We start from the raw sequence: 144179 nt of genomic DNA, 5'->3' as shown, positions 1-144179 counted from the left end.
CCATGGCAACGACTGACAAAAGAGGATGTGCTTCCTTATTTGCAATCGTTTCCGTCTTTGTTTAGAGAGAGTAAGGTCTTTCTTCCACAGTTCTATGGAAACAAATGGTCCCTAACGTCTATCAATTTTCAACTGGGTGAAAATGACTTGAACGTATATCTGCCCACTATATGCGGCACTACACGTGCATAGACTACAGTTTCCCTTTCTGATATACTCTTATGTGAAATAACAAAAAGGGGAATGGGAAGACTTGTATCTTTCTGACTGAAAACGAATCCTCAACTTTACTCACTGGTACTCATCTTAACAGGGCTTTGGAGAACTGACAGTGTGCTTTTAAGATCTACCAGATAAGGCGTGGTAGTGAACTATGGCATATCCGACGTTTGAACCCGTAGGCATCGGCTAAAACCCTAAAAATCGCCAGGTGTTTGACACCATGAGATCCGACTATAGCCGCCTGCTTGGCATTGCCGGAAACATTCGATGACGCCTCGTTCTGACTTCGTTTCCATGTAGTTACCGTTGTCGTTGCCAACGGTCCCCTCTGTTCTTAACAGAATCGCCATTGCTCTTGCTACCTATCGCTCTGCATTTCGTTGACTACGACATCCTTCCGAGTTCTGCTATTGTCAAGATGTTTACAAGGCTGCATATTCAAGGTATTCAAGCAGTCCGTTATTGTATTTTAAAGTGTTAAAAGTGTAGATTGACTTTAAATTGGCCGTAGTTTGACCGTAGCAACAGTGGGGATGACTGGCCGCCATTTGCAATTTTGTGAAAATTCCCAAATGTGTACCTGTTTAATGTGTATTCTGTCCGCGAAATGAAAGCTCTCGCTATTTATGAACGACGGACGGTACTTTTATAATCCTTTTGACATATTGTGACTGTTTATAAGGCATAGTTTGGGCATATTGTTTTGTCAGCTTTTCATGAAAATAGTCGGCCTTTTGTGGCTATTCTAGTAGATGGATTGTATACCAAAGCAGTGATTAAATGCCCATTATTATTCTTGTAACACATTCTCGTGGGCGATACTTGTCCCAAACGGGACTCCATTAGCTTCATGGTCTATTTTATCGGCAATCCGCTTGTCTACTATATCTTCGACGGTCTCTAAATTACTCTTCATGTAGTGTAATGTGCATTTTAACTTGTTGTTTTTGGTTATTTTCAGCACGGGAAGACATGATCCGGTATCATGTCACTCCTGCTGCTAGTCTATGGCCGTCGCTGGATGAGGAATCCGACTGTGTATGCATTTTATCTACATCTTCTTCAACTTGGACGGAATAGTTTTCTTCTTTTCTCTATGCTTCCACAATCGTCTTGTGCATAGTAGAGACATTTCTTTGTATTTTCTCTGTTACGGTGTGCTAAAAATCAATCCCCGGGTACCCCTCTCCCATTTAGTCCTTAACATTTCTTTCTAACAATCTGTCAGCATAGTCTGTTTGTCTTGGGGTACTGTCTCATAAAATGGGTAATCTGGGGGTATTCTTCACATAAAAACTTCCTGTAAACCTCGCCCAATGACACTCCTTAATCCCACCCTCCCCACTCACCAATGTAGCGTCCCCTGGCTTCATCCCCGAGTCCCTCTCCCGACCCTCTGAGTGTTTTCACCCCGTTCTGGGCCCGCCCTGACCACGGAGAAACGCTCCCTGCCCCAGTCACCATCACCTATGTCGACTACTATCCTGTCCCAAGTGACGACGACAGTGACTACTGGGTCTATGAGGACGAGGACGACGACAGCTTCGTGGAGGATATTCATCCCGTGAGGAAGGCGCTGAGGAGAGTGGCTGCCTTCTTCAGGAGAGTATTCTCGTAGATTCCTCATCTAGTGTGCGCGTGAGTGCGTGAGTGCGTGAGTGCGTGTGTGGCACTACTGTATATGTGTATATGTAGGTGTGTGACCCACTTTGTAAAGTTACATCTGATTGGGGAGAGAGAGAGAGAGAGAGAGAGAGAGAGAGGGTGAGAGAGAGAATGAGGGAGAATATGGTGTATTTGTGTTCTCTATATGTGATGTTGATGTGGTTTGCAGGCGTATTTGGTTGGCTGTAAATGTTTTCAGGTTGGACGACTTGTTTGGGTATCCGTACAATACCCTATTATCCCATTTGTACCTCTTTGGTCTGTTTTTGGCTACCATTTTGGGCTTTCCTTTGGACACACCCTTTCGATCAAGTTATATTTTGGCATACCCTTTGGCTGACATTTCTATGTTATTTCTCTCCTAATGAGAGGACAACTCTTCCCTTTTGGCCCCAATTCGAATATTTTCTTTAAGCACATACCATTCTATTTTTGGATATGTAATAAATATTGATGAATGGTATACACACGAGTCTGTTTTTCTTCCTTCTTTGGACCTACTAACAACTAGGTGACAGTAACACAACAGGAGAGGCAATTGAACCAAGTCTGTTTTATTGTGACAGAACTTGAAGATTCTGTAAGAGTAAACTAATGAAAATATTGAGGGATCGTTTGCGCTGTCCCGTTGTGTTGCTGTCTTCTAATCGAGTTTTTAACAAGCTCTCTGTGATGGAAATGACGACGTCAATAGTCTTGTGCAGCTGTAACTACAAACTGGATGTCGGAACTCTAAATATTTTCCGATGACTTCACTTACTTTAAATGACGTGCACTGGTGAGTGATCGAGAGTGGTCTCCCTTCACTCTTTGTGGTTGTTTAACCGTCACCTCGTCTATAGTGAGTGAGTGGGATTTTACGCCGCTTTTAGCATTGTTTTAGTTGTATACGGCGGGGGACACCAGAAATGGGCTTCACCCATTTGGGGAATGGAACCCGCCCCTTCCGCTTTCAGCACAAGGCTACCCTACCACCCCACATCGTCTTTATATATGTGCACATATTCTAAGAGTGGAAGAGCGGTTGTGCTCTTCGTCGAGTGGTCATTAAGCAGGTCGATGAGCTGTAAGTGTATTTAAAGGAATGGCTGGACTGGTCTCTCTTATCCAGCTTGGTCCTGGCTGATGAACGAAGGGAGGCCACTCTTGTCGGACTATTAGCGAGCGTTTATCAGTCGAATTGCACAGCTTATCTTTCCGCAGCAATTAGTGCACCTACCAACAGCCTGTAAATGTACACCACGAGCTACACACCAACAAACGGTGTCCACGTCAGATGTAGGGACTTTGCCAGCAACTATTTACGTTCATCAGTTTGCCACTTTCAATTCGGGGTTCAAACAAACACAACATGCACTTCTTTTTATCACCGACGGCAACCATGGCAACGACTGACAAAAGAGGATGTGCTTCCTTATTTGCAATCGTTTCCGCCTTTGTTTAGAGAGAGTAAGGTCTTTCTTCCACAGTTCTATGGAAACAAATGGTCCCTAACGTCTATCAATTTTCAACTGGGTGAAAATGACTTTAACGTATATCTGCCCACTATATGCGGCACTACACGTGCATAGACTTCAGTTTCCCTTTCTGATATACTCTTATGTGAAATAACAAAAAGGGGAATGGGAAGACTTGTATCTTTCTGACTGAAAACGAATCCTCAACTTTACTCACTGGTGCTCATCTTAACAGGGCTTTGGAGAACTGACAGTGTGCTTTTAAGATCTACCAAATAAGGCGTGGTAGTGAACTATGGCATATCCGACGTTTGAACCCGTAGGCATCGGCTAAAACCCTAAAAATCGCCAGGTGTTTGACACCATGAGATCCGACTATAGCCGCCTGCTTGGCATTGCCGGAAACATTCGATGACGCCTCGTTCTGACTTCGTTTCCATGTAGTTACCGTTGTCGTTGCCAACGGTCCCCTCTGTTCTTAACAGAATCGCCATTGCTCTTGCTACCTATCGCTCTGCATTTCGTTGACTACGACATCCTTCCGAGTTCTGCTATTGTCAAGATGTTTACAAGGCTGCATATTCAAGGTATTCAAGCAGTCCGTTATTGTATTTTAAAGTGTTAAAAGTGTAGATTGACTTTAAATTGGCCGTAGTTTGACCGTAGCAACAGTGGGGATGACTGGCCGCCATTTGCAATTTTGTGAAAATTCCCAAATGTGTACCTGTTTAATGTGTATTCTGTCCGCGAAATGAAAGCTCTCGCTATTTATGAACGACGGACGGTACTTTTATAATCCTTTTGACATATTGTGACTGTTTATAAGGCATAGTTTGGGCATATTGTTTTGTCAGCTTTTCATGAAAATAGTCGGCCTTTTGTGGCTATTCTAATAGATGGATGGTATACCAAAGCAGTGATTAAATGCCCATTATTATTCTTGTAACACATTCTCGTGGGCGATACTTGTCCCAAACGGGACTCCATTAGCTTCATGGTCTATTTTATCGGCAATACGCTTGTCTACTATATCTTCGACGGTCTCTAAATTACTCTTCATGTAGTGTAATGTGCATTTTAACTTGTTGTTTTTGGTTATTTTCAGCACGGGAAGACATGATCCGGTATCATGTCACTCCTGCTGCTAGTCTATGGCCGTCGCTGGATGAGGAATCCGACTGTGTATGCATTTTATCTACATCTTCTTCAACTTGGACGGAATAGTTTTCTTCTTTTCTCTATGCTTCCACAATCGTCTTGTGCATAGTAGAGACATTTCATTGTATTTTCTCTGTTACGGTGTGCTAAAAATCAATCCCCGGGTACCCCTCTCCCATTTAGTCCTTAACATTTCTTTCTAACAATCTGTCAGCATAGTCTGTTTGTCTTGGGGTACTGTCTCATAAAATGGGTAATCTGGGGCTATGGACTGTGACCTTTCTCTGGTTTTCTTCACATAAAAACTTCCTGTAAACCTCGCCCAATGACACTCCTTTATCCCACCCTCCCCACTCACCAATGTAGCGTCCCCTGGCTTCATCCCCGAGTCCCTCTCCCGACCCTCTGAGTGTTTTCACCCCGTTCTGGGCCCGCCCTGACCACGGAGAAACGCTCCCTGCCCCAGTCACCATCACCTATGTCGACTACTATCCTGTCCCAAGTGACGACGACAGTGACTACTGGGTCTATGAGGACGAGGACGACGACAGCTTCGTGGAGGATATTCATCCCGTGAGGAAGGCGCTGAGGAGAGTGGCTGCCTTCTTCAGGAGAGTATTCTCGTAGATTCCTCATCTAGTGTGCGCGTGAGTGCGTGAGTGCGTGAGTGCGTGTGTGGCACTACTGTATATGTGTATATGTAGGTGTGTGACCCACTTTGTAAAGTTACATCTGATTGGGGAGAGAGAGAGAGAGAGAGAGAGAGAGAGAGGGTGAGAGAGAGAATGAGGGAGAACATGGTGTATTTGTTTTCTGTATATGTGATGTTGATGTGGTTTGCATACGTAGTTGGTTGGCTGTAAATGTTTTCAGTTTGGACGACTTGTTTGGGTATCCGTACAATACCCTATTATCCTATTTGTACCTCTTTGGTCTGTTTTTGGCTACATTTTTGGTCTTTCCTTTGGACACACCCTTTCGATCAAGTTATATTTTGGCATACCCTTTGGCTGACATTTCTATGTTATTTCTCTCCTAATGAGAGGACAACTCTTCCCTTTTGGCCCCAATTCGAATATTTTCTTTAAGCACATACCATTCTATTTTTGGATATGTAATAAATATTGATGAATGGTATACACACGAGTCTGTTTTTCTTCCTTCTTTGGACCTACTAACAACTAGGTGACAGTAACACAACAGGAGAGGCAATTGAACCAAGTCTGTTTTATTGTGACAGAACTTGAAGATTCTGTAAGAGTAAACTAATGAAAATATTGAGGGATCGTTTGCGCTGTCCCGTTGTGTTGCTGTCTTCTAATCGAGTTCTTAACAAGCTCTCTGTGATGGAAATGACGACGTCAATAGTCTTGTGCAGCTGTAACTACAAACTGGATGTCGGAACTCTAAATATTTTACGATGACTTCACTTACTTTAAATGACGTGCACTGGTGAGTGATCGAGAGTGGTCTCCCTTCACTCTTTGTGGTTGTTTAACCGTCACCTCGTCTATAGTGAGTGAGTGGGATTTTACGCCGCTTTTAGCATTGTTTCAGCTGTATACGGCGGGGCACACCAGAAATGGGCTTCACCCATTTGGAGAATGGAACCCGTCCCTTCCGCTTTCAGCACAAGGCTACCCTACCACCCCACATCGTCTTTATATATGTGCACATATTCTAAGACTGGAAGAGCGGTTGTGCTCTTCGTCGAGTGGTCATTAAGCAGGTCGATGAGCTGTAAGTGTATTTAAAGGAATGGCTGGACTGGTCTCTCTTATCCAGCTTGGTCCTGGCTGATGAACGAAGGGAGGCCACTCTTGTCGGACTATTAGCGAGCGTTTATCAGTCGAATTGCACAGCTTATCTTTCCGCAGCAATTAGTGCACCTACCAACAGCCTGTAAATGTACACCACGAGCTACACACCAACAAACGGTGTCCACGTCAGATGTAGGGACTTTGCCAGCAACTATTTACGTTCATCAGTTTGCCACTTTCAATTCGGGGTTCAAACAAACACAACATGCACTTCTTTTTATCACCGACGGCAACCATGGCAACGACTGACAAAAGAGGATGTGCTTCCTTATTTGCAATCGTTTCCGCCTTTGTTTAGAGAGAGTAAGGTCTTTCTTCCACAGTTCTATGGAAACAAATGGTCCCTAACGTCTATCAATTTTCAACTGGGTGAAAATGACTTGAACGTATATCTGCCCACTATATGCGGCACTACACGTGCATAGACTTCAGTTTCCCTTTCTGATATACTCTTATGTGAAATAACAAAAAGGGGAATGGGAAGACTTGTATCTTTCTGACTGAAAACGAATCCTCAACTTTACTCACTGGTGCTCATCTTAACAGGGCTTTGGAGAACTGACAGTGTGCTTTTAAGATCTACCAAATAAGGCGTGGTAGTGAACTATGGCATATCCGACGTTTGAACCCGTAGGCATCGGCTAAAACCCTAAAAATCGCCAGGTGTTTGACACCATGAGATCCGACTATAGCCGCCTGCTTGGCATTGCCGGAAACATTCGATGACGCCTCGTTCTGACTTCGTTTCCATGTAGTTACCGTTGTCGTTGCCAACGGTCCCCTCTGTTCTTAACAGAATCGCCATTGCTCTTGCTACCTATCGCTCTGCATTTCGTTGACTACGACATCCTTCCGAGTTCTGCTATTGTCAAGATGTTTACAAGGCTGCATATTCAAGGTATTCAAGCAGTCCGTTATTGTATTTTAAAGTGTTAAAAGTGTAGATTGACTTTAAATTGGCCGTAGTTTGACCGTAGCAACAGTGGGGATGACTGGCCGCCATTTGCAATTTTGTGAAAATTCCCAAATGTGTACCTGTTTAATGTGTATTCTGTCCGCGAAATGAAAGCTCTCGCTATTTATGAACGACGGACGGTACTTTTATAATCCTTTTGACATATTGTGACTGTTTATAAGGCATAGTTTGGGCATATTGTTTTGTCAGCTTTTCATGAAAATAGTCGGCCTTTTGTGGCTATTCTAATAGATGGATGGTATACCAAAGCAGTGATTAAATGCCCATTATTATTCTTGTAACACATTCTCGTGGGCGATACTTGTCCCAAACGGGACTCCATTAGCTTCATGGTCTATTTTATCGGTAATACGCTTGTCTACTATATCTTCGACGGTCTCTAAATTACTCTTCATGTAGTGTAATGTGCATTTTAACTTGTTGTTTTTGGTTATTTTCAGCACGGGAAGACATGATCCGGTATCATGTCACTCCTGCTGCTAGTCTATGGCCGTCGCTGGATGAGGAATCCGACTGTGTATGCATTTTATCTACATCTTCTTCAACTTGGACGGAATAGTTTTCTTCTTTTCTCTATGCTTCCACAATCGTCTTGTGCATAGTAGAGACATTTCATTGTATTTTCTCTGTTACGGTGTGCTAAAAATCAATCCCCGGGTACCCCTCTCCCATTTAGTCCTTAACATTTCTTTCTAACAATCTGTCAGCATAGTCTGTTTGTCTTGGGGTACTGTCTCATAAAATGGGTAATCTGGGGCTATGGACTGTGACCTTTCTCTGGTTTTCTTCACATAAAAACTTCCTGTAAACCTCGCCCAATGACACTCCTTTATCCCACCCTCCCCACTCACCAATGTAGCGTCCCCTGGCTTCATCCCCGAGTCCCTCTCCCGACCCTCTGAGTGTTTTCACCCCGTTCTGGGCCCGCCCTGACCACGGAGAAACGCTCCCTGCCCCAGTCACCATCACCTATGTCGACTACTATCCTGTCCCAAGTGACGACGACAGTGACTACTGGGTCTATGAGGACGAGGACGACGACAGCTTCGTGGAGGATATTCATCCCGTGAGGAAGGCGCTGAGGAGAGTGGCTGCCTTCTTCAGGAGAGTATTCTCGTAGATTCCTCATCTAGTGTGCGCGTGAGTGCGTGAGTGCGTGAGTGCGTGTGTGGCACTACTGTATATGTGTATATGTAGGTGTGTGACCCACTTTGTAAAGTTACATCTGATTGGGGAGAGAGAGAGAGAGAGAGAGAGAGAGAGGGTGAGAGAGAGAATGAGGGAGAACATGGTGTATTTGTTTTCTGTATATGTGATGTTGATGTGGTTTGCATACGTAGTTGGTTGGCTGTAAATGTTTTCAGTTTGGACGACTTGTTTGGGTATCCGTACAATACCCTATTATCCTATTTGTACCTCTTTGGTCTGTTTTTGGCTACATTTTTGGTCTTTCCTTTGGACACACCCTTTCGATCAAGTTATATTTTGGCATACCCTTTGGCTGACATTTCTATGTTATTTCTCTCCTAATGAGAGGACAACTCTTCCCTTTTGGCCCCAATTCGAATATTTTCTTTAAGCACATACCATTCTATTTTTGGATATGTAATAAATATTGATGAATGGTATACACACGAGTCTGTTTTTCTTCCTTCTTTGGACCTACTAACAACTAGGTGACAGTAACACAACAGGAGAGGCAATTGAACCAAGTCTGTTTTATTGTGACAGAACTTGAAGATTCTGTAAGAGTAAACTAATGAAAATATTGAGGGATCGTTTGCGCTGTCCCGTTGTGTTGCTGTCTTCTAATCGAGTTCTTAACAAGCTCTCTGTGATGGAAATGACGACGTCAATAGTCTTGTGCAGCTGTAACTACAAACTGGATGTCGGAACTCTAAATATTTTACGATGACTTCACTTACTTTAAATGACGTGCACTGGTGAGTGATCGAGAGTGGTCTCCCTTCACTCTTTGTGGTTGTTTAACCGTCACCTCGTCTATAGTGAGTGAGTGGGATTTTACGCCGCTTTTAGCATTGTTTCAGCTGTATACGGCGGGGCACACCAGAAATGGGCTTCACCCATTTGGAGAATGGAACCCGTCCCTTCCGCTTTCAGCACAAGGCTACCCTACCACCCCACATCGTCTTTATATATGTGCACATATTCTAAGACTGGAAGAGCGGTTGTGCTCTTCGTCGAGTGGTCATTAAGCAGGTCGATGAGCTGTAAGTGTATTTAAAGGAATGGCTGGACTGGTCTCTCTTATCCAGCTTGGTCCTGGCTGATGAACGAAGGGAGGCCACTCTTGTCGGACTATTAGCGAGCGTTTATCAGTTGAATTGCATAGGTTATCTTTCCGCAGCAATTAGTGCACCTACCAACAGCCTGTAAATGTACACCACGAGCTACACACCAACAAACGGTGTCCACGTCAGATGTAGGGACTTTGCCAGCAACTATTTACGTTCATCAGTTTGCCACTTTCAATTCGGGGTTCAAACAAACACAACATGCACTTCTTTTTATCACCGACGGCAACCATGGCAACGACTGACAAAAGAGGATGTGCTTCCTTATTTGCAATCGTTTCCGTCTTTGTTTAGAGAGAGTAAGGTCTTTCTTCCACAGTTCTATGGAAACAAATGGTCCCTAACGTCTATCAATTTTCAACTGGGTGAAAATGACTTGAACGTATATCTGCCCACTATATGCGGCACTACACGTGCATAGACTACAGTTTCCCTTTCTGATATACTCTTATGTGAAATAACAAAAATGGGAATGGGAAGACTTGTATCTTTCTGACTGAAAACGAATCCTCAACTTTACTCACTGGTACTCATCTTAACAGGGCTTTGGAGAACTGACAGTGTGCTTTTAAGATCTACCAGATAAGGCGTGGTAGTGAACTATGGCATATCCGACGTTTGAACCCGTAGGCATCGGCTAAAACCCTAAAAATCGCCAGGTGTTTGACACCATGAGATCCGACTATAGCCGCCTGCTTGGCATTGCCGGAAACATTCGATGACGCCTCGTTCTGACTTCGTTTCCATGTAGTTACCGTTGTCGTTGCCAACGGTCCCCTCTGTTCTTAACAGAATCGCCATTGCTCTTGCTACCTATCGCTCTGCATTTCGTTGACTACGACATCCTTCCGAGTTCTGCTATTGTCAAGATGTTTACAAGGCTGCATATTCAAGGTATTCAAGCAGTCCGTTATTGTATTTTAAAGTGTTAAAAGTGTAGATTGACTTTAAATTGGCCGTAGTTTGACCGTAGCAACAGTGGGGATGACTGGCCGCCATTTGCAATTTTGTGAAAATTCCCAAATGTGTACCTGTTTAATGTGTATTCTGTCCGCGAAATGAAAGCTCTCGCTATTTATGAACGACGGACGGTACTTTTATAATCCTTTTGACATATTGTGACTGTTTATAAGGCATAGTTTGGGCATATTGTTTTGTCAGCTTTTCATGAAAATAGTCGGCCTTTTGTGGCTATTCTAGTAGATGGATTGTATACCAAAGCAGTGATTAAATGCCCATTATTATTCTTGTAACACATTCTCGTGGCCGATACTTGTCCCAAACGGGACTCCATTAGCTTCATGGTCTATTTTATCGGCAATCCGCTTGTCTACTATATCTTCGACGGTCTCTAAATTACTCTTCATGTAGTGTAATGTGCATTTTAACTTGTTGTTTTTGGTTATTTTCAGCACGGGAAGACATGATCCGGTATCATGTCACTCCTGCTGCTAGTCTATGGCCGTCGCTGGATGAGGAATCCGACTGTGTATGCATTTTATCTACATCTTCTTCAACTTGGACGGAATAGTTTTCTTCTTTTCTCTATGCTTCCACAATCGTCTTGTGCATAGTAGAGACATTTCTTTGTATTTTCTCTGTTATGGTGTGCTAAAAATCAATCCCCGGGTACCCCTCTCCCATTTAGTCCTTTACATTTCTTTCTAACAATCTGTCAGCATAGTCTGTTTGTCTTGGGGTACTGTCTCATAAAATGGGTAATCTGGGGGTATTCTTCACATAAAAACTTCCTGTAAACCTCGCCCAATGACACTCCTTAATCCCACCCTCCCCACTCACCAATGTAGCGTCCCCTGGCTTCATCCCCGAGTCCCTCTCCCGACCCTCTGAGTGTTTTCACCCCGTTCTGGGCCCGCCCTGACCACGGAGAAACGCTCCCTGCCCCAGTCACCATCACCTATGTCGACTACTATCCTGTCCCAAGTGACGACGACAGTGACTACTGGGTCTATGAGGACGAGGACGACGACAGCTTCGTGGAGGATATTCATCCCGTGAGGAAGGCGCTGAGGAGAGTGGCTGCCTTCTTCAGGAGAGTATTCTCGTAGATTCCTCATCTAGTGTGCGCGTGAGTGCGTGAGTGCGTGTGTGGCACTACTGTATATGTGTATATGTAGGTGTGTGACCCACTTTGTAAAGTTACATCTGATTGGGGAGAGAGAGAGAGAGAGAGAGAGAGAGAGAGGGTGAGAGAGAGAATGAGGGAGAACATGGTGTATTTGTTTTCTGTATATGTGATGTTGATGTGGTTTGCATACGTAGTTGGTTGGCTGTAAATGTTTTCAGTTTGGACGACTTGTTTGGGTATCCGTACAATACCCTATTATCCTATTTGTACCTCTTTGGTCTGTTTTTGGCTACATTTTTGGTCTTTCCTTTGGACACACCCTTTCGATCAAGTTATATTTTGGCATACCCTTTGGCTGACATTTCTATGTTATTTCTCTCCTAATGAGAGGACAACTCTTCCCTTTTGGCCCCAATTCGAATATTTTCTTTAAGTACATACCATTCTATTTTTGGATATGTAATAAATATTGATGAATGGTATACACACGAGTCTGTTTTTCTTCCTTCTTTGGACCTACTAACAACTAGGTGACAGTAACACAACAGGAGAGGCAATTGAACCAAGTCTGTTTTATTGTGACAGAACTTGAAGATTCTGTAAGAGTAAACTAATGAAAATATTGAGGGATCGTTTGCGCTGTCCCGTTGTGTTGCTGTCTTCTAATCGAGTTTTTAACAAGCTCTCTGTGATGGAAATGACGACGTCAATAGTCTTGTGCAGCTGTAACTACAAACTGGATGTCGGAACTCTAAATATTTTACGATGACTTCACTTACTTTAAATGACGTGCACTGGTGAGTGATCGAGAGTGGTCTCCCTTCACTCTTTGTGGTTGTTTAACCGTCACCTCGTCTATAGTGAGTGAGTGGGATTTTACGCCGCTTTTAGCATTGTTTCAGCTGTATACGGCGGGGCACACCAGAAATGGGCTTCACCCATTTGGGGAATGGAACCCGTCCCTTCCGCTTTCAGCACAAGGCTACCCTACCACCCCACATCGTCTTTATATATGTGCACATATTCTAAGACTGGAAGAGCGGTTGTGCTCTTCGTCGAGTGGTCATTAAGCAGGTCGATGAGCTGTAAGTGTATTTAAAGGAATGGCTGGACTGGTCTCTCTTATCCAGCTTGGTCCTGGCTGATGAACGAAGGGAGGCCACTCTTGTCGGACTATTAGCGAGCGTTTATCAGTCGAATTGCACAGCTTATCTTTCCGCAGCAATTAGTGCACCTACCAACAGCCTGTAAATGTACACCACGAGCTACACACCAACAAACGGTGTCCACGTCAGATGTAGGGACTTTGCCAGCAACTATTTACGTTCATCAGTTTGCCACTTTCAATTCGGGGTTCAAACAAACACAACATGCACTTCTTTTTATCACCGACGGCAACCATGGCAACGACTGACAAAAGAGGATGTGCTTCCTTATTTGCAATCGTTTCCGTCTTTGTTTAGAGAGAGTAAGGTCTTTCTTCCACAGTTCTATGGAAACAAATGGTCCCTAACGTCTATCAATTTTCAACTGGGTGAAAATGACTTGAACGTATATCTGCCCACTATATGCGGCACTACACGTGCATAGACTACAGTTTCCCTTTCTGATATACTCTTATGTGAAATAACAAAAAGGGGAATGGGAAGACTTGTATCTTTCTGACTGAAAACGAATCCTCAACTTTACTCACTGGTACTCATCTTAACAGGGCTTTGGAGAACTGACAGTGTGCTTTTAAGATCTACCAGATAAGGCGTGGTAGTGAACTATGGCATATCCGACGTTTGAACCCGTAGGCATCGGCTAAAACCCTAAAAATCGCCAGGTGTTTGACACCATGAGATCCGACTATAGCCGCCTGCTTGGCATTGCCGGAAACATTCGATGACGCCTCGTTCTGACTTCGTTTCCATGTAGTTACCGTTGTCGTTGCCAACGGTCCCCTCTGTTCTTAACAGAATCGCCATTGCTCTTGCTACCTATCGCTCTGCATTTCGTTGACTACGACATCCTTCCGAGTTCTGCTATTGTCAAGATGTTTACAAGGCTGCATATTCAAGGTATTCAAGCAGTCCGTTATTGTATTTTAAAGTGTTAAAAGTGTAGATTGACTTTAAATTGGCCGTAGTTTGACCGTAGCAACAGTGGGGATGACTGGCCGCCATTTGCAATTTTGTGAAAATTCCCAAATGTGTACCTGTTTAATGTGTATTCTGTCCGCGAAATGAAAGCTCTCGCTATTTATGAACGACGGACGGTACTTTTATAATCCTTTTGACATATTGTGACTGTTTATAAGGCATAGTTTGGGCATATTGTTTTGTCAGCTTTTCATGAAAATAGTCGGCCTTTTGTGGCTATTCTAGTAGATGGATTGTATACCAAAGCAGTGATTAAATGCCCATTATTATTCTTGTAACACATTCTCGTGGGCGATACTTGTCCCAAACGGGACTCCATTAGCTTCATGGTCTATTTTATCGGCAATCCGCTTGTCTACTATATCTTCGACGGTCTCTAAATTACTCTTCATGTAGTGTAATGTGCATTTTAACTTGTTGTTTTTGGTTATTTTCAGCACGGGAAGACATGATCCGGTATCATGTCACTCCTGCTGCTAGTCTATGGCCGTCGCTGGATGAGGAATCCGACTGTGTATGCATTTTATCTACATCTTCTTCAACTTGGACGGAATAGTTTTCTTCTTTTCTCTATGCTTCCACAATCGTCTTGTGCACAGTAGAGACATTTCTTTGTATTTTCTCTGTTATGGTGTGCTAAAAATCAATCCCCGGGTACCCCTCTCCCATTTAGTCCTTAACATTTCTTTCTAACAATCTGTCAGCATAGTCTGTTTGTCTTGGGGTACTGTCTCATAAAATGGGTAATCTGGGGGTATTCTTCACATAAAAACTTCCTGTAAACCTCGCCCAATGACACTCCTTAATCCCACCCTCCCCACTCACCAATGTAGCGTCCCCTGGCTTCATCCCCGAGTCCCTCTCCCGACCCTCTGAGTGTTTTCACCCCGTTCTGGGCCCGCCCTGACCACGGAGAAACGCTCCCTGCCCCAGTCACCATCACCTATGTCGACTACTATCCTGTCCCAAGTGACGACGACAGTGACTACTGGGTCTATGAGGACGAGGACGACGACAGCTTCGTGGAGGATATTCATCCCGTGAGGAAGGCGCTGAGGAGAGTGGCTGCCTTCTTCAGGAGAGTATTCTCGTAGATTCCTCATCTAGTGTGCGCGTGAGTGCGTGAGTGCGTGTGTGGCACTACTGTATATGTGTATATGTAGGTGTGTGACCCACTTTGTAAAGTTACATCTGATTGGGGAGAGAGAGAGAGAGAGAGAGAGAGAGAGAGAGAGAGAGGGGTGAGAGAGAGAATGAGGGAGAACATGGTGTATTTGTTTTCTGTATATGTGATGTTGATGTGGTTTGCATACGTAGTTGGTTGGCTGTAAATGTTTTCAGTTTGGACGACTTGTTTGGGTATCCGTACAATACCCTATTATCCTATTTGTACCTCTTTGGTCTGTTTTTGGCTACATTTTTGGTCTTTCCTTTGGACACACCCTTTCGATCAAGTTATATTTTGGCATACCCTTTGGCTGACATTTCTATGTTATTTCTCTCCTAATGAGAGGACAACTCTTCCCTTTTGGCCCCAATTCGAATATTTTCTTTAAGTACATACCATTCTATTTTTGGATATGTAATAAATATTGATGAATGGTATACACACGAGTCTGTTTTTCTTCCTTCTTTGGACCTACTAACAACTAGGTGACAGTAACACAACAGGAGAGGCAATTGAACCAAGTCTGTTTTATTGTGACAGAACTTGAAGATTCTGTAAGAGTAAACTAATGAAAATATTGAGGGATCGTTTGCGCTGTCCCGTTGTGTTGCTGTCTTCTAATCGAGTTCTTAACAAGCTCTCTGTGATGGAAATGACGACGTCAATAGTCTTGTGCAGCTGTAACTACAAACTGGATGTCGGAACTCTAAATATTTTACGATGACTTCACTTACTTTAAATGACGTGCACTGGTGAGTGATCGAGAGTGGTCTCCCTTCACTCTTTGTGGTTGTTTAACCGTCACCTCGTCTATAGTGAGTGAGTGGGATTTTACGCCGCTTTTAGCATTGTTTCAGCTGTATACGGCGGGGCACACCAGAAATGGGCTTCACCCATTTGGGGAATGGAACCCGTCCCTTCCGCTTTCAGCACAAGGCTACCCTACCACCCCACATCGTCTTTATATATGTGCACATATTCTAAGACTGGAAGAGCGGTTGTGCTCTTCGTCGAGTGGTCATTAAGCAGGTCGATGAGCTGTAAGTGTATTTAAAGGAATGGCTGGACTGGTCTCTCTTATCCAGCTTGGTCCTGGCTGATGAACGAAGGGAGGCCACTCTTGTCGGACTATTAGCGAGCGTTTATCAGTTGAATTGCATAGGTTATCTTTCCGCAGCAATTAGTGCACCTACCAACAGCCTGTAAATGTACACCACGAGCTACACACCAACAAACGGTGTCCACGTCAGATGTAGGGACTTTGCCAGCAACTATTTACGTTCATCAGTTTGCCACTTTCAATTCGGGGTTCAAACAAACACAACATGCACTTCTTTTTATCACCGACGGCAACCATGGCAACGACTGACAAAAGAGGATGTGCTTCCTTATTTGCAATCGTTTCCGTCTTTGTTTAGAGAGAGTAAGGTCTTTCTTCCACAGTTCTATGGAAACAAATGGTCCCTAACGTCTATCAATTTTCAACTGGGTGAAAATGACTTGAACGTATATCTGCCCACTATATGCGGCACTACACGTGCATAGACTACAGTTTCCCTTTCTGATATACTCTTATGTGAAATAACAAAAAGGGGAATGGGAAGACTTGTATCTTTCTGACTGAAAACGAATCCTCAACTTTACTCACTGGTACTCATCTTAACAGGGCTTTGGAGAACTGACAGTGTGCTTTTAAGATCTACCAGATAAGGCGTGGTAGTGAACTATGGCATATCCGACGTTTGAACCCGTAGGCATCGGCTAAAACCCTAAAAATCGCCAGGTGTTTGACACCATGAGATCCGACTATAGCCGCCTGCTTGGCATTGCCGGAAACATTCGATGACGCCTCGTTCTGACTTCGTTTCCATGTAGTTACCGTTGTCGTTGCCAACGGTCCCCTCTGTTCTTAACAGAATCGCCATTGCTCTTGCTACCTATCGCTCTGCATTTCGTTGACTACGACATCCTTCCGAGTTCTGCTATTGTCAAGATGTTTACAAGGCTGCATATTCAAGGTATTCAAGCAGTCCGTTATTGTATTTTAAAGTGTTAAAAGTGTAGATTGACTTTAAATTGGCCGTAGTTTGACCGTAGCAACAGTGGGGATGACTGGCCGCCATTTGCAATTTTGTGAAAATTCCCAAATGTGTACCTGTTTAATGTGTATTCTGTCCGCGAAATGAAAGCTCTCGCTATTTATGAACGACGGACGGTACTTTTATAATCCTTTTGACATATTGTGACTGTTTATAAGGCATAGTTTGGGCATATTGTTTTGTCAGCTTTTCATGAAAATAGTCGGCCTTTTGTGGCTATTCTAGTAGATGGATTGTATACCAAAGCAGTGATTAAATGCCCATTATTATTCTTGTAACACATTCTCGTGGGCGATACTTGTCCCAAACGGGACTCCATTAGCTTCATGGTCTATTTTATCGGCAATCCGCTTGTCTACTATATCTTCGACGGTCTCTAAATTACTCTTCATGTAGTGTAATGTGCATTTTAACTTGTTGTTTTTGGTTATTTTCAGCACGGGAAGACATGATCCGGTATCATGTCACTCCTGCTGCTAGTCTATGGCCGTCGCTGGATGAGGAATCCGACTGTGTATGCATTTTATCTACATCTTCTTCAACTTGGACGGAATAGTTTTCTTCTTTTCTCTATGCTTCCACAATCGTCTTGTGCATAGTAGAGACATTTCTTTGTATTTTCTCTGTTATGGTGTGCTAAAAATCAATCCCCGGGTACCCCTCTCCCATTTAGTCCTTAACATTTCTTTCTAACAATCTGTCAGCATAGTCTGTTTGTCTTGGGGTACTGTCTCATAAAATGGGTAATCTGGGGGTATTCTTCACATAAAAACTTCCTGTAAACCTCGCCCAATGACACTCCTTAATCCCACCCTCCCCACTCACCAATGTAGCGTCCCCTGGCTTCATCCCCGAGTCCCTCTCCCGACCCTCTGAGTGTTTTCACCCCGTTCTGGGCCCGCCCTGACCACGGAGAAACGCTCCCTGCCCCAGTCACCATCACCTATGTCGACTACTATCCTGTCCCAAGTGACGACGACAGTGACTACTGGGTCTATGAGGACGAGGACGACGACAGCTTCGTGGAGGATATTCATCCCGTGAGGAAGGCGCTGAGGAGAGTGGCTGCCTTCTTCAGGAGAGTATTCTCGTAGATTCCTCATCTAGTGTGCGCGTGAGTGCGTGAGTGCGTGTGTGGCACTACTGTATATGTGTATATGTAGGTGTGTGACCCACTTTGTAAAGTTACATCTGATTGGGGAGAGAGAGAGAGAGAGAGAGAGAGAGAGAGAGAGAGAGGGTGAGAGAGAGAATGAGGGAGAACATGGTGTATTTGTTTTCTGTATATGTGATGTTGATGTGGTTTGCATACGTATTTGGTTGGCTGTAAATGTTTTCAGTTTGGACGACTTGTTTGGGTATCCGTACAATACCCTATTATCCTATTTGTACCTCTTTGGTCTGTTTTTGGCTACATTTTTGGTCTTTCCTTTGGACACACCCTTTCGATCAAGTTATATTTTGGCATACCCTTTGGCTGACATTTCTATGTTATTTCTCTCCTAATGAGAGGACAACTCTTCCCTTTTGGCCCCAATTCGAATATTTTCTTTAAGTACATACCATTCTATTTTTGGATATGTAATAAATATTGATGAATGGTATACACACGAGTCTGTTTTTCTTCCTTCTTTGGACCTACTAACAACTAGGTGACAGTAACACAACAGGAGAGGCAATTGAACCAAGTCTGTTTTATTGTGACAGAACTTGAAGATTCTGTAAGAGTAAACTAATGAAAATATTGAGGGATCGTTTGCGCTGTCCCGTTGTGTTGCTGTCTTCTAATCGAGTTCTTAACAAGCTCTCTGTGATGGAAATGACGACGTCAATAGTCTTGTGCAGCTGTAACTACAAACTGGATGTCGGAACTCTAAATATTTTACGATGACTTCACTTACTTTAAATGACGTGCACTGGTGAGTGATCGAGAGTGGTCTCCCTTCACTCTTTGTGGTTGTTTAACCGTCACCTCGTCTATAGTGAGTGAGTGGGATTTTACGCCGCTTTTAGCATTGTTTCAGCTGTATACGGCGGGGCACACCAGAAATGGGCTTCACCCATTTGGGGAATGGAACCCACCCCTTCCGCTTTCAGCACAAGGCTACCCTACCACCCCACATCGTCTTTATATATGTGCACATATTCTAAGAGTGGAAGAGCGGTTGTGCTCTTCGTCGAGTGGTCATTAAGCAGGTCGATGAGCTGTAAGTGTATTTAAAGGAATGGCTGGACTGGTCTCTCTTATCCAGCTTGGTCCTGGCTGATGAACGAAGGGAGGCCACTCTTGTCGGACTATTAGCGAGCGTTTATCAGTTGAATTGCATAGGTTATCTTTCCGCAGCAATTAGTGCACCTACCAACAGCCTGTAAATGTACACCACGAGCTACACACCAACAAACGGTGTCCACGTCAGATGTAGGGACTTTGCCAGCAACTATTTACGTTCATCAGTTTGCCACTTTCAATTCGGGGTTCAAACAAACACAACATGCACTTCTTTTTATCACCGACGGCAACCATGGCAACGACTGACAAAAGAGGATGTGCTTCCTTATTTGCAATCGTTTCCGTCTTTGTTTAGAGAGAGTAAGGTCTTTCTTCCACAGTTCTATGGAAACAAATGGTCCCTAACGTCTATCAATTTTCAACTGGGTGAAAATGACTTTAACGTATATCTGCCCACTATATGCGGCACTACACGTGCATAGACTACAGTTTCCCTTTCTGATATACTCTTATGTGAAATAACAAAAAGGGGAATGGGAAGACTTGTATCTTTCTGACTGAAAACGAATCCTCAACTTTACTCACTGGTACTCATCTTAACAGGGCTTTGGAGAACTGACAGTGTGCTTTTAAGATCTACCAGATAAGGCGTGGTAGTGAACTATGGCATATCCGACGTTTGAACCCGTAGGCATCGGCTAAAACCCTAAAAATCGCCAGGTGTTTGACACCATGAGATCCGACTATAGCCGCCTGCTTGGCATTGCCGGAAACATTCGATGACGCCTCGTTCTGACTTCGTTTCCATGTAGTTACCGTTGTCGTTGCCAACGGTCCCCTCTGTTCTTAACAGAATCGCCATTGCTCTTGCTACCTATCGCTCTGCATTTCGTTGACTACGACATCCTTCCGAGTTCTGCTATTGTCAAGATGTTTACAAGGCTGCATATTCAAGGTATTCAAGCAGTCCGTTATTGTATTTTAAAGTGTTAAAAGTGTAGATTGACTTTAAATTGGCCGTAGTTTGACCGTAGCAACAGTGGGGATGACTGGCCGCCATTTGCAATTTTGTGAAAATTCCCAAATGTGTACCTGTTTAATGTGTATTCTGTCCGCGAAATGAAAGCTCTCGCTATTTATGAACGACGGACGGTACTTTTATAATCCTTTTGACATATTGTGACTGTTTATAAGGCATAGTTTGGGCATATTGTTTTGTCAGCTTTTCATGAAAATAGTCGGCCTTTTGTGGCTATTCTAGTAGATGGATTGTATACCAAAGCAGTGATTAAATGCCCATTATTATTCTTGTAACACATTCTCGTGGGCGATACTTGTCCCAAACGGGACTCCATTAGCTTCATGGTCTATTTTATCGGCAATCCGCTTGTCTACTATATCTTCGACGGTCTCTAAATTACTCTTCATGTAGTGTAATGTGCATTTTAACTTGTTGTTTTTGGTTATTTTCAGCACGGGAAGACATGATCCGGTATCATGTCACTCCTGCTGCTAGTCTATGGCCGTCGCTGGATGAGGAATCCGACTGTGTATGCATTTTATCTACATCTTCTTCAACTTGGACGGAATAGTTTTCTTCTTTTCTCTATGCTTCCACAATCGTCTTGTGCATAGTAGAGACATTTCTTTGTATTTTCTCTGTTACGGTGTGCTAAAAATCAATCCCCGGGTACCCCTCTCCCATTTAGTCCTTAACATTTCTTTCTAACAATCTGTCAGCATAGTCTGTTTGTCTTGGGGTACTGTCTCATAAAATGGGTAATCTGGGGGTATTCTTCACATAAAAACTTCCTGTAAACCTCGCCCAATGACACTCCTTAATCCCACCCTCCCCACTCACCAATGTAGCGTCCCCTGGCTTCATCCCCGAGTCCCTCTCCCGACCCTCTGAGTGTTTTCACCCCGTTCTGGGCCCGCCCTGACCACGGAGAAACGCTCCCTGCCCCAGTCACCATCACCTATGTCGACTACTATCCTGTCCCAAGTGACGACGACAGTGACTACTGGGTCTATGAGGACGAGGACGACGACAGCTTCGTGGAGGATATTCATCCCGTGAGGAAGGCGCTGAGGAGAGTGGCTGCCTTCTTCAGGAGAGTATTCTCGTAGATTCCTCATCTAGTGTGCGCGTGAGTGCGTGAGTGCGTGAGTGCGTGTGTGGCACTACTGTATATGTGTATATGTAGGTGTGTGACCCACTTTGTAAAGTTACATCTGATTGGGGAGAGAGAGAGAGAGAGAGAGAGAGAGAGGGTGAGAGAGAGAATGAGGGAGAATATGGTGTATTTGTGTTCTCTATATGTGATGTTGATGTGGTTTGCAGGCGTATTTGGTTGGCTGTAAATGTTTTCAGGTTGGACGACTTGTTTGGGTATCCGTACAATACCCTATTATCCCATTTGTACCTCTTTGGTCTGTTTTTGGCTACCATTTTGGGCTTTCCTTTGGACACACCCTTTCGATCAAGTTATATTTTGGCATACCCTTTGGCTGACATTTCTATGTTATTTCTCTCCTAATGAGAGGACAACTCTTCCCTTTTGGCCCCAATTCGAATATTTTCTTTAAGCACATACCATTCTATTTTTGGATATGTAATAAATATTGATGAATGGTATACACACGAGTCTGTTTTTCTTCCTTCTTTGGACCTACTAACAACTAGGTGACAGTAACACAACAGGAGAGGCAATTGAACCAAGTCTGTTTTATTGTGACAGAACTTGAAGATTCTGTAAGAGTAAACTAATGAAAATATTGAGGGATCGTTTGCGCTGTCCCGTTGTGTTGCTGTCTTCTAATCGAGTTTTTAACAAGCTCTCTGTGATGGAAATGACGACGTCAATAGTCTTGTGCAGCTGTAACTACAAACTGGATGTCGGAACTCTAAATATTTTCCGATGACTTCACTTACTTTAAATGACGTGCACTGGTGAGTGATCGAGAGTGGTCTCCCTTCACTCTTTGTGGTTGTTTAACCGTCACCTCGTCTATAGTGAGTGAGTGGGATTTTACGCCGCTTTTAGCATTGTTTTAGTTGTATACGGCGGGGGACACCAGAAATGGGCTTCACCCATTTGGGGAATGGAACCCGCCCCTTCCGCTTTCAGCACAAGGCTACCCTACCACCCCACATCGTCTTTATATATGTGCACATATTCTAAGAGTGGAAGAGCGGTTGTGCTCTTCGTCGAGTGGTCATTAAGCAGGTCGATGAGCTGTAAGTGTATTTAAAGGAATGGCTGGACTGGTCTCTCTTATCCAGCTTGGTCCTGGCTGATGAACGAAGGGAGGCCACTCTTGTCGGACTATTAGCGAGCGTTTATCAGTCGAATTGCACAGCTTATCTTTCCGCAGCAATTAGTGCACCTACCAACAGCCTGTAAATGTACACCACGAGCTACACACCAACAAACGGTGTCCACGTCAGATGTAGGGACTTTGCCAGCAACTATTTACGTTCATCAGTTTGCCACTTTCAATTCGGGGTTCAAACAAACACAACATGCACTTCTTTTTATCACCGACGGCAACCATGGCAACGACTGACAAAAGAGGATGTGCTTCCTTATTTGCAATCGTTTCCGCCTTTGTTTAGAGAGAGTAAGGTCTTTCTTCCACAGTTCTATGGAAACAAATGGTCCCTAACGTCTATCAATTTTCAACTGGGTGAAAATGACTTTAACGTATATCTGCCCACTATATGCGGCACTACACGTGCATAGACTTCAGTTTCCCTTTCTGATATACTCTTATGTGAAATAACAAAAAGGGGAATGGGAAGACTTGTATCTTTCTGACTGAAAACGAATCCTCAACTTTACTCACTGGTGCTCATCTTAACAGGGCTTTGGAGAACTGACAGTGTGCTTTTAAGATCTACCAGATAAGGCGTGGTAGTGAACTATGGCATATCCGACGTTTGAACCCGTAGGCATCGGCTAAAACCCTAAAAATCGCCAGGTGTTTGACACCATGAGATCCGACTATAGCCGCCTGCTTGGCATTGCCGGAAACATTCGATGACGCCTCGTTCTGACTTCGTTTCCATGTAGTTACCGTTGTCGTTGCCAACGGTCCCCTCTGTTCTTAACAGAATCGCCATTGCTCTTGCTACCTATCGCTCTGCATTTCGTTGACTACGACATCCTTCCGAGTTCTGCTATTGTCAAGATGTTTACAAGGCTGCATATTCAAGGTATTCAAGCAGTCCGTTATTGTATTTTAAAGTGTTAAAAGTGTAGATTGACTTTAAATTGGCCGTAGTTTGACCGTAGCAACAGTGGGGATGACTGGCCGCCATTTGCAATTTTGTGAAAATTCCCAAATGTGTACCTGTTTAATGTGTATTCTGTCCGCGAAATGAAAGCTCTCGCTATTTATGAACGACGAACGGTACTTTTATAATCCTTTTGACATATTGTGACTGTTTATAAGGCATAGTTTGGGCATATTGTTTTGTCAGCTTTTCATGAAAATAGTCGGCCTTTTGTGGCTATTCTAATAGATGGATGGTATACCAAAGCAGTGATTAAATGCCCATTATTATTCTTGTAACACATTCTCGTGGGCGATACTTGTCCCAAACGGGACTCCATTAGCTTCATGGTCTATTTTATCGGCAATACGCTTGTCTACTATATCTTCGACGGTCTCTAAATTACTCTTCATGTAGTGTAATGTGCATTTTAACTTGTTGTTTTTGGTTATTTTCAGCACGGGAAGACATGATCCGGTATCATGTCACTCCTGCTGCTAGTCTATGGCCGTCGCTGGATGAGGAATCCGACTGTGTATGCATTTTATCTACATCTTCTTCAACTTGGACGGAATAGTTTTCTTCTTTTCTCTATGCTTCCACAATCGTCTTGTGCATAGTAGAGACATTTCATTGTATTTTCTCTGTTACGGTGTGCTAAAAATCAATCCCCGGGTACCCCTCTCCCATTTAGTCCTTAACATTTCTTTCTAACAATCTGTCAGCATAGTCTGTTTGTCTTGGGGTACTGTCTCATAAAATGGGTAATCTGGGGCTATGGACTGTGACCTTTCTCTGGTTTTCTTCACATAAAAACTTCCTGTAAACCTCGCCCAATGACACTCCTTTATCCCACCCTCCCCACTCACCAATGTAGCGTCCCCTGGCTTCATCCCCGAGTCCCTCTCCCGACCCTCTGAGTGTTTTCACCCCGTTCTGGGCCCGCCCTGACCACGGAGAAACGCTCCCTGCCCCAGTCACCATCACCTATGTCGACTACTATCCTGTCCCAAGTGACGACGACAGTGACTACTGGGTCTATGAGGACGAGGACGACGACAGCTTCGTGGAGGATATTCATCCCGTGAGGAAGGCGCTGAGGAGAGTGGCTGCCTTCTTCAGGAGAGTATTCTCGTAGATTCCTCATCTAGTGTGCGCGTGAGTGCGTGAGTGCGTGAGTGCGTGAGTGCGTGTGTGGCACTACTGTATATGTGTATATGTAGGTGTGTGACCCACTTTGTAAAGTTACATCTGATTGGGGAGAGAGAGAGAGAGAGAGAGAGAGGGTGAGAGAGAGAATGAGGGAGAATATGGTGTATTTGTTTTCTCTATATGGGATGTTGATGTGGTTTGCATACGTATTTGGTTGGCTGTAAATGTTTTCAGGTTGGACGACTTGTTTGGGTATCCGTACAATACCCTATTATCCCATTTGTACCTCTTTGGTCTGTTTTTGGCTACCATTTTGGGCTTTCCTTTGGACACACCCTTTCGATCAAGTTATATTTTGGCATACCCTTTGGCTGACATTTCTATGTTATTTCTCTCCTAATGAGAGGACAACTCTTCCCTTTTGGCCCCAATTCGAATATTTTCTTTAAGCACATACCATTCTATTTTTGGATATGTAATAAATATTGATGAATGGTATACACACGAGTCTGTTTTTCTTCCTTCTTTGGACCTACTAACAACTAGGTGACAGTAACACAACAGGAGAGGCAATTGAACCAAGTCTGTTTTATTGTGACAGAACTTGAAGATTCTGTAAGAGTAAACTAATGAAAATATTGAGGGATCGTTTGCGCTGTCCCGTTGTGTTGCTGTCTTCTAATCGAGTTTTTAACAAGCTCTCTGTGATGGAAATGACGACGTCAATAGTCTTGTGCAGCTGTAACTACAAACTGGATGTCGGAACTCTAAATATTTTACGATGACTTCACTTACTTTAAATGACGTGCACTGGTGAGTGATCGAGAGTGGTCTCCCTTCACTCTTGTGGTTGTTTAACCGTCACCTCGTCTATAGTGAGTGAGTGGGATTTTACGTCGCTTTTAGCATTGTTTTAGTTGTATACGGCGGGGGACACCAGAAATGGGCTTCACCCATTTGGGGAATGGAACCCGCCCCTTCCGCTTTCAGCACAAGGCTACCCTACCACCCCACATCGTCTTTATATATGTGCACATATTCTAAGAGTGGAAGAGCGGTTGTGCTCTTCGTCGAGTGGTCATTAAGCAGGTCGATGAGCTGTAAGTGTATTTAAAGGAATGGCTGGACTGGTCTCTCTTATCCAGCTTGGTCCTGGCTGATGAACGAAGGGAGGCCACTCTTGTCGGACTATTAGCGAGCGTTTATCAGTCGAATTGCATAGCTTATCTTTCCGCAGCAATTAGTGCACCTACCAACAGCCTGTAAATGTACACCACGAGCTACAAACCAACAAACGGTGTCCACGTCAGATGTAGGGACTTTGCCAGCAACTATTTACGTTCATCAGTTTGCCACTTTCAATTCGGGGTTCAAACAAACACAACATGCACTTCTTTTTATCACCGACGGCAACCATGGCAACGACCGACAAAAGAGGATGTGCTTCCTTATTTGCAATCGTTTCCGCCTTTGTTTAGAGAGAGTAAGGTCTTTCTTCCACAGTTCTATGGAAACAAATGGTCCCTAACGTCTATCAATTTTCAACTGGGTGAAAATGACTTTAACGTATATCTGCCCACTATATGCGGCACTACACGTGCATAGACTTTAGTTTCCCTCTCTGGTATACTCTTATGTGAAATAACAAAAAGGGGAATGGGAAGACTTGTATCTTTCTGACTGAAAACGAATCCTCAACTTTACTCACTGGTGCTCATCTTAACAGGGCTTTGGAGAACTGACAGTGTGCTTTTAAGATCTACCAGATAAGGCGTGGTAGTGAACTATGGCATATCCGACGTTTGAACCCGTAGGCATCGGCTAAAACCCTAAAAATCGCCAGGTGTTTGACACCATGAGATCCGACTATAGCCGCCTGCTTGGCATTGCCGGAAACATTCGATGACGCCTCGTTCTGACTTCGTTTCCATGTAGTTACCGTTGTCGTTGCCAACGGTCCCCTCTGTTCTTAACAGAATCGTCATTGCTCTTGCTACCTATCGCTCTGCATTTCGTTGACTACGACATCCTTCCGAGTTCTGCTATTGTCAAGATGTTTACAAGGCTGCATATTCAAGGTATTCAAGCAGTCCGTTATTGTATTTTAAAGTGTTAAAAGTGTAGATTGACTTTAAATTGGCCGTAGTTTGACCGTAGCAACAGTGGGGATGACTGGCCGCCATTTGCAATTTTGTGAAAATTCCCAAATGTGTACCTGTTTAATGTGTATTCTGTCCGCGAAATGAAAGCTCTCGCTATTTATGAACGACGAACGGTACTTTTATAATCCTTTTGACATATTGTGACTGTTTATAAGGCATAGTTTGGGTATATTGTTTTGTCAGCTTTTCATGAAAATAGTCGGCCTTTTGTGGCTATTCTAATAGATGGATTGTATACCAAAGCAGTGATTAAATGCCCATTATTATTCTTGTAACACATTCTCGTGGCCGATACTTGTCCCTAACGGGACTCCATTAGCTTCATGGTCTATTTTATCGGCAATCCGCTTGTCTACTATATCTTCGACGGTCTCTAAATTACTCTTCATGTAGTGTAATGTGCATTTTAACTTGTTGTTTTTGGTTATTTTCAGCACAGGAAGACATGATCCGGTATCATGTCACTCCTGCTGCTAGTCTATGGCCGTCGCTGGATGAGGAATCCGACTGTGTATGCATTTTATCTACATCTTCTTCAACTTGGACGGAATAGTTTTCTTCTTTTCTCTATGCTTCCACAAGCGTCTTGTGCATAGTAGAGACATTTCATTGTATTTTCTCTGTTACGGTGTGCTAAAAATCAATCCCCGGGTACCCCTCTCCCATTTAGTCCTTAACATTTCTTTCTAACAATCTGTCAGCATAGTCTGTTTGTCTTGGGGCACTGTCTCATAAAATGGGTAATCTGGGGCTATGGACTGTGACCTTTTTCTAGTATTCTTCACATAAAAACTTCCTGTAAACCTCGCCCAATGACTCTCCTTTATCCCACCCTCCCCACTCACCAATGTAGCGTCCCCTGGCTTCATCCCCGAGTCCCTCTCCCGACCCTCTGAGTGTTTTCACCCCGTTCTGGACCCGCCCTGACCACGGAGAAACGCTCCCTGCCCCAGTCACCATCACCTATGTCGACTACTATCCTGTCCCAAGTGACGACGACAGTGACTACTGGGTCTATGAGGACGAGGACGACGACAGCTTCGTGGAGGATATTCATCCCGTGAGGAAGGCGCTGAGGAGAGTGGCTGCCTTCTTCAGGAGAGTATTCTCGTAGATTCCTCATCTAGTGTGCGCGTGTGCGCGTGAGTGCGTGAGTGCGTGAGTGCGTGTGTGGCACTACTGTATATGTGTATATGTAGGTGTGTGACCCACTTTGTAAAGTTACATCTGATTGGGGAGAGAGAGAGAGAGAGAGGGTGAGAGAGAGAATGAGGGAGAATATGGTGTATTTGTTTTCTCTATATGTGATGTTGATGTGGTTTGCAGGCGTATTTGGTTGGCTGTAAATGTTTTCAGGTTGGACGACTTGTTTGGGTGTCCGTACAATACCCTATTATCCCATTTGTACCTCTTTGGTCTGTTTTTGGCTACCATTTTGGGCTTTCCTTTGGACACACCCTTTCGATCAAGTTATATTTTGGCATACCCTTTGGCTGACATTTCTATGTTATTTCTCTCCTAATGAGAGGACAACTCTTCCCTTTTGGCCCCAATTCGAATATTTTCTTTAAGCACATACCATTCTATTTTTGGATATGTAATAAATATTGATGAATGGTATACACACGAGTCTGTTTTTCTTCCTTCTTTGGACCTACTAACAACTAGGTGACAGTAACACAACAGGAGAGGCAATTGAACCAAGTCTGTTTTATTGTGACAGAACTTGAAGATTCTGTAAGAGTAAACTAATGAAAATATTGAGGGATCGTTTGCGCTGTCCCGTTGTGTTGCTGTCTTCTAATCGAGTTTTTAACAAGCTCTCTGTGATGGAAATGACGACGTCAATAGTCTTGTGCAGCTGTAACTACAAACTGGATGTCGGAACTCTAAATATTTTACGATGACTTCACTTACTTTAAATGACGTGCACTGGTGAGTGATCGAGAGTGGTCTCCCTTCACTCTTTGTGGTTGTTTAACCGTCACCTCGTCTATAGTGAGTGAGTGGGATTTTACGTCGCTTTTAGCATTGTTTTAGTTGTATACGGCGGGGGACACCAGAAATGGGCTTCACCCATTTGGGGAATGGAACCCGCCCCTTCCGCTTTCAGCACAAGGCTACCCTACCACCCCACATCGTCTTTATATATGTGCACATATTCTAAGAGTGGAAGAGCGGTTGTGCTCTTCGTCGAGTGGTCATTAAGCAGGTCGATGAGCTGTAAGTGTATTTAAAGGAATGGCTGGACTGGTCTCTCTTATCCAGCTTGGTCCTGGCTGATGAACGAAGGGAGGCCACTCTTGTCGGACTATTAGCGAGCGTTTATCAGTCGAATTGCATAGCTTATCTTTCCGCAGCAATTAGTGCACCTACCAACAGCCTGTAAATGTACACCACGAGCTACAAACCAACAAACGGTGTCCACGTCAGATGTAGGGACTTTGCCAGCAACTATTTACGTTCATCAGTTTGCCACTTTCAATTCGGGGTTCAAACAAACACAACATGCACTTCTTTTTATCACCGACGGCAACCACGGCAACGACCGACAAAAGAGGATGTGCTTCCTTATTTGCAATCGTTTCCGTCTTTGTTTAGAGAGAGTAAGGTCTTTCTTCCACAGTTCTATGGAAACAAATGGTCCCTAACGTCTATCAATTTTCAACTGGGTGAAAATGACTTGAACGTATATCTGCCCACTATATGCGGCACTACACGTGCATAGACTTTAGTTTCCCTCTCTGATATACTCTTATGTGAAATAACAAAAAGGGGAATGGGAAGACTTGTATCTTTCTGACTGAAAACGAATCCTCAACTTTACTCACTGGTGCTCATCTTAACAGGGCTTTGGAGAACTGACAGTGTGCTTTTAAGATCTACCAGATAAGGCGTGGTAGTGAACTATGGCATATCCGACGTTTGAACCCGTAGGCATCGGCTAAAACCCTAAAAATCGCCAGGTGTTTGACACCATGAGATCCGACTATAGCCGCCTGCTTGGCATTGCCGGAAACATTCGATGACGCCTCGTTCTGACTTCGTTTCCATGTAGTTACCGTTGTCGTTGCCAACGGTCCCCTCTGTTCTTAACAGAATCGCCATTGCTCTTGCTACCTATCGCTCTGCATTTCGTTGACTACGACATCCTTCCGAGTTCTGCTATTGTCAAGATGTTTACAAGGCTGCATATTCAAGGTATTCAAGCAGTCCGTTATTGTATTTTAAAGTGTTAAAAGTGTAGATTGACTTTAAATTGGCCGTAGTTTGACCGTAGCAACAGTGGGGATGACTGGCCGCCATTTGCAATTTTGTGAAAATTCCCAAATGTGTACCTGTTTGATGTGTATTCTGTCCGCGAAATGAAAGCTCTCGCTATTTATGAACGACGGACGGTACTTTTATAATCCTTTTGACATATTGTGACTGTTTATAAGGCATAGTTTGGGTATATTGTTTTGTCAGCTTTTCATGAAAATAGTCGGCCTTTTGTGGCTATTCTAATAGATGGATTGTATACCAAAGCAGTGATTAAATGCCCATTATTATTCTTGTAACACATTCTCGTGGCCGATACTTGTCCCAAACGGGACTCCATTAGCTTCATGGTCTATTTTATCGGCAATCCGCTTGTCTACTATATCTTCGACGGTCTCTAAATTACTCTTCATGTAGTGTAATGTGCATTTTAACTTGTTGTTTTTGGTTATTTTCAGCACGGGAAGACATGATCCGGTATCATGTCACTCCTGCTGCTAGTCTATGGCCGTCGCTGGATGAGGAATCCGACTGTGTATGCATTTTATCTACATCTTCTTCAACTTGGACGGAATAGTTTTCTTCTTTTCTCTATGCTTCCACAATCGTCTTGTGCATAGTAGAGACATTTCATTGTATTTTCTCTGTTACGGTGTGCTAAAAATCAATCCCCGGGTACCCCTCTCCCATTTAGTCCTTAACATTTCTTTCTAACAATCTGTCAGCATAGTCTGTTTGTCTTGGGGCACTGTCTCATAAAATGGGTAATCTGGGGCTATGGACTGTGACCTTTTTCTAGTATTCTTCACATAAAAACTTCCTGTAAACCTCGCCCAATGACTCTCCTTTATCCCACCCTCCCCACTCACCAATGTAGCGTCCCCTGGCTTCATCCCCGAGTCCCTCTCCCGACCCTCTGAGTGTTTTCACCCCGTTCTGGGCCCGCCCTGACCACGGAGAAACGCTCCCTGCCCCAGTCACCATCACCTATGTCGACTACTATCCTGTCCCAAGTGACGACGACAGTGACTACTGGGTCTATGAGGACGAGGACGACGACAGCTTCGTGGAGGATATTCATCCCGTGAGGAAGGCGCTGAGGAGAGTGGCTGCCTTCTTCAGGAGAGTATTCTCGTAGATTCCTCATCTAGTGTGCGCGTGAGTGCGTGAGTGCGTGAGTGCGTGAGTGCGTGTGTGGCACTACTGTATATGTGTATATGTAGGTGTGTGACCCACTTTGTAAAGTTACATCTGATTGGGGAGAGAGAGAGAGAGAGAGAGAGAGAGGGTGAGAGAGAGAATGAGGGAGAATATGGTGTATTTGTTTTCTCTATATGGGATGTTGATGTGGTTTGCATACGTATTTGGTTGGCTGTAAATGTTTTCAGGTTGGACGACTTGTTTGGATATCCGTACAATACCCTATTATCCCATTTGTACCTCTTTGGTCTGTTTTTGGCTACCATTTTGGGCTTTCCTTTGGACACACCCTTTCGATCAAGTTATATTTTGGCATACCCTTTGGCTGACATTTCTATGTTATTTCTCTCCTAATGAGGGGACAACTCTTCCCTTTTGGCCCCAATTCGAATATTTTCTTTAAGCACATACCATTCTATTTTTGGATATGTAATAAATATTGATGAATGGTATACACACGAGTCTGTTTTTCTTCCTTCTTTGGACCTACTAACAACTAGGTGACAGTAACACAACAGGAGAGGCAATTGAACCAAGTCTGTTTTATTGTGACAGAACTTGAAGATTCTGTAAGAGTAAACTAATGAAAATATTGAGGGATCGTTTGCGCTGTCCCGTTGTGTTGCTGTCTTCTAATCGAGTTTTTAACAAGCTCTCTGTGATGGAAATGACGACGTCAATAGTCTTGTGCAGCTGTAACTACAAACTGGATGTCGGAACTCTAAATATTTTACGATGACTTCACTTACTTTAAATGACGTGCACTGGTGAGTGATCGAGAGTGGTCTCCCTTCACTCTTTGTGGTTGTTTAACCGTCACCTCGTCTATAGTGAGTGAGTGGGATTTTACGTCGCTTTTAGCATTGTTTTAGTTGTATACGGCGGGGGACACCAGAAATGGGCTTCACCCATTTGGGGAATGGAACCCGCCCCTTCCGCTTTCAGCACAAGGCTACCCTACCACCCCACATCGTCTTTATATATGTGCACATATTCTAAGAGTGGAAGAGCGGTTGTGCTCTTCGTCGAGTGGTCATTAAGCAGGTCGATGAGCTGTAAGTGTATTTAAAGGAATGGCTGGACTGGTCTCTCTTATCCAGCTTGGTCCTGGCTGATGAACGAAGGGAGGCCACTCTTGTCGGACTATTAGCGAGCGTTTATCAGTCGAATTGCATAGCTTATCTTTCCGCAGCAATTAGTGCACCTACCAACAGCCTGTAAATGTACACCACGAGCTACAAACCAACAAACGGTGTCCACGTCAGATGTAGGGACTTTGCCAGCAACTATTTACGTTCATCAGTTTGCCACTTTCAATTCGGGGTTCAAACAAACACAACATGCACTTCTTTTTATCACCGACGGCAACCACGGCAACGACCGACAAAAGAGGATGTGCTTCCTTATTTGCAATCGTTTCCGTCTTTGTTTAGAGAGAGTAAGGTCTTTCTTCCACAGTTCTATGGAAACAAATGGTCCCTAACGTCTATCAATTTTCAACTGGGTGAAAATGACTTGAACGTATATCTGCCCACTATATGCGGCACTACACGTGCATAGACTTTAGTTTCCCTCTCTGATATACTCTTATGTGAAATAACAAAAAGGGGAATGGGAAGACTTGTATCTTTCTGACTGAAAACGAATCCTCAACTTTACTCACTGGTGCTCATCTTAACAGGGCTTTGGAGAACTGACAGTGTGTTTTTAAGATCTAACAGATAAGGCGTGGTAGTGAACTATGGCATATCCGACGTTTGAACCCGTAGGCATCGGCTAAAACCCTAAAAATCGCCAGGTGTTTGACACCATGAGATCCGACTATAGCCGCCTGCTTGGCATTGCCGGAAACATTCGATGACGCCTCGTTCTGACTTCGTTTCCATGTAGTTACCGTTGTCGTTGCCAACGGTCCCCTCTGTTCTTAACAGAATCGCCATTGCTCTTGCTACCTATCGCTCTGCATTTCGTTGACTACGACATCCTTCCGAGTTCTGCTATTGTCAAGATGTTTACAAGGCTGCATATTCAAGGTATTCAAGCAGTCCGTTATTGTATTTTAAAGTGTTAAAAGTGTAGATTGACTTTAAATTGGCCGTAGTTTGACCGTAGCAACAGTGGGGATGACTGGCCGCCATTTGCAATTTTGTGAAAATTCCCAAATGTGTACCTGTTTAATGTGTATTCTGTCCGCGAAATGAAAGCTCTCGCTATTTATGAACGACGGACGGTACTTTTATAATCCTTTTGACATATTGTGACTGTTTATAAGGCATAGTTTGGGTATATTGTTTTGTCAGCTTTTCATGAAAATAGTCGGCCTTTTGTGGCTATTCTAATAGATGGATTGTATACCAAAGCAGTGATTAAATGCCCATTATTATTCTTGTAACACATTCTCGTGGCCGATACTTGTCCCAAACGGGACTCCATTAGCTTCATGGTCTATTTTATCGGCAATCCGCTTGTCTACTATATCTTCGACGGTCTCTAAATTACTCTTCATGTAGTGTAATGTGCATTTTAACTTGTTGTTTTTGGTTATTTTCAGCACGGGAAGACATGATCCGGTATCATGTCACTCCTGCTGCTAGTCTATGGCCGTCGCTGGATGAGGAATCCGACTGTGTATGCATTTTATCTACATCTTCTTCAACTTGGACGGAATAGTTTTCTTCTTTTCTCTATGCTTCCACAATCGTCTTGTGCATAGTAGAGACATTTCATTGTATTTTCTCTGTTACGGTGTGCTAAAAATCAATCCCCGGGTACCCCTCTCCCATTTAGTCCTTAACATTTCTTTCTAACAATCTGTCAGCATAGTCTGTTTGTCTTGGGGCACTGTCTCATAAAATGGGTAATCTGGGGCTATGGACTGTGACCTTTTTCTAGTATTCTTCACATAAAAACTTCCTGTAAACCTCGCCCAATGACTCTCCTTTATCCCACCCTCCCCACTCACCAATGTAGCGTCCCCTGGCTTCATCCCCGAGTCCCTCTCCCGACCCTCTGAGTGTTTTCACCCCGTTCTGGGCCCGCCCTGACCACGGAGAAACGCTCCCTGCCCCAGTCACCATCACCTATGTCGACTACTATCCTGTCCCAAGTGACGACGACAGTGACTACTGGGTCTATGAGGACGAGGACGACGACAGCTTCGTGGAGGATATTCATCCCGTGAGGAAGGCGCTGAGGAGAGTGGCTGCCTTCTTCAGGAGAGTATTCTCGTAGATTCCTCATCTAGTGTGCGCGTGAGTGCGTGAGTGCGTGAGTGCGTGAGTGCGTGTGTGGCACTACTGTATATGTGTATATGTAGGTGTGTGACCCACTTTGTAAAGTTACATCTGATTGGGGAGAGAGAGAGAGAGAGAGAGAGAGAGGGTGAGAGAGAGAATGAGGGAGAATATGGTGTATTTGTTTTCTCTATATGGGATGTTGATGTGGTTTGCATACGTATTTGGTTGGCTGTAAATGTTTTCAGGTTGGACGACTTGTTTGGATATCCGTACAATACCCTATTATCCCATTTGTACCTCTTTGGTCTGTTTTTGGCTACCATTTTGGGCTTTCCTTTGGACACACCCTTTCGATCAAGTTATATTTTGGCATACCCTTTGGCTGACATTTCTATGTTATTTCTCTCCTAATGAGGGGACAACTCTTCCCTTTTGGCCCCAATTCGAATATTTTCTTTAAGCACATACCATTCTATTTTTGGATATGTAATAAATATTGATGAATGGTATACACACGAGTCTGTTTTTCTTCCTTCTTTGGACCTACTAACAACTAGGTGACAGTAACACAACAGGAGAGGCAATTGAACCAAGTCTGTTTTATTGTGACAGAACTTGAAGATTCTGTAAGAGTAAACTAATGAAAATATTGAGGGATCGTTTGCGCTGTCCCGTTGTGTTGCTGTCTTCTAATCGAGTTTTTAACAAGCTCTCTGTGATGGAAATGACGACGTCAATAGTCTTGTGCAGCTGTAACTACAAACTGGATGTCGGAACTCTAAATATTTTACGATGACTTCACTTACTTTAAATGACGTGCACTGGTGAGTGATCGAGAGTGGTCTCCCTTCACTCTTTGTGGTTGTTTAACCGTCACCTCGTCTATAGTGAGTGAGTGGGATTTTACGTCGCTTTTAGCATTGTTTTAGTTGTATACGGCGGGGGACACCAGAAATGGGCTTCACCCATTTGGGGAATGGAACCCGCCCCTTCCGCTTTCAGCACAAGGCTACCCTACCACCCCACATCGTCTTTATATATGTGCACATATTCTAAGAGTGGAAGAGCGGTTGTGCTCTTCGTCGAGTGGTCATTAAGCAGGTCGATGAGCTGTAAGTGTATTTAAAGGAATGGCTGGACTGGTCTCTCTTATCCAGCTTGGTCCTGGCTGATGAACGAAGGGAGGCCACTCTTGTCGGACTATTAGCGAGCGTTTATCAGTCGAATTGCACAGCTTATCTTTCCGCAGCAATTAGTGCACCTACCAACAGCCTGTAAATGTACACCACGAGCTACACACCAACAAACGGTGTCCACGTCAGATGTAGGGACTTTGCCAGCAACTATTTACGTTCATCAGTTTGCCACTTTCAATTCGGGGTTCAAACAAACACAACATGCACTTCTTTTTATCACCGACGGCAACCACGGCAACGACCGACAAAAGAGGATGTGCTTCCTTATTTGCAATCGTTTCCGTCTTTGTTTAGAGAGAGTAAGGTCTTTCTTCCACAGTTCTATGGAAACAAATGGTCCCTAACGTCTATCAATTTTCAACTGGGTGAAAATGACTTGAACGTATATCTGCCCACTATATGCGGCACTACACGTGCATAGACTTTAGTTTCCCTCTCTGATATACTCTTATGTGAAATAACAAAAAGGGGAATGGGAAGACTTGTATCTTTCTAACTGAAAACGAATCCTCAACTTTACTCACTGGTGCTCATCTTAACAGGGCTTTGGAGAACTGACAGTGTGCTTTTAAGATCTACCAGATAAGGCGTGGTAGTGAACTATGGCATATCCGACGTTTGAACCCGTAGGCATCGGCTAAAACCCTAAAAATCGCCAGGTGTTTGACACCATGAGATCCGACTATAGCCGCCTGCTTGGCATTGCCGGAAACATTCGATGACGCCTCGTTCTGACTTCGTTTCCATGTAGTTACCGTTGTCGTTGCCAACGGTCCCCTCTGTTCTTAACAGAATCGCCATTGCTCTTGCTACCTATCGCTCTGCATTTCGTTGACTACGACATCCTTCCGAGTTCTGCTATTGTCAAGATGTTTACAAGGCTGCATATTCAAGGTATTCAAGCAGTCCGTTATTGTATTTTAAAGTGTTAAAAGTGTAGATTGACTTTAAATTGGCCGTAGTTTGACCGTAGCAACAGTGGGGATGACTGGCCGCCATTTGCAATTTTGTGAAAATTCCCAAATGTGTACCTGTTTAATGTGTATTCTGTCCGCGAAATGAAAGCTCTCGCTATTTATGAACGACGGACGGTACTTTTATAATCCTTTTGACATATTGTGACTGTTTATAAGGCATAGTTTGGGTATATTGTTTTGTCAGCTTTTCATGAAAATAGTCGGCCTTTTGTGGCTATTCTAATAGATGGATTGTATACCAAAGCAGTGATTAAATGCCCATTATTATTCTTGTAACACATTCTCGTGGCCGATACTTGTCCCAAACGGGACTCCATTAGCTTCATGGTCTATTTTATCGGCAATCCGCTTGTCTACTATATCTTCGACGGTCTCTAAATTACTCTTCATGTAGTGTAATGTGCATTTTAACTTGTTGTTTTTGGTTATTTTCAGCACGGGAAGACATGATCCGGTATCATGTCACTCCTGCTGCTAGTCTATGGCCGTCGCTGGATGAGGAATCCGACTGTGTATGCATTTTATCTACATCTTCTTCAACTTGGAGGGAATAGTTTTCTTCTTTTCTCTATGCTTCCACAATCGTCTTGTGCATAGTAGAGACATTTCATTGTATTTTCTCTGTTACGGTGTGCTAAAAATCAATCCCCGGGTATCCCTCTCCCATTTAGTCCTTAACATTTCTTTCTAACAATCTGTCAGCATAGTCTGTTTGTCTTGGGGCACTGTCTCATAAAATGGGTAATCTGGGGCTATGGACTCTGACCGTTTTCTAGTATTCTTCACATAAAAACTTCCTGTAAACCTCGCCCAATGACACTCCTTTATCCCACCCTCCCCACTCACCAATGTAGCGTCCCCTGGCTTCATCCCCGAGTCCCTCTCCCGACCCTCTGAGTGTTTTCACCCCGTTCTGGGCCCGCCCTGACCACGGAGAAACGCTCCCTGCCCCAGTCACCATCACCTATGTCGACTACTATCCTGTCCCAAGTGACGACGACAGTGACTACTGGGTCTATGAGGACGAGGACGACGACAGCTTCGTGGAGGATATTCATCCCGTGAGGAAGGCGCTGAGGAGAGTGGCTGCCTTCTTCAGGAGAGTATTCTCGTAGATTCCTCATCTAGTGTGCGCGTGAGTGCGTGAGTGCGTGAGTGCGTGAGTGCGTGTGTGGCACTACTGTATATGTGTATATGTAGGTGTGTGACCCACTTTGTAAAGTTACATCTGATTGGGGAGAGAGAGAGAGAGAGAGAGAGAGGGTGAGAGAGAGAATGAGGGAGAATATGGTGTATTTGTTTTCTCTATATGGGATGTTGATGTGGTTTGCATACGTATTTGGTTGGCTGTAAATGTTTTCAGGTTGGACGACTTGTTTGGGTATCCGTACAATACCCTATTATCCCATTTGTACCTCTTTGGTCTGTTTTTGGCTACCATTTTGGGCTTTCCTTTGGACACACCCTTTCGATCAAGTTATATTTTGGCATACCCTTTGGCTGACATTTCTATGTTATTTCTCTCCAAATGAGAGAACAACTCTTCCCTTTTGGCCCCAATTCGAATATTTTCTTTAAGCACATACCATTCTATTTTTGGATATGTAATAAATATTGATGAATGGTATACACACGAGTCTGTTTTTCTTCCTTCTTTGGACCTACTAACAACTAGGTGACAGTAACACAACAGGAGAGGCAATTGAACCAAGTCTGTTTTATTGTGACAGAACTTGAAGATTCTGTAAGAGTAAACTAATGAAAATATTGAGGGATCGTTTGCGCTGTCCCGTTGTGTTGCTGTCTTCTAATCGAGTTTTTAACAAGCTCTCTGTGATGGAAATGACGACGTCAATAGTCTTGTGCAGCTGTAACTACAAACTGGATGTCGGAACTCTAAATATTTTACGATGACTTCACTTACTTTAAATGACGTGCACTGGTGAGTGATCGAGAGTGGTCTCCCTTCACTCTTTGTGGTTGTTTAACCGTCACCTCGTCTATAGTGAGTGAGTGGGATTTTACGTCGCTTTTAGCATTGTTTTAGTTGTATACGGCGGGGGACACCAGAAATGGGCTTCACCCATTTGGGGAATGGAACCCGCCCCTTCCGCTTTCAGCACAAGGCTACCCTACCACCCCACATCGTCTTTATATATGTGCACATATTCTAAGAGTGGAAGAGCGGTTGTGCTCTTCGTCGAGTGGTCATTAAGCAGGTCGATGAGCTGTAAGTGTATTTAAAGGAATGGCTGGACTGGTCTCTCTTATCCAGCTTGGTCCTGGCTGATGAACGAAGGGAGGCCACTCTTGTCGGACTATTAGCGAGCGTTTATCAGTCGAATTGCATAGCTTATCTTTCCGCAGCAATTAGTGCACCTACCAACAGCCTGTAAATGTACACCACGAGCTACAAACCAACAAACGGTGTCCACGTCAGATGTAGGGATTTTGCCAGCAACTATTTACGTTCATCAGTTTGCCACTTTCAATTCGGGGTTCAAACAAACACAACATGCACTTCTTTATATCACCGACGGCAACCACGGCAACGACCGACAAAAGAGGATGTGCTTCCTTATTTGCAATCGTTTCCGTCTTTGTTTAGAGAGAGTAAGGTCTTTCTTCCACAGTTCTATGGAAACAAATGGTCCCTAACGTCTATCAATTTTCAACTGGGTGAAAATGACTTTAACGTATATCTGCCCACTATATGCGGCACTACACGTGCATAGACTTTAGTTTCCCTCTCTGATATACTCTTATGTGAAATAACAAAAAGGGGAATGGGGAGACTTGTATCTTTCTGACTGAAAACGAATCCTCAACTTTACTCACTGGTGCTCATCTTAACAGGGCTTTGGAGAACTGACAGTGTGCTTTTAAGATCTACCAGATAAGGCGTGGTAGTGAACTATGGCATATCCGACGTTTGAACCCGTAGGCATCGGCTAAAACCCTAAAAATCGCCAGGTGTTTGACACCATGAGATCCGACTATAGCCGCCTGCTTGGCATTGCCGGAAACATTCGATGACGCCTCGTTCTGACTTCGTTTCCATGTAGTTACCGTTGTCGTTGCCAACGGTCCCCTCTGTTCTTAACAGAATCGCCATTGCTCTTGCTACCTATCGCTCTGCATTTCGTTGACTACGACATCCTTCCGAGTTCTGCTATTGTCAAGATGTTTACAAGGCTGCATATTCAAGGTATTCAAGCAGTCCGTTATTGTATTTTAAAGTGTTAAAAGTGTAGATTGACTTTAAATTGGCCGTAGTTTGACCGTAGCAACAGTGGGGATGACTGGCCGCCATTTGCAATTTTGTGAAAATTCCCAAATGTGTACCTGTTTAATGTGTATTCTGTCCGCGAAATGAAAGCTCTCGCTATTTATGAACGACGGACGGTACTTTTATAATCCTTTTGACATATTGTGACTGTTTATAAGGCATAGTTTGGGTATATTGTTTTGTCAGCTTTTCATGAAAATAGTCGGCCTTTTGTGGCTATTCTAATAGATGGATTGTATACCAAAGCAGTGATTAAATGCCCATTATTATTCTTGTAACACATTCTCGTGGCCGATACTTGTCCCAAACGGGACTCCATTAGCTTCATGGTCTATTTTATCGGCAATCCGCTTGTCTACTATATCTTCGACGGTCTCTAAATTACTCTTCATGTAGTGTAATGTGCATTTTAACTTGTTGTTTTTGGTTATTTTCAGCACGGGAAGACATGATCCGGTATCATGTCACTCCTGCTGCTAGTCTATGGCCGTCGCTGGATGAGGAATCCGACTGTGTATGCACTTTATCTACATCTTCTTCAACTTGGACGGAATAGTTTTCTTCTTTTCTCTATGCTTCCACAATCGTCTTGTGCATAGTAGAGACATTTCATTGTATTTTCTCTGTTACGGTGTGCTAAAAATCAATCCCCGGGTACCCCTCTCCCATTTAGTCCTTAACATTTCTTTCTAACAATCTGTCAGCATAGTCTGTGTGTCTTGGGGCACTGTCTCATAAAATGGGTAATCTGGGGCTATGGACTGTGACCTTTTTCTGGTATTCTTCACATAAAAACTTCCTGTAAATCTCGCCCAATGACACTCCTTTATCCCACCCTCCCCACTCACCAATGTAGCGTCCCCTGGCTTCATCCCCGAGTCCCTCTCCCGACCCTCTGAGTGTTTTCACCCCGTTCTGGGCCCGCCCTGACCACGGAGAGACGCTCCCTGCCCCAGTCACCATCACCTATGTCGACTACTATCCTGTCCCAAGTGACGACGACAGTGACTACTGGGTCTATGAGGACGAGGACGACGACAGCTTCGTGGAGGATATTCATCCCGTGAGGAAGGCGCTGAGGAGAGTGGCTGCCTTCTTCAGGAGAGTATTCTCGTAGATTCCTCATCTAGTGTGCGCGTGAGTGCGTGAGTGCGTGAGTGCGTGTGTGGCACTACTGTATATGTGTATATGTAGGTGTGTGACCCACTTTGTAAAGTTACATCTTATTGGGGAGAGAGAGAGAGAGAGAGAGAGGGTGAGAGAGAGAATGAGGGAGAATATGGTGTATTTGTTTTCTCTATATGGGATGTTGATGTGGTTTGCATACGTATTTGGTTGGCTGTAAATGTTTTCAGGTTGGACGACTTGTTTGGGTAGCCGTACAATACCCTATTATCCCATTTGTACCTCTTTGGTCTGTTTTTGGCTACCATTTTGGGCTTTCCTTTGGACACACCCTTTCGATCAAGTTATATTTTGGCATACCCTTTGGCTGACATTTCTATGTTATTTCTCTCCTAATGAGAGGACAACTCTTCCCTTTTGGCCCCAATTCGAATATTTTCTTTAAGCACATACCATTCTATTTTTGGATATGTAATAAATATTGATGAATGGTATACACACGAGTCTGTTTTTCTTCCTTCTTTGGACCTACTAACAACTAGGTGACAGTAACACAACAGGAGAGGCAATTGAACCAAGTCTGTTTTATTGTGACAGAACTTGAAGATTCTGTAAGAGTAAACTAATGAAAATATTGAGGGATCGTTTGCGCTGTCCCGTTGTGTTGCTGTCTTCTAATCGAGTTTTTAACAAGCTCTCTGTGATGGAAATGACGACGTCAATAGTCTTGTGCAGCTGTAACTACAAACTGGATGTCGGAACTCTAAATATTTTACGATGACTTCACTTACTTTAAATGACGTGCACTGGTGAGTGATCGAGAGTGGTCTCCCTTCACTCTTTGTGGTTGTTTAACCGTCACCTCGTCTATAGTGAGTGAGTGGGATTTTACGTCGCTTTTAGCATTGTTTTAGTTGTATACGGCGGGGGACACCAGAAATGGGCTTCACCCATTTGGGGAATGGAACCCGCCCCTTCCGCTTTCAGCACAAGGCTACCCTACCACCCCACATCGTCTTTATATATGTGCACATATTCTAAGACTGGAAGAGCGGTTGTGCTCTTCGTCGAGTGGTCATTAAGCAGGTCGATGAGCTGTAAGTGTATTTAAAGGAATGGCTGGACTGGTCTCTCTTATCCAGCTTGGTCCTGGCTGATGAACGAAGGGAGGCCACTCTTGTCGGACTATTAGCGAGCGTTTATCAGTCGAATTGCATAGCTTATCTTTCCGCAGCAATTAGTGCACCTACCAACAGCCTGTAAATGTACACCACGAGCTACAAACCAACAAACGGTGTCCACGTCAGATGTAGGGATTTTGCCAGCAACTATTTACGTTCATCAGTTTGCCACTTTCAATTCGGGGTTCAAACAAACACAACATGCACTTCTTTTTATCACCGACGGCAACCACGGCAACGACCGACAAAAGAGGATGTGCTTCCTTATTTGCAATCGTTTCCGTCTTTGTTTAGAGAGAGTAAGGTCTTTCTTCCACAGTTCTATGGAAACAAATGGTCCCTAACGTCTATCAATTTTCAACTGGGTGAAAATGACTTTAACGTATATCTGCCCACTATATGCGGCACTACACGTGCATAGACTTTAGTTTCCCTCTCTGATATACTCTTATGTGAAATAACAAAAAGGGGAATGGGAAGACTTGTATCTTTCTGACTGAAAACGAATCCTCAACTTTACTCACTGGTGCTCATCTTAACAGGGCTTTGGAGAACTGACAGTGTGCTTTTAAGATCTACCAGATAAGGCGTGGTAGTGAACTATGGCATATCCGACGTTTGAACCCGTAGGCATCGGCTAAAACCCTAAAAATCGCCAGGTGTTTGACACCATGAGATCCGACTATAGCCGCCTGCTTGGCATTGCCGGAAACATTCGATGACGCCTCGTTCTGACTTCGTTTCCATGTAGTTACCGTTGTCGTTGCCAACGGTCCCCTCTGTTCTTAACAGAATCGCCATTGCTCTTGCTACCTATCGCTCTGCATTTCGTTGACTACGACATCCTTCCGAGTTCTGCTATTGTCAAGATGTTTACAAGGCTGCATATTCAAGGTATTCAAGCAGTCCGTTATTGTATTTTAAAGTGTTAAAAGTGTAGATTGACTTTAAATTGGCCGTAGTTTGACCGTAGCAACAGTGGGGATGACTGGCCGCCATTTGCAATTTTGTGAAAATTCCCAAATGTGTACCTGTTTAATGTGTATTCTGTCCGCGAAATGAAAGCTCTCGCTATTTATGAACGACGGACGGTACTTTTATAATCCTTTTGACATATTGTGACTGTTTATAAGGCATAGTTTGGGTATATTGTTTTGTCAGCTTTTCATGAAAATAGTCGGCCTTTTGTGGCTATTCTAATAGATGGATTGTATACCAAAGCAGTGATTAAATGCCCATTATTATTCTTGTAACACATTCTCGTGGCCGATACTTGTCCCAAACGGGACTCCATTAGCTTCATGGTCTATTTTATCGGCAATCCGCTTGTCTACTATATCTTCGACGGTCTCTAAATTACTCTTCATGTAGTGTAATGTGCATTTTAACTTGTTGTTTTTGGTTATTTTCAGCACGGGAAGACATGATCCGGTATCATGTCACTCCTGCTGCTAGTCTATGGCCGTCGCTGGATGAGGAATCCGACTGTGTATGCACTTTATCTACATCTTCTTCAACTTGGACGGAATAGTTTTCTTCTTTTCTCTATGCTTCCACAATCGTCTTGTGCATAGTAGAGACATTTCATTGTATTTTCTCTGTTACGGTGTGCTAAAAATCAATCCCCGGGTACCCCTCTCCCATTTAGTCCTTAACATTTCTTTCTAACAATCTGTCAGCATAGTCTGTGTGTCTTGGGGCACTGTCTCATAAAATGGGTAATCTGGGGCTATGGACTGTGACCTTTTTCTGGTATTCTTCACATAAAAACTTCCTGTAAATCTCGCCCAATGACACTCCTTTATCCCACCCTCCCCACTCACCAATGTAGCGTCCCCTGGCTTCATCCCCGAGTCCCTCTCCCGACCCTCTGAGTGTTTTCACCCCGTTCTGGGCCCGCCCTGACCACGGAGAGACGCTCCCTGCCCCAGTCACCATCACCTATGTCGACTACTATCCTGTCCCAAGTGACGACGACAGTGACTACTGGGTCTATGAGGACGAGGACGACGACAGCTTCGTGGAGGATATTCATCCCGTGAGGAAGGCGCTGAGGAGAGTGGCTGCCTTCTTCAGGAGAGTATTCTCGTAGATTCCTCATCTAGTGTGCGCGTGAGTGCGTGAGTGCGTGAGTGCGTGTGTGGCACTACTGTATATGTGTATATGTAGGTGTGTGACCCACTTTGTAAAGTTACATCTTATTGGGGAGAGAGAGAGAGAGAGAGAGAGGGTGAGAGAGAGAATGAGGGAGAATATGGTGTATTTGTTTTCTCTATATGGGATGTTGATGTGGTTTGCATACGTATTTGGTTGGCTGTAAATGTTTTCAGGTTGGACGACTTGTTTGGGTAGCCGTACAATACCCTATTATCCCATTTGTACCTCTTTGGTCTGTTTTTGGCTACCATTTTGGGCTTTCCTTTGGACACACCCTTTCGATCAAGTTATATTTTGGCATACCCTTTGGCTGACATTTCTATGTTATTTCTCTCCTAATGAGAGGACAACTCTTCCCTTTTGGCCCCAATTCGAATATTTTCTTTAAGCACATACCATTCTATTTTTGGATATGTAATAAATATTGATGAATGGTATACACACGAGTCTGTTTTTCTTCCTTCTTTGGACCTACTAACAACTAGGTGACAGTAACACAACAGGAGAGGCAATTGAACCAAGTCTGTTTTATTGTGACAGAACTTGAAGATTCTGTAAGAGTAAACTAATGAAAATATTGAGGGATCGTTTGCGCTGTCCCGTTGTGTTGCTGTCTTCTAATCGAGTTTTTAACAAGCTCCCTGTGATGGAAATGACGACGTCAATAGTCTTGTGCAGCTGTAACTACAAACTGGATGTCGGAACTCTAAATATTTTACGATGACTTCACTTACTTTAAATGACGTGCACTGGTGAGTGATCGAGAGTGGTCTCCCTTCACTCTTTGTGGTTGTTTAACCGTCACCTCGTCTATAGTGAGTGAGTGGGATTTTACGTCGCTTTTAGCATTGTTTTAGTTGTATACGGCGGGGGACACCAGAAATGGGCTTCACCCATTTGGGGAATGGAACCCGCCCCTTCCGCTTTCAGCACAAGGCTACCCTACCACCCCACATCGTCTTTATATATGTGCACATATTCTAAGAGTGGAAGAGCGGTTGTGCTCTTCGTCGAGTGGTCATTAAGCAGGTCGATGAGCTGTTAGTGTATTTAAAGGAATGGCTGGACTGGTCTCTCTTATCCAGCTTGGTCCTGGCTGATGAACGAAGGGAGGCCACTCTTGTCGGACTATTAGCGAGCGTTTATCAGTCGAATTGCATAGCTTATCTTTCCGCAGCAATTAGTGCACCTACCAACAGCCTGTAAATGTACACCACGAGCTACAAACCAACAAACGGTGTCCACGTCAGATGTAGGGATTTTGCCAGCAACTATTTACGTTCATCAGTTTGCCACTTTCAATTCGGGGTTCAAACAAACACAACATGCACTTCTTTATATCACCGACGGCAACCACGGCAACGACCGACAAAAGAGGATGTGCTTCCTTATTTGCAATCGTTTCCGTCTTTGTTTAGAGAGAGTAAGGTCTTTCTTCCACAGTTCTATGGAAACAAATGGTCCCTAACGTCTATCAATTTTCAACTGGGTGAAAATGACTTTAACGTATATCTGCCCACTATATGCGGCACTACACGTGCATAGACTTTAGTTTCCCTCTCTGATATACTCTTATGTGAAATAACAAAAAGGGGAATGGGAAGACTTGTATCTTTCTGACTGAAAACGAATCCTCAACTTTACTCACTGGTGCTCATCTTAACAGGGCTTTGGAGAACTGACAGTGTGCTTTTAAGATCTACCAGATAAGGCGTGGTAGTGAACTATGGCATATCCGACGTTTGAACCCGTAGGCATCGGCTAAAACCCTAAAAATCGCCAGGTGTTTGACACCATGAGATCCGACTATAGCCGCCTGCTTGGCATTGCCGGAAACATTCGATGACGCCTCGTTCTGACTTCGTTTCCATGTAGTTACCGTTGTCGTTGCCAACGGTCCCCTCTGTTCTTAACAGAATCGCCATTGCTCTTGCTACCTATCGCTCTGCATTTCGTTGACTACGACATCCTTCCAAGTTCTGCTATTGTCAAGATGTTTACAAGGCTGCATATTCAAGGTATTCAAGCAGTCCGTTATTGTATTTTAAAGTGTTAAAAGTGTAGATTGACTTTAAATTGGCCGTAGTTTGACCGTAGCAACAGTGGGGATGACTGGCCGCCATTTGCAATTTTGTGAAAATTCCCAAATGTGTACCTGTTTAATGTGTATTCTGTCCGCGAAATGAAAGCTCTCGCTATTTATGAACGACGGACGGTACTTTTATAATCCTTTTGACATATTGTGACTGTTTATAAGGCATAGTTTGGGCATATTGTTTTATCAGCTTTTCATGAAAATAGTCGGCCTTTTGTGGCTATTCTAATAGATGGATTGTATACCAAAGCAGTGATTAAATGCCCATTATTATTCTTGTAACACATTCTCGTGGCCGATACTTGTCCCAAACGGGACTCCATTAGCTTCATGGTCTATTTTATCGGCAATCCGCTTGTCTACTATATCTTCGACGGTCTCTAAATTACTCTTCATGTAGTGTAATGTGCATTTTAACTTGTTGTTTTTGGTTATTTTCAGCACGGGAAGACATGATCCGGTATCATGTCACTCCTGCTGCTAGTCTATGGCCGTCGCTGGATGAGGAATCCGACTGTGTATGCATTTTATCTACATCTTCTTCAACTTGGACGGAATAGTTTTCTTCTTTTCTCTATGCTTCCACAATCGTCCTGTGCATAGTAGAGACATTTCATTGTATTTTCTCTGTTACGGTGTGCTAAAAATCAATCCCCGGGTACCCCTCTCCCATTTAGTCCTTAACATTTCTTTCTAACAATCTGTCAGCATAGTCTGTTTGTCTTGGGGCACTGTCTCATAAAATGCGTAATCTGGGGCTATGGACTGTGACCTTTTTCTGGTATTCTTCACATAAAAACTTCCTGTAAACCTCGCCCAATGACACTCCTTTATCCCACCCTCCCCACTCACCAATGTAGCGTCCCCTGGCTTCATCCCCGAGTCCCTCTCCCGACCCTCTGAGTGTTTTCACCCCGTTCTGGGCCCGCCCTGACCACGGAGAGACGCTCCCTGCCCCAGTCACCATCACCTATGTCGACTACTATCCTGTCCCAAGTGACGACGACAGTGACTACTGGGTCTATGAGGACGAGGACGACGACAGCTTCGTGGAGGATATTCATCCCGTGAGGAAGGCGCTGAGGAGAGTGGCTGCCTTCTTCAGGAGAGTATTCTCGTAGATTCCTCATCTAGTGTGCTCGTGAGTGCGTGAGTGCGTGAGTGCGTGTGTGGCACTACTGTATATGTGTATATGTAGGTGTGTGACCCACTTTGTAAAGTTACATCTGATTGGGGAGAGAGAGAGAGAGAGAGAGGGTGAGAGAGAGAATGAGGGAGAATATGGTGTATTTGTTTTCTGTATATGTGATGTTGATGTGGTTTGCATACGTAGTTGGTTGGCTGTAAATGTTTTCAGGTTGGACGACTTGTTTGGGTATCCGTACATTACCCCATTATCCCATTTGTACCTCTTTGGTCGGTTTTTTGGCTACATTTTTGGGCTTTCCTTTGGACACACCCTTTCGATCAAGTTATATTTTGGCATACCCTTTGGCTGACATTTCTATGTTATTTCTCTCCTAATGAGAGGACAACTCTTCCCTTTTGGCCCCAATTCGAATATTTTCTTTAAGCACATACCATTCTATTTTTGGATATGTAATAAATATTGATGAATGGTATACACACGAGTCTGTTTTTCTTCCTTCTTTGGACCTACTAACAACTAGGTGACAGTAACACAACAGGAGAGGCAATTGAACCAAGTCTGTTTTATTGTGACAGAACTTGAAGATTCTGTAAGAGTAAACTAATGAAAATATTGAGGGATCGTTTGCGCTGTCCCGTTGTGTTGCTGTCTTCTAATCGAGTTTTTAACAAGCTCTCTGTGATGGAAATGACGACGTCAATAGTCTTGTGCAGCTATAACTACAAACTGGATGTCGGAACTCTAAATATTTTACGATGACTTCACTTACTTTAAGTTACATGAAATGGTGAGTGATCGAGAGTGGTCTCCCTTCACTCTTTGTGGTTGTTTAACCGTCACCTCGTCTATAGTGAGTGAGTGGGATTTAACGCTGCTTTCAGCATTGTTCCAGCTGTATGACGGCGGGGGACACCAGAAATGGGCTTCACCCATTTGGGGAATGGATCCGGGCCCTGCCGCTTTAAGCACAAGGCTACCCTACCACCCCACATCGTCTTTATATATGTGCACATATTCTAAGAGTGGAAGAGCGGTTGTGGTCCTCTCGTAATGGTCATGTTTGATCCAGATTATAAAGTTAAATTTTGTTATTTAAAACTGGGACAGTTATTGTCGTAAGTGCGTCCCTGATAGACAACGGATACTTGTCGTAGGAGGCGAGTAACGGGACGAGGTGAACAGGCTCGCTGACTTTGTTGACGTTTGTCATCCTATTCCAAATGCGTACATCGATCCTCGTGATGCTGATCATTGGACCGTCTGGTCCAGATTCGAATATTTATGGACTGCCGTGAGATAGCTGGGATATTGAGCGTGTTGTTAAATTGTTTCTTGAACACAAATTCGTTTGTTTATATCTATTCAGAACAGATAACAGCTGTTGTCCTTGGAAAGTCAGATAAGCTGACCTGTCGTGTTTTACAGAATGTAACAGTACATCAGAACCATAATATACGACAGCATGGTGCCTGTGTTGAAGAGATTGCTTCTGTTGGTTGCGATCAAATATGCCTGCTATGGTCTTCCGATCGATCAACAGGCAACCTTGGAGACGAAAAATTTGTACAGCAATCTATTGAAGCTGTCACGTGACGGCACCAGGTTCGTATTTGGGATGCAGGGATCGACACAGTGGGGTGAATATGGCGGTCACTCTCCGTACCACGTTTACGAGAATGGAAATACCAAAGGATGGGTCTTCACTGTGAGTTGGCGACTTTCATTATCGTCCTTGTCATTCCGATTGCTGACGGAGAGACGCGAATGACGAGGAAAGGGTTAAATTTTCAACAGTTCCAGAATTTACGTTAAAACTGTCATCCGTATTTACGAAGATGATTTGAGAATTAGATGCTAATGCGTGAACTACCTTTTTATCGAAATGACTTTCTTTTCCATTTCGTATATATATATATTTTCGTTTTGTATTCACTAGAGCCAACAGGCACACAATAAGGATAACGATGAACTTTGTGACGTCTGCTCAGTCACGAACCAGCATCCGGGCATCATGGGTATGGATCTCCGGGATCTAATACCGTCTTATCTTGACACCGTGACGTATCTTGCCCACAAAGCCTATTCTCGAGGGGAAGTTATTACCTTTTCATGGCACCATAGCAACCCAGTAACGGGAGGGAGCTTCTACATTAAGGACGACCACGGGGACGTGGCTCACACCATCCAAAAACTACTCCCTGGTGGCCCGAATAACGCTAACTTGACAGAGAATCTGGACAAAATCGCAGAATGGGCGCTTAAGTTTAAAGATCCCCAGGGTAAGCTTATCCCAATAATATTCCGTCCTTACCACGAGATGAATGGTAGATGGTTTTTCTGGGGGATGGGAAATGCAGCCCAAAACACCCCGGACGAGTACAAGCAACTCTGGCAGTTCCTTGTCCGCTACCTCCGTGACGTCAAACACGTCCACAACGTCCTCTACGCGTACAGTCCCGGGGCGGCGATAGATAACCATGAATATATGCTCACCTACCCTGGTGACGACTATGTCGACGTAATCGGTCTCGACTACTACTACAGCGGGTCGTCTTCAAGAAATCCCACAGATCTTATCGCTAAAATCGAGACCATTGTCGATGTAGCCCAGAGAAGGAATAAGATAGCGGCTGTGACTGAGTTCGGATCTAACAAGCCCAATGTAGATACCCATCCCAATTTATGGATGGACCTAGTCCTCAAACCCATGAAGGAGAGTAAGACAGCTCTTGGCATTGCGTACTTATCTACGTGGGTTAACAGGTGTAATGGTGACCGGAAGTGCGGTCATCCCTACACACCATATAAGGGACATCCCGCAGCAGTCGACTTCCTGAAGTTCTTCAACGACCCGGCCACTCTGTGGGGAAATAACATGCCAAACATGTACTCCTAGTGAAATAAATACATTCTGCTTAATTATGAATATGTAAAAATGTTGACCAAGATGAAGAAGTTTGCACAATTTCAGTCACTATTAAAGGAAGTGAATGAGTATGGTTTAACGCCATATTTTTCAATATTCCACCAGTATCACTGCGGGGCACGCCAGAAATAGGTTTCAAACATTGTACCATCGTGGCGAGTCGAACCCGGGTCTTCAGACGAAGGGATGCTTTAACCATTAGGCTACCCCAACGCCCCCAAATCACTATTAAAGAGTTCGTTACCTGATAATTATTGTCACACAAGAAAAAGTAAAAACGCATTCTCGATTTAAGAACTGGCGTCATGTTGGATCTAAATCCATATAAAACTGTACGAGTGTGTCAAGAAAATGTGCTACATTCATTATCCTAAACTTAGATATAAAGTCTAAAACTCTGTCATTATCAAACTCGCCTGTGTTTACACAAACATTTGCACCCCTTTACTTACTCACTGGTAAGCTGGTCGCAGCAACTAGTCTGGGGTCGATTGTTAAGGGTAAGTGATCTTTGTCAGGTTCAGTCTCTCCACTGGACTGTTGTCAAGGTTCCTATCGTTTCAGACTTTAGCTTTTACTGACCCATAGCTTTCGACTGCCATCCACTCGTAGCAGTCTGCATCTTTCTTCTGCACAAAGCTTATTTAGATCTTTTAATGTTCTGTGTATGTTAGGGCTGTTACGATATGGTGTGTTAGATTAACACGTTTTAAGCAGTAGTGTTTTAGCACACCTGGTGTATGTTCTGTGTTTGTCTATTAATAAAGTATTTTATACCAAATATATGAATTACACGTCTGGTCCTGTGTGCGCAGGTCACAGATGAAGTTTAGCAACGTTTAGAGCGGTGAGTCTTTGGATGAGTGACCGCGTTTAGCAACTTGACTTCTGAGAGTTTCCTAGTTTCCAGGACTTCAGTCCTTTCCTTCATGGAAGCACACGTTATACTTGTGCTCTCACCTTAGGCACGAAAGTCTGTTCAAACTTGCTTTTGTTCACCCAGCTGAAAGTCAAGTGACCATCAAACTAAAAACCGTGTTCCCGCAAATGTTGAGTTTATCTAGCGGCACTGCTCACAAAGACACGTAAGGGCATGTTCATTTTTCTCCTTAATCACAACATGGGGTCATATGATATAAGCTACAGCTTGTGCGATTCCCAGATTGCAATAATTTTGCGTATGCATAAAATGGCATTCATTAAACATGGAATATTCGTTATATTTTAACTGTTATGCCACGGGCTATCAATTTATCTGGTAAATAATATCTTAATTACACTAACACGGTAATGTTTCCTACAAGCCGCTAATGTCTTGCTGCTTCTAGACCGTAGGGCAGGAATTTTAATCTGGCATTGTGAACATATTGTGAAGTGTACTTCCCAACAAGGTGAAATTTATCTGGTAGCAAACAAACGTACCTATTGTGAAATCATTAACACAGGCAGGCAGCTGGATCACATAACAATGATTTAACCAGGGATGTCAACCAGGGATGATCTGTTTTCAGCGATAAACACAACGGTCATCAAATATCAAGTTCAATGACACAATGTACTGGGCAGAATAGGCCTTCAGCAACCCATGCTTGCCATACAAATCTACTGGTCCAGGCTTGATTATTTACTTACAGCCGCCATATAGTTGAGTAGGCATAAAACTAAACTCACTAACTCGATCACTCAATGACACAATGTGTAACCAGTTTAGAAATAAAATCAGTAGAAATCTGCTGACATGGAAAATTGCCATTCCTGATAAACATGCAGATTTGCAGAAAAAATAATTATCTCCTCCCAAGGCAGATAGACATCACTAATCACAAAACAACAAAACATTTGTAAAATGCTATGAAACTATATTTCATTTGTTCACCATAAAAAGGGTGATACATATACAGTACAATATCTGATTCACATAATTTAGTTCACATAAATATGTAAAGCTAAACATTGTATATCAACAAACACTTTAAACAGTTAGTATAAGGAAACACAGGCCGACTTTCAGCAATTATATCACTCAGTCTACATCCACATTCAAATCTTCAATAACATAAAACAAGACACCTACTAGAACTTCATCAAAATACTAAACTATATATCTATAATGTTAGAAGTCTATGGAGAGATGGTTGGCTACAAAGAAACTACTAGCCAAATAAACTGTTTTGTTCTGGACTTGCTTGGGATGCATCATGATACAATGATGCAATGTAATAAATTACTGCATATAATACAAAGCAACATATGCTGTGTTACCTTTATCATCATGAAGAAGCTGATACTGATATGATGCAACTTTCAGTTAACTGATTCATGTTTATAGCAGAACTCCATCACTAAACGATCCAGCTCTAGCCCATGAATGTTCGGGTTTGAATTGATCTTCAGTAACCCATGCTTGTTGTAGGAGGCGACTAAAAAGATTGGGTGGTCAGTCTCGCTGGCATGGTTGACATGCCATTGTTCCCAATTGTACAGATCGATGCTCATGATGTTGATCACGGGATTATCTGGTCTAAACTTAATTTTTTTGCAGATAGCCACCATATAGCTGGAATATTGCTGACTGTGGTGTAAAAGTAAACCCAGTTTTCATTATCTGAATACACTGAAATTCTTCTCATGCACATGAAGGTGTTTTCTTTTTTCTGTAGCTTTTTTCTCATCAACGGCTGACCTGAAGTTTTCAACAGCGAACCTAAGTTATCAATACTTGACCTGAAGTTACCAACTGCTGGTAATGGTTTGACTTTCTGTGAAAGTATGAGAAATGTGTTCATACAATTTAATAGGTAACAATGTCATGAACCGCCTGACCAACAATTCAAGCTTGATGAACAGGCAATGAGTCATTAATCATGATTAAGAATATCAGTGAAATACATTAATATTAAATCTTTTATTAACCCACTGTGTCGTTACTGGTATGGGTCATTCCTATACCGTAAAGTGATTAAAATCAAACATGATTTAAGGTTATTCAAAAAAGGATGAAATCTCAAGGATTCTCGATTCCCTTTAACTTCCACCCTGGGGGGAGAAGATGGACATACAATAGCCACATTCAGTGATCCTTTAAAGATCAAGCTGGATAAGTTCCACAAAGCTATCATAAACATGAGTGTTAATCTCCTTCAGCCTTAGTAAACTTACAATATTGTCATGTCAAAACAGTTTATGAGCTACCCATGGCAACCTTGATGACAATGGCATTTATAATTTCCAGCCAAGAACTCAGTGGCCTAATCGTGAGATAAATGAACATGCACTTGCATCAAAAAATATATTGCACTGATTTCTGTTTGGAGTAGGAAAGTATGAAATGTCATGTGCAACACGATTTCATTTCAGGAAATGTCACCATGGTGACACCAGTGTACATGGACTAAAATGTAACTTAAACAGTACACATCATCGTACACTCTATTTGCCAAGGATCAAACCTTTTGCAGAGGATAACTATTTTGGTGCTTATTACAAATATCTAGTAGTATGTGTGCATTAATATACAACAACATATCTTTAAGGATCAAAACTGGCCATTGTTGATTTTTAACAAAATCAGTCACCCAAAATTTTGGCAAGACACAAAAACTTTGGAAGACAAAACAATCTGGGAAATAGATACATATTGAATCAAGATAGCTATCTTTAGATGACGTGAAAAAAAATTCTCCTTTGATTTGAATTTTTCATGATTTGAAAAATACTACAGATGGTAACAATTTTTTACTTGCCTAAAATTACAAGGTAACAGAGACAGCTTTATTAACACCTACTACATTTCTCGCATCCTCATCGAAGCAAGCATACATGTTCTGCTCTAGGACAAAGAAGGCACTATATACACCATCAAGTACACAGATGAATTCACAGTAAAATTAATGTTTTTTTCATGCAGAAATTGGTAGTTGGCAAAAGTGCTTACTTGGGATGTTTGTGTACGTATTTCCTTTGTTTGAAGTTACACTAGTGGAAGAATAAAGTGAACGAGTTCATAGGTTGTTTATACCTAGAGAGGATAGACATCCTTGCAGAACTATGCTGAGACCAGGTAACATTTTTCAGGTTACATGTTTGTCCTTGTACTATAAACTAAAGATGTCAGACTATCCCAAAGTCAAACAGGCAACTGTCTAAAAGATAACATTCCTTTTCAATTCTGGGCTAGATTTGACTCACATTCTCGCAATCACTGTGACAAGTCCACATACTAAGATGACAAAATAATGTGCATCCATTAAATGCATGATAAGGAGGTATTCCATTTAAAACTGTTTAGAAAGATTGGAATATCACAAAACAGTAACTGCATTGATGTATAAAATTTTGAAGCAGTTATATCGTGGATATTCATTACAGGACCAAATAATTCAAAGACCAAACATAAACGATCCTGTTTCTCAGTTACAACTTGCACCAAAACATAAGTAATGAGTAATGGATGATGTCTTTCCACTGAAGTACAGTGGTCGTGTTTGTAGCAGTCCCAAAGAGTGAATCAGTTCTGTCAGATTTGTTTCTTAAATTTCACTTCAACAACTTTCATTAAAAGCACCCAACACAACCACAAAATACGTACTGTGACATACAAACACCGTGGACATTGGTTAATATAATGGAACTTGAAGTGTACTTCTGGTAATGGTCTAAAATACACATGGGTCATACTAGGCAAAATAGTCATTTGTTAGTTATCTTCTTCGTGATGGACCTTAGATTCAGTTGTAACCTTAAGTAGTCCTTCTAATTTCTTCATATACAAAAAGATGATGCTTCTGTAACCGCAAACACCTGGTAATTAGCTAGTACATGAGACAAATCTTGACAGTTCTTACGAAATAATGCCACATGACTCAAAACAGCTGAAATGCTTCATTAAAATATCCATTCTCTTCGCAAAACAACTAAACTAGTAGCTAAAAACTGCAATCGTTTGTTCTCTAACAATATTGATTCTAATTTTGATTAAGTCAGTAAACTGATCTTAAATATAAGAAAACAATAAAATGCCTCATAAGCCCATAATGTATTTAACATATCATTGCTTAATCAAACAGATATCAACCAGCAAGATAAAAACGTAAATTGTAGCTGAGTTGTACAATTCCAATATAAAGACTAATATTTCTAATTACAATTTACCTAAAAAGTCAACAAAATCATAAAATCAGACAACACATACCAAATAAACAACTTACAACAGTAAACTGTACACTGTAAAAAATCAATATCCATCAAATTACAACAGCGTCTGAACAATTCATTTTGGTGATGTATATACAGTACAGATATTGACGGGACATGAAGAAATGTTGAACGCGTCTTTCTGCTCACTTGATGTCTGCTTACCAGGGCTTACTTTGAAAATTTAACTCACGACCGGGCTGAAATACTGTTGAAATATAAACTCACATTGAAACTTTCAAAAATATTGCCTTGCAGCAGTGAGTTTAAATGACACTGTTCTTAGATATTTACCATTTCTGTGTAATCCAAGCGTTTGCCTTTTAGGCAAAAAGGATCCTACAATTAGTTGATCCTTTCACTGCTAAGGGACACAACCCTGTGACTCAGCCTCATGGGCCTCTTCTCCTAACATCATGGAAGAGCCATATGCAGAAATTATGAATATTAACTTCTTTATAAAGTTTGTTTTTGTAAATAAAATTAATAGTGCCCTGGTAACCATGGTAACCATGACAGACAATATAAATACAATGATTTATGCATCCTCAAGCACTGAACCATAAGTGTGAAATATGGACAAATTGAAAATGCTTTTCAGCATATTGCCATTACAAGAGAAGTAAGCACAATGTAAAATGATATTCACAAAGTCTCAGGTGCGTGGAACCAACGGAAACGTGGGGCTTGTAGGCATTGCTGTCAAACCTTGTGGAAACAGTGGTTAGGTAATATTGCTGGGCTTCACCAAACATTCATTAGGTATGAGGTCAATTGAAAATAACTTGGAGAATATCATGATTTAACACACAGGTTATGAACAATCTATCATCTACAATCATGATATAAAAAACTGGTGTTCATGATTTGACAGTTCTTGTTGACCTTACCCATGAAAACAATGCATAAAGCACCAACAGAATTGCTGACTTCAAGTTGATGGCACAAACACAAGTATTCCTGTTACCCGAAAGCAATCTTCATTGTTGAAAGGGTGCAGTAAATAGAACATGAAAAAGGGGCAGAAAAATTGAACAGAATATTCACTTCTGATAAAGCAAGTACAAATATTCTCAAAACTACACCCTGTTAAACCACATACAAGTCTTCAAAACGAAGTTTTCTTGATTTGCTAAATTACAGATTAAAGAATCATGAATACTAACCACAGTGTAATCATGTTTGTGTTCCCAACATTAATCTTACAATACACAGGTTTGACAAGCCAGCTTTTATTTTACATAATTCTGTATTTATATTATTAAATATTCTTTATCCTATTTAGTCAACATAAGATGGTCCATATCTATGTACACTGATGCATCTTAAGACTAACATTAACTTTAGACATAAAACACTTTCTTTGTCTAAAGTGGTGTTGTAATCAGTATGTTGTAATGAAAATAGATCATTGTAAAATATATATGTCAGACCCATGGATGTTTCAGTTCTTCAGAGTTAACAAAAAATCAAACTAAATAATGCAACTATTTCCATACCCCAGTAACCATGGTAACCACAACAGCACTGTGATGAAAATACAAATACACTGAGGTCAGTTCAGCACTGGTACAAACTGTAGATCAAGTCTTCCCATTTGTTACAAATGGAAAAAAGCATCCTTTCAACATACTTAAACAAAACAAATGTTTCAGGCATTTCAAGTTGAGTCGAATGTGTTAGGTCAGACACTCACATGTGTGTATTAACGCTTGATATTTTCAAGACTTGCCTTGGCATAGAGTGTGCAAATTCAGAAGTTATTATCGAGTTCTGTTGCACCTTCGGACTACTTCAGACAGTAATGCCTAGAATGAGATCAATTATGACATGGAACATGATTATTAACAGGAGGATATGAGTAAATATTAATCTCTCACAAATCTATGCAAATATATCAAGGCCGTTTCCTCCACAGCAGTCTGCCAGAAGTCTATCTATAATGGTGCAAAGTCAGATTTCTATCTGCTTCCATGTCCATGGTCTGTTGATATAGTGAACAGGAAAACAAATGCAACTGTTTTCGTTTTTTGGTTGGGGGGTGGAGATGTTCAAGTTTTTAAATAAAAGACATACACAAGAATGCTTACTTTTAATTCATGAGGTTTCATATGTTGGAAACTTGCGTTTCTTTTGCTGTTTGGTATGTTTAACATCTGCTAATGCCCATTTTTCAGATTTACAAGTTTCATTCTAAGACGCTTGCTGTCTGGAAACTCAAACAAACCTTGAATAGGAATATCTTTCACAACCATAAGCCTGACAGGAATTTACGCCAGATTTTAAGCAATTTGCAATTTATTGGCCTCTCTGTTTTCAATCCAAAAAAGAAAAGAAAAAAGTGTTCTATTTGAAAAATACAGCCACAGAATTTCTAATTTTAAATCTATGAAAACAGCAATTGGAAAAAACTTCATTCAATTTAAGATTTTTACTGACATTTACTGATTGGGGGCTAAATATCAGCATGTGAGCAGATCCAGATAAATCCTTGCTGTAATGTCAGTAATATCTGACACAGTCACAATGATGATATGCTATTTATCTTCATTTCAAATTAATCACCAGTGACTTGGAGCTTTGAAATCTGACATTACACCTGAAAGTATCAGTTACACCAGTCATAGCACGATGATGGGTTTTGCAAAACACCCTGAGCTGTACGCCATCTCGTGAACTGACAGACATATTTGTATGATACGTGTACACAATGATGACTGCTACATGCTGTTGAAAGGAATCTCAGTATAGCCATAATCCTCAGGTTCTGTTTTGATCTGGACAACTTCAGATGAATCATTGCCTTCTGTTGTCTTATTGGCTGAGCTGTCATCCAGGATTTGGTTGGCTGAGAAGGAGGGATACTGCCAGGTCTGTGAGTTTGTGTCATTGGTCAGGTTCGGTTCCTGTAACTGTTGTAAGAAAGACCCCTGGGAGTACATCTGCCCTTGGTACATCGGCTGTGCTGAAGCTGGGTAGAAAACTGCTGTTGTGCTTGGTACAGTCCTTCCCATATCATCTTGAGTTGTGGACTTTGTGCCATTGTGGATGGCTATTTGACTCTGTGTGCTACTCTGTCCATTTGGCTGGGAGTATATGTGAGTGTTTTGATACACTGGCATCATTTGAGTGGACAGGGGAACAGCACAAGCAGCAGATATCGGAGTGCCATAAGGCTGTCCGCCATACTCACTTGGGTCATATGGCTTCTCTTGCTTCACTGCAGACCACATCTCATTGGCCGTCTGACCAGGACTAGTTGGTACTGGAATGTTCTGGGGCTGACTAGTTTGGGACTGACTTTGGGCTTTACTTTTCTTGCCTTTGGATTTGGGTTTTGCTTCAGCTTTTGGTTTTGGCTCAGTTTTGATAGGTTGGCCATCAGCATCAAGTTCAACTTTGGGCTCAGTTTTGATCTTGAGTTCCAGGTTCGGAAAACAGACTTCAGAGTCATCAAGGATTGGTTGGTCTCCTCGCAAGTGGTCCCGCAGCTTCTTCAAGGCCAAGTAGAAAGGGACTTTGTCAACAGCTCTTGGAAGCTGAGCACATCGAGCACTGGACGACGGCATCACATATACCATCTGACAACAATGAACACAGCATTATGTTTTATTTATAAAAATAGCATATTGTTTGGAAAATGGTTCAGTTCAATATGTTAACTGATATATATGAACAGAACAACAACCATCTGTTTAACAATTTCATAATGGTAAGTCTGCTACTGGGATGAGAGAATTACTGAAGCTTCAAGTAGCTGTGTGCAATAGCCACTGTATGAAATAAGCTGAAACCCCAGCCAGATACCAGGGCTGGTAACTTCAAACTGTTTCCAGCCCAAAATGGATTTAACCAGACCAGACACCAAGAATTCACTCAGATGTATGAAAGTTTTTGAAACATCTAAAATTTGCACCAGGCCATCTGGCTGGCTAGTTCAGGTGGTCAGATGGACCTTACGTAATACACTGGCTAAACAGTCTGAATTCTTGTACAGCTGTCCTGTCTTCACTTACTGTATTTGTTCCTTCCACTGGCTCAGGTTGTTTACCCAGAATGAAGTTCTTGTGGCCACAGTACACCTCATATATACCTGCAAAAACACCAAACATCTGGAAGTGACACAAGTATTTGATAAACATGACAATGAGTACCTGTGGTAGCCAAGTAGTTCAAGCATTTGCTTGCCATACTGAAGGCCCGGGTTCCATTCCCCATGTGGGTGTAATGTGAGGAGCACAGTTGTGGTGTCCTTGCTGTGATAAAGCTGAAATATTGCTAAAAGAAACGCAAAACCATACTAGTCACCCTGATCACCTTTCATCAGTGTTAAAAATTTAAGCTGCTCCAGCAGTCCCCGGCTCGTAAAAATTCATCAGGACCACTGAATGATAAGTTTGTAGTGCTCATTTTTTCATGAGGCAGTCTTTAAAAAGTTAACATTACACTTAGGTTACCTTAGTGACTTATGATCACCTCAGTGCTTTGTGGCCAATGAAATTTCAATTGATATTTAAGTAAATCTGTGAATGTTATTTTGGACCAGTGAAGTTCAGACTGGACCACTAAATATTGTTCACTCACTTATCCTGTGGTCTAGTGGGGAATTTTGAATGGCTTCTTTCTGTGTTTCATGCCATTATTAATCTCATTATGTCCAGAATTTAACTTAAATTTCCCCTGGCTTTCAGGGACTCACTTTAGGTACAGTCGTGCCCCCTTTATCCGAACCTCAGATATCCGGAAAACTCACCTTCCAAACAAAAATTCATTAAAACGAATTCACAACGTTGTAAAATTACTCACCTATCAGTAAATCCGGTTTCCACAACCGTACTGTCATTTTCACTTACAAAACACTAAATTATGTGCCGTTTTTTGTCTCGTATATCTGGATGGCTGAGCACCTGCATGTTTACACACGCAATTACTGAGGGCCTTGTGTGCCATAACATGAAACAAGTCGGCAGTCTTTGAAGCGTGAGAAGATTAACTACTTCTGAGTAGCATGGTGACACTGAGTTAATTTTGAGATGTGTCAATTTGTTACTATAATTAATTAATCCGGATGATCAAGCAAAGTCTCAACAGATGTGAGCGAAAAGACAATTGCTAACTGCTTTCGTCATGTGGATATTATCCAATCTAATGAGGACCCACAAGAGTACATGGCCTTGTTGATGCACTATGATCCTACAAGTTGCAACTGTGACTGTTACTGCCAATGATCTTGTGAATGTCGACAGTGACGAACTGACCAGTGAAAGTCCTCTCGCTTTTCTACACAGCCAGTGCAAAAAGCTATGACTGATTTCTTCAAGCGAGCAAAACTGCATGAACAGGCATGAGACATTTTATGTATGCACTGATATTTGTTTATATGTAATAAATAAAGATTATGCCTGATGCCTACTATGTTCATTTCTTTGTACGTTTCTTTGTACATACGGACTGTGGTTCAGATACTGTAAACAGCCAAATTTTCGCGACCGTTTAATTTTCGCGAACTTCGCATCACACTTCATGACGCGAGAATAAAAACATGCGATAATATAGATGTATCATACACTCTATTCAGGTAAGTGAACAACACAAAAACAATACAGGTGTCATTGCTCAATCACGTGTCACCGCTGGGCTAATCTGGATTAACACTGCTCAGTCACAGTCTATTTTCATTGCTCTAACACCTAATTAAAAAGAATTAATTCTGAAATCAATTACATCAATTTGTTGTTAAATCACTTTGCAAATCGTTTATTTTATAACAGCTCAGTGGTCACGCACCTACGTGTCATGTAAAAACATTTAGAAACGCTCCTGTAACAAGATCACCTCGCGAAAATAAGAAGGCATGAAAAGGTTTAGTGACCATCACTCGCAAAAATTTAAAGGCGTGGAAATAAGACAGTTTACAGTATGCGAAAATTCGCTTATCCAGACTATTTCAATAAAAACACAAGTGTTTGGATAAACGGGGCACAACTGTACTTGATTTTGCTTTACACACACTATACAGGCGAGTAATGTAGTATGATAAATACATCTCACCTTGTGGCAGGGGATAACTGAACTGATCGCTCAAAAAGTAACAGCCATTTTCTATAAGAATGAGTTACCTTTTCCATTAAATGCCGCAATCTTTGGTTTGTATTTCTGTAGTTTCTCCCTCAGTATACTGGCTCCCTCCTTGATTTCATTCCTGCAATAAAAACGGCATGTCAGTTCTGTGACTGGAAATTTTAATGTGGGAAGAACTATGCAGGGTTGCACAAACTGAAGCTGGTCATATTGTCATGATAGTAATAAACAATGCTTACTGCAAATCTAGTATTTTCACATTACTGTTTTCCTTCAGTGTACATGTATAAGGTTCAGACCATAACTGACTTGTATGACCTCCACAATCTGTACCCAACTTGTCTTAAAACTGTTTATTATAGAGCAAGATAGAAGAGAAACAGTTTTTATGGAGAGACAACATGTATTTGCTAGTGTTCCTCTTTATCATACCTGCTTCTAAAGGCCACTTCAGGAAGTGAGTGAGAGTTATGTCCCTTACCTCTTCAGATCTGCACTTCCTCTTGTTGTTCTAGCACAAATATTTGTGAAGCCAATGCCGAAGTTGGGAAGTTCATGATCCTGGTAAGCATTCATGGGTTCTGGGATCAGACCTGACAGGTACAGACATTTCCCTGGAAGAAGAGGGTAAAGTTACGTGTCACTATGTGATCTAAATTTGTTAGAGATATATGCATGGAGAAAAATATTGTGTGGGCATTCTTCTAAACTATCCTGTGACTAATTTCTTTTCCATCGGCATAATTATATTTGTTATATTTACACTGACTGATTCTAAAATTGGTAAAATATCGGATCTTGTGTAAAAAGATTCTGGACTTGTTACCTTCAATCTTTTATTGCTTATTTTTTTTAAATTTCTTTTTGAAAAGAGAGCAGAATGTACATTATGTCATTGCACTAAGTAGATGGAGGGGCCATGGGGTAGCCCAGCAGTTAAAGCATTCGTTCATCATACCAAAGACTTGTGTTCGATTCTCCACATCGACATTCTCCACTTGTGTGAAGCCAATTTCCGGAATACAATGCCGTGATGTTGCTAAAAGCGGCATAAATCTAAACTCACATGCTACCAAGCTGATGGATTATTTTGAGTTTCGGTGCACTTACAGAAATGGTTTCCCGGCCCAGCATAATGGTGTCCAACGTAGGCAGCAAACAGTCCTGGATTGATTCCAACCTGGACAGAGGAATGTAGTGATTATTATGTATAGCTAATACCATTTGGTTTGATTATTGTTTACTGTTTCACTCAGCAGTATTCAAGCTGTATGGCAGCATCAAATAATCAAAAACATGAGCATTGCTCAACCTACATCGATGCAACGACATCTTGAAGCTAAGTTATAGAGCCTGATCACCCAAAGCCTCTTATGAAATGCATGTACTACACAAGGCTCCAGATATGGGCTGTATTGTCATATGTTCGGTTAACCTAACAAAAATGCACCAAATTATTGTAGGAAATATTTTAGAAAACGTACCAGATACGCACTGAAACAATGGTCCATGGTCTTATAATCACTTATAGACGTAGTTGTATCTGATTTCAAGCACTGTCCCAAAGTCGAATTTATGATATAGCTACACATTGAGGTTTCCCTTGTGTTTGGGGAATCATATGAATAATGAATGAACTATAACTAATATCACACTCCATAAAATGTGACTGAGTAGTCTAAATGTTCTCTTAAGTTTTTCTCGTAAAACTAAATTGAAAAAATGAAAGTATGTAGTCCTGATGTTGAAAAATCATCTTGAGCCCAGTTTTACAGACAACATATTCTAACACGGATTAATATCATAAAGGTGGTATAACTAACATGTTTATTGTAAGTTTCAAATCAGTTCAACTCAAAATGGAAATGCTGATTGATCCAACAATGTCTGTAGGAATGAAATCTGCCACTAAAAGTAGTTTCAATGGCAATCAGCTTCAGTAAAGTTAGGTTCAGTATCACTCGTAATACTGCTTATACTGGTTTAATTTACTTAAACTAAATGGCTATTTGTCTCAATACTTGGGTGACAGTTTAAAAGATATGTAATTATTCATACATAGTGCATGTGATGCCAAGATAACAAAACAAATTAGCACAAATCTGAGTAAAATGACACAGAACTTTTAAGTAGTTTCCATAGAAACATGTCTGTCAGTATCAGGTAAATCCTGATCAACAAATTGAAGTTGAGATGCCTTGATCAATCTTTCATCATAAATCGAGAATTTATATAGAAATCTAAACAAAGTGGCCTAAGATGGTAAAGTTAGTGGGTCTCAAATCAAACACTATATCATGAAAGTTCAAGGACCCTGATAAACTTGGAATATTGAATGTTTAATAGCTTGTTCTCAGTGTGCTTCACTTACAATCACAATGTCCAGATTTTCCACCAAATGATCTGGCAACAGTCTCAGAACCACCTCTTCTTCAGGCATGCCATTGAAGCGGTCACGTTTCTTCTTCACTGTGAGATGCTCCGTAATCTTCTCTTGCTTTAACTTCTTCTTCGGGGCCTTCCCATCCTCTCCCTCCTCGACCTGTGCCCTACAGAGTCATTTCAGAGAGAGGGAATGAGTGTGTGAGCAAGCAAATATGATGTAATTTCACTACCTCTCTCGGAGACATTGATAAATCATGGGGAAGATTCCACTTGAACAATTCATGTGGATGTTTCATTTGATTGGTGATTGCAATCCCATGCATGTTGGTGCTTGCTAACTTACCAATTTGTCATCATATAAACAATATATTCATACTAAATTTCAATCTCAGCACTGACCCTGTTAGTTTTGTAAACAGGAAATGACAAGCCGATTTTCCACGATGTTTTGCTCATTATCACCCATCATGTCAGTGCATATTGAACTTAGACATTGAAGGAATGATAATGCTGTAAACTAACAACAAGTGAAAAATATGTCAGTTTTATAACTATTTTGCTGTAAATGAGCATTTCATAATGAATTTGTAACATATCAAAGCGTGAATTGGTTCCGTTTTACGTGTTGGTAGTGCACACTGAACCAGACCAAAAGCAAGAAGTTGGCCTGTCGCTCACATTTCAAATGGAGAGTTTTGGAGCAAACTGCCTGTTAACTATTCCTTGTAGAGATCTGTCCAGTGAACGAAATAGTGTCTGCCTGGCGGCCTACTGCTTGCTAGTTACATGGCGGGCGTACAACTATATTTCATAGTTGGCCCTGTGCGCCAATACATTTTCCAAGGGTATATATTCGACCATGTCAATGACTATGGGATATGTTTCGAAAATAATTTTCAACTGTGGTAACTCAATGATGTCTGCATAGTTCATGATCAATAAAACTGTAACTTCCACAGATTAACCTTCTCATTTACTTAGCACTAACTGTCTAGTACTGACTGGTCTCAAGAATGCTTTCAACCAATGAATAATGTTCTTTTCTGATGGCAGTGACACTGAATGAATCAACGGTGACCACCAAGTCAAGGTTTATTAAATGTGCTTTGGCATATGTTTAAGTTTACCTCACTACAAGTAATTCATTGATTACTTTCTGTTAACGCCATATCTCAATTCGCTATATTTAATATGGGGCTGGTTACATGTCAACAGGGCCGGCAACATTTTGTAGTTATAAGCACTATGGGCTTCCTGTGTTTTGAAGGAGTTTCATACACTGATATGCCATGATATATTGTTATCCAATTCTCTCACTTGTCTTGTGGTTCCTTCTTAACCTTCTTCTTCTTGGCCTTGGACTTGGTTGGGGGCTGACTGCCTGGGGCAGGCTGAGACGGATGAGGCTCCTGAGGCTCCTGTTTGATAGGCATGGAGTCAGGGAGTTGCTGGAACCCCGCTGGGAGTTGGAACTGAGCAGGCGTGCTGCAATAGTCAAACATCATACTACTGTATGCTTTGACCATAGCGCCGGGAGGCCCCGGCCGCATCATGTTGATGGGCAGTGGGTTGGGTATCTGTTGGAATCTGGCTGGGAGTTGGAACTGGGCTGGGGTACTGCAATAAGTATATGTCAAACATGCTGAGACTACACATGCTACATCAATACAGTGACAGCGTGAAGAACAGTTTGCCTAATCAGCAATATTACACCTGAACTGTCCAAGTCTATCCAAACAAGTGGATGGCTGTGTTTATACCAGCACACAGTGCTACTGGAGCTAAGTACAATGTAGCCTTTTCATTCCAAATAACACAAAATACAGTAATATATACATGCCCAGTATATCTTTAATATGTTCACCAGGGGCATAGCTAACACTGTAAAAAATAAAAGCCTGGGTTTACACATGATTGTTTCTAAATACCATCTAAATATATAGATCTGCAACCTATCCGGCTTACACAAAAGAACTGTCTTGCTATGCACCTGTTCACATCCTATTCAATCATTGTCAGACAATAGTTGAAAGTATGACTTGATTGTAGATATTTTCAACTGATTGACAACGCTAGTCACTAGTCTGACACCTAATGCTAGTTACGGGTTCTTTGGTCAAGTGAGTACAGCAGGTTTGGCAACAGGAAAATCGGTTTTCAGCTCAAAACTTAATATTGTGTCATCAAATGGGGGTTTCAGACATTTCACAAAATTGATCGGTTTGAAATAAATTTGATTGAATCTGCGGATCAGTGGCAAATTGCCATCCCTGGTATAGTCAATATACATACCAAGACTTAGTAATGACAAAGACCCATGTTCTGGCTAGTAGAGTTTTTTCAAAGTTCTATGGAACAGACTTCTTCTTGTGAATGTTTGTTATTGAAAGTGAAACATTGTATGACTACCCCAAAAAGAATCAGTTTCGGCAGCCATTGTGATCAAATTAGTATTTACATAGCCTCTTGCAACAAACTTTGAGCATACTGGTGAACAAACTAAAGTGGCCAAGTTGTTTTGAACAATTTATTTACGTTCTTTATACGTAAGTGTAGATGTAAAACTGCTGACAGTGTTGACTTGGTTGAACCACGAGTACTTGGTGAGTGCTCACTACATACATAATCACGACTAGCTGACTACACACACTAGACACAATACACTGGGAAACAAGGGAAACAACTGATACCGGTGAGTGAGTGAGTGAGTGAGTGAGTGAGTGAGTGAGTGAGTGAGTGAGTGAGTGAGTGAGTGAGTGAGTGAGTGAGTGAGTGAGTTTTACATCACTTTTAGCAACATCCCAGCAATATCACAGCAGGGAACACCAGAAATATGCTTCACACTTTGTACACATGAACTCGGGCTGATAGCATAACACTTTAACCACTAGGCTACCACAATGTCCCACAACTGACATGAGAGCCCACACAACAATACACTCATAGCAGGAATTTACCTTTAACGTCAAATTTATGGGTACAGTGGTTCCCAATCACTATTTTCAAGGGACAAAAGTGAAAATATGATGGTCCTTTAAAGTAATGAAATGGTGTAGCTTACTGATCTGTATGATTTTATAATTACTCTGATTACTTTTTTTAATCTCGGCAAAACTTTGGTACAGTAAATACAATTGTGTTTATATTTCATTCCACCCTTACTGCACGCACATCACTACTGTGTAAAAGTTTACTAAAACCCAGTTTTGATTATACAACACTAATCACACAGAAAGCCAAAGTTGTCAAAACAGACAAAAATATGTTCTATTTTGGTGAAACATGCTCTTATTTGCCACTTAATGAAAAATCAAAATTGAAGCTAGGTGTAAAACTATATACATGATAAAGATATGCAGATAATCAAGTGAATGATTTTCTTTTCAGAAAATCTATCAGGTGCAGAGTAGAAATAACACTGATATTTGTTGTTGCATATTGTTTACACAGTTACACAGAAACAACTACCAACGCTGAAGCTAAAACAGTGACAAGGATTATGAAGACAGTGAAGTATAAAGATAGTGATGTATGAAAACAATAAAGTATGAAGACACTGAAGTATGAAGACAGTGAAGCATGAAGACACTGGGACAACAGAATGGGCTTGGAGTTTTGAACATCTTGATTACAAAATACAAAAACATTAAACATGCCCGGTTGAGAAACAGTTTAACTTTTATTTCAAACAAGCTTCAACAGGGGGAAAAAACTTTCAAATTTCCCTTCAAGACATTAGAACCAGTGAGTCGATAATAATTAGTGGTCCAGTCTGTTCTTCGGTTGTCTGAAGAACGTTTGTAGATTTAATGACCTATCAATACAAAATTCAGTAGCCTCCAGGACCACTACAAACTTATGATGAATTTCTATTCGTCACTAAGTCAGGGACCACAGAACCAGCACAAATTTTCAGACCCTGGCCTCAGTTCAGAGATGTCATGATTGTGTCCGGTCAGTGATGTGGCATAGAATTCTGAACATGAGTTTGGTATATTTCAAACTGATATGAGTTAAACCTCTAACTTAGTCTGAGTTTATTCATATCAGATAAGTGTTATCCATGACAGGTATTCCTGCTTATAAAGATGGGGATGGTATTACTTTAATGTCATTACGTGATTCCATGCAACATGGCCAGTGATAATTGTCATTCTCTTCATTAAAAATGGAGTGTGTAACTGTCTGAACCAGTAACTTCAGTCTCATTCTAACCAAACAAAAGAACAAAATGTTGTTGTAAATTGGTCTCGGGCTCCCTTCCACAAAGTGACCTTAGCCCACATTCCATCACTTTAAGAGTGGTATACTGGTACATTATTCATTGATGCAATAAGCAAGGATGACTAGCTGTTTTATTACAGCCCATTTGCACACAATCAAAAGTCAAATCTTAAGCAAAAAGATAAAAATTCCACAAGAAGTCTCAACTGGGGTGTTCTTACTGGTAGAGTCAAAAGCATCTGGCACAGACGCTAGGCATTCTATTACTGTTGAGTCAAAACAAACAGTGAGTCAGTTGTCTGCATTTGCATAAATTAAATATTAATCCACACATCTAAACTGGACTTGTTTAATGCTTAGTGTAAATCCGCTGCCATAAGCTTTGGTTGGTTATACTCACAATATGGGCACGCTTTCATCCATGTTCCTATTGTGACCAATACTGGGAAGGAAAATACTGGTGTGGCCCAGAGCTTGGGGATAGGGGACCTGCAACAAAGTACTGCATCAAATATGTGTCACATGAACATAATCAATATCCATGCATATGATGAACACACATCAAATTACAAAAAATATCTTCTCAGCATCTTATTGCACCTTTTTCTCAGAAATCATCAAACCACATCAATTAAAAAAAAAATAGAACTGACATGGAGATGTTTCTGATAAATCAGTGAAAAAGTTGGCTTTCACACAACTTTAAACATTTATTTCAGCTTGATGATATCTGATTGTAAACCTGTTCCACTTCAATGAGAATCAGAAGCATAAATAGTGCTGACAAACTAACAAACATATTGATTTGGAAAAACTAGTGTTTCAAACACACTATCAGGGCAGTGGGGTGGCCTAATGGTTAGTGTTTGCTTGTCATTCTGAAGACCTGCTTTGATTCCCCATGTGTACAACGTGTGATGCCCATTCTCCTGTCCCCTGTTGTGGTGTTGCTGGAAATTTGCTAAAGGTGGCTTAAAACTAAATTCAAAACTTCAAGCCCTCAATCACTGAACCTCCAATATCTGGTACTAAGGAAAACTCATCCCGGATCATGTTTACAGTTTTATGTGTTTTCATTGCTTGGACAAAATAAGGAAATAACTCACAGCCTGACATAACACAGTTTGATTCCGATGGCCAGTTTGATTCCGATGGCCGGTTTGATTCAGATGGCCAGTTTGATTCCGGTTGGTCCAGCATACATTGCTCCAACAAAAATATCATTTGAAACGTAACTATCAGAGGACTCTTTACCTTTTGGAGAATTGGCAAAATAAGACTTTGGCAGAGTAAATTCTAGGTACCATCTTCAACACTTTAAATGTTTATGAGAGAGGACATTGATTGTGAAAGTGGTCACTTTTCACAATTGTGCCTTGTTTTTGGTCAGATCATTCCTTGTGTCTTCCCTTTAAAGACAAGCACCAAGCAGAAGAAAACAAGTACTTTAAGTCTCTCGATGTGGATTTGAGGTTAAACCAGCGACTATGGCTCCAGCTTTATCACCACTCCTTTGCATTGTTGACTGACAGTTTTCCATCAGGACGTCATAATGTTGCTGCATAAATGTTTAATGGTGCCACATCAGGGACTTATCTTTTTAAAGACAAACAACAACGTATCTCACGCTCAAACCTTGCACTTGAAAGTACAGGAACCACATGTATGCATCAAGTAAAACCATACTGCCAAGAGTCGTACATTTTTATGAAAGCCTGAAGCAAAAGCAAATCTATTTTTTCGCAAATAAAATATCAGGAATATAAAACAGGTGTAGTGACCATTCCTAATGTCCCAAGTCTTCCAGTCAGCAGCCTTACATTCTTGTCTGAATGATGTTAGGTTGGGGATTATACTAGTGTATGTGAATGAGTGGCATCAATGTTTTTTGTCTTTATAATTCTTACAAATTTATCTTTACTATAGCGAGTTCTTTTTCGTAATAACAAACCTCTTTTCCATACCTGGAAATATATCTGTTCCTACATATTTCAGGCTAAGTAAACATAGGTGCAGTATTATTTGTTACACTGCTATACTGAGTCTAAAAAACCCTTGTAGAAGGTGGCATCAGTTAACATTTCAGTGGCAAATGACTGTCCAATCAAATGTGAGACGGCTGAACGAATTTGACCACTTATTCAATGGTTACTATTTAGGGTTCTACAGGACTTACGGTTCCTGTTCAAAATCACCTTTGACTAGTTTAATCTTTTCAATTCTTCAGAATTCAGTTTGAGTTTCTGCTGGAAGTGTTTTTGCATTTTCTCTTATTAGCTTATGTTTCCACAAGATAAACTGGAATATTTATGAAAATGCTATTTTCTGCGACTGTTTACTCAGTGTTGTGAATAACTGCAAGTGTATTACTCACAAGTGATCGTGCAGAAGACAGCATTTGGAATCGTTCACATACCAGCATTTTCGAGATAAAGGTTCAAACAGTATGTGTGAATGAAACTACAGCGATTTGGTGAGCTGTGTTCTGATTGGTCATGTGAAAAGTTAGCTGTCAGGACCTTCTCCTAGGGTTTGTAAGACTCTTAGTCTGTTGTACAGACGCTGAAGTATAAATATCCTAAAAAGTCCATGCAAGTCTAGAAAATGTGGCAAGTCTAGATTTCCATAGCTTCAGGGTGTGTACCAATCTGTTGAATTCATAGCCAGTATATGGTTAGTAATTATCGGTTGATCTCTAGCTGTCACTGGTGTTTAGTATAAATTCATGGAGAGGCTCCCCCACAGCTCCCCCATGGCCCCACACTTGGCTAGGACCTCCTGCCCTGTCCTCTCATCGCCAGGCAACATGTGTCGGGGTATTTTTTATCCAAAATTCCTGATCTTCCTTCCTGGGATATTGTCTTCCTGAGTGAGTCCCTTGACTCACAATGTCTTCGGTAGACTAACAACTACTCTCTGAAATGAACATATTTTACTGGGAAAAGGTCATAGTAAAAAAATAAGAATAACATAATAAAATGGAGACTGAGACTTTCTTCATTTGCAGAAGCTAAGGGAATGTAGACTTGCTACATTTTCTAGACTTGCATGGGTTTTCTTGGATATATTTGCTTCAGTATCTGTACAACAGACTGTTTTTTCTATCTCAGTTGTTTTGTGACTTCAGTTCCACAGGACTGGTACAAATCGATGGCAGTCTTTCAAAGGGTTTTACAAGACAGCACAAAGTATTGTCCATATGAGTGACCTCATGTGAACATTTTCTACACACTGTGTGTGTTGAACATTTCCTGTTAACTGTTACTTGCAAAACATTTCAATCAAAAACATGGCTCTGTTTACTACTCTACTACTTCCAATAAACAGTTTTCTCCTGTTCCATGTGATTTCAATCAAACTGCCGTTTATAATGCAGACAGAATATTTTGATTTGACAGAAAAATTATATTTGATATCTTTGTTGGAGTTTTGGATACATCCAGTTTTCCAGCCATAGAATTAGTCTCAAGAGATGCTAACCCTGAGCTATCTGGTTGTGACACTTGATACTTCCCCTGAGCTGCCCACACCACTGTGAGAGGGAGTTAGGGTCCGGCTGGGTAGGTTGATGTTGGGGGCAATAAAAAGTCCTGTCACATACACCTTCAGTGGCGTGTCAGTAATGGGTGATAAGAATCTTTGCATGTGTTGAGAAATTCCAAGAAATTATCGCTCTACAGATTTGTTTAGTCTCTGAAAATGAAGAAAAACTCATGGCTCCATTTCATTATATTATGTTTTTTCACTATGAACATTTTTTCAGTAAAATATGTCCATTTCAGAGACTAGCTGCTAGTCCACTGCTCTGTGCAACGAGTAATACTGAGCCCAAGTTTCATATTCATGATCATTATAACAAATGTAATGTCAATAATAATCAAGTTAATGCACTGTCCATTTTCATATTTTCAACAAATGTCCCCTCCCCCAAGATGAAACCTAGTTTTGCATGTTTGTGCAAAGTTTCAGTTTTGACCAGAATAAGCTTTCATAATCTTTCCTTAGGTCACCCACACACCAATGGAGCACATGTCACATTTAGCATGTTTAACAACTACTGGCACAAAAAGGATCCTCAGTTAAATCAGCTCTGAAAGGATTATATTTAGGAGATAAACATCATGTGTTGGCCAATTTCCGGGTGTTATTGAGTATTTGAATCACGGTAATGCATTTGGAACCGACGGCGTCCTCATACAATAACTTGTCAGTAGAATTCAAAACTGCTTTAACCACCGTTAAAGTTCTTTCAGGAAATATATATTTAGAGAAAATTAGTGAAAGGATGTAGTTTTCTTATCGGTAAGAGCAATAATAACTTTATTTACAGGAAGTTTATAATTTTACTTCTTGTCAAGAATGTGGCAAGGTGAATTATAATGTGCATCTGTCGTAACGCAGTATATACTGACGTCTCCTATTCTCGCTGTACTTACAAATATCAGCTAAAAAATAATATAAACAGTTCTTTTCGTATGTATGCTTGTTTTTAAATGAAGAGATTTCCACTCTAACATCTGCATCTATCACCTGCTTGATCCATCAAGTGTATTATCTCACTTGAGTTTGAAGGAAAACATGGTCCTCCGCTGCTGACATTTCCAGACGCTGCTGACATTTCGAGACTCTCCTATTCTCGTGGTACAACGAGAAAGTAACAAAGTAACGTTATTAGGTGTAAGGAAGGGGAATCTTATCAGGAAGGGTGGGGGGGTGTGGGGTGGGGGAGTTATGATTTTTCCAAGTTGGTTAAACTCACGAGTATTTGTTACACTGCACATATTTGATAATTCACAGACTTGGGCCACTTCCTAGTTACTGGTCAATGATGTAAACAACCGCTAAGTATCACGCATCATCGACCTCGGCAGAAAATGTGTTTACCGCGAGAATAGGAAACCCGTGAGAACAGGAAACACCCCTATACTGTATATTTTCTGCATCCATTCTATACACTTGTGACAGAGTTCTTGACACATGTCACAACTATGCATCACACAAGGGGTATACCACATAGTTCACAGAATGCATCCATGAGGGAAATCAAACACTTCTCTTTTGATTGATTAGCCAACACTTTCTCCATTTGACTACATCACATACCCCTCATTATCACAAGGATGATGTGCATTGTATTACCTGCTAATGATGACCAGTGATGACATGCCATGTTTATGTTGAATTATTTTAATTACCCTCAGTGATATCCACAATCACAAGTATGCCATAATTACGATAATAAGATACTTGTAATTCTAAAGTAACTATTCAAATTAGTGACACCGATATCCAAATCATAACATTTCAACCTGTGTCAAACATGTGAAAAGATATTTTACACTAACATAAAATTTCAGTAAACATCATACTAACTTTATTAATAGTGAATGCAAATTGAAAATGATTTTTTGGGTTCAAAAGACGAACAAGATATTTTTATGAGGTTGCCAGAAGAGTAAGCTCAGAATGCATGACATCTGACACAAAATGCCAGTACCAGATACTGCCTTTCATGCTTACTAACATTAAAGATCTGCAATATTTTCATAACAAATACAACAAAGAGATGATGTGTCAAGACAATGTGAACTTCCAGGGATTTGGTAAAAAGATGAGTAATAAGCCTTTTTTCTGTTCAAGAAGTTATATATACAAATTGCAATAATAGTGTGATTATTTTACTTTTAATGAGAATATTATATGGGACATCAAAGCTTGAAAGTACTTAGAAGTGGAATTAGGTTACAAATCATACAGGAAAGTGATCCTATGGAACGAGACATGTAAAATCAAAAACACAATAATGGCAGTCTCTGATATTCTAGATCTGACAGTTTACACCTGGCCCACAATGGTCCAAAATTAGTCCAAAGTAATATTGTTCACAAACAATAACGATTTCGATGTGAATTTTCTCTCATTTTCCATGTATAAATATCATCTGCAGATGCTAATTAACATGGTCGCACTGGACTGGGTGATTAGACCTAGATCTGGGAGAAACGTTTTCACTACAACGTGTCGACAAAATCGGCAACGCAACCAATTTACCACGAAGAAATATCCAAATTTGGTTCCCAATACAAAAACCAGTCCCTGTAGTCACAACTTGATGGGAAACTGCCGTTTGATATGAAGAGCTAGTTTTGATGTTTAAAAAATCGAACATGAAATAACAACCTTCCATAATGTAATGTCAGCGGATGATGATCTACAAGAAAAGGTTTTGATGATATGACATTTGCTGTAATTTTCATGCAGCTCTACTCTGCGATCGCATTGATGTTGGGCCGAAAGGAAGGAGCAACGGGGAAAGAGAGCGTTAAAGATAACGACGATCAATAGCATTTACCGCGGGAGCCTCTAGATGTACCTTCAGTGAGATTTTTTTCCAGCTTCAGCGAGCGCCAGTTCACTCCATGTTGGCTTTGTTTCGAACAGTGGCCCGATTAACAAACTACTACTGATTGGCCAAAGTGATTACAAAGGACCCAATCAAATATAGTTTTATAAAGCAGCAATTCGCTATTACTCCCATTGCGCATGCGTTAAAGAACAAAATGGCCGCGCCCATTTAGCCATGCACGAATTCCTTGTTTACACAATGTAATAATGTCAGTCGATCAATTTATTCGATCTGTTATAGACAAATGGCCAGGAAAGCGAACTTTTGGCATTTACAGATTCCTTCCTTGCTTCTTTGTTCTTGGAGCTACTGTTGAATTTTCAATGATCAAGTGGCATGTTGGAGAAGTTAACTTTTGTAAGTGGAACAATTTGTTCAATTTTCGATCACATGATGACAGTGATTTTGAAGGTCAAATTTACCTCTCCGTGATTTGTGTACTTTATCGGACACAACACTTCCATTTCAACATAACATACAATTAAACAAATTTGATACAGCAGTAACCCTCTTACAGAGTATCAAGTGAACAGGTGACTGACAATGCCAGTGACATACCTTGAATACACCTACTTTAGTACTTACCCGTGAAGATCCGGGGTAGAACAGGTCTTTAGCAACCCATGCTTGCCATAAAAGGCGAGTATGCTTGTTGTAAGAGGCGACTAGCGCTGACTTCACATGTCATCGGTTCCCAATTGCTAAGATCAATGCTCATGCTGTTGATCACTGGATTGTCTCGATTATTTGCAGACCGCCTCCATGTAGCTTGAATATTGCTGAGCTTGGCAAAAAACTAAACTCACTCAGATACTCTACTGGCTAGCGACCAGTTATTGCCAACACCAAGCAGCTGCGCTTGAACAGACAGCTTGAGTTGAACTCTCGTAGCCTATTGCTTTTGTGATGTGTCTATGTGTGAAGTACTGTGGTTAAGTACAAGTCAAGCTATCTTTTCAAGCTCTACAGCCAGGTGTTGGGGATAACTGGTTGCTGACATGTATAAATCTAGTCACAAATAGGGTTTTGATTGTTAACATCTCCAATTAACAAGGAAGTTCATTCAACGGTTATGGATCAATTAACGACTAATTAGGAATCAGTTAATAGGAAGTACAATGTACTGCTTACCTGAGGACTTACTTGGACTGAGACAAGTTTGTCTGCCTTGGTGTTCAAATTTCATTTATCGTCAACAAATGAAGCACTATTTTATTATGTAATTTATGAAAATAAATTTTTGGCCCTTTTCTTGGCCTTTTTTGAGTTTTGGTTTTGTTCAATTTGACTTTTAGTCTCTGCCCATTTGACTACAACTTTTACTATTACTTTGGATACTGTCTTTCCATCTGTGCAAATTCATCTTAGTAGATCATGAAAATCAATAAATATTTATTTTTGGAGAACTGATGCTGTTCCTCAGTTTTGGATTTCTGAATAAAATTTGACTTCAACTGAAACTGGTGGTTGTGCTCATTTCCGGTGCAGAACTTTAAAACAGTTCAATGTACTTCTTCACCAAACTTGGCACATAGATAGTTCTAGTGGTGAACTGGTGCCTTTTGATAGTTTTGGATTTATGAGTAAAACAAAACTTGTGTTTCTATGACAATAAGTTTGATTTCAACTGAAACTGGTGATGGTACTTTTCATGTGGAGAACTTAAAAACTGTTAGATGTTTTTTCACCAAACTAGGCACATAGAAAGGTCTGGTAGTGAACTGTTTGTTTTTGATAGTTATGGATTTCTGAATAAATTGTTTTGGCATTGAGGATGGCAACAAGTTCTACTTTGAAATTGGTGGTAGTGCACCTTTCAGGAGCAGGTCTTTAAAACCTTTCAATACCCTGTATCTACCTTCTGGGTATTCAAGAACCTAATGACATAAATCAACAGTGCCACTCTGTTTCTGTATCAGCATTACTGGGGTGCATCAGACTGTGGAAGAACTCAGGCAGACGGTTGTTGATACAAGCATGCTAGTGTATAGATAGTTTACATATGTATATTTCCATTAGATCAATGGGAAGAAGACATATTTATCATGCCATCATTCATCAACCACTGGGACAACATGGATCCATAGTTAAATCACCTTGACATTTTCATGAAGATTATTTTACCATTGTGGGGGATACTGATGACTTTGTCTTCTTGTATTATTGGTTGCTCAAGCTACAGATAAGGACAAACTTTATGGATGAGCAACTTCTTTAATCAGGTGAAGCAACATTTCGATACAGCTTCTTGTATCAACTTGCTCTTACTTGCTTGACAACGATACACGAAGCTGTATGCTCATACTTGCTTGACAACGATACACGAAGCTGTATGCTCATACTTGCTTGACAATGATACACGAGGCTGTATGCTCATACTTGTTTGACAATGATACATGAAGCTGTATGCTCATACTTGCTTGACGATACAAGAAGCTGTATGCTCATACTTGCTTGACAACGATACACGAGGCTGTATGCTCATACTTGCTTGACAACGATACACGAGGCTGTATGCTCATACTTGCCTGACAACGATACACGAAGCTGTATGCTCATACTCGCTTGACGATACAAGAAGCTGTATCAAAACGTCGCTTCACCCGATTAAAGAAGTTGCTCATCCATAAAGTTTGTCCTTACCTGATTCACCAACTTCTAAACATGCCACTCAAAGAATTTACTCAAGCTACAGACCACAGGCTAAGTATATAATCTTGGTATTCACAAGAGTATCTGAACCGTTTTCTGGTCATTTCAGATTCTGTATACAAGAGAAAGCAAGCCATCAGAAAAGCTCTAGAGCTTGAGGAAGCATCATCCTAGGTTGATTGTATCACTTGAATACTGGTTTCTTTACATCTCATCATGCCTGCTGGTGTGACCTGGGGCCGATATCTGCGCTTCACAGCAGCAGCTATGTTGTCCATGTTTGCTGGGTCACAGACAATACACATGATGTATCGCCCGCTGGATGTAGGTACACAGAATGTTTGACTTGTTGATTGGCTATTGGATGTGGGTATACATAATGTTTGAAAGGTTGATTGACCATTGGATGTGGGTATACATAATGTTGGACTTGTTGATTGGCTATTGGATGTGGGTATACATAATGTATGACTTGCTGATTGGCTATTGGATGTAGGTATACATAATGTTTGACTTGCTGATTGGCTATTGTATGTGGGTATACATAATGTTTGACTTACTGATTGGCTATTGTATGTAGGGACACATGTTTGACTTGATGTTCCTCATTTGGATGTTGGCAGACATTTTGTAAGATTTGTTGATTGTGGTTTGGATGTAGGTACATCATCCTCGATATCCCAAGGGTATACGTATAAATCTCCACTATACCTTGGATGCATCTGAGGCTCCCTTTGCTGGCTCCCATTCTCACAGTAGCCAATCAGCTGAGTCACCGTTACAATGTAGCTTGCCAGTGTCAACAAAGATAGTGGTCGCAGCTATGAAGGTTTGTTTGCAGTGCAACTCAGATTTGGGTGAGATCATGTAAACAAATTGTCAGGTGCGAAACTTTAGAGAACTATATGCAAGAACTCATTCTACCCCTTTCAAAATTCCTCTGCATGATTTGTGTTCCCAAGTTTAATCAGTTAAAAATAATTTAAAAAGCGAAAGTTAGATGTGATTGGTATGCTCAAATTCCCAGCGTAGACACCTGATTGGATGAAAAGAAAGTAGAGGGAGGTAATAAAATTATAGGGCCATAGATCATCGGAAATATTATGATTTTTGATTGGCCATTGGATGTTGGTATACATACTGTTTGACTTGCTGATTGTACAGTGTTAGAGGAGTGAATTGTGACAGCCCTAAGCTGCACTCTCTGATTGTATGTTTATTTACAGGACATGGACGAGTTGATTGAAAAGGAAAGGAAAAAGATTGCTTTGGAAAGGTCCAAGAGCTGACATCAGTTGACATCCTGGAAAAGGACATTATTCAAAGACTCTGTGCTGTACTAGCATTAACAGATGAAAAGATGACAACAGATGTCATGCCGTCGAATCAAATCTTCGCTGGGAATTTAGAAGTTGGAAGCAATGTAACATTTTATGGATAACAAATTTGTTGAATTTCATGACAAGAAGAAAAATGTTATTATCAATATATGAAATAAGCCCTGAGAGGGGCTAGGTTTCTGACAGACCATCTAAATTTACAGCTAGCCAACCTGATGGTCTGGTGCATGTTCCATACATCTGAGTGAATTCTTGGTGTACAGTCTAGTTAAATCCATTTTGGGCTGATAACATGTCACCAAGCCTGATGTCTGGCTGAGTTTTTGGCTTATTTTATACACTGTTATTAACAATAATTACTTCGACTTGTGATATTATGCTCCCAGTCAAGACAGATAGTGCCAGTGTTCCTTTTGATTTTTAGAGGCTAGTAATTGGGGGTTGCCATTATGAAATGTAAAAACTGGAGGAACATACAATAGATTATTTAATACATGTAGTTTCCTTTTAGATTTGTTGGCAACCAGTCAGTCAATATTTGCATGTGCTGTAAACTTTCTATTTCTCAGCATAACAAATCTCATTTCGAATGGTTATCATTTTGGAAATTAATTGCTTTGAGGTTGCACATTAAGGATGTTACAATGAATGGATGCCATGAGAAAGAGTGCTTTTACACTACTTTTGGTATCTTTAGCTACTACAGAAGTTGCTGTACGTTTCTGCAGGGATTTAGGGATTTTGATTGTTTACAAAACTGACAGAAGGGTTATACTTACATTTGAGTGACCTGTAAACTGACTGTAAACAATTCATAGAGCTATTTGGTTGGTCCCTTGAAAGGGGCCCTCTGAGGGTTTGTCCTAAAATAATTAGTCAGTGAAAGGAAACAAGGTGTCGGTATAGTGCTGTGTGAACGTGTGTGATTTAGTGGTGAATTGTAAATATGTTGACTTGAAATGAATAAAATTATGATTATTTGGTTTGAACTCTCCAACATTTATTTTTACAACCATTAAAGTACAGAAAACACAGAACCAAAGTTCTTTCCATATTATTGTTAATGTTATAACTGGCTAGATACAGTTATAACAATAATATGGAATTAAATTTGTAGTGTAGAAAGTAATGTTGCTAGTGTGTCAGATATGTTAGAAATAGGTTTCAAACCTAGAGTATGATTTTAAACAGCTTTTATCAGTTTTTTACCAATGACATGGCGTTGCTGTGTGAATAATCATGGCTGGATCACAGTCCAGTGATCAACAGAATGAACATCGATCTGTGCAAATTGGATACAATGACAGGTCAACCAAGTCTGCGCGCCTGACCATATGGTCAACCTGGCTTTGTATTTCAACAGTGGTAAGCTAGTGCTTGTTGACGAGGTGCTTTAGTTATAGATTTAACTTGTAGTCTCACATGGAATCAAGTGGAACAAAAGTTGAAGTGACGACATCATGAATTCTTGAAACTAATTATAAAAAAATTATCCATGTTTAACTGTTGGTATGAGATGCAATACATTTATTAATTCTCGACATTTTGTTCTTAATAACAGACAGAAATCAACATCCCTAAAGCATAATTTGAAGCAATTTATTTGAGAGGCATATAGAATTTAAGAGTACTATGTAAGGATAAGATATGTGGATAGATCATTCCTTTATTTACCATGAGGACTGATGTTTCGGTGAAGGTTCTGACAGTGATATCAAGCATCTAAATGTTGCTCGTGATAAGAAGTCAATCATCCGTATATCTTATCTTCAGTTACCTGTACATTATCATCATCTGAAGGTTAAATTTCTGAAACTTCCTGAAAAAATTTCAATATTTTCTGCAGGCATTTGTTCACTTTTGGCAGTCCACTTCCTAGTGTTTTAAGTGTTCACCCGTCACAACGACCCCAGTTTGAATCCCCACATGGGTACAATATATGATGCCCATTTCTGACGTCCCCTGATATATCTCAGTATTGCTAAAAGAGCGCAAAAATTCCAGTCAATTGATAAATCCTCATCCTTGATGTGAAAGGGGGTTTCACATGTTCAAGCATAAAGCAGTTACACAGAGACATCTATGCACATGTATGTGTCTACTTCTTGGAGGCTGGATGTGATGCTACAGACTGCTCAGATAGACGGCATGAGTTTGACATGGATATCCAACTCGGACTCAGTATACTGACTCCAGGGCTCCTCTCACAAAGCACTAAGTTGATCGTAAGTCACTTAAGTAACTTTAATGTAATGTTAAAGAATGGGAGTTACCGTTAACCTTAATAAGAATTGCTTCATGGAAGGAGCCCCAGGCTGACAAGTTCTTGTTTCCTCCACATGACCACACACTGAACTGTTTGCTTTCCTCACTCAAGACAGACGTTAAATCCACTATCCAGACAACTACATACTGTAGTGCCAAATTTTATTCAAAATTGTTGTTTCATGGTTTATTCAAACACAACTGTCATTTTCTTTATCAGTTTGTTCGATATTTAAAATTGAAACAAAATGTGTTTGTGTGAATGCTGAGTATATGGTTGGTCTTGTTTCATGAAAAACTATACACCTGTATCTCATTAGACTTGCTTCGTATCTTTTGATTGCAGGTCCCTGGATAAAGAGTCATGTCTGTAACACGGTTTTAGGAATACAATTTAAATCACAAAATTCCCTAATTCCTAAGGTGTCTCAGGACAGGTTCTACTTGCTAGATCACATTGGGGAACACCATTTAGTGTCTTGTCCACACGACCACATTAAGGTTCTTCAGGTACACGACCACATTAAGGTTCTTCGTGTACAGGGTCTATAAACTCCACTGGGTAGAGTCTATCCAATAGAGCACATTGTGGGTCTCTAGGTAGAGAGTCTATCAAGTAAACATCAGAAGTCATCTCTGGGAAAACCTGCTGACCAACTGGCCACAGAGACAGTCAAAACCAACATCCTGAAGATAATGTTGTCTGCTGTGAAAAATAATACAAAATGGAAGCTGTTCTTGACTTTGTTTATTAATGTCAAAAAGTCCCACATTCTAATTATATTTTTAGTATAAAACTGTAAACACTATCAATCTGTATTTAAACATTTGCTCTTGGAATGACAGTTGTCACAAACCTGAATTTTCTGTATAATGCTGCCATATATAAAACAACAATAAGCACATGAAGGATGATGATGGGATGTGATGAGTGACACCATGAGTTGCCTCCCTAGGTTCCTTGGTCTGGAGCCATGTGTTAAGATCAAACACCATTGTGACATCAGGTTGGCCGCAGCATAATGCAGATGAATGATTATGTTTAAAAATAATATTTGCGGACAACTTGTTCGTCTGGATTGTTACCTGATGTGGACTAAATGACTAGTGACTGTACAAAGTCATTAACTGGGACTTTCAGTGAGTTAATGAGTTTAGTTTTATGCTGCACTCAGCAATATTCCAGCAATATTCCAGCAATCTGTAAATAATGGAGTCTGGACCACACAACCCAGCAAGCAACAGCATCGAACTACGCAATTAGGATACAATGTCAAGTGTCAACCAAGTCAGTGAGTCTGACTCATGTTGTCTCAATCTCATGTTGTCTCTTACAACAAGCATGGGTTATTGAGGATCAATTATACCTGTATCATCACAAGTTCTTGGACCATAAAGGATAGGCAGTGACAATCATGGGTTTGTTGAACATCACCCTTAGCCATACTGAAGCTACATAACAGTGGTCTGTAATAATCAAGTCTGGGCAGTGACTGACATCTTGGGCATTGACCTACACAATCATGACTTGATGTCAAACACCCACCCTCTAACCTCGTCTGACCTGTTGTTACTCATCTCAAACATTTGACACTTGGAACATATTCTTTCACAGAAGCACCATGGGTTTGACCAGTTTCACAAAGGCACATAGTAGGGCTGCAATGATTCACCCACAACTGCATTCGATTCGATTTTCAATACTTGACCCTCGATTTTATCTTTGATTTGATCCTTCATACAAGAAAACACATCAGATTTCATGAATTCTCAGGGTCAGTTTTTTAGCCATTTTGAAATCCATCATCAACTTGGCAATTTCTACTAGCAACAATTCTCATTGGATGATAAGCCCGGTGTCAACCAATCACATTTCGCCTTATTTCAGTGCTTGAAACTGCTGGACTAATCTGAATTAGGTTCAGGTTGTGTGACAATAATTAAAACAGTTATTCAAATATCGAATAGAAATAGAGATAATGGTTATTGAGATCAAAAGTAAGGTGTCAGATTTGATTTTTGATGGATCAAACTGAATCATTGCGGCCCTAGTACTTATCAGCCATTTCTTCCAGCTGGAGAAACTTTACAAAGAAGTAAACATCTTTGAGACATGTTATGTAACTTTGGTTGAACGACGTTTCAGACTGAAGTGTTTCCATAGGAACCAGCCAGGGGAAACAACTCCTGAGAAATTCAAGAAAATATGTGCACTATAACCAGCTATTCATATATCTCACTAGCAACAGCTACATATGTCACATTTCGCTACACTGTCCATGTATCTCCCATGAAATTAGAGCTGTTCACAATTTCATACTTTGCCATAGCTGTTCACATCTCATTGTTCCCTGCAAACATATCCCATTGACAGTAACACAGCTCACATAGTCTCAGTGTTTCCTGACAACTTCTTGTGCTTCCCCTTCTGCCTGTTTGCCGGCCACGAGTGAACAACATCCACAGCCTTCTCTCCCTTTCCTGCCACCTCCGCCCCACAATCCTCCTTCTCCTCCTCAGCGTTTGTATCCTGACAACAAACCATCCACAAATAATACATCAAACATCATCATAATACACATTGATAAATCATCAAATATACATGACAAAGGTCATATAAGCATGGGACTCTAGCCTAAAATATACTAGAACATTAATACATGAAGCCCAGTCTTTGAACTGAAAATACCAAGAATGCTGTGTTCATATACTTTGGAGTGATAACAGTTCAACACAGCATCACTTGCAAGTTTTGACTTGCAAGTTTTGTTTCACAAGTTAGCTCTATCCTGTGAACAAAACTGAACACCACAACTGGGAGTTCTGTACTGGATGTACAAAGTGTTTTAGCTCCTAGAAAGATAACCTACTTATCAAGGGACACTTGCATAAATATCATGATGCAGGTCATTTGATTATTTTCAGTGTGATTCTTCAAAAAAGTGAAAACATGAGATTCCATTTAACTCTCAGAGTTGTCTTTTTTCGTCATGAAATACATTATCAACTTGGCGATGTCTACTACCAACAGTTCTTATTGGATAATAAGCTTGGCATCAACCAATCAAATCTCACCTTATTCCAGTGCTAATAAATGCACGCTTTGGGAATCAAAATTACGTTCTGGCTGTGTGGAAATAATTTAAATAGGTATTCAAATATCTAATCGAAATAGTGACAATGGTTATTGAAAATCAAAACTAGGTTCCAGATTCGATTTTTGATGAATCAAACTGAATCATTGCAGCCCTAGTCATGAAGCAAAAATAAACAAAGGATTAAATCAAACATGCTGTATTTTATCCTTGCAGCTTAGATGTTATCAACCAACATATCAAGCCAGATACCTAGTACCCTTTAGCTAACACTGCTGGGGACATAACTGCAATCTGTGTGTCAGGAACTTTTCACAATTCCATGTCATATTTGGGATACTGCCGTCAAACTGTTTTAAATAGATAACTCACCTGCAGATCAAATCGCTTTTTCAGCCTCTCTCTAATGAGCAAGGATCGTGTCAACAGCTTCCAGTTGCCTAGCACCCGCTTCTCCCTTTTCTGTTGATGTACAGGACATATTTCAGTACAATGCTCTTAGCACAGCCACAGAATATGAATTCTAGGATTTTCATCTAAAGCTGGGTTGGAAGGTTTTTTTTGCAGTTTTTGAAAATATAATGATCAAACTATCTGTGTACATAAACTGTGAAAAGATTTGATTCACATGAAGCTGAAATGTTTAGCAAGATGAACTTTGAGCAATAAATCAAACACTTTGTGCCCATGTTGGGAAATGAACTCAGGCCTTCCATGTGATTACCACTTAGCTACCTTATGACCTCGAGTGAGTGAGTGAGTGAGTGAGTGAGTGAGTGAGTGAATCTGGAACAGAAAATCTAGTGATCAACAACATGAGCTTCAATCTGCGCAATTGGGAACCGATGACATGTGTCAACCAAGTCAGCGAGCCTGACCATCTGATCCCGTTAGTCACCTCTTACGACATGCATAGTCGACTCTTATGGCAAGCATGGGTTGCTGAAGGCCTATTCTACCCTGGGACCTTCACAGGTCATTTTACGTAGAGGGAGTGAGTAAAATAATCCAAAAGTAGTACAAGCAATGTGATTCACACATTGTTCTCAAGTGGGGAATTGAACCCATACTGTTGGCATGACAAGTGAATACTTCAACTACTGGGCTATGCCACCTTCCTTTAAACCAACCGTGCAAGCGACAGGAATTATCATTGTATCAATAAACAAAGATTAGGGTATGGAACCAATCATGAGTTTAGTGACTTCTCCCATCATGTCAGCTTGATGTAGTGGAGATGTCTGTACTGATGCAGATTTAAGATGTCAAAAGCTTCGATAAAACTCCAACCACACATACATCCAAGAGGGTGTGTACATCTGTACACAGCCACTTTCGGTGTCTCAAGACATGAAGACCACCCATGCACCAAGATGACGACATGAAACATGCCTCTTTTCCATTCTTTACCGGTGTTTAAACTACAACAATGGGTAATAAGACCAAAATCAGAAGTTGGCTTCGAATAGTTGCCCAACATGAAGAAATTCATTTAGAATAGTTTCATTCCTTGGGCAAGCCAGGCACCTACTCACAGGTTCAAATCCCAGGCTGGCTGATGATGTTTCCTGGTTTCTGTACCATACTCATGTTTGTGAGTTTCATAAAAAAATCTTACATCTGAGACCTGAATCACTTCACGATTTTCTCCAACATGAAGCTGTGAGTTAGTACTGGAGTACTGTTCACAGAGGCGGAAAACCAAACTTACTCATATGCTTAAATTAACAGAAAGCAATTGTCAAAGGAAAAGGGAACTTATCAATACTTAACACTATGTAAAATCTGTGAAGAGAGACAAATACAACTGCATTGCAAATTTACCAGACCCTACGTTCTCCATTACACAGATTTAAGAGGTAGTGGTAGCTATTTAATTCTTTTGGGACACAAAACGCTTGTCGGCAGCTGCAGGGTGAAGTATGTAGGTCAACTGTCCGATTTCTGACGGGAACACCTTGTTTTGCACAAAGCAGGGTATTGGTGAGTGGGTTAGGGTTTAGCAAATCCTGGCCTCTATTTGATTGCCACGTACCTCTCTCTCCCTCTGCTTTTGAATCTCTTGGTCCTCGTCCCATGCAGCGATCAGGATGTCTTTCTGCTCCTCACACACAATCCAGCCATCAATCCTGTACACAACAAACATTATCATTTCCTCATGTCAACCCTTCACACATTACCAGCCATCAATCCTGCACACAACAAACAATATTACTTTCTCATGTCAACCCTTCACACATTTCCAGCCATCAATCCTGCACACAACAAACAATATTACTTCCTCATGTCAACCCTTCACACATTTCCAGCCATCAATCCTGCACACAACAAACAATATTACTTCCTCATGTCAACCCTTCACACATTTCCAGCCATCAATCCTGCACACAACAAACAATATTACTTCCTCATGTCAACCCTTCACACATTTCCAGCCATCAATCCTGCACACAACAAACAATATCATTTCCTGATGTCAACCCTATGCACGACTTAATATCACCAGACAACAACAATAAAACACCCAACTGTTTATCCTGCATATAACCAATCCTGCTTTAACAAAACAAATACTAGCTATCATTCTTGCACCTATCAAATAGGATCAGACATCAATCTTGCAGGAACAAAATAACATCAGACATAATTCATTCACACACCAAAGTAACATATAAAAATCTTGCACCTATGAAATATCACTAGATGTCCATCTTTCACAAACAAACATTAATCCATCAGACACCAAAATAACAACTGACACCAATATTGCATCAGCAAAATACAATCAGGTGTAAACGTTCATGCAGATAGCAACAGCAGATCAATGACAAGATGTTCTTATTCCTTCTACCATCAACTCACAGAGGGTGAGAGAAGCCACAGTGAGTGTCCCACCCCACCATGGCCGGTGCAACGTCCAGGTTCAGCTTCTTCGCGACTCGGTTCAGGCCTGGGAATCCTGTACAACAAATATCCTGGTCAGTGTTCTGGTTAACTGACAACACTATTCTTAACTTATGCTGGTCCCAGACAAGACAACTGGTACACGTAACGTAGAAAGCAATACAGACAATGTCTTTGATCATGTGAAAATGTTTTCGAGGTCTTTCTTTTTGTACCATGACATAAAAAATCACACAAAACTAACTCTGATCACCTGAAAAATAAATCAGTGGGCATCCATTTATTCTTTTTGGTGATGGAAACTGCATCCAGACATGCTGAGGTTATTAGACATGTACTGCATCATGTATTGAAATGTAACTTTGTCCACTGGGGCTTGTAACGCTAAAAACTGCCATCAAGGAACGTCATTAACGGGGTCTTAGCATATAAATGGAAAGGAATGTGACGAGGTCAACACACCAAGGGCAAATTCAACAATGATCACTGATCTATCCCATCCAAAGTATGCACACATTTCGAGACTCTAGATTTGTCAACAAAGATTGAGACATACAGCACTAAAATGGAAGCAGTACTTTAGGAGCTGGGGTCTTCTGAAAAATTGTGACCTCGATTCCCAGCTGAGAATTTGCAGCAGCAACTGATCTATTTTGTTGTTTAGTTCACAGTATACACCAAAACATGCTGAACTGATGGCACCTGTCAGCGCACTAACTGGGATTCTTTCAGAGACTTGTTCATCATACTGTCATAAAGATTATACATGCATTTTTTCATTGCAAACAGGGTTGTGTTGTGCCCGTTCATCAGTGACAACCTTAACCTGCCCCATGCTAAAAGTAAAATGAACCAGGGAGCTCTCAATGGCTATAAATGAAATATGTCACATCAGATCACTGACTCATTCAGTGCGAGGCAGGTTAAGGCCAAGGTTGTCATTGGTGAAAGGCATCAACCATGAGAACCTGAACACTGGAGCCTATCAGTTGTCTCTTAGGACAAGCATGTGATGCTTAAGTCCAGTTGTAACCCACATCTTCAAAAGTTATTCTCTGACTACACAGTCATACAGATGCTCAAACAAATATACCCCATGTACGGTTATTACCATAGATTCTGAATGAAGAGTCTTAAACCATATTGTTCTCTACGTTATTTCAGAGACTAGATGTTTCCTACATACTGAACATGAAATACATCAGTGATGAAGACATTTACCTTGCAGGTGCACCGTTCCCCCTGGCAACATCCATGGTTTAAACAGCTCCACATTCCCGTATACATTCCGCTGAATCTTGCCCTACAAGAACAGAGCATACTCCAGAAAAACATGCACATTAGATTCAACATACAAAATGAGCATAATAATAATAATAATTTTGATGTGATAATTTCAGAACCTACATCAACAGCAGGTGGAGGGATGTAGATCTCCGTCTGCCAAAGTCCGAACAGCTCAAGGTCAAGGGCATCAGGATCTGGATTTGTTAGTTTCTGTTTCTGAAAAAGATGTGACAGTGTGAAGATCGCATAAACAGCACAAAATTGATGGAAAGGGATTCTAGATGGGAGAGAGAAAATGGAGTGACTGTGAAGGACTGGCAGAGTGATGGCGAATTTTGAGAGTTAGTGGAACATTCTGCAGCTGATGGTGGATCAGTAAGAGTGACAGATGAGTTGTGTGGGTTCAGGTTTTGCAGTGAGTGAGTGTGGTTTTACGTCGCTTTTAGCAATATTACAACAATATCATGGCAGGGGACATCAGAAATGGTCGTCACACATTGTGCCCATGAGAGGAATTGAGGCCCGGGCTTTTGGTGTGACCACTGGGCTACCCCACCACCTGTAGGTTTGTAGTGAAGAGTGGAGTGGATTGGATTGGAGTGGAGTGGAGTGGCGTGGAGTGGAAACAGAGCGCAGAGGAGCTGAGTGGAGCTGAGAGTGAATTGTAAGAGAAAACACATTACAAGAATGGATACCAAGCGAGGCAAAGGAAAGTGAGTGAGTGAGAGAGAGAGAGAGAGAGAGAGAGAGAGAGAGAGAGAGAGAGAGAGAGAGAGAGAGAGAGAGAGAGAGAGAGAGAGAGAGAGAGAGAGAGAGAGAGAGAGAGAGAGAGTAATCTTCCAACAGTGATATGGTGGCTAGGCAAGAGGGACCATGGGATGATCAGGTGGATAATTGATCTTTTGTTCTGTTGTTTAACGCCACCTTCGGCATTATTCCTGCCATATGGTGGCAGTCTGTACATAACAGAGTCTGGACCAAACAATCCAGTGATCAACAGGATGAGCATCAATCTACGCAACTGGAAATTGATGACATGTGTTGACCAAGTCAGTGAGCCTGACCACCCAATCATGTTAGTAACCTCTTACAACGAGCATGGTTTGCTGAAGACCACTCTAATCTACAAAGAACTCACGATAGGTCTAAAGCCTGTCAAGTCATGATGAATTAACTAAACAATGTCGCAAGGTAAAAAATTACCCATATCTTATCATATTTACCACACAAGCGCCTAAATGTTGGTATTTTCTGAGGGAGAGTGAGGGATATACTCACATTTAGGCATGAGTGTCGTAAACATAGTATGATATGGACATGAATATTTTATTTCATTTCATTTCATTTCATTTCAATTTCCAAGTCAACTTGAGTAAAATAAGCCCAAATCTACTTTAAAAAAACAGGCCGGTTACCCATTGTTGCCATTACCCATGTAGAATGTAAAGTCACAGAAGAAAGATAACAACATAGCATTGTTCATGATGTCACATCACCATGACAAAGTGATATTTTGCCCTAGGGCATCATATGAAAAATATGAAATGTAATATTTTCAGCTTCGGATTTAATAATTAAAGTGACATTAATGAAATGGGTGTTGTTTAATTCTTTTGATTCATAACATATATAACTCACCCATCTCTTCCTGGATTTGACATTTTTATATGTGCTTTCACCTAGCTGAAATAGAACAAGGAAATAAATAATGAAAACAATTTTTCCATGGCCCAAAACCAACACAGTAGAACCTGGTTTAAATGGGACAGTCTGTCTGTATGACAGCCTAAAGCAGAGATGCCAACCCCAAAGTGTTGCAAATTGTAGTTTCAAAGTTCAAAATTAGTAGTTTGACCATAAAATTAGTAGTCAACATCATGATGGATTCTGAGAAAATAATTAATGATATTACGGTCACTTTGTTAAATTATTTCCGTAGGAACCAAATGTGTCAAATAACGAAGGTATTCAAATCAGCTTCCTAAAATTATGTTTGTTACTTGCAATCATTCCAGTTCAAATGTCATTAAATATGATGAATGGAAGGTATGTGAAGTCCAAAAATGTATTTCATCGTTGAAAATATGTTTTTTGTCTATATATTCGAATTTAATGCATTTTATGCAAATTTCATATAATTTCTAGTGGAATCGTACTGGCGTAGTTTGAAGTTAAAATTCTTAGTGACTATGATAAAATTGTAGCAGATGGCATCTCTGCTAAAGTAGAGATAAGACATATGTCTTGTGTGAATGTTTTTTATCAACCATCTGAATATGTAGTATTCACAGGTTTGACCTCTAGTACAAAGTTGATGTGAGACAGTGGTTACAACATGAATGAGATGGAACCAGATATTTTGATATTTTGCTCCCCAAGGGACATGCAGAAATTTTGTCTGCACACAATTCGTGTATAGGCTATGATCAAAAATGTAAACTGTTGTCTCTAAAGATAGCAAAGAAGAAAAAAATCTGATATGGTGGGGACATGGCAAATATTTGATTTGCTCATATTTTGTAAGATATTGACTCTGAACTTAGTATTTACGGTCAGAAAGGTTTGTAATCTGTCTGTGTGTCATCAATTGAAATAGCATGGTATGGAAATCAAAGTGGTTTGAGGCCAACATATAAATCAAATCCAGACACAATAGTTGAGATCATGCAACAGAACCACTGATTATGCAATGTATTAAACTACATGCCGATTTGGTTGGTGTTGTTTGAGGCTGGATTCAACCATGGGGTGGTGTTCTGTAAATAATACAGTCTGGCCCAGATATTCCAGCGATCAACATCACAAGCATCATTATACACAATTAGGATACAATGACACGTCAAGCAAGTCATCACTTACGACAAGCATGGGTTGCTGAAGACCAGCTCCTTCAAAGCTTCAATACAAGTTACATACAGATTTACACTGACCAATGACAACATTCTTACCCGTACAGCTCTCCCCTCTCTCAGCCAGTTTTCTCGGGAATGGAGCTGTGAAAACAAGACAGATCAACTCTTAGATCTTTGTTTGACCAATCTGGGTTCAGATCCAGTCTGCAAAGGGAGACAATTGTGCAGAGTATTGTCACTGGGTCAGCTTCAGTCATTTACCTTGACACAAAAACTGCTTTGTCCAAACTCAAAAAACAATATCCCTAAATTACGAAATCATTGTTACAGTTACAATATGGTGACTTGTACCTCACCCAAAACAGATCCAATAAATTAGAAGGGGTATCGATATTTAATATAACATCCCTGCATTGACTGCAGTGCTAAATTAAAATCATAAGAATTTAAAGAAAAGAAGAAGAACAACCAAAAAATCCCCACTATTTTCAAGGTTTGCCTTTCAAGGCTTCACTGCTTGGAAACCCTGGTAAATCCCAACTCTCCATACAAGAATCTGCAAACCTGGTGATACTTACTGTGTGTACGCATTCCCTGGCATAGATAGGTTCACCCCGGATATAACCCAGGGGGATAGACGACTCAGGGTAGATGGCCTCATACTTCAACAGGTGGCGAGACAGTGCATACCTGATGGACACATGAGACATTGAACAACATGTAAGTGAAGGTTTGTATTGTTTCATACTATGTATGTAAATCTGTCCAAAGGCATAAAACACTAAAATTGAGAGTCTTCTCAAGGCTGTCAACTGATGTTTCTTTGCACTTTCAGTTGGATTAATAGCTTAGATCTCTAAAATACATCTCTAATAAAGCCTTGTATAAGATCTAAATTGAAGGTAAACCTAACATGCAAGATTTTCATTACTTGTACATCAATAACTGTTTGTCAAGAATTTAATACTGTGATAAAGAAATATATGTGATTTTGTACAAATTCAAAGCTTTTCCATGATTATTGGCTATTTTCAAGGCTTCTCAAGAGGAACAATAAAATGCATGACCTGGATCAGACTCATCTCCTAAAGTAGCAGAATTGGTACTTAACAAAGAAAAACTAATTCGAAATGCAACATCTTTCACACTAAACACTGATACTTTGGATACAACACAATACTAAGAGGAATAGCAAAATGACTGTTGTGACCTTGTACTTACAGCGGATGATTCTTAAACTGGCCTATACTCGTGGGCAGTGGCCTCTTCATCAGCTGAGCTGGAAGTAGAGATAAATAGATGGTACCAAACGACCTTCAGTGTAATATCAATCTTACTCATTTGATACTAAATCAAGTATTCATGGGAGCAAGTTTAGTATTCTGTTCATTACACTAGAAAGATAAACTTAAACAAACTGCCTACAGTGTAATGACTCTCAGCTTTTCCATGAGTCTAATACCATTGTGACAGGCATTAGCATTGTGACAGGCATTAGCATTGTGACGGGCATTAGCATTGTGACAGGCATTAGCATTGTGACAGGCATTAGCATTGAGATGGCAAAAGAGTAACCATCATGACATCATATGTCTAGCGGTAACACACTCATGTAATGTTGCATTAAAAATATTACACTAGTGCAATATTGCGCTGAAAGTATGACACTGTAATATCTTCCATGAGTGAGTAATACAGCCCAGTACTATAGCACAGTAACTGGCATCGAAGATGTGAAAGCAGAATCATTGGATCAAAGAGTTGCAGGATACAGCAGCTTTTGTTGGGTCAGTGTAATATGGTTAGTGTCTACTATTAAAAGTCCAGAATATACCACAGGTGGACCTGATGATTGTGAACACAAAGAAATTCTGACCATGTTGTGCTACCTACACAAGATATCATCCGCATCTCTCTACCTCTGATATCATTCATATCTGTCTCCCTGTTATCATCCACATCCACCTCTGATATCATCCACATCTTCCTACTCAAGATATCATCCAGATTTCTGATATCTACATCTCCCTACCCAGGATATCCATTTCTCCCTACCCAGGATATCATCCATGTCTCCCTTCCTAAGATGTCATCAACATCTCTGATACCATCCATGTCTCCCTACCTAAGATGTCATCTTCATCTCTGATACCATCCATGTCTCCCTTCCTAAGATGTCATCTTCATCTCTGATACCATCCATGTCTCCCTTCCTAAGATGTCATCTGCATCTCTGATACCATCCACGTCTCCCTTCCTAAGATGTCATCTGCATCTCTGATACCATCCATGTCTCCCTTCCTAAGATGTCATCTACATATCTGATACCATCCATGCCTCCCTACCTAAGATGTCATCTGCATCTCTGATACCATTCATGCCTCCCTACCTAAGATGTCATCTGCATCTCTGATACCATCCATGTCTCCCTTCCTAAGATGTCATCTTCATCTCTGATACCATCCATGCCTCCCTACCTAAGATGTCATCTGCATCTCTGATACCATCCATGTCTCCCTTCCTAAGATGTCATCTGCATCTCTGATACCATCCATGTCTCCCTTCCTAAGATGTCATCTGCATCTCTGATACCACCCATGTCTCCCTTCCTAAGATGTCATCTGCATCTCTGATACCATCCATGTCTCCCTTCCTAAGATGTCATCTGCATCTCTGATACCATCCATGTCTCCCTTCCCTACATACCAGCTGCATCTCCCTACATGTAATATCATTCATATCTTCCTACCCAAGTCATCATTCTAATTACTTCACTTTGCATCATTTGCATCTCTCTGTCTGATATCATCTGCTTCTTCCTACCTCTTATATCATCTTCATCATGATCTGCATGCTCTGGAGCTGGGTTCTTGTAAATCTCCAGTGTCTCATCCCACCACTCTGGATCAACTCTCAGTTTACGAGTGTGTGACATCCACTGGGAGGCATACCTGGCAGTCACGTCTCGGAGATATCCACCTACAACAATAACATATGTACAGGGACTCCTTTCATGAAACAAGAAGGCAATTGTAAGCCACTCAGATAACCTTAGTGCATTGATACAGAATGGGAGTTAAAGGTTGTTTTTGTGAAAGAAGCCCCTGGTCTGATATACTTTCAAAATTAGACTTTCAGTCCATTTCAGTGATGCGCAACAAACTAGTGAGTGAGTGAGTGAGTTTAGTTTTACGTCGCACTTAGCAATATTCCAGCTATATGGCGACGGTCTGTAAATAATCGAGTCTGGACCAGACAATCCAGTGATCAACAACATGAGCATCGATCTGCGCAATGGGGAACCGATGACATGTGTCAACCAAGTCAGCTAGTCTGACCACCCGATCCCGTTAGTCGCCTCTTACGACAAGCATAGTCACCTTTTATGGCAAGCATGGGTTGCTGAAGGCCTATTCTACCCCGGGACCTTCACGGGTCCGCAACAAGCTACAAACTGGCAATAATGAAACACTGAGTCAAATTATCCACATATGTATATGGTCAACAGTTCATCATCATGGTAAAAACTAACGATCAGACAAAGTGTACTCCAATAATGCCTCTAGCCTTATCCTGTGTCAACAAGATGAGAATAGGGACCTCATAATGGACCCATGATACTGTTTGTAATACTCAACTAGCAGGACTGGGTGGTCAGGCCTGCTGACTTAGGTGACACATCATTGTATACCAATTGTGTATTTGATGCTTGTGCTGTTGATCACAGGATTGACTAGTCTTGTCTCTACTATTTACTAACAGAAAACCTTTTACAGCAAGATGTGACCATCTGCTCACCTGCACTGAAAGCGATCACATAGTGAACTGGCTGGATCAGCTTGGATTCAATCTCATATGGCTTGTCTATAATATTGTGCACACAGTCAACACCTGGTTGAAGAAAACAAGGGTAAATGTATTGAAACTCAACTTAAAAAACAGCAGGTAGCCCTTCACCATACAGCATCTTTGATACATTCTCTCTTTTACTGAAGATACAAAGTCTTGCTGAAATTATACTTGCTATACACGACACCTAATGGTGTTCATGGAACACACTCAAGATTAGGTATACTATAAGTGTATGTACAAAATACCAGCCATCAAATCTACGGCCTTCTAAGACCTTTACAAATTACAATTTTACGGCCCTACTTAAACACAAATAAAACATAAATGAATACACACGAGGTTTGCCACATGTAGGATTGACCATCAAAGGGAAGCAACTCTTGCCTACATTGCGACACAGTGAAACTGACAAAAATGCTGCCTACAGAATTAAGTAACCTACGACCTTATTGGTTAGGGTCAGGTTTTTCAGTGAACCAGTTTCTTAGTTTCGACCAGTATGCATATACCTCTGCAATACTTACACAGCCATCTTGATTCTTTTGGTAGGAACACTTCTGCCCAGATGTCACAACCTGGAATACCATTAATGGTTATATCAAGACATTTGAACACTACAGACACAGTTAGTTTTGCATGGGGATAAGGGTGCAAGCTTAGGGGTGTATGAGTCTATGATATAGGGGTATATGGGTTTATGACCTTAGCAGTGTATGGCTTTACTGTGTTTAGGTGAGAATGATGAGGGTGTATGAGCATATGGGTGTATGGATGAATGGGTGTATGGATGAATGGGTGTATGGATGAATGAGTGTATGGGTGTATTTGTTTAGGGTGTATGAGTAAGACCCGAAGGGAGTAAGTGTGTTGAGCCTTAAAGGTGTATGGGTTTAGGGTGTAGGAGCCTATGAATGTATGGAAGTACAGTCATCCCTCGCAATAACTCGCTTTGCGATACTGAGGATTCGGTTAAACCATGGGGTAATCTGTGGCTCCCATAAAAAGGTTGTACTGCGATCACACCCCTTCACAAAATCCAAAATAGCTCATCAACAAAACCCCTGCTGCGCTCTTTTAACTTAGGTAAACTAGTGAAATTCAGTTGGGATGGCAACTGACAGTGTTTATCGTACATACCCATTGTGTTTCACAAGCTTAAAACATGCAGGGTTTCTCAATAATAATCGTACCAACATCCTAGCAGTAACTTATGAAAGACAAGACATGCTCATCAATCGAGTCTTGACAAGTACTTACAATGTTTGCTGTGATGCAACACCACGCTTTAGCGCGGTAAGACACATTCATCCCAGGATGTATGGTGCCAGAAACCACATTTTATTTGATTAAATTCAATCCCAATTTCATTTATTAAAACTGTTGACAGAAACAACGGAAACACCATGAGCGCATTACCTCATTCCATATGCGTACAACTTCCGCTTACCTCATTTGTGAGGGTCCGTTTTTTGCGCCTATCTCAATAGCACCAATTTCACATTATTCTTAGCAGTCACCAACAGATTACAGTCTCGTAACCCATGGACTCCGAGACCCGTGTTATTGACTCATTGAAGTCAGTTTCAACAATTAAATGGGCAAAATTTTGTTTTTTCACAATCAAAGTTGCAAGTATCACAGGTAGTCAGCAGTGACTTGTTAAACTGTCTCCTACGTAAATTGTATCAAGACAGGTAACGGCCTGTGTTCATTGTTATGCTAAATATGTTTGCAGAAAACTCGCATTATATACTAGCCAGATAGCAATGTAAAATAATCTGTTACAGTAACAGCTTAATATGTAAAATATTCTGATAATGGAATAGAAGTTCTTTGATGTAATATTATCGGATCGTTTTTACCTGAATCACTGGCACATTGGACCAAAGCATCTGTGCACAGCTGATCGCTATTTCCGGCTTAATTGAATAACAACAAAGACGTATATTCATGTGAATATACGTCTTTGGTAACAGGTAGTGATATTTTATTGCAAAGTTTCCCGTACATATATATTTTCATTTTCAAAGTTTGTTTATTTTCACCTTCAACGATACGATACATTTTTACTGGACCCAATTCATGAAACAGCAGTTTTGTTATGTCCTTGGAATATACGATCTAACTCGGCCTTTGTTCCACATTATGTAATAGGTACTATAACGCGGATGTTATCCATGGACCCCAAGACCCGCGTTATGGCAAGGGAGGACTGTATTGTTTAGGGTGGTTTACCTTAGGGGTGTATGGGTGTTGGGCCTTAGGGGCGTATGAGAGTATGGATGTATGGGTTTAGAGGGGTATATTCCTAGAGTGTATGAGTGTGGATGCAGGGCCCTTGAGGTGTATTATAGTACAGGTGTAGGGCCTTAGCTGGGTATGGATGCATAGATTTAGGGGTGTAAGAGAGTACAGATGTATGGGTTTAGGGTTTATGGGTGAAGGAATGTAGTATGTCAGGGATGAATGTGTAAAAATAATGGGTGTACATTTCTTTCTTTCCTACCTGTCACTTCATTGATGAATAAACTACTTCAATACCTTGAAAGACTCCAAGAGTCCTATAAAGTTATGGAAACATACCTTTATTTCCAGATCTTCCTTCACCATCTGAGTCAGAAGACAGAACCTTCCTATTTTTCCTCTTGTTCAACTTCTCCATCAGAGGACTTCGGAATGATGTCTCTTCTTCCATAAACTCACTCCCAGAGCTAAAGCACCAAGTGAACACTGTACTTCACAGTCATGCCATCCCGTACAGCGAAACAGACTACATACCATTCGCTGCTAACAGATATTACTCAAATACTATTCCTCCACATTTTCTTGCTGTTCATTAAATAAAATCTGGCTTCATTACCATGGTTACTTGTCAACTATTGTTTAGCTGCTTACTTTAATGCCTTTCATCTCTTATAACATTCAGAATAGTCTGGTTTTGATAATGATATTCAGAAGACAATTTTTTAGTTTGTTCACAACAAATGTTCATTTAAACACATTATAGATCTGGGTTAGGTGCTAGAAAAGGAATATGCAAATTACTAAACAGTATCAGCTGTTGTATAATAAGCTAGCATGAAAAGGAGGAGGTACTCTTATTGTAGCCATAACAGCAACCTGACCATTTCACATGAGTGTGTTTATGACTTTACATCGCTTTTAGCAATGTTCAAGTCATATCACAACAGGAAACACCAGAAATGGGCTTCACCATGTACCCAGGTTAGGAACTGTACAAGAGTCTTCAGAGTATCGAGTGAACGCCTCAACCACCACACTACCCAAATGCCCTTTAATTTAGCTTTTTTTTTAGGATAACCAACACCTGAACTGGATACACGTTGAAAATTCCGCACAAAATATGTTATCGTCAATACATGGAGAACTTCCAGCTAGGTGGAATTTTAAGAGGACCTTTCAGGGCCAACTGCACATTAGATCAAAAACTGCTTACAGAACATCAATATCTACATGAACACAATTGTCAGGTTGGTGCTCAACTTATCCTTGTTTGCCAGTAGTAGGTATTCATCTCTAATGAGTACATTTTTGCCAAACAATTCTATTATTACTCCTTAATGTATGATAACTTCATTATAGAGTACAAATATGAGCATTATTAAATGTGTTGCATTATATCTACAAATTGTACCAAGTCCCACATGTGGCCAGAATGTATTCTGGTGTGTAGCTGTATGATAAGCCTTGTAGCCAAAGTGCCGAAGTAATTCCTTGAAATTAACATGAGCTATCAAAAAGAGCTTCCTCATAAAACAAAATGGCATAAAGACGATCCAAATCTATATAAGTGCACATTAGTGTGTGCTCACAGAGATGATGTAGGCAAATCTTCAAGAGTGATTGAGAATGGTTCTATGCTACTCTTAGCAATTTTTCAGCAACATCATCACAGGGTACCCACGAGGAACTGAAATGGGTCTTCAGCGTGACAAGCAAACACTTTAGTCACAAACCTACCCCACCACCCTGATCTCTCTAGAAGAAATGCCTATTGGCCAACTTTCTATGCAGTGTATCAACAAATCCCACCATACCTCAGTAGAACCACCTCGTCCTCCATTTTCTCCTTCTTCACTGCTTTCTGTTTTCCTTTGCTCCCTCGTCTTCCTTTCCGCTTCTTCACAGTGTACTCCTCCTCTGAGAAGCTGCTATCATAGTCACTAGGAACACTTTCTTCAAAACCAGACTCACTCCCATCTATTTCTTCTTTCATTGTGTTCTTTTTATCTCTTTTCCGTAGTGTCTTCTTGGGTTTCTCTTCCCCATCAGATTCAGAGTCCTCTGAAGAAAGTTTCTTCTTCGAGAGTTGCTTCCCCTTACTGGCCTTGCCCTTCTTAGACTTATTATCAGCCTTTTTATTCTTGGCTTTGGTTTTAGAATCATCATGACCATTGTTCACTATATCTTTGGGTTTAGATTTACCTTTTTGTCCCGCAGAAGCACTTTTTGAGTTTTTAGATTGTTTAGTATTTCCAACACTGGTTTTGCCTTTCTCTTCAATTTCTTCTTCAACCTGAGCTGTTCCTGAAGTAGTGGGATCATCCTCTGTTTTGGATTTTTTCTTCACTTTAAACTGAAGATAAATATTTTTACATTACCATCCATACAGGGCAGATTTCATGCTTCTTACATATCAGCAATACATGCAACTTTATTGCATGGTTTTAAAAAAAAAAAACCCAAAACCCAGAATTTTTCAGGATTTCTTTTTTTAATACTACTACATCTCTACTACATTATGTTTAAAGGTCACATGCAACGTAAAACACAACTTTGCCGATTCTGGTACCTTTCGATATGCACTTATCGAAACTAATCATAAAAAATACCAATTGAACCTATAAAGTTGAAAAAAAAATGCGATGAAAGAAAAGCCCGCGAAATCGGAGTTCAAACATTTCACTAAATTCCCCCCAGCGCTGGGGGGAAAACTGGTTTCAACAGCTGTGCTCCATAACGCATGCGCAGTGAATAGGTTCGCGGAGCTTGAAACAGTATGCATGCCCAGCGTCTTAAGTCATGAGCAGTAGTCTAATCTTGGTTGTGCACACAAACAAGTATATAATCTACTCGTTATGTAAAAAAAACTTGTTGATTGTGGTAAGCAGTCTCTGTCACAGAGAAAGCTCAGTGTCTGGTTTATTCACACCTACATGTCTGTCTGCCTGTCTACTTAATGACAACATGCAATACACAGCTTCAATCATTGACTACGTGCAATTTGAACTTAGCACCTATCAGACTATACAACGAAAAGAAAATAAGTTGATTTATGACTCGTGCACCCAAGTCCCGTGTCTGCCACATTATGTAATTAGGCAAGTGTGATACACATGACATGTTTTTATGTCTGTGGGTTGCAAACAAACTACATTCATTTTTTTCGGATGACTGGATCTGACGGAAACTGGTACAAACTCTTGTCAGTTGCATGTCCTGCTTTGTACTTGGACATATTCCAGCCGCGCACTAGTTTACCATCCCTACCGACATGATATTTAAATGGATCGAGTGCAAATTCAGAGAACACGTATTTTCCAAACCCAACATCTCTATATACATTCTTCATGGATAACGACTTCTTTTAGTGTATATGATTTTGTTTGACAACAGTATATGAATCCATACTGAAACGACGCATCAAGTACACAAAAAGAAGTTGTTATCCATAAAGAATCTTACTTTCTTGTCACTGGCTATACTTCTAAAATGCCCATCAAACAGATGATCTTTCTGTACACACAATGAACCCTCAGCATATCAGCAAATGAACCAGCCAATCGGAAGCTGTCGTTACACTTGAGTGCAAATCCACCCGCTATGACTGCGTTCGGTCTCCCGAGAGCTTCGTTTCGGGAGAAGTGAGCCGAAGTACAAAATATTGCACTTTTGAATCGCTATTGTACGCTTATAATTGTGTTTATTTGTTTTTTGAAAGCAACAATGCATATTACATGTCATGAATAAGTGATAAATGTGTTTTAATTATGTTTGATTTTTTGGTTGCATGTGACCTTTAAATAAATTACAATCTATGTTACCAGTGTCTATTCTAGGACTGAAAATCTAGGGTGGATTTGTCACCCCTTCCCAAACCTCCCAAAAAAAGGAAGGGGGATTTGGAAAATGTAGTGGGGGCAATACCTGTACCGTCTTTCAAAACAGCGTGGATGTATGAAAGTTACTGCAACCACCAGTGAATGTAATGCTCATGTTAATTTGGCTATATCACAGCACCAAGCTCATTTTGAGGGAGCCATGGTCATTCTTTCACCCATTTTTTCTGCAAAACACTTGGTTGGGTCTTTTTTAGAGTTGGAGGGACTGGGGTCAGTCTCAGGGTTTTGCTCGCCTTTCGATTCACACGTTTCCTTAACAGACGTATTGGTCTGGGGAGACATGTCTGACACTGTTGCTTTCTCAGTGGTATTTTGTGCAAAAAAGTCAGATATTTTCATTCTTTTGAGTGCCATTATTCCTGCCAAATTACCACAAACCGTTGTAAATAAGAATTTCGTATTCATTTGTCGTTTGCAACTTTAAGTGATAATATTGTCTGACTTCGAAAACAAAGCTAAAACAAACTGATGTTCTAAAAAAGATCGACTAAACTGTGCTCTTCCAAGCCCTGTACACACGCACTATGTTTAGTGTTCATAGTCTAACGTTGTCAATTAATTAATTAATCAAATAAAACTTATCGAAAAATGTGATCTATTTCATACTGATATGAATGGAATTTCGTCTCCCCAGAGCAGATAGTGGTTTTAACAAAGGGAGGTTACTCTGTTATGTTTACATGTTGTCACTTGAACTTGACTCTGTGGCTGACTCCGATTTAAAAAGTCATTCCTTGTCAATGTAAAGCTTTTTTCGTATGTTTTTTTAAAAGTTAGGTATGGAGCAAATTACTATATGCGACAGTATGCACTCCGTTGTTTCTATGAGGGGTGATTTGATCATTATCAGCGCGAATTGTGCAATTGCGCATCCTATAATAGACACTGGTTACATAATCACTGGTTTGACACGGAAGTACGACATTGTGGACAAGGTGGGGACGCAGTGGGACTGGTGTGACTATCTAATCAGGAATTTGAACCGTAGGGATAAATAGAGAATGTGTTGGTCTGTGTTGGTTTGGGAGAGGATCATCAAATAGATGCGGCCTAATCACTGTAATAATATTATACAGCTACACACATGGAATTATGAATAAGGATCCAGGCAACCAATCATGAAAAGTTCACAATTCGTTTTCCCTTCCCCCCACACAATTTCTTTAACCTCATTTGACACGTCTTGCACAAGGGCTCTAAGTTTACATAATTTGTATATGCTCTAAAACTGCATGCAAAATATGGTGTAAAAACACCTGGTGTGATCCTGCTGCTGTTTCACATAAACATCATGACCCAACACAATAGTGTGAGACCAACCTTATCTTCTTCCATAAGCTTGAATCCCATTGGCTGGAGTGATACCATCAGTCGTACATCAAATCCCATTGTCCGCAAGAAAATGATGAAAATCTGGATCAGTTGGAAGAAAGCATGGTGTAACTGAAGGCTATGGTTTTAGTGAGAACTATAGTTTCACTAACAGAAGACTAGAAAACTATACTATTGTGTGCCTGACAGAAGACTACTGAGTGACAAGACTATTGTGTGACTGACTGAAGACTATTATCTGACTGACCGAAGACTAATGTCTTACTGAAGACTACTGAGGGACTAAAGACAATTCTCTGACTGACTGAAGACTATTGTCTGATTAACATACAATTATCGTGGAACTGTTACTAACACATTTAAGGACCAAACAACAGTACCCCTTATCTGCACTTACATTACATGCCCCCAATATGCTATACCTTTTCCTACAACCCTATCCCCTCTCAGATAAGCCCTTCCGTAAACATACTATTGTTTAGCTATGACTTTATCTCGTACTACATATCAAACATTGCTGGTATTTTTTTCACTTTCCCCTCATACCTTCGGCTTTTAATGGGTTAACACACAATCATTTTTATATTTGTTGGTATGGTGGTTCAGTCTGGGCACAAACTGATTAATTATTATTCTAGCTCCCACCTACCCCGTTGGCAACATTCGCTCCAACCAGAAACCTTTAACAACTGATCATCGAACAGCCTACATTATAGCATTGAAACCATAATACAAAGGTAAAGTACATTGGTAAAGTACACTGGTAAAGTACACTGGTAAAGTACCTCTGACTTTAACAAACTCAAAACTCAGGAAAATTCTCAAGAAACAATTAACACTTTTCCCCAAATTTTCCAGCCAGTAAGATGATTAGCACTTAGTTTCATGGTTCTGGGATAAATCCTTTACTAGAGCCACAAGAGACCTCAAAGTATAGAATGGACAATTGAAGATTCAAAACTACATGAACTGGTAACAAAAAATCAGACAGTGTAATACTTACAGCCGCAAGAACTCTGCCTTCACAGACCTGGCGTGTTGAAATGGCAGCCTCTAATTGAGCTTCTTTAATCTGAGAAATACAAACGTCAATAAAACGTGTTTAGGGTAACAACAAACGACAACTAAATCATTCTCTAATCTCATTCATATCGGAAAACACGTGCAATAGCCTTGCAATCCTTACAGTGATGCTTTGTCCGAGGTTCTTGATCGGCATGCACCACGAAGTTCATCCACCATAGTTATTAGACCAAGGTGTGCCTGGATGACTGACGACATTTTCAAAGCTAAACACGAATGCTGACACGCAGAAAAGACATGGCGGACTGGTTGTACACAGACAGTTGCTTCAAGCCTGTAGAAATAGGGTGAACTTCCTTGTACGCAACACTGTCTCACGTAAAGACATGGATAAACAAACACGACACTAAAAATCTGTACAGGATTGTTAAATCTCTCACAGAAACAAAGGCCATACTCAAAGCCCCAGCCGTAGTTGATATTACAGAAACAATATACAAGACAGTATGGTATGACGGATCACAAGTGGTGAGTGAGCTGGGAGCACCAAGGTACGTACCAGTCCAGGATTGCTTTTATCTCCATCAAAGTACTGTGACTTGGCCTGGAGGGGGAACTCCTCTCTGAACCACTTGACAATCTGCCTCAGTCCCTCGATGCTGCAGGATGTGGCTCCATGGGTAAACCTGGCAGGGATGATTGAGATGGCCTGCGCCATAAGCGTGTCAGCATTGCAGATGTTGCTCTGATGGAAGCCATGGGACAACAGACACAAAAGATGCACCTGTGAAGGTGAAAGGGTAAGCAATGTGAAGGTCAAATACTAGTCAGTTATCCACCTGCATCATGGCCCTTGCTTAAACTTATAAATGAGTCAATGAACTTGGTTTAATTTTGCTTCTATCATACTTTAAGTTACTATATTGGATATTGAAACAACCTTTGAAGGTCTGGGTTAAAATTAGATATCAGAGAGCCATGCATGCTTGGGATCTGGGTCGGTGGACACAAGTCAACAAGTATACATCAAGCAAGCTTACGAGGGGAGTTGGGTTTTTCATCAGTTTTAGCAATATTTCAGCAATATCATGATGGAGACACCAAAAATGGACTTCACACATAGTACTTACTTGGGGAATCGAAGCAAGGCCTGTGACATGACAAGCAAACTCTTTAACCACCAAACTGCATGCTTACCTTATGAATGTTAATTCGAACATCTTTCTGAAACCTCCTCATTGTTCGCTGAATATAACCAAGCCAGTCAAACTTCTTCTTCTTCCTATAACAAAATAAAAACAATTGCTAAGTAGAGGTTTGTTCTCTTGTCATTAGCCATCAGAGAGCCTTTTTTAGGATATCCTCTATGAACACCACTTTATCTAAAGGGTTGCATTGGTATATCCCTACAAATAGTGTCTAGATGATTATATCACCATATTCCAACCCCAATAGTAGTTTCAACGTTCAAAATTAGTAGTTTGACCATAAAATTAGTAGTCAACTACATAAACAAAATCATGATGGATTCTGAGAAAAAATTAATGATATTTCGGTCACGTGGTTAAATTATTTCCGCAGTGTCAAATCACAAAGGTCCTCAAATCAGCTTCGCTAAAATTACGTTTGTTACTTGCAATCATTCCAGTTCAAATGTGTCATTAAACAGGATGAATGGAAGGTGCGTGAAGTCGGCAAATGTATTTCATTGTTGAAAATATATGTCTTTTGTCTATACATCCAAATTTTAATGTAATTTATTCAAATTTTGTAGGATTTCTAGTGGAATCATATTGGCGTAGTTTGAAGTTAAAATTCATAGCGAGTACGATAAAATCCTAGAGGTTGGTATCTGTGTATCACTCTTCTAGAAGGTTCCACAATACCTTTTTTTCCTCATGATGTCAGGTGCTTCTAGTGTGATTTCCACTGGCTCTTTGGGAATCTGAGATTTAAATGGGCTCCCTTTGTGGTCTGAATAATAACACAATTTCACATGTTGAACTGAACAGAAATTCCTATAAATGTGGACAGTTAGGGGGTGAAGCTGAGACAAAATATTTTGGTTAAAAAACTTAGAGCACAGCTAAACCAAACAGGTTAACACACACAACTATGAAAGGATATAGTTTGGATTAGCCCGACTTTTAAGCAATGTTCTAGCAATATCATGGCAAGGGTTTCCATGGTTACCAGAAATATAGTTCACATATTAGGGGAATCAAAACCAGGGCCTCAACTTGACAAACATTACCTTCCACTTCCTCCCAATCTTCACTATCCTCTTCGTCCTCCTCATCATCTTCATTACCACTTGATGACCTTGACCCTTTAACCTTTTCCCCACCTTGACCTCCGGATTCTGACCGAGACTGCGAGCAACTTGCACCTTCCATTCTCAACAAGACAGCAGTCACATCCCCTACATCAAGATCTTCTAATTGGGAACCTGGTGGGACATCTGCTTCAGTCTTAACTCCATCCATTTTGGATGACTTTAATTTTATCTCTGCAACAGTTTTTCCATGTTGCCGTTTTCTTGTTCCAGACTTGCTCTTAACATCTGAAGTAGATTTACTTCTTCTTTTCGCTGATGGCGTAGTTCTGAGAGTTTTAACTGCAGGTTTGTTTTTAGCTGTTTTAACTACAGTCTTCTTCCTAACCATTTTCGGCTTTTCTAATTTCGACTTAACTCTTTTCACATTTTCAAAGTCTGAGGAATCTGAATCATTCATTACACCGACTGGTTGTGAGAAATCCAGTTTTGTTTCCATGGCAACCATTTCCACTTTTACTTCTTTAGCAACAGTCTCGTCTTCTACTTCCTCAAAATCATCATCGTCACTATCATTCTTTTTCAATGATCCATGAACCATTTTCCCTTCATCACGTATAGCCACCTGCTCCGACTTATTATTTCCTTCTTTCATTAATTCACCTTTTTGCTTCAATGCTTTCCTTAAGGCTCTTTGGTTGTGAAAACAATCAACAGAATCTATTTGTTTTTTACCCTCTCTCTTTGCTTCTGTAACAGCTGGATTTCCCAGTGACTCTTCCTGAACCAATTTGCATGACTTTGATTTTTTTCCATTCCAACTTTTCTGTTCACATGCAGAATTTTCTTGTTTTCCTTCTTTTCGTTTCTGTTTACTTAATGGCACAATTTTGTCTATATTTTCTTCACTTCTTCTCTTCCTAACTGTACGAGTCTTCTTTTCGTCCTTTTCTTTTGTTTCATTTTCAATACCTTTCATAGACGTTTCCTGGCTACTTTCCTTTTTTTCAACATCATAGTTAGCTGACTTCTTTTTTGTTTCCTTTTCTGTCTGTGATTTCCCAGATCCTCTTGTTTTTCTCTTTGGCGGCATCACTGATTATATACTCCACCTATAATATCAACAGAAAACATCACATCACATTATTATCACACAAGCATATACATATTTGATGTATCATCACTTTTTTCCCCCAAGAAAACATGAAAAGACTATTTTCATGGATTTATCTTACAGTTTGGATGAGTGAACAGTACAACCTCATTTCTAAGGATTTGAAAATACACCATCAGAATTAGAATTACCATTAGAATTTGTTCGCCAACAATTAAAGTGTCAAAAGTGAGTGAGTATGGTTTTATGCCACTTTTAGCAACATTCCAGCAATACCATGGCTGGGGACACCAGAAATGGGGTTCACACATTGTACACATGGGGAACTGAACCCGGGTCTTTGACGAGCAGACACTTTAACTACTACTCTACCCTATCATAGTTTTAAAAGAAAGAGATATCATTCTGTATCACTTCACTGATAGCTTGTGCCTCATCGATCCTAGGGTTAGTTGTGTTGGAGAAAGGCAGGTCACCATGGTTATCCCCAACTCAAGCCCAAAGATAGAAAATGCTGGTGAATGCATTTTAGAGCATCCTTGAATATATCAGTGTAAGAAAGACAGCTTGACCCAACGTCCAGGATGGGTGAATTTTTGGGAGGACGGGTTAAAAAAATCTAGTCTGTCCTCATGTCGGGTCAGTTTTCAGATCTTGATGGAGATGTTGATGATTTGTCTGAAGACTAGTTCTGTAATGTTGTTACCAGGTGATTCAAGCTCTGTGAGTGCATACTGAATGACAGCTTAAAAGATTTTAGCAGGACTGGTAAAAAATCTGACCAGCCAGTCCTGTGGGCAGGCTAATTTTCTACGTCATTCCTACACTACTAATATCCAGGGTATATTTTCCTAAAATCTGTGGTTGCATCAATACTACCCATCAAAAGTTTAGACTCACTTAAAACACTCACTATATCTTATATATAAGGGAAAAAAATATGGGATCACATGAATGGACAAGTGTTCCTTTATTTTTTTTTTCAAGATTTTTCACTAGACAAAGCTTGTGAAGAAACCTGGAAATAAATAAGGGAACATGTGTCCTTTCATATGATTCCTTATTTATTTTTCATAGTTTATATATATATATATATATATATATACATACATACACATGCACAAATCACACACACAAATCACACGCACACACATATGGTTACATCGAACATGAATTTCTACTGACTTGGGGGCAGAAACTGCAAACTTTATGCAGATTAACTAAACAAGAATCACGCATCAGATTGCTGAAAACTGTGCAAAAGCTGTACAAGTGAGCATGTGTGTATTGGGGTAATTTAAGTTTCGTTAAGAATTTGACAATTTTCTCCACGTTTTAGCAGTTACTGAACTCATGACAATAATCTTTTCAACACTACGATTTTGTTCTAAAATACATCAGTGCATGTGTAAACAGTACCTTGAAACGGTATGGAATGTTTGTAAAATCAAGTTTAGAATAGTTGACTGAAACAAGTGGAAACATTTCAGTAATGAGTCTAAACTTTTCATGGGTAGTATATGATCTGTGGCTACGATAATTTTATAGGACAGACCATGGTGACGTCAGTGTTTTGATCACGTGGTGTGCCCGAGTACTTCCGGTAGGCAGAAGTTAAACATAAACACGAGAGAACCACACAAACTGCATACATTTGATCGTTGACTTTTCATACGTAACAACTCCTCCCGGTCTGTATTTCTTTTTCTTTTGGTGTGTTGCGTAATTAGACAAGTACACAACCTTTATCTTTCTAAAACATTTGTGCAAAGTATCATATTCACAATATCCAGATTTCATACTTCAGTACTCTGGCCCAATACAGCAAGTCTTCGTTTTTTAAGCAAAAATGTAATGCAAAAACTCCCAAGTGCTTGTCTCGCATTTCTTTCAAACAATGCAAATTTCAAACAAATAATCCCTCACATCCTGTTTCCTTGCTTACATGTTGTCACAGAGTCAATGATATAATCAGGAAAGGTGATTAATCTGCCTCACCTGCCAGTCATACATGTTACATAAACACCACTCCAAACCTTCCTTGTCAACTATAACAACACATGCATCTACAGTTCAAAAGTCTTTAAATGGCATTGAGTGACCATTTCATCACAGCTTTGCCTTCTTACGAAAACAGATAAAGAAGTAGCTTTGATCTAAGCTAAGTCTTTAAATGACATTGAGTTATCATGTCATCACAATAATTCCTACTTACAAATAACACATACAAAAGCAGCCTTGACAAAAAGCAGCCGGACACACTTGTGGTAGACAACAGCAATATATTCTTTATTCCTAACAATCCAGTATGCAACCTGAACAGTCATCTCACAAACATAATTTTCTCTTAGCAGATATCCAGCAAACACAGAGGTGATTTGCCATCGACATTGTGGTACTGTATCGGGAAAAGGTGTCCACTTTCCACATATTCATATGCTTTCAGTGACTTGAAGGCTTTCATAGATTCGAGGGTGAGCTGACCTGGGGTGTCTATCAGATAGAAATAAAATCTTAAGTATATAATCTGACAATTCTTTGCCTTTCACGCTACACCGGTTGCCATCGTTATCATCAGCCATTGTGGCTTTCTGCCTACCCATGTATGAGTGAGCATGGTTTGTGACGTCACTTCCGTAAACATATGGACACCGCTATAACTTCCATTTATTGGGTCCACCTTCTGACAATAGCCAATTATGATCGAAAAGGAACTTGAGAGCTGGCAGTTGCACAAAACTGAATACAAGTTACATTGGATAACTGCGTCCAGAAATTGAGAAAACTAGAATAGGATCCTTTGATTTTGACAAATTTACCAACAGATCTGAGTACATATTCCTAACTCTTAAACTCACTACTAACTGTAGTATTGACTTAGTTCAGCTAGCTAAACTAGTATCGACTATGACTAATTATTACACATTGAGTATGAGTTCCGCCGGTATATCCCCCATTCCAATCAAAAACCAAAATTACAAACTGACATGCTTATCTCAGGCTCATGATAAATATATTGGATACATTCAGTAAACCAGAACAGGTATATGAACAATCAATGAACTTATGTCAGTGTTGGAATCATACACAGGGGAAGGAGCAAATTTACTATATCGAAGGTGGGGGTACGGGAGGAACTCTTCCCCATACCGTGATTGACGATGATCTGACTCAAGAAAATATAAAACCCAAATCAGAACTAGGTCACATTTCTACCCCAAATCGCCGATCACACAGAACAGCTGATATAGATGCCAGTCCGCCATGCCTCGCAATTGCAATAAATCGACTTGACAGATGGAATTAAAAATGTTCATCATTACCTAAACTTTTCACCCAAAAAAGCATGACAATGTACGGTTACCTTGAAACGCGTTCTGTTTCAATACATATTGACAGCTCTACCCGCCAAATCCACATGGCAATGTTTATGCAATCGGTAGCCTCAAACCGAATCCGTTAAAATGTCAAATTTCCGTTTGTTATATCCTACGCTATATTGCAAATAGAGAAGCATCTGGTGCTATCTAAATATGTACATATAATACACAGCCATAAGTAACGAACCACCTAGGTGCATCATTATTGCAACAAGAGAATTTAGGATTCCCTAGGAACAAGAGTACTTCTCAATCGGATCTTCACGGCAGGAAGATGTTCTGATTGACGTTGCCACAAGAGTGACTTCCCTTTGACGCATTTGTTCAATGTCCTTCATACTCGGTCTTTTGAGAATTTTGAAACATGTGAGGTGTGTGCTCACACATACACTGCAATTTTGTTGAAAGGGTAGACTCACGTTATAGTTTGGCATGAAATATGTTGGTTGTTTTTTAACGCCGCAATCAGCAAAATTCCACCCGTAGTCTATAAATAATCAAACCCTGTACCGGGCAATCCGTGATCAACAGAATGACCATTAGGTTACGATGATCTGTTAAAACACTAAACGATAAATTAAAATTAATTTTGTTTTTAAACACGCCTTAAATTCCAATAATTCTAGGAGACATTAAGCTACGATGAGAGGTAGACAATTTTTAAACACGCACATCTTTTCTGTTTCTATTTTTTTAAATAGCATGATCTAGGAGATTCTAGGAGACCCGATGCCTGCTGCAGTAGGCAACTAACAGGACTGGATGGTCAGTCTTGCTGACCTGCTTAGCACATGTTTCCGTAGCCTGATACCAAATGCATAGATCGATCCATGCTCATAAAATGCATCACCGTGTTGTGTGCTCCAGAGTCGATTATTTACAGACCACCGTCTTACAGCTGGAATATGTCCGAGTGCGGCGTTAAGAAAACCCAACACGCACACGCACACGCACACGCACACGCACACGCACACGCACACATGTATATTAATTGTGCAGCATTTATTCCTAGTTATAAGATAAAATGTTGTGGAAGCATCGTCTGTGATTATATTATTCATATTATTTAATGCATCCATCGTCTGGATGGTGCGGTGTTACTGAAGGGACATTTGCGCTTTGAAAGTCTTATAACGAGATTACAAGTCTTTATAAAGGGATTTAAATCGTTATAGGGTCAGTATTATAATCATTATTTTTCTGATACGCAAATGTCCTCTCAGAAAGGTCGCATCAGGTGACGGAAGACCACTCTCGATCATTCACCTGTGCACGTAATTTAAAGTAAGCGAAGTCATCGTAAAATATCTAGATTTCCGACATCCAGTGTGTAGTTATAGCCGCACACGGCTATTGACTTTGGCATTTCCACCACAGTGAACATGTTAAACACTCGATTAGAAGACAGCAACACAACGGGGGAGCGCAAACGGCTCCTCAATATTTTCATTAGTTTACTCTTACAGCATCTTCAAGTTCTATCACAATAAAACAGACTTGGTTCAATTGCCTCTCCTGTTGTGTTACTGTCACCTCGTTGTTAGTAGGTCCAAAGAAGGAAGAAAAACAGACTCGTATGTATATCATTCATCAATATTTATTACATATCGAAAAATAGAATGGTATGTGCTTAAAAAATATCCGAACACGGACCAAAAGGGAAGAATGGTCCTCTCATTAGGAGAGGAATAACAAAGAAATGTCAGCTAAAGGGTATGCCAAAAGATACTTGATTGAAAGGGTGTATCCAAAAGAAAGCCCAAAACTGAAACGAAAACAGACCAGTTTAAAGAGGTACAAACGGGATAACGGGGTATTGTGAGGGCACCAAAACACGTCCTCCAGTCTAAAAAACATATACAGCCAACCAAACAGGCCTGCAAATTACACCAGCATCACATATACAGAAAATTATATACTATCCTCTCCCTCTCTCCCTCTCAAACTTGATAAACACGGTCACACACCTACATATCCAGTAGTGACACAAACACACGCGAGCATCCACGCATGAACTCACGCACGCACACTAGATGAAGAATCTACGAGAATACTCTCCTCAAGAAGGCAGACACTTTCCTCAGTGCCATCCTCAAAGAATGAACATCCTCCACGAAGTTGTCGTCGTCCTCGTCCTCATAGACCCAGTAGTCATTGTCGTCGTCACTTGGGGAAGGATAATAGTCGACGTAGGTGATGGTGACTGTGGCAGGGAGCGTCTCTCCATGGTCAGGGCGGGCCCAGAACGGGGTGAAAACACTCAAGAGAGTCGGGAGAGGGGCTCGGGGACGAAGCCAGGGGATGGTACATTGGTGAGTGGGGAGGGTGGGATAAAGGAGTGTCATTGGACGAGGGTTACAGGAGGTGTTTATGAGAAGCAGTGGCAGAAAAAGGTCACAGTCCATAGCCCCAGATTACCTATTTTATGAGACAGTACCCCAAGACAAACAGTCTCTGCTGACAGATTGTTAGAAAGAAATGTAAAGGTGTAAATGGGAGAGGGGTACCCGGGGATTGATTTTTAGCATACCGTAAGAGAGAAAATACAATGAAATGTCTCTACTATGCACAAGACGATTGTGGAAGCATAGAGAAAAGAAGAAAACTATTCCGTCCAAGCTCAAGAAGATGTAGATGAAATGCATACACAGTCGGATTCCTCATCCAGCGACGGCCATAGACTAGCAGCAGGAGTGACATGATACCGGATCATTTCTTCCCGTGCTGAAAATAACCAAAAACAAGAAGTTCAAATGCACATTAAAATACATGAAGAGTAATTTAGAGACCGTCGAAGATATAGTAGACATGCGGATTGCCGATAAAATAGACCATGAAGCTAATGGAGTCCCGTTCGGGACAAGTATCGGCCACGAGAATGTGTTACAAGAATAATAATGGGCATTTAATCACTGCTTTGGTATACCATCCATCTATTAGAATAGCCACAAAAGGCCGACTACTTTCATGAAAAGCTGACAAAACAATATGCCCAAACTATGCCTTATAAACAGTTACAATATGTCAAAAGGATTCTAAAAGTGCCGTCCGTCGTTTATAAATAGCGAGAGCTTTCATTTCACGGGCAGAATACACATTAAACAGATACACATTTGGGAATTTTCACAAAATTGCAAATGGCGGCCAGTCATCCCCACTGTTGCTACGCTCAAACTACGGCCAATTTTAAACTTAATCTACACTTTTAACTCCTTAAAATACAATAACTGTCTGCTTAAATACCTTGAATATGCAGCCTTGTAAACATCTTGACAGTAGCAGAACTCGGAACGATGTTGTAGTCAACGAAATGCAGAGCGATAGGAAGCATGAGCAATGGCCATTCTGTTAAGAACAGAGGGGACCGTTGGCAACGGCAACGGTAACTACATGGAAAAGAAGTCAGAACGAGGCGTCATCGAATGTTTCCGTCAATGCCAAACAGGCGGCTATAGCCACATATCATGGTGTCAAAGAGGTGGCGATTTTTAGCTTTTTAACCAATGCCTATAGGTTCAAATGCCGGATATATCGTAGTTCACTACCACGCCTTCTCTGTTAGATCTTATAAACACACTGTCAGTTCTCCAAAGCCCTGTTAAGATGAGTACCAGTGAGGAAAGTTGAGGATTCGTTTTCAGTCAGAGAGATCCAAGCCTTCCGATTCCCCTTTTTGTTATTTCACACGGGTTTATCTCAGGAAGAAAGGCCTCACTGTTGCGAAACAAACATGACAACTACTACAAATAAGGAAGCAGATCCTCTTTCATCGGCCGTTGCCATGGTTACCGTCGGTGATAAAAAGAAGTGCAGGTTGTGTTTGTTTGTACCCCGAATTGAAACTGACAAACCGATGAACGTGAGCAGTTGCTTGCAAAGTCCGTACATCTGACGTGGGCACCGTTTGCTGGTGTGTAACTCGTTGTGTACATTCATAGGTTGTCGGTAGCTGCACTAATTGCGGCGGAAAGATAACCTACGCATTTCGGCTGATAAACGCTCGCTAATAGTCCGACAAGAGTGGTCTCCCTTCGTGCATCAGCCCGGACCAAGCTGGATAAGAGAGACCGCTCCAACCATTCCTTCAAATACACTAACAGCCCATTGACCTGCTTGTGCCTTCAGTTTGTTAACTTTCTGCATGACTCAATCAAGAAATGAGAGCCAGCTTCGTAACATTTTCATCCATATTCCCCCTCATTTGAATGCCAAGGCAAGGCGTCTAATTGTAAGGCAAAGACTAAAATAACCCAGAGTTGCTTGTTCTGTCGTCAACACTCATTCTCCGAGCCTGTAAGTCGACGAATGTTACTGGTTGGACCACTCGATCCCCGTAAGGTGTCTCGTACAACAAGTGTAAGTTGTTGAAGATCAATTCCAACACGGATCTTCACGGGTATATCGATCAGGGACGTAATCAGTACCACAATTGTCCGAGCATCATACAAGAAATTTCAAGTCTAATTATCTGGATTCAAAATGACCACAAGAGAAGGAGCACAACAGCTCTTTCAGTCTTGGAATATGTACACATGTAAGGACGATTCATTCCCGTTCATGTAAATGTCAAGGAAAGGTCAGAGAAAATGGTAAGATTTAATAGTGTCACTTTGATTTTAAAAGTTGGCCGTGTGATAGGGAGTAAGGCATTTGTTAGCACTCGCCCCTTTCATTCACCTCCAGGAAGACGCTATTCGGCCTTTCCCGGCATAACACTAGTTAGGCACGAATGTGAGGGAGTACTTTCTAACGTCGCACCAGCGGTTTTGCAGTACTTCACGGACCGCGTCGTACTAAATATAATGAGTGTGTGAATAAGGTCATACTCTGCCTTTAGTATATTCCAGTATATTATATACATATATATATATATTCCATCAATATTCCAGCAATATCACGGCGAGGGACAACAGAAATTGACTGCACGCCTTGTACCCATGTGAGGAATCAAACGCGGGTTTTTAACATGGCGAGCGAACGCTGTTTGAAAATCTGAACTGAAATAAGTTGTTGAGAAATTTTGAAAGTAAAATGACGTCTGGGGGCAGAGTTACCCAATCTTCTATAAGGCGCTCAAATCCGTAAAGATCCATGGTAGAACTGATCTTTAGTAACCCATGCTTGTCGTAATAGCTAGGCTAAACTAACGAGGTCCTGTGGTCTGGGTTTCTGACGTTGACACGCGTCATCGGCTGCGTCGATCGATGCGCATGCTGTTGATAACTTGATTGTCTGGTCCAAACTTGATCGTTTACAGACCACCGTCATGTGACTGGACAATTGGTCAGTGCGGCGTAAAACTAAAGTTACTCATGCGCGCCAAAATATTCTATGCGGAGTTGCATAGTACCTTTTGAAAACTCAACGTAAACTCGAGTTCGCTCGCACTTTGCCGAAGTAGATAGCGCCTTATTGATCCTGTTAATGGAATCTGATGACCTGATGATTTGTAGAAGCCGACCCGACAATACGTGACCAGACTCTTTCTAGTAGTAGATAAATATACAAGGTCTAAATTTTACGTTTTCGTTTACGAAACTGTCTTGATCTCAGACTACACCACGTGTTTTGAAAGCAGAGTCTAATTTTCACTGGGGATTAATTCCTGTCAGCACAGACAAGTAGACCGTCCAAGTCCTGAAACCCTTTAAATGGATCTGTATAATGTGAAGTGATCAAACGATGCGATTGTCCTAAAGAGATGCGTGTCTTTTCTCCTTCCTGATATCCCTGAAAGTGTTCTGTTTAGTTTCCGCATCTTTAAGTACAACACTGACTGACTGAGTGAGGATGCTTCTACACAGCTTTTCGCATTATTCCAAGAATGTAACGGCGGAAGAGACCAGAAATTGGCTTAGCATGTGTAGTGGAATTGGTCCGGGGTCTTCAGCGTGACGAATGAAAGTCTTAACCACTAGTATCAGGGTATAACGAACTTTCAGCCAGATCGCTTCGCTGGTTAGATGTAAAACTTGCCAGCTCTTACCAAAACCCACTTGCCCACAAAATATCTTCATATACACGTCTAAATTTTAACCCTACCGTCGGGCAGGTGAACTTGAGAATCTGGCACTCCGAGTTGAAAATAACCCGTCCCCGGCTTTCGAGCAGTCACCTATTTCGAACGATGCCACGAGGCTGGCCCAACTACTTTGCCTAGAGCTTGGAGTTAACAGTGAATGGGCTACATCTTCCAAGGACGCCGGACCATCACGCTGACGTGAAGGATAGCAAAGTTTTCGATGTCTTGACTGAGGATGCAGGTCTGTTTACCAGAGAATATGTCAACTAGTAAAGTTTGGCACGTTTGTGGGTCGTTACGCTTGTCTCCAATCCCAAGCTGATGTAATTCTGGCATTCTTTCACAAAGCACTAAGGTGATCATAAGTCGCTGAGGTAACCTTAGTGCTATGTTAAGAAATATGATTAATTTTAACTTTAGTAAATGCTAAAGTGAAAGGAGCACCTGTTGTGAATGAAGGTCTGTGTGGATTTTGATTAAACCATAACGATAATCACAAGGCCGTCAAATATGTTCTTTACCCAATGTACCGGTCCTCAAAAAAATTATTCCAATATGGTATCGTTTGAAAATCGTATACCGGTAATACCGTGCAGTCTTAACTATTAATTCACGGGTGCAGTCCTCGGGACTCTCATTTCCAGAGCCAGGAGTTAAATTAGTGGCAGAAAAATGAATGCATTGTATTTTCCGAAGACCCAGGATCAACATGCTGACGTGACGGATAACAAAAGATTAGGATGTTTTCCTCCGGTCTTAGTTTCCCATTCAAGATAAAGTATGAGTTTCTTGCAACGTATAGACTGACGGGAAACTTGTGACACATTCATCAACTATTTTGTTTCCGATCACTGACAATGAACCCAGAGAAACGGACGTATAATATCTTTTGTTCGCTTAAAAGAGGCTTGAACTCACCACCTCCCCAAAACCCCAGATTCATGAATGTTTTATTATTTGTCAGTGCTATTTCAGTTAGTAGCTCACACAGGAGACTACATAGACAAAGGTCACAGGTTCGAACTCAAAGAAATATGCGTAGGATTTGATCTATCACTCAGCATCTTTCCAAGCTAATTTTGGACAAAACGGGAGCCTTTAGGTATCGGCTGTTACTGTGTTTCCCCCTTCAAGATATTAATCTAATGAAATCACTCGGAAATTCAGTGAACAAACATTCTGAGAGGTAGATAATGATCAAAATACTGATAAACCCAAACTCGAATTGTCTTTAACCCCATCATTTGGACTATTTTTATGGAATATCATAGAGACAAAGGAGTATTCAGTAAAATGTATTCCTGTGAAAAGAAGGTCCCGTAAAATATACAGACTGAATTCCCACCAATTATTTACACTGAGGTCAGTCCATACTTTCGCCTGATTCTAGGGCGTATGGAAATGCTAACACAGCTCCTGTACACAGGCCATCGTGTCACTGCGAGGACTTTAAAGATTTTTTTAAAAACATATAACAATTTTGAGATGACCCCCGACTTGAAACTCGTCACAGTACACTATATCTACAAGGACGGAAACTTCGGTGTACCGCACCCGCCTGCTTTGCCGATCGCTACGCTACCATCACATGCAATCGATTAATACTTCATCTAAACATAATCATGGATGGCCTACCATGTTTTAACTGTTATTTCTACAAGTCGATTGATAGCCGATTTTGACTCTCAACAAAACGATCTTTACATAAATGGAGGATAATAGCAAGCGTCGACCAATGAGAGGGCTTGCTGTGACCACACACCCTTTATGCGGTCTATCGTCCTTGCTATCGTCCGCCATTTGTGCCCAGATCGTTTAGTTGAGAGTTTTGCTGAATTTTGTAATAGGGGATGAAGTCTTTCCACTTTTCCACAAACAGTGTTTAAGATAACTGAATGAACTTCTACGTGTGTTTCGTAGGGACTTTAAAGGTGTGCAGTTAATATTTTTGTGTATTTTTTCTCAATTTTGTCTCTTTTGCAGATGTTTTCTATTCAGTCTGTTCGTACCATCCAACAGGTTTTTTTGTACGTTATCCACTTCTGAAATACTACTTTATGGAATTCATGTACATTACACATGTGCATTATAGGGACTTGAAAGATGTGCATCTCATGTTTTGATTTTGTATTTTATTCATTTTTCCAATTTTAATGCCGTTTGAACTTACATAAATTTTGTTGAATTTCTCTCTGAATATACTGTTATAGGGCATGATGATACCTTCACAAATGCTGCACAACAGAATTGACTGATTCTATGTGTTTCACTGGGATTCTAAAGGAGTGCATCTGATACATTGTTCATCCAGTTTCTTAATTTTGTCACTTCTACAGATGTTTGAACTTAGTTGAATTTGGTTCTATTCATCCGGTTCGTCCCATACATCAGGGGGTTTACTCTATCCACTTCTCAAAAACCGTTGCACAAGACTCATTTAGCTTACTTATGTCTTTCATAGAGACTCTAAAGGTGTGCACCTCATGTTTTGTTTTTGTATTTTATAGCTTTTTGTATGTTTCGGGACATTTGAACTGAGGTAAAATTTGTTGAATTTCTAATTTATGATAGTAAAGTGGGGGATTTAATCTATCAACTTCTCCACAAAAAACTACTCAACAGATGTGATAAGCTTATACATGTCTTTCATTAGGACTCGAAAGGTGTGCATCTGACAGCTGCACAAATGTTTATTGAACTTGTTTGGTAGAAATTAATCATCAGGGCACACTCAGTGTAGGAACTCTTCCTGCACCAGCAAGGGCATCCGTGTCCCTGGACACAATTTTGTCTTGTTTGTAAAGATAGCGACGCCGCTGGAAGAAACCTGACGCATTCCCAAATGAATCCTTGCCGATGAGGAATAGATGAAAGCAGGAAATGTCCGATGTCTGAAGTGACAAGTCTGGCTTGTAGGATACTTAGTTCCCTATACATAAGACAGGGGCTAGCATCAGGTGCTCTCCGTGTCTAACAGCGTTGCTTGTATTTAGCTCGGGTAATTTTTGGTGACACTATTCCGACGAACCTCTTTATAACCCCTCGTTTATCATTGTGTGGCGAAATTCGATGGATCATGTTGTTGATGATTTTTTGTATGTTTCGTTGTTTGTACATTGCTTTTTTAGGATCTTTAACCTTTTTGACGGGAAAATGTCCTTTTGGTGGGATCTGGGCTTCAGGCCTGGTTGGCACCACTTGTGACTCTGAAGGGCATTCCAAGAATTATTGGAAGATAGTCGTATGCGCCATACATTTAATTAACTTCCGACTTTCTTAGCTGTAAGAAAGATTCCAAAATCTAGGCCCAGGTCCTAGATTTTGAAGCTCTCTTAGCGCTAAGATTGTCATAAGTGCCATACATTAACATTAACCTACGACTATCTTAGCGCGAAGAGAATTTCGAAAATCTACATCCAGGACCTATGTGCACAACGCGATCTTAGCGCTACGACTATCTTAAGCTTATATTAGAGAATGGGAGTTACAATCATCATAGCGATAAGATCGTTCCAAATGTAACAAAGTAAGAGACATCAACCAGAAATACAAGGATGCAGACGTTTCTTGATGTAGACCTGGGAGAGAGAGAGAGGGAGAGAACCTGGGTAGTACTTAGCGTCTGTGTTGTGAACTCCCTCTCTGTCTCTGTCTGATTATTGACACCTACTCTTTATACGCTCGCCATGCTCGGCCATAGGTTTTACTGCACTGCCCAGTGACCATTATCCAGGGTATTTCTACACTATCTTTTAGACCCCTGGTCACTCTTAATACACTGGCTAGAGTCCACTGTACAGGGCAATTCTCCACTCATGCTGAGTTACAGGAAGCTAACCTACACCGACCATTTGGTCATTGTTCTGAGTTTATGGCCCCTACATCAACCCCGATTCTCCGGGTTAGACACGGCTTCTTCTCTCTCCCTTCGTTAAAATGGATTTGTTAACACAGTGGTCATGGCCCACTGAGTCCACTTTGTTACACAAACCTAGGATGCTCCAGTTGTGATTCTGGGACCCCAACCACAAGGCGTTTGTAGCACTACGCCTTTTGTAAACCAATGATTACAGCATAGGGTTACGATGGGTTCTAACGTAACGGACGCTTTGTAGACCAGGAGCCTAGATTTTTGAAGCTGTCTTAGCGCTAAGATAAAGTTAAGATAATGTTAATGTATGGCACTTTACGAAAGCTCCAAAAGAGTACCTCCAGTCTTTAAAATGAAAATTAAAAATGTTTTGTAAGATATTTGATTTAACACATATCTATTATTTCATATTCTAAAAGAAGAACACCTTTTCACTGAAACTGAAGGAACGTGGAAATAAAGTGTTATAACTCTTTTGGAGCTTTCTGAAGTTATTTCTTCGTGTGGTAGGCATGCACTACCACGAATAAAGTCTTAAGCACAGCCGCTCCTTTATTAGGTGGGCACGGAATCAGCTGAAACGCCCGATAATCTCTTAAAGTTTATATCTAAGCTTGTGCGACATGAATTGTGGAACGCACTCACGAGCACCATGCGAGACAGATGGATTCCAGAAAGAGAATTCTTAGTTTCGGGAGGAAGCTACAAGGAGAAGCTACTGTAGAAACTGAAGACCCAAACAGATCACACAGATATGTGATACCAAGAACATCGATCACAGAAACACAGCCAGATTTAATTCACAGCCGGTACACACCGAAATGTATTCCAGGCTCCTTGGCTTAGCACATTGGATTTAAGTTGCCTTTTACGAAAGGGAACAGCTAGTGGTGATCAATCTTCCCAGCAATACCCATGGGGGTGCTCATTATATTGCAATACGTCGCCTGACTCCCTGTGTAAAGTAACTGTGTTACCTCACCACACGGCAGCCATAACGCGCCTTCATCTAATGAAGCTGAAGCTGGGTGGCCTTCCCAGAAATCTCACGACCCAGATCATGATAAATGGCGACAGACTACAAACTCCATATTGCCAAATGACTGTCAATGCGCGCTGGAATCTAACTGGCTGAAAATGGAATTTATAGCTCGTCAATCTTCTGGACTATACAGCGTATGGGAGTGCGTGCGTTTAGTTTTACCTCACTTTTGATAATATTCCAGCATTCTGCACGGCTTCGTACATCGTGCATATGTGGGGAATTTAACCCGGGTCTTCGGTGTGACGAGCGAACGCCTTAACCACTAGACACAGCGTATGGGATAATACAAATGTCAAAACAAACTGAATACATTGTAGCTCCCAGGCTAAAATATGTATCATGTACGAATATATTCTATTGTTTACATGTATAATTTTAATGATCAATGAAATACATTTCTTCATCCCCAACATGGGTACGACGTAATACTGCTCTAGGACTGACAGATGCGTCGTAACGCAATTCTCACTCTCACTCATTTGGTTTGGCAGGCCTTGCTACTCGCAAAGTGATGACAAGGCATTGCACCCGCAAATCTGAATGTCACGTGACCAGATTCGTTATACAGTCAAATCCAGATGGGTCGAATCGCTGTGGACCAAGTAATAAGTTCGACTTATCGATGTATTTGAGACATAGGTATGTCTATAATAAAACATGATCGAATATTGAACAATTCCTTTATCCAGCACGTCATATCAAAATATAGCACACCAATACATTACGTGACACAGATAATGAAACCAAATACTAGTAGTATATAATTATGAATATATTCCGACACTAGCACAATGAAAACAAATAATTCAGTTGCAAAACCAGACCAGTCTTTCAGTGACGTTCGCACACTGTCTTGGGTATTAAAACAACACCGTACTAGAATTGAAACAGGTTTTCTGAACGGGATTTTAGTGTTGGAAACAAATCTGCTTTGAACTGAATGAAAAGGAAAATACATTCAAGTACTTTCGTGTCCTCGCGTAATCACAGGGGCTTATTTACAGCAGTGCCGATCTGCTCAGGTCACTTGAATGTCAAGGTCACTAATGGCCGACAAGTGAGTAGGAGTGCTGGCGATTTTGGTGTAAATGCCTGCTTACTGTCGAACAAATGACATGTAGATATTGCAATAAGTTTTCCGACCCCCGGAATGCCACAGCCGATCGAATCCAGCCCAACGCTGGTGCTGCCAACGTGAATGGATTTAATAAACGAATTTATAAGGTGAGTTTTCGCCGTATTGGGTTATCCATGATTTTGGCGTGAAATTGTGGAGGTAGCTGTTTTCGATGATTCGGGGCGTATAACTTTTGAAATAATGATCCGATTGTGACCAATTTATAGGGAGATCATCTGGCTTTCGATCCGTTGGCCTCAACGGGGCCTTAAAAATATTTTACGCGGTGACAAGTAACTTTGATCGAGGAGGGGGTGGTTTCTTCGTTACATCCCTTTCCTTTTATATAGTACTAGGGTAGGGTCTATACACCTGTAAGTCTTTCGAACGCCGTTTCTAAGCGATACAAGCCCCTGTGCGCGTAATGAGAATCGTGAATGCCCTGCCATGATAGAAAGTCAATATATATTTGTCATACACGTGTATAGCAGCTCGGTTAAGGTAGTAATCATCGATAAAACCATCCAGCCACGGATCAGGTGCGTGGTTCGAATCCCAAGACAGTACTCTTAAATGCTGCTTCACATGCATACATACATGCATACATACATGCATGCATACATACATACATACATACATACATACATACATACATACATACATACATACATACATACATACGTGCACCCTGAACCAACTATCGTACCCAGTCAAACTTGTCATTTGTTTATCAAACTTTCCAATCCATACCAAGCTCTCACTGAAAGGGTTCTGAAGTTCCCCCTACCTCCTCTCGCCCAACGTTTTGTATGCCTGAGATTGTATACTGGTAAGTAATATTTCCGTGAGCAACATTGTCCGGCTTTAACAACGGACAACAAGATCACCGGAAGAGGTTGCGAATGATCAAACATGGTTTTGACCAAGTTTTATTTGCAAATTTGCAATTGCTGTTGCACACGTTTACTTTCCATAGGGAAGGTTACATATTCCTTCTTGCCAAAGATACTGAGATTGATTCTGACTTGGCCTGTTTTACCTAATTCAGATGACCATGACCGTGACACAAAATGAATCAACAGTGACCACCAACTAACGTATTTTTTTCTTTGTTTGTTTGTTTTTTTAAATTTGCTTTTACGTTTACCTTACTACAGGTAACTCATTAATAACATTATTTTCAGACCTTATCACAGTTTCCTGTTTTTAATACAGGCCTGCTTACACGTTAACAGACCCGTGAATAGGCCTTCAGCAACCCATGCTTGCCATAAAAGGCGACTAAGCTTGTAAGAGGCGACTAACGGGATGGGGTGGTCAGGCTCGCTGACTTGGTTGACACATGTCATCGGTTCCCAGTTGCGTAGATGCGATGCTCATGCTGTTGATCGCTGGATCGTCTGGTCCAGACTCGATTATTTACAGACCGCCGCCATATAGCTGGAATATTGCTGAGTGCGGCGTAAAACTCAACTCACTCACTACAAGTTAACAGGGTCAGCAACATTTTTCAGTTATCAACCCTGTGTGCTTCCTGTCTTTTTCGGAGTTTCATACATTGCTATGAGCATGCACTTCTTTCAGCAAAATTACAGCTGTACGATGTAAATAATCGTTTAAACAAGCAATGTGACACTCTGATGTTCTCGGAGAGGTCGAGGTATTTGTAATGGTCAACAGCTCATTCGCTGGGCCGTGCTTGACCATTGGTGTGGAATCTTTAGACGCGACCGAACGGAAGTTTCGGTCAACCGACAAAAATACATACAAAGGTCTGGTGACAAACTGTGGCTCTGTTGACCCCATGTCCAGTCAGACTTCGATGTACAGAGTTATGTCCCTTACACGTGATAGGAATCTGTGACAAAGACTTCGAATCCAAGAATTAATTTTACGTGGTTTGACAGAACCATTTCGGTATATTGGGGCTTCGCCCAAAGTGTAAACGTAGATGGTCTTGTTTAAGGAAAGGAACCGAGAAACATGGCACAATTAAAAGGCCTTTTAACATGGCTTAACACAAAGTTTCTCGTACGGTAAACATCTCAATATCACTAATTTGTAGTCATGTGGAAATTTTGTAAGGGTGGATTTTGTAAATTACTGTAAGGGGATGTTTTATTTTTTCATTTTTTTAAATTGTTTTTTTATTTATTTTTTTTTGGGGGGGGAGGTCACTCATCGTATATATTTCATCCAACCTATGAATGCGGTTAAAATATTTTGGGCACTAATCCTCACCATGCTGATTATTTGCACGCGATTCTAAGCGCAGTGGAGTTGTCTCATGGTCAAAGAATCACCAGGACCTGGTTCGAGTCACACACGGGTACATGAGTTGATGGAGGGAGGGAGCCAGTCAACAATCGTGAAGCAAAATACCAATACCATGTTGGTAATCGAACGTTGTCGTCGTCATGACAAGCGAACGCTTTAACCATTTGGCTACCACTCCTCTCATTGATACCGATTGAGCGATCAAAGTCAAAACATTGATTAAATGTACACAGTAGACTAGATCCGTGTTGACTGGGTTCCTATTGCTCAACTTTGTATAAGAACCAGTCCAGAATTTTGAGACAAACTCTTTCGGTTGGAAATATAAACATTAATCAGAATTATCTGACTCATGTTTCGGTCATTAAGTCATCAAAGCGCTCGCAAGTCACGCCAAAGACTCTTGTGTCTTCCGCTGTGATAGTGCTTGAAGACTGCTAAGCAGCATAAAACCAACTCCCTCACTCACTCACTTGATGGTACTTTTTTATCGGTAGACGCTCAGTTACAAATGAATATTCCAACAACAGTGCCGTTAATGGTTTATATGTCAGTCAGGTTGAAGTCGGTTTTCAACACGAAAGGCATAATTAACACTGTAATCACTCGTCAACAAGCACGTCGAACCTCGTGGTTCGTCCACTCAGACCTCCGGTAAACGGCTGCAGGCGTAATGTGACGCCCGGCTCTGGCGTGCGAATACTACTTACGGTCCATCTATGACCAGATAGCTAATCTAGGATGCTGTTGGTCAGTCTGTTTAGCCTCTCCTTAGCAGAAAATCGATAATGAGGTTCCATGCAAGTTTACTAATGTAATGAAAATGTCAGCGGATTAAGGGTCAGAGGTCGGGATGGATGTCTGTGAGGGTTAGTGATTTGATAAGCATTTGGTGATGCTTTCTGTGGCTGTAGGTATTACTGGAAGTCGTTGTGGAGGTGAAGCTCCGGTCACGGTTATCGTGAATACCGCCGTCACTTGTCTTGTCCACGACACCAGGTTAGAGGCTAATACCATTGTTGCTCATGCCTAGACACCAGTGAAGATCCGGGTTAGAATTTGTCTCCAGTCTTCCATGTTTGTTGAAGGCGAATACAGGATCTTACGCAAACTATGCTTGTTGTAAAAGGCGAATGCGACATCTTATGCAATCTATGCTTTTTGTAAAATGGGAATATGGGATCTTACACAAACTGTGTTTGTTGTAAAAGGCGAATACGGGATCTTAAGCAAACTATGCTTATTGTAAAAGGCGATTGCAAGATTTTATGCCAACTATGCTTGTTGTAAAGGCGAATGCGAGATCTTACGCCAACTATGCTTGTTGTAAAAGGCGAATGCGAGATCTTACGCCAACTATGCTTGACGTGAAAGGTGAATGCGAGATCTTACGCAAACTATGCATTTTGTAAAAGGCGAACGCGAGATCGTATACAAACTATGCTTATTGTAAAAGGCGAACACGAGATCTTACACAAACTATGCTTGTTGTAAAAGGCCAATACAGGATCTTACGCAAAGTATGTTTGTTGTAAAAAGCAAATGCGAGATCTTACGCCAACTATGCTTGTTGTAAAAGGCGAATGCAAGATCTTACGCAAACTATGCTTGACGTGAAAGGTGAATGCGAGATCTTACACAAACTATGCTTGTTGTAAAAGGCCAATACAGGATCTTATGCAAAGTATGCTTGTTGTAAAAGGCAAATGCGAGGTCCTACGCAAACTATGCTTTTTGTAAAAGGCGAATGTGGGATCATACGCAATTTATGCTTTTTGTAAAAGGCGAATGCGAGATCTTACACAAACTATGCTTGACATAAAAGACAAATGCGGGGTCTTACACAAACTATGCATGTTGTAAAAGGCGAATGCGAGATCTTACAGAAACTATGCTTGACATAAAAGACAAATGCGGGATCTTACACAAACTATGCATGTTGTCAAAGGCGAATGCGAGATCTTACACAAACTATGCTTGACATAAAAGACAAATGCGGGATCTTACACAAACTATGCATGTTGTAAAAGGCGAATGCGAGATCTTACGCAAACTATGCTTGTAAAAGGCGAATGCGGGATCTTACACAAACTATGCTTGTAAAAGGCGAATGTGGGATCGTACGCAAACTATACTTGTGGTGAAAGGCGAATGTGGAATCTTACGCCAGCTATGCTTGTCGAGAAAGGTGAATGTGGAATCTTACACAAACTATGCTTGACATAAAAGGCGAATGCGGGATCTTACGCAAACTATGCTTGTAAAATGCGAATGTGGGATCGTACGCAAACTATACTTGTGGTGAAAGGCGAATGTGGAATCTTACGCCAGCTATGCTTGTCGAGAAAGGTGAATGTGGAATCTTACACAAACTATGCTTGACAGAAAAGGCGAATGCGGGATCTTACACAAACTATACTTGTTGTAAAAGGCGAATGTGGGATCTTACACAAACTATGCTTTTTGTAAAAGGTGAATGTGGGATGTTGCACAAACTATGCTTGTGGTGAAAGGCGAATGCGAGATCTTACACAAACTATGCTTGTTGTAAAAGGCGAATGTGAGATCTTACATAAACTATGCTTGACATAAAAGGCGAATGTGGGATCTTACACAAACTATGCTTGTTGTAAAAGGCGAATGCGAGATCTTACGCAAACTATGCTTGACGTGAAAGGTGAACGCGAGATCTTACGCAAACTATGCTTTTTGTAAAAGGCGAATGCGGGATCATACACAAACTATGCTTGTTGTAAAAGGCGAATGTTGGATCTTGCACAAACTATACTTGTTGTAAAAAGCGAATGTGGGATCTTACACAAACTATACTTGTTGTGAAAAGCGAATGCGAGATCTTACACAAACTATGCTTTTTGTAAAAGGCGAATGTGGGATCTCATGCCAACTATGCTTGTCGTGAAACGCGACTGACTGAAACAGGTGGTCAAGCTCGCTGGTTCGCTTGGCAGACGTCATTGTATCTCAGCTGCCTCCATATTGCTGGAATATTGCTGATTCTAGTGTTAAACAACACACAAACCGAAAACGTATGTAGTAGTAACGCTGTCGTAAAACATGAGGTTTGTCTAGATAGACGATGAGAACTGAATATGTCGAGGGCTTACCAATGGCATAGTGCTTAGAACGTTTCGTGGATGTTATGAATAGGGTTCTAGCCCTTGGTAGCGGTCAGTGCTGTATCCGGCCAGTTGATAGCGCTCTCTTTGCGCTAGGATAGTCGTAAGCGCCATGTATTAACATTAACTTACGACTAAGAGAGCTTCGAAATCAAGGCCTACAGCATCTGGGTTGGGAGTTAATATGCAACATTCATAATCATGATAGCACTTTAGAACAAAACAGAAACTACCACTGCGATAACGTCAAATCAAAGTGAACATATCTTGTACTTCCTGTTTTTGTTTGCGCTGCACATTTATCAACGGAAGCTAATTACTACACTAACGACAATCAAACATACTAGCGATGCATCGATAACTTTTCGTCTCTACCATTGATTAATAGCTATCGGAGACTCAACAATTGCAATCCATCGATAAACCCTCTGACCTTTGATTACCAACCTACCCCGGTTTAAAACTGATCTTCAGATTCCCATGTTTGTAAGAATCACTGGTTTGGTTGACACATGCCATCGTATCCCCGTCGCGTCCATGGATGGTCATGATGTTGATCACTATCTACCTGTATAGCTGGACCTGCTTGCGCAAAGCGATCTTAGCTTGGATGCGATAGGGAGATATATGTCCCTCCTCTTCACCCCTCACTTTGAAGTCAAATACAATTCTGAATATACCACGCACATATATATATACTTCACAGTTTTGAATTCTGCGGAAAATTCCCCGTTTCCTGATACCATCCACTATTATCAATGTTGAAGAATGGGAATTACAGTCATCGTAGCTATTAGATCGCTTTGTACAAGTGAACCCTGGAGCATTGCTGAGTGCAGCGTTAAAAATACACAAAATTCAAAACAGCATTTCAAAGTCCATATTTTAAACATTTTCACAAACAAGATGCAGCTGTTTTAAGGCTGAAGTTGTCTTTTTTAACTTGAATGGAATATTTACCGGCTTAAATGCTAAAGAGCATCCAGCATGGCTGTCAAAGATTTCAAAGAAAAAAGTCCACATTGAACAAATTCAGAACACCCTCTCCTTAATACAAATATTGGACAGAAAAACCAAAATAAAGTCTGAGAGAGGCCATGAAATTCTTCCGGTGCCTATTAAGTCGAAACTTGGCTCCAGGTAATACGCTGTGAGGAGTCACAATTCCATGTGAAAATCACTCTAACCAGCTAGGAGGTGTGTGTGGTGGGTTGGTGTGTGAGGTTGGGGAGCAGGGTGAATTTGTGATGCTAACATACTAAACACACAGACCTATAGCAACGTGATTGGATTATTCTGTGAGAGAGTGCTTTTAGTTTTATACCGCCTTTATCAATATTCAGCAACAGCGAGAAATGGCCTTCACACAATGTACCCATGTGGAACTCGGATCATCGCCGTGGCGATCGGACGCTGTAAAGACTGTGGCACCCCACCATCCATCAAACAGGATTGATTGAATTTGGTAATACACACTGCCAAACCACAAATGACTCATATTTGAATAACACCTATTTGAAAAAAAAAAACGCACCAGACCTAAAAATCTTGATGAGCTAGTAGTAACTTTGGATAGGTGCACCGTGTAGTGGGGCTGTGTATTGGCCCCAGTACCGCCTCCCCACACACACCAACCCGCCCCACCTTCAACTTCAGATGGTAATACAGAGTTGCAATAAAGATGACCTGGCCCCAATTTCTCGAAACAAACTTAAGTTTTTACTCAAATCTGAAACTGAGTTTCACAATTTGAAACAGCTGAATTTTTAACTCAACTGTATTTTGACATATAAAACCCCAAAAACGTTAAGTAATCTGTTCATGAAACTCAAATTGTTTCAAACAGTTTGAGTTTTGTGCCGATTTCAGTTCATTCTGAGAAATGCGTTTTCTCATAGTTGAGTAAAATCTCAGACTTAAGTTTGGGGCCTGGTCAAATTCTGTATTGTACATAGTACCGACGATTTCGAACACTCCCCAGCTAGGCACCCTCAGATTAATGCTGGATAACAGGGAATGTAATAAATACAGACAGCCATACTAGTGCATGTATATGATTAGTATTGAACCGGATAGGAATGGATCCACATGCACTGGTATGACGTTCTACATATGCATTGCGATTCAGGTACTCGTAATACGATACGTATTGCGATATGTTGGGAGGTTAAGTGTTTGGCGGTGAGTGACTTTAATTGTGTATGTCAACCCTATTGTCTATATTATAAACAATATATTATAATTTATATGGTCCTGATAAGCGCAATCCCCAAATCAAGTTGCATTATCTTGGACTCTATTTTCTTCTTTATACAATTTATATCATTACAGTATGTCGTTTTCTCTTTGAATAATGAAGACAAATATCTGTTCTGAATGGATGTATGTGTATATTTCAAGTTAAACCAAGACACGTAATTTTGTTTTAAATTAATGAAATGGTGGCTTCCCTGAGGGAGGATAGATATTGAGAGAAATGCAATATTTTTCAGATAAGTCTGGTGTGGCACTGTCTTTATTAGCAAAATATGATATAGGATTGTATCACGGTTGACATAACGTTTATTCTCACACGAAGGATTTTAGTACTAAAACAACTTCCCGAAGTAGTGTCGTCTTTGATCTCACTGGTACTGGTCAAAGCTGATATAGCTGCTGACGTTGGTGCCGTTTACTGTTCAGTAGATTTTCACTGAATGACGCCGTCAAGGGGGGGTCCCATCTCTACCGAGGTCCTCTACAATGAAGGCATACATGTCTTAAATTTATTTATTGTTTTTACATTGGAGTAATGAACGATATTCAGCTGTATTCGATCAGTTTATAAAAGAATATGTCATATAATGTACATACATTAGATAAATGGCAAGATTGTCACTTTCCCCTCCCTCTGATAAGTTTACATATTTCAGTAACTTTTTACCCTCTTAGAAAACATATATCGAACACCGGGGCGCTGAGGTAGTATAATGGTTAAAACGTTCCGATATACTCAATGATATCACTCTTGTTTCGGGTATCGCATAGATTTTTTCAGTGTTACCACCAAACAGTATTTTAGGTAATTTGAAGGCATTTAAATTATTTCAAATCTACAGTTTGTCATTAACTTGCTGACGATGGACATTTGTTCTTATTTGTCGTTTAACGCCGCGTTCAGAAATATTCCAGGTATATAATATAAACAAATGCTGACAGTGATACCTTGATTTCTTGGTTTGCCAGAGTCGTGTGCCCTGTGTTCTCCGTGATCAGCGGCACTTCAAGGTCGGAGTCACGCATATGTATTGCAGTACTTGCAGTAGTTGCAGTAGTTGCAGTAGTTGCAGTAGTTGTACTAGATGCAGTAGTTGTCCTAAGTGAGTGGTTGGAATAAACCCCACTAAATCCCGCCGTTTTACACAGTCGTCCGACAGTGCCTCGCAGAGGATGCAACCCAACTGGAATGTCGGCATACCACGTATTCACTTTGGTACATTTCAGGGGCCTCAAGTAAAATGCGCTGCACTTTCCTTCTTTAGGTCTGAAAATACCATGAAATTTTCAATGTATTATATATGTTTTAAATGTAACATGCTACAGGTAAAGTGAGTGATCATGCACAGGGCTGTGCCCTTCATGTTGTTTATGCTTAAATGGCGTCAAAAGAATATGACGTCATAGTTAAGTATTGTTCGTTTTATATCGATATTTGGTTTCTTGGAACATCTAGTTTTTAAAAACTGGAATAATTAGAGATATTTGGTTGTATCGTTGCAGCCTTAACAATGCAATGCTGTGAGTCGTGCTTTACGCCGCTCAGCGCAGAAGTTTAGAATTGGACTTTACACATTGTACCCAATGTTCAAAGAGAATCTGGCACACGCCCCTCCACGACCTCTCCCTAAATCATCAACTCTCCTCCCCCGTCAACCCCGTCAAACTAAAAGCCAAGTGCTCTCTCTCCCTCTCTCTCTCTCTCTGACACACACACACGCGCTCGCTCGCACACACACACACACACACACACACACACACACACACACACACACACACACACACACACACACACACACTAGGACAGCTAGGACAGTTTGGATATACCAAGGGCCTGTCCTACCAAGAATGACGCGTAACTCCAGAAGGTTAATTGCTGCTTTGTCGTAACAAAGGATCACAATACAAATAAATAAACCTCAAAATAGACCCTCAGAAGTCATTGATGTAATCAGTATATATATTTTATAACAAATTGTTCGATAACTTACCTGAGTGACATGTACTTTTCATAAAGCCGGACCAAGCATCTCTCTGGACGCTCACAATCCTGGGAAATGCTGACGCATCTTCTTTCACACTTTCGACGAATTGAGCGACCTCTGTATGTTTTACATACATCTTCTATGTATTTCAGTCTTTTAATCCCGTCCTCACCTACTGTTATTTCGAACTGTGAGTTTGGACCCGTTCTAAGTAACCTGTGCTCATCACCTTCTCGCAAAGCAAAATTTAAGCCAATTAAATACACCACTGTATCTAATAAATGTTGTGGGGTCCTCTCACCCAGGATGGACTTCTCCCACAACAGCTGTTCCTGGTCTACGTTGATCACTTGAGCCTGCCGTTTCCACGTCCCAATTCCCTGCGAGTTCATTTTAATATCTAACAAGGACCTTAATCCATGAAATAACGGAGACTCCAAAAGTTTCAACGGAGATCCATTACTTCTGATGTAACACTGTAGGAAGGAGACAATTTCATAAAGCGTACGTCCCTGGTATTCCTCGCCCCTAACATTTCTGACCTCCGTTATGAAATACATTAAGTGTTTATTGAGCTCCCTTTCTTTCAGAGCCAATGAAACTAAGTCAGGATTAAGTTCCATATCCTCTTTTCTGCTACTCTTATGCCGTTCATTGACCCATCGGTGATACACGCCAACAGCCCACTTACACTTCTTTTCAGTATTCAGTGAATGTGTTGAACCACACAACTTCTTAACGCCAAGATCTGATACTGGCTGTACCAACTTTGTTGAACTTGAATCGACACCTTGTTCAGAAGAGTCAAATCTTAGAGGTATTCTTGATGGCGTTGCTTGTGAGCGAGGGTTACAGAGGTTAGATGCAATGTTTTGGCTTTCTCTGTACAGATCAGTATCAGAACCATAGGAAAGATCTTCGAAATCAGTCAACTCACATTTACCCATACTAGAGTTTGGAAGTGCATTTAAGTCTGAATATAATAAAGTTTCAAAATCAGGATTAATGTGCACCTCAAACGTGTTCGTGAAAGTAGGTTGTGAAACAAACAGATCGAAGTTGGACGTATACCCACTCATAATGACAGACCTGCTGAGTCCCGCGTCGTTCACTGAAACACGCCATGGAACACGTGAAGATATACCCATGGTCATCGAAATATTTTGAAAGTTTATTAATGTTTTAACGTCAAGGATATGGAACAAACCCTCTATTACGATATATTAGCCCACATGAATGTCACTTGAACATTAATTTAGGCATACACTTGTTCGTTGTTCAAGTAAGAGGACGTCTACAGTTGTCCGAAATGTCCTATCCTGTCCCTGGAAACCGTGCATCGTTGTGATTGGTGCGGAACACGCCCCGATAAGAAAGTTTGACATTTTAATATACCTCATATTGTCCTCAGTGGTATATTTTGTATAGTTTAGACTGACAGAAGAAATTTGAAATGTAGCATCGTGTTGACGTAACTCGTTATTGCCTAGAGCAGGATGTTCGTGTACAATGGCGTATCATTTGGGGTCACGATGTTATTCAATAATTGTTATGAAGATATCCTGTGTGCTGAAATTGCCCCTAAATTACGATGTTTTACCTCATTAGGTTTCATCCGCTTCTTAGGGTTTACATATTTCAAGAAATATTCAGAAGAAATATTCTTCTTGTGTAACAGTGTAAAAAGTTACTGTGAAAGTTTTGTTTAGTTGTTTGTTTATTGCTTAGCGCTGCACTCAGCAACACTCCCACTATAAGGCACGGTCTGTAAATGTTCGAGCCTCAATCAGACAATCCAATGATCAGATGATATACGTCAACGAAGTCAGTGAGCCTGAAAACCTGATCACGTTGGTTAATTGTAAAATTTGTTTCAGCGTACACATACTTAGTGGTACAGTGTACACTATGTTAAAGTGTACATATTGTTACAGTGTACAAATTGTCATAGTGTACACACTGGTTCAGAGTACAAATTGTTTCAGTGTACACACACTTAGTGTTACAGTGTACACAGTGTTAAAGTTTACTAATTGCTACAGTGTACAAATTGTCACAGTGTACACAGTGCTTCAGAGTACAAATTGTCATAGTGTACAAGGTGTTACATCCCCCCACCCCCCACCCCCACCTCCTTTCCTCAATAGTGTGCACCCCTACACCCACCTCCATCCTACCACCTCCAAAAGTTGTATCCGTCCTTGAGTAAAATTGAGTTGTTAAAGGTGTTTCAATGTTACGTTATGGATGATATTTTGTGGCATTCGGATTAGGCTTCTTTTTCATCGGGTCGTAAGAAAGGAGGGTCCTTTGACCTTATTAATCATTCACAAGCACGAAGGCTTATTAGATGAGAGTGATCTCCCTTGGCAAGCTCCTCAAGAGAGGAAGTTTCTTCGCGTACAAGATCTAGTGGTTTGTCTGCCAGTGCCATAATGGCAGTTATGTACGGACAGCGGATATTGATAATTAATTACTCCCTGGTTTATTCGGATGTTCCCGAGACAATGACATATATGTGGAGATGTTTCTTCACCATTTATATGATTCAAGCAATTAGCTGAATTATGCACATTTAAGATAGAAAAATAATTCGATCATGCTGGAATAGATTTGGTATTTGTGTTTCAACTGAAACACATTCTATACTATAGCCATGGACACATATATATGAAGGTACAAATGTTCTTTATTCTTTTCCAGTTTTTTCCCCACAAAGTATGTATTGCATTGTAGTATAAATTCTAGACATTGATAAAGGAACACTTGTACTTTCATGTGTTTCCCTATATCTGTTTCCATGGGTCTATAATACCTTTAAGCTATGAGGTCAATACTGTGTGTCAACAACATGTAGTTCACACAGTGGGTGAGTCATGGGGTGCGTAGGGTAGATGTCGATTATGAGTTCGTGTGATCATGCTGGTGACTCGAGAATGAAGTTTTGTGATCCTTTCATGCCACTGTCACCACTGTGTCCAGGGGCGGTTAGGGGAGTCCAGTGGTTAAAAGCGTTCGCTCGTCACGCCGACGACCCGGGTTCGATTCCCAAATGTGCACAATTGTTGTCATCAGTTTTAAATTAGAGATTAGGATGAACGTAAATCTGGGGTTAGAAGTCAAGAATCTTTTGAGTCGTTGTTTTTCGTAGTCTAAATCATTTCCAATATTGAACGGTTGCGGCGGTTTTTCAGATATTGATTTTTATAATCTTCTAATTAAACAATTCAACAGGTCCACAATCATTAAATCTTTTAACAAAGCACATTGATGGCAGAATCTTTCTAATCTAATCATATACTTTGAAAAAAATGAAAATAAATGAAAAACGTAATGTAAATAAATGCAAACCGACAAAGAACTTAGAAAAGGTCACATCCACAAACCCTTCACACATAAAATAGAAAGGTTTCGTACAACTTAAGAGCGTACCGTCACGTATATGATGGAGTGTTCTTATGCCCAAATACAGCGTTTCGCGTCTCCTTTATACTGTAAACCTACGACAATGCCACCAGTCCATACCTATATACATAAGGGGCCTAATCTTGTACCATACCTCAAGCCATCACAACGAGTTATTCTGTGTGGAGAGACGAGCTGAGGGCATAATCAAGCGAAGATTTGACTGAAATCCTTTAATTCTTGCCGACGCCGAAATCCTCGCCGCCAAGCCATCGCTTTGACTTTGGGAAGGATCGATCCATCAAACAATAAAAACAAATACGACAGCCCGAAAAGTGGATTGAATGGCGGAAACTTTAAAGGTTACGTCTGTCCTTATGTAACATAAACGGTCGGCAATTTTGAAGCTGTTCGTGGAATAACATGTGGAAGCTCTCAAAGTTGTCTCTTCCTTGCAATAAAAAATTAAATCTTCAAGGAACGTAAGATTGAGTTTCCGATCATGTCTCTTATCCATGGTTACAACACACGTTCCAGATAGTTAAATGAGCAATTTCCTTCTCTTTCATATTTTCATGCATTTGGACAAATAATCAGGTTCTGGAGTTCACCTTCAAAACAAGTTGAAATAAGAATTACTTGCTTATGAAGCTTTATGTATTTACGCTAATGAATAATTTTAATGATAAATGATTACTCGAACCCTCGCTTTATGCCATCACTTCAGCTATTGGTTTGCGTAGCCTCTCATTTTTCGTGCATACCGTTGTCGTATGTAATATCTGATTGTGTCATAAAACATAACTCACTCATTCTCATCACGTCATGTTTATCTCGTTCCTTACTTTGCTGAATTGGGGGCGGTGAGGGTGGCCTAGTGTTTAAAGGGTTCGCTCGTCACAGCCGGGATCGATTCCCAGCATCGTTACAATGTGTAACCCCCTGTTTCTGGTGTCTCCAAACTGCTGGAATATTTCTAAAAGCGGCGTAAAACTAAACTCATTTATTCATTATCGAAACATCATTATCACGGCTTACGGCTTTCAAATTAATCGTGAACAGTATTAATCGTGTTCATCTGGAGTTGTCTCCCTTTTATCTCGAGATACTATCAGTCACGAAACTGTAAAATGATCTCGACGATAAAAATGCAGGAAAGACCTCAACGGCACGTATACTCTCTTTGAAGCTCTTTCTGCAGTGTCTTTCATTTCAGATCATTAAGTAGAAAGGTGTAGGCTGGCATCGGTTGAACAGTATGAGCGGGCTACTTGAGTCAGCATTTTGTGGGATGCACGTTCAGACGGGACTCCTTCAACAAATTGGAAAATTCAGTGGAAGTCAATATATCATATTGTCACTAATGGACCCGAACGTTTTGTGATATTTACTTTTTTGTCAAATATCAGAAATAGTTACGATTCAGCTAAAGAAAAAACAGTCTTTATTTTCTTTAACCCTGCACTCAGCTGGGATACAATGACACGTGTCAGCGAGTCTGATCAACCGATACTCATCGTCAGTTCTAACGAAGGAAAATCGGTTAAAAAATACCAGTCTCTAAACAGACTTCTAGTTAAACCCCTGACGTCTTCAGTAAGCGTTGCAAACCATTATTCTAGTAAGAGGCAACAAACGGGATCTGATGGTCAGACTCGCTAAAACATGACGTCGTATCCCAACTGCGTCGATCGATACTCCTGCTGTTGATCACTGGATTGCCTGGTCCTTGATTATTTACAGACATAGCTGGAATATTAATGAGTGCCACGTTAAACAACAAACACGCAAAGACACATGTAGAACAATCTAATGTTAACCTTGTTCGGATGTCTTTAGATCTTTGTTTCGTGGTACACAAACCTAAAGTGAGACATGTTATGTTTGTTAAATTTGTTAAGATGAAAACGCTGATTTCAAGTGATCCAGGTTTCAGACGTCTGTGATGTTGACAATCCTACGTATAAACACCCACGATAATATGTTTCTGTGTCAAAGAGTTGGAAATCCTGAGCGCTTTATGCAAGTAGGCTATTTATAGTCCCGTAACTCAAAATGGAGGCAAAAAACACGCATTTTCCATGCTTGTCTGACTACATCAACACTCTACATTAAAAGTACCGTTTGCTATCATTATTCAAGCAATGGAACATTTTTATCCGGTAAGCAGCAGGAGGCCCTAGAATGTGACAGGAAGTTGTTACGCAGACAGCAGAGCGATAATGTCCCCAGGTGGCGTCTCAACGGACCGACACATGGAATGTTTGAACATTGTTGTTGACGAATGAACAGCTATTTACAAATACATGTTCAACGGTGAAACGACGGCCCACCAACAGGGACAGGAGACGAATGAACGAATGCGCTAACAGAGGATGGTAAACACGAAGTCAGTTAATACTGAAGTGTCATGTTCGGCGTTTGGTAAATTCGAGGTAATTTTGCTGCTGCCAAATTACGAGGTGTTTCCGGACATGATCCGTTGTGCCCTGTCTTCAGATGGATGGATTGTGGGGAGGGATTGTCATTGTCATTGTACCATTGTACCAAACTGTGTACGTTTTGCCAACAACATGTACTATGTTTGGGGGAAGTAGTTCTGTCTATATACAATGCCACAAGTGTCTAAACGTCTGGGAGTTTAGCTTTACGTCAAAACGAAAGAGCGCCAGGATATTATGAAAGTAGCCCGTGAAGTTGGGCTGGGACGGGTCCAAACTTTCTACCCCACCCTCTATTACCCTGCCCTACCCTACACTGATACCCGTGACATCACATTGGCAAGAAATGGCATTGTATTCTTCAGCTTTTAGGCTAGTTATTCAGTATCTTAACCATGTGCCATATTCAAAAGAAGAGACAGTAAATCATGTAATTCTTCAAAGACAATATAATCATGACAGAATAACATAGCACATTGTCTAATCTATTGATCACATTATCATAACAGGTCCGAGTACTGAGACGGGTACCCGGGTCCAACTTACCACCCACCCATCCCAGCCTTACCGCGAAGATCCGGGTTACAATTGGTCTTCAGCAATTCATGATTGCTTTCAGAAACGACAAACAAGACGGGGAGATATCTCACTGACTAGTTCATATATGCCATCGTACCTCAGTTGCGTAGATAGAAGCTTATGATAGCAGTTTTATCCAGACTCAATAATTTACAGACCGCTCCTATAGCTCGATTATTCCGGTGTTAAACAGCAAAGAAATAAAACACAACATCAACCTATTGTGTATGGGATTGATACACAGGTGCAACGCATACTCGCATAATGCTAGTACGAATTTCCAGTAACCAAATGTGCAACAATTTGTAACGCTGTATTTATGTACTAAATTGAACAAGTTGATGAACTGCAATAATTATCATATTGTATCATTTGTATCATGTCTTGATAAGGCAGGTCAGCGAAAAGTCGGTAAAACTCATGGCAGATTACGTGTCATAATCGAGGTACATCCGGGATTAGAACCAAAAACCTTTGTGAGTGACTGGGTTTTGTTTTACGCTGCACTCAACAATATTCCAGCAATATGACGGCGGTCTGTAAATAATCGAGACAATCCAGTGATTAACTGCATGAACATCGATCTAAGCAACTGCGATACGATGACACATGGCAACCAAGTCAGCGAGTTTGACCATCCGATCCCGTTAGTCGCCTCTTACGACAAGCATGGGTCAATGTCAATTTCTACCCAAATCTGAGAAAATCAGACGCAGTGATCTGGAGCTGATGGCCTATTGCAAAACATGAAGGACTTATTAATGACTTTATAATCGAAATTGTACATATTCGTAAAACCAAGTACAGAAGTTGCCATCATATTGACCCCTTTTTGAATTTGAAAATAATTACCGAAGACAAAAAAAAATGAAAAGTAGTTAGGCAACCATCGTCACCATAGCGGGTGCTTATAGAACACTGCAAACGAGCACTGTGAACTAAACGCTAAAACTAACTTGAATTTAATAGCTTTTCCAAAAGTTTAATATTTGTGGATTTTCACGAACGTCAAAGACAATATTCAATATTTTCGACAAGCTATCTGAACTTTGAACGCCGAGATATTTCTGTATTTAGTAACCATACAACCGGTAATAGAAATGGAACGAGATCTTTTGAAAACCGCGATTTCAAATATGGAAAATCTTATCAAAATGTTTTCATAGAATGAGGGGTTATCTTGCCGAATTCTATCAACTACCTCATATTGTCTGAAGCATCCAGATCTCGTCTGCTGCACGAGATCAAAATACACCGCACACTTGTGTTTGATCAAAGGCGCAAATCAGACTTTGAAACTATTTCGTGTCAAAACATTTCTAAACAACACTATTCACTTGTAAACACCGTCTACGATGCACGACATTTAATGAGTAATATTGAAGTTGTTGGCATTTGACGTTAAACATACCAACACTTGATTTCTCCTTCTCCTCTGCATCAAGTTATTTAGGCATGGTTTATCCTTCTCCGAGATCGATTCCCAAAACACAGACAGTCGGACTGCCCCAATGGGAAATCGTTGTATTACAAACATTTTAGTTATTTTGAATGCGACTGCTACGCCCATGCTGGCGTTGCCATGCGTCGACGAAGCTCGCGAGTTAATGATATATCTGAAGGAGTTGTTAGGTGAAGACAATTATACGCCGTGTCTAAATTTGTTCAACTTGGAAGTACGAAGTATTCTTGGAATGTGGGATATCTGATTATCCGTATTCTCTATAGTACCAGTATGTGCTCTTTCGTATATATCACAACTGACCTTCATGAGTGTTGACTTTATAAAGTGAGTATGATTTTATGCCGCTTTTTGTCACACATTAACGCCATGTTGGGAATTGAATGTGGGTCTTCGGCGTATCATAGTTTTTTCTGTCCCGTAGGATTCTCTGACTCATACGAATTATTGGAATTCATGTTCATTTTATCATTCCTAATTGCTCATTAAAAAATGTTAAAAATAATAAATATAAAAGAACCCCCCCAAACACTGGTTTTCATACGAAACAATGTCTTTACAAACTGGGATGTTTATCGTTGGTGAATGTGAACATTCAAAATGTCGTTTTACGTGTCTTACATGATTCAAAGCCAATACTCGGTGTAATCTCCATGTGACCGTTTGGCATCCAGCGCCCTCCCCCTCCTACCCCCGTCAGCTTCTTGATACCTTGATCCTCGTGTAAAGCAGTTTCCATTTGGGCCAGGTATTATACAGGAGGATCATTAGAAATGATTGTAAGAAGGAAGACAGTTAATACCTTGCGCTAAAGTTTCTGCTTAATTCAAACTTGCCCTCCACCTGCAGCCTTCACTCTGCCACAGTAAGGAGGCAAATGAACAGTCGATAGGACCGGAGTTCAAGTTGGCGGAAATAAAAGGAAGTTTTATTTATATTATCTGATCGGAGGCCAATTTACAGTCGGTCGGTCGATGAGACACACAGAAATAAAAACCGTTGCCCTTACCACAAAGCAGCCACAGAAACCTTATGTTAACATTTACGACAATACTTGCTGGGAAATCAATGATCCCTTCAACGTACGCTATGAAAATGTTGTCGGGCGGTCCATTGTATTCCATGTTCTCAGATACTGAGATGGAAAAGAGCGACTTCTCGGTCAAGTTAGGGTCACTACTTGTGAGAAGAGTCGCCACTGGTGGCCGATAGCCGATGATGCAATCATAACAAACTTACCTCCCTTGGGGATCGTTCAGAATTTATGGCTTGGGTGGGGTAGGAGTTCACCCAATTTGTTCTGGGGAGGTAGGGCTGTCATCTGTCTTGTACACATGTACATGGTGTGTGTGTGTGTGTGTGTGTGTGTGTGTGTGTGTGTGTGTGTGTGTGCGCGTGTGTGACCAGCACTTATGCAAATACAAATTTAAATAAAAATTGCTTAAAATTGTGGGAAAGAGGAAGGGTCTCCCTCATTTTGTACATGGCATGCGGAGGAAGGGGGTGGTGGTGTCACTTGCCTTGTACATAAGTACCTCAATGCAGCTTAAGGAAACACTGCTCATTTTTCCTAATACTACAAGTATGTTATTGGCTAGATTCTGCCTCCTTAAAAGCATAAATCATGAATTCATGTATATAATTTGACCCCACCCTTAGCAACATTTCCGTACGTTTTTGGTACAGAACACCACAGGTGTGCTTAGACATTGTCTCCGTAATAACCACGTGACTTCACCCCTCACCTCAAATGAAGAAGGCCGACATATTATACGTCCAACTAGCTGGCAGGACCACTTTAACTTAAAAGTAGCATGTCCTGATTAAATTTTACTTGCATTTGTACACCGGACCAGCATATTTCTCTATTTGATTCCTAACCTATATATCGCAGCTTGTTCACGAATCGTTTAAAATGGGTTAACCTCAATGAAAAAATGTTTTGATGGAATTCTATATTTTCACGTGAAACTCGAAAACATATTCTTGTGTTATCCGTGTCCGTGCTAGAGCCCTCCTTCCAAACGGCTTGTTGTAAAAAATGGCTCGAAAAGAAATAAGTTTCAGATTTTAGCACATAGTTGATTGTTCGTCGTTGACATGACGGGTGTCGGTAACGCTCGATAGGCTGCTTGCCCGATCCCATGTCAACAAATTATTTGTCTGTACCAAATGTCCCTCTTCCACTCAGGCTAACGCTGTTTACCGGCAGAACCGCCGAAGAGACATTGGAAAGCGATTATTTGGAAGTTTACAGGCTAAGTTTGTAGAAAGATCGAAAATTCGGACTCAGCCCGAATGCGGAACCCTTGACAGTCATTGTCAAATGGGCAACAGGAGTTGATGTAAAAAAGTGGACTTATAGCCGAGACGAAAAACTTTGGCCTTGACAAGGGTAGGCATATTTGTGTTTGTGGAATACTTAAGATATCAGTGTGTGCTTCATGGAAAGGATGTAAGTGAAACTAGCAGGAGCTAGGATTGGATTGTACCTCTCGGCTGTGTAAATTCAACCAAGGTAAGTGGCTTCTAATTGTTGCCAAACTTAATACGTATTAAGCTCGCTCTGGATATGCCTAAACCAGGTGCAGAATACACGCTATCAATTTTGATTTGAGTTCAGAGAATAATGTGAGCTGGGAGGGAAGGTGTATCCTCTACAAATTTGAAGGAATGTGCTGACAACGGCTTCTTCGTGTTGGGTTTAGCGACCATGATGTTTGCAGATTGTAGGCTCACAGTTTTAATGGTTGCCAAAGTTGGTGCTACACATGAAAGATAGACAGAATTTGTATTCTATAGGAATGTGGCAAGGTCGTGTACTTATTCCAGCATTATTTTGTAGTGGACATGTATTTAGGTTGCAATTAAGTGCTACTTATAAAGTGTGTTATAACAAAGCACTGTCATGAATGAACATACAGACATGTTTATTGGACAGAAACATGCAACGAACACACAGACGTCTGATTGTATGGATGTATGCAGCAGCTCTCTTTTTGTCATTCTAACGGAGATTAAACCGGTACTTTCTTCGGTCTACTGTCTCAGCATTGATAACTATCCTTCATACTTAAGGTATTGATCTCCCTGTATTTTGACCATGCTTTCGAAGTTTGCAGTCCCCAGTTATGGAACTGTATGCCATCGGAACTAAAACACCAAATCCAAAGGCATTTTGAAACATCACCTTAAAATCCACACCTTTCATTTAGCATTTTACAAGACAGGACTGAGTGCATATGCATGGATTTAGTCTTAATTTTGGTATAGCGTCTCTGAGCACCTCTTCATGGATACTAGGCGTTTTCCAAATTAATCATAACACAATGTATTACAAACTGAAAATAGTATGCAACAGAGAGGGTTTGGGAGATGCTGGTACAATCAGGCTGGTAAGGCTCATTATCAGCTCAGGGCTCTTGCTCCCTCTACACCAGACTGCGAATGGGATTTCTCCCAGGAAACGCTGCCTAGAAGAACCCACCAAGAACATTATAATGATTATTATTACGGAGAAGCGTTGTGAATGCTAACCACATGATAATGATTATTATTATTATTACGGAGAAGCGTTGTGAATGCTGACTGCACAGCGCACAGAGAGATAGTAACACTCACGACAGAAAGATAAACAGAAGAAATTCGATAGAAGTAAATGAAAGACAATGATCCTCTCTGACACATGCACATGCAGAAGATAGATGTCAATGCGCCAAGCGGAAAATGCGCGCGATGGCAATACAAAGATTATGACGTCACCGTTTACACATCTTTCAAGTGATGAAGAGAAGTACATTGCCATGACAAACAAAGTGACAAACACGGAGATTCCCTCACACAAACACTTCCAGCATCCAAACACTTCCATACCACTCCATGTCAAACATCTTTGAAGTGTTGAGAAAAGTTCATTTACAGTATAACCATGCCTTCCCTACGGCGGGGCGACCCCATGTTCCAGCCCGCTGCTGTTTACAGCATACATTGTATACAAACAATCCATTAACCTCAGTATTTGCTCAGCGCCAGCTCCTCTGGGTTCCGATA

The 144179-nt window shown here is 40.9% G+C and overlaps 3 protein-coding genes across 5 annotated transcripts; 1 reads left to right on the top strand and 2 right to left on the bottom strand.

The window, feature by feature from the left end:
* The first annotated feature begins 49224 nt into the window (after positions 1–49224).
* On the top strand, positions 49225–50722 carry LOC137297098 (mannan endo-1,4-beta-mannosidase-like). The gene is made up of 2 exons (XM_067829080.1): positions 49225–49508; positions 49740–50722. The coding sequence occupies exons 1-2, from the start codon at positions 49266–49268 to the stop codon at positions 50697–50699; spliced, it is 1203 nt and encodes a 400-aa protein (XP_067685181.1). The 5' UTR covers positions 49225–49265; the 3' UTR covers positions 50700–50722.
* Positions 50723–52567: 1845 nt separating this feature from the next.
* LOC137296531 (G/T mismatch-specific thymine DNA glycosylase-like) lies at positions 52568–75054 on the bottom strand. Of its 3 annotated transcripts, none has more exons than XR_010957648.1 (10): positions 74965–75054; positions 69013–69101; positions 65706–65873; positions 64375–64552; positions 63114–63183; positions 62485–62617; positions 62042–62124; positions 59939–60015; positions 57471–59503; positions 52568–57409 (listed from the first exon to the last, which is right to left on the bottom strand). XR_010957648.1 is itself a non-coding variant. In XM_067828331.1 (9 exons), the coding sequence occupies exons 2-9, from the start codon at positions 69033–69035 to the stop codon at positions 58643–58645; spliced, it is 1593 nt and encodes a 530-aa protein (XP_067684432.1). In that variant the 5' UTR covers positions 69036–69101; positions 74965–75054; the 3' UTR covers positions 52568–58642. The 3 variants fall into 3 exon arrangements, 1 of the variants encoding a protein (XP_067684432.1); XR_010957649.1 differs by having other exon boundaries at positions 74986–75050; XM_067828331.1 differs by having other exon boundaries at positions 52568–59503.
* Positions 75055–82007: 6953 nt separating this feature from the next.
* LOC137296311 (DNA repair protein complementing XP-C cells-like) lies at positions 82008–110794 on the bottom strand. The gene is made up of 22 exons (XM_067828082.1): positions 110517–110794; positions 106018–107150; positions 105650–105737; positions 104961–105045; positions 104323–104547; positions 103744–103812; positions 102729–102821; positions 99324–99862; positions 97849–97976; positions 95790–95840; positions 95212–95304; positions 94237–94392; positions 92635–92692; positions 91992–92103; positions 91510–91554; positions 90200–90244; positions 88682–88777; positions 88496–88577; positions 87233–87329; positions 86406–86499; positions 84743–84832; positions 82008–83805 (listed from the first exon to the last, which is right to left on the bottom strand). Exons 2-22 carry the CDS (start codon positions 107129–107131, stop codon positions 83659–83661), a joined length of 3507 nt encoding a protein of 1168 aa, XP_067684183.1. The 5' UTR covers positions 107132–107150; positions 110517–110794; the 3' UTR covers positions 82008–83658.
* Between the last annotated feature and the right edge of the window lie 33385 nt (positions 110795–144179).

This window comes from Haliotis asinina, chromosome 9, assembly GCF_037392515.1.
Source record: "Haliotis asinina isolate JCU_RB_2024 chromosome 9, JCU_Hal_asi_v2, whole genome shotgun sequence".
In the NCBI taxonomy this organism is placed as follows: Eukaryota; Metazoa; Mollusca; class Gastropoda; order Lepetellida; family Haliotidae; genus Haliotis; species Haliotis asinina.
Note: the sequence above shows the minus strand (reverse complement) of the source record. Positions and strands in the feature narration are given on the sequence as shown.

What these genes read in the sequence shown, in the direction of transcription:
- LOC137297098 (XM_067829080.1), top strand. Translation starts at nt 49,266, where the DNA reads ATGGTGCCTGTGTTGAAGAGATTGCTTCTGTTGGTTGCGATCAAATAT. An exon ending in CCAAAGGATGGGTCTTCACT is followed by an intron (nt 49,509 to 49,739) that starts GTGAGTTGGCGA and finishes TGTATTCACTAG; the next exon opens with AGCCAACAGGCACACAATAA.
- LOC137296531 (XM_067828331.1), bottom strand. Translation starts at nt 69,035, where the DNA reads ATGGATGAAAGCGTGCCCATATT. An exon ending in GATGAAAGCGTGCCCATATT is followed by an intron (nt 65,874 to 69,012) that starts GTGAGTATAACC and finishes TGACTATTGCAG; the next exon opens with CACGCCTGCTCAGTTCCAAC. An exon ending in AAAATCTGGACATTGTGATT is followed by an intron (nt 63,184 to 64,374) that starts GTAAGTGAAGCA and finishes TCCTCTGTCCAG; the next exon opens with GTTGGAATCAATCCAGGACT.
- LOC137296311 (XM_067828082.1), bottom strand. Translation starts at nt 107,131, where the DNA reads ATGCCGCCAAAGAGAAAAACAAGAGGATCTGGGAAATCACAGACAGAA. An exon ending in AAGGCAGAGTTCTTGCGGCT is followed by an intron (nt 102,822 to 103,743) that starts GTAAGTATTACA and finishes CAACTGATCCAG; the next exon opens with ATTTTCATCATTTTCTTGCG. An exon ending in AGGAAGATCTGGAAATAAAG is followed by an intron (nt 95,841 to 97,848) that starts GTATGTTTCCAT and finishes ATGGTATTCCAG; the next exon opens with GTTGTGACATCTGGGCAGAA.